The 144,179-nt window shown below is 36.8% G+C and overlaps 1 long non-coding RNA gene across 1 annotated transcript, besides 2 other annotated features; it reads left to right on the top strand.

The window, feature by feature from the left end:
- Positions 1,082–1,611: an enhancer, noted in NCBI's record as "NANOG hESC enhancer chr7:49546835-49547364 (GRCh37/hg19 assembly coordinates)". NCBI's record gives its function as "activates a minimal SCP1, AML or CMV promoter by ChIP-STARR-seq in naive H9 embryonic stem cells {active_cell/tissue: H9 hESC(naive)}" and the evidence as "EXISTENCE:reporter gene assay evidence [ECO:0000049][PMID:30033119]".
- On the top strand, positions 18,053–78,410 carry LOC124901804 (uncharacterized). The gene is made up of 2 exons (XR_007060628.1): positions 18,053–18,178; positions 78,166–78,410. It is a non-coding gene; the product is annotated as an uncharacterized LOC124901804 (long non-coding RNA).
- Positions 58,317–58,426: an enhancer, noted in NCBI's record as "active region_25988". NCBI's record gives its function as "activates an Ori minimal core promoter by ATAC-STARR-seq in GM12878 lymphoblastoid cells {active_cell/tissue: GM12878}" and the evidence as "EXISTENCE:reporter gene assay evidence [ECO:0000049][PMID:35858748]".
- Positions 78,411–144,179: the final 65,769 nt, after the last annotated feature.

Below are 144,179 nucleotides of genomic sequence, written 5' to 3' on the forward strand. Positions count from 1 at the left end.
CAACATGAGTCAAAATGGACAATGAGGTAATCTAAATACTACACAGGATAATCTAAAAACACTAGATAAAACACCATTATTAAAGACATATAAAAATCAGGGTTCACTTTGGTCTCTAGTATGGTTAGAGTTGTTAATACCAAAAAGCAACACATACTAATTGAAGCTAGCTTGGTGGTAGGTGCCAGTGGTTGATAGATGTGATTCAAGAGGTAGTCAACACCATCATTTTCAAGCTGGTAACTCTCACAAGCGTTAAGCCACAGATGCATTAAATATCATAATACTTTCTCACAGTGCAGTACTTTACCATAACTTGCAGCTTTGTTCCAAATATAAAATTTAAAAATGAATCATAGGTCAACTTCTCACTCTAACTGAACAATTATGACACAGATCATACAACCACCACATCTTAAAGAGGCTGTTGACAGCTATGTAAGACAGAGTTTGATGCTTTTAACAAGATGTTCTTCTCTAAAACATATAAATCTCATTAAGACATCTAGAAAATTAAAGTCAGTGCAGCTGCACTTGTACATACTTTCCCAAATTTTATAACCAAAGGGGAAATACACATATACATTTTATGATAAACTTTTCTTAGAGAAAACAGATAAATTAATTTAAATTAACTTTAAGACTTAATGAGATTTCCCATGTCCTGTATAATTCATCTTATAGTGAATGTTACGAAGTCTATTAACACTTATGGGCTCCTATTCACAAACTAAATACAACCAGCAGTAACTTGGGGCTGCACTGGTGCAAAATAAAACTGAGCCAGAATAAAAAAAAAGGATCGGCAATATCGGAGGTGGACTGATGCTAATAACATGACATTTCTTGATCTTTTTTCTTACATTGCACGCTAAACTTCCAAGTTATAAGCAGGTAAAAATCTTTCTAAATCTTTCAACTGCAAAAATATATCCAAGGTCTTCTAGTGAAGACTAGAAATCCAAGTATAAACATGTTTTCATTATAGTCTGCCATGTAGCAAATGATTAGCTTACAAGGCTAAGAGACTGGCAATGCATCTTGTTTAGGAATTACATTTGTGTTGACATGAGGGTGAGGTCAAGAGATAACTTAATTCACAGACCTGCTGCCCCACCATTAGTAATCCCTGCAAAGTGATGCTTCACACAGACCCTTTTCCCTCAATAGCTAGTAATGGCATGGCATGTTCATTCCTTGGCAAGCCAGTGCTAGTTAGTTATGTGCCTGGGGCTATAATGCTGTAACACACTTGGCTTCAGGGCGGCACAGACAGTAAATGAAGGACATTAGCATCTTTTAAACCCTTTGCCTAGCACGAATACCTGCATACAACAACCCCTCTCCCTATTTATGTGTTTACTTTTCCTACTGCTATTCAATTGCTGCAATGAATTGCTATTGAAACTTTCTCTAAATTACTTGGCCATACTTCTTTGGATCTATTTCAAAACTTTCCATTCTGTTCCATTCATCTACATGTCCAGCCGTCTGCCGGTATCACGCTGACTTAATTACTATAGCTATGCAGTAAGTTTTGAAGTTGGGTACTGTGATTTTTTTCAAACTTAATTTTCATTTTTTCAAGATTGTGCTTGCTAATTGTCTTAGTCTGTTTTATGCTGCTGTAACAGAATACCATAAACAGGGAAATTTATAGTAAACAAAAATGTATTTGCTCAGAACTCTGGAGTCTGCGAAGTTCAAGGTTGAGAGACTGGCATCTGGTGAGGGTCTTCTTGCTGCATCATCGCATGGCAGAAGGGCAAGAAAGTGTGAGAGAAAGAAAGAGATTGAACTCACAGCCTCAAGCCCTTCTATAATTGGCATTAATATATTCATACAGGGCAGAGCGTTCATGACCTAAACACCTCCCATTAGGCCTCACCTCCCAACACTGTTGCATTGGGGATTAAATTTCCAAAATATGCTTTTTGGGAAACGAATTTGAACCATAGCACTAACCTAGATACTTTGCCTTTTCATATTCAGTATCATTAGTCATTAGGAAAATGTAAATTAAAACCAAATGAGACCAGTACACACATACTAGAATGGCTGCAATCAGACAGATCAGCAATACTAAGAATTGATAATTACGTGGAGAAACTTGAACTCTCCTACATTGCTGGCAGTAATGTATATGTTATTTCCACTATAGCAAACTATTTGGCAGATTTTTTAAGTTAAATATAATATATGACCCAGTAATTCCACTTCTATTTATTTATCCATGAAAAAAATGGAATCTGAACAATCTTTTTTTTTTTTTTGGGGGACAGAGTCTTGCTCTGTCACCCAGGCTGGAGTGCGGTGGCACGATCTTGGTTCACTGCAAGCTCTGCCTCCCGTGTTCACGCCATTCTCCTGCCTCAGCCTCCTGAGTAGCTGTGACTACAGGTGCCTGCCACCACGCCCAGCTAATTTTTTTGTATTTTTAGTAGAGACGGGGTTTCACCATGTTAGCCAGGATGGTCTGGATCTCCTGACCTTGTGATCCACCCACCTTGGCCTCCCAAAGTGCTGGGATTACAGGCGTGAGCCACAACGCCCACCCTACACAATCTTTTTTTGTGAATGTTCATGGCACTCAACATGTAGAAACAATCCAAATATCCATCACCTAGTGAGGAGATAAACAAATGTGGCATATGCACACAACGTATTGCTGTTCAACAATAGAAGAGTTGTTGTTACTGATACCTAACACAACATGGATGAACCTCAGAAACAGTGTGCCAAGTGAGAGAAGCCAAACACAAAAGGCCACATATTGTGTAATTCCATTTACAGAAAAGTGTCCAGGAAAAGACAAATCTACAAGATAAAAAATTTGGTTAATGGTTGTCTGAGTTCAGGTGTGGGTATAGATATATACTGAAAATAAAAGGGAAAGGGAACTTGGAGGAAAAATAGAACTTTTCTAAAACAGAATTATGGAAATGGTTGCACAACTATTGTATGAATTTACAAGTCATCAACCTGTCCACTTACAGTGGTTGAATCTTAATAGTATGTAAGTGATACCTCAATAAACCTCTAATAAAAATGCATCATCAATACCCTAAGCAAATAACCACAATTAAATTTATTTTCTCAGTTCACTGAGTTCTATGCAATTAATTGTTGTTTTGGTGAATGTGGAGTCAGCAGTCTTCTTTCATGAAGTACCTCTGTCACTAACTGGAAATCTAAACTAGTACATTCTGAAAAATTTCTAAGCAAATTAAGTTTAGACTTCTTTTCCCTCTGGTCTGTTCCTTGAAGTATCAATAGTTTAAGTCCCTGCAACAGCTGTTTCCATAGGGTCCTAAGCTGGCTTTTGTTTAAATCACAAATTCCAGCTTGCAGCACATAGTAGAGTCTTGGGGCAAGCATAAGAGGGAAACACAAACCTGTTTAGTAAGACTAAATAACTCTTGTCAGTTTATTATATTAATCGATAATATAACAGAAGAGAGTAAAACTATGTATGAAGTATAGTACATACGATATAGAATGATTTCACAAGGGTTTGATTAATGTTTCTGCTATAATAAGGCAGTTTTCTGAAAAGTAAGGGAACTGACAAATCCCTAGGGCCTTTATATAAAGTGCACAATCTTTTAAACAGCTAAGTAACTAAACAAACTTTGCAACTGTTTTTTTTTTTTTTTTTTTTTTTTCTTTTTGAGACGGAGTCTTGCTCTGTTGCCCAGGCTGGAGTGCAGTGGTGTGATCTTGGCTCACTGCAACTGTTTTTAAGACATTTGCTAGTATATTTTCAGACTCATATATTAAAAAACTATGCAAACAAAATTCATTTTCCTCAAACTTGCTGAACTTTCTCAAGCTGTCTTTCTCTACTGTTTTTTATATTCTGGAAAAAAATACCACTATTTTAGACAAACCTAAACATCCCCTTGTTTTTATTAAAAAACAAAAGCCTATTGATAATATTGGGTACAAAATTGTATTTCTCTGTCACAATTACTCTAGTTATCACCTATGAGCACACAATGTACAAACATGTAATTTGTGGCAATAACAGCATAAAGAAGGGTGGAAATGTATAGGAACAGTTTTCCATACTATTAAAACTAAGTTAATATTAATTGAAACTGGATTGTTATAAATTTAAGATGTTAATTGTAATCCCAAAGTAAACACCTATAAAATAAGTTTTTAAAAATACAGTAAAGGTAGTAAGAAGGGATTCAAAATGGTACACTTGAAAAAATTGTTGAACACAAAATAAGCAGTAAACAACTGAGAAACAAATATATACATACACATATATATACTATATGTATACACTATATATATACACACACTATATATACATATATATTTGCATGTGTGTATATATATATATATATATATATATATATATATATATATATATATAAAACAAATAGCAAAATTGCAGAAGGATGTCCCCCCTACCAATAATTAGATTAAATGTAATTTTAAGTCCCAAAGTAAAAGGCAAAGATGGGCAGAATGGATGGACAAATAGTACCCAACTTTGTACTGTCTGCAAGTCTGCAAGAAATTCCACAGATACAAGTAGATTGAAAGGAAGGGATAATATCTTAGTCCACTTTCCACTGCTATAACAGAATGCCACAGATTGGATAATTTGTGAAGAAAAGAGATTTATTTGGCTCATGGTTCTGGAGGCTTGGAAGACCATGATCAAAGGGTTGCATCTGGTGAGGGCTATCTTGCTGCATCATAACAGGGTAGAAGGGAATAATATGGTGAGGAAGTGATCACATGAGACAGAGAAAACTGGGCCAAACTCATCCTTTTTTAGTAGAAACCTACTTCCATGATAACTAATTCACACCCACAATAACAACCTTAATTCATTCATGAGGCTGGTGTCCTCATTACCTAATTACCTCATAAAGGGCCCACCTCTCAACACTATTACATTGAAGATTAGGTTTCCAATACACAATTTTCTGGGAGACACACTTAAACCATAGCAGATAGAAAAGTATATTCTATGCAAATAATAATCAAAAGAGACATGGAATGATTAATATCAGAAAAATATACACTTTATGTCAAAAATTGTTATGAGACAAAGAAAGATATTGAATATGAATAAAAATGGCCAATTCATTGAGAAAAGATGGTAATTATAAACACCATTGCATCTAACAACAGACTCTAAAATATATGAAGCAAAAATTGACAGATTTGAAGGCTAAAATAGGCAGCCCTACAATAATAGCAGGACATTTTAATATCCTGCTTTCGATAGTGGATATAACATCTAGAAATAAATCAGTAAAGTAATAGAGAACTTGAACAATACTATAAACCAATGAGCCCTAACATATAGGAGCCAACAGGAGTAGAGTACACATTTTCTCAAGCGCATACCTCAGACTTTTCAAAGTTGATATTTTTATCTAAAAGATCCTCTATGAGCTGAATATTACACCATTTAAATAAAAGAAAAAGAAGCCACTCTTAGTGCTGTTTCTTGTTCTGCCATGCCATCTCCTACTGAATATGGGAACTGGAAATACTGGACAACCTTCAGTTCTCAGAAAATTGTGGAAGTCATTTGGGGTGAATGCCACTTTTTATACTGGGATTTTGGCTAAATTCCATTGTGAGGCAGCTGGCCTGATCCTTAGATATGTGCTTGCTTATATCTGCAAATGGAATAAATGTTTTGTGCTAATTCCGGGTCATATCATTTATGGGCTGCTGAAGACTACAATTATGTTAAGTGGTATGACCAAATTTCCTCGGACCATAGATCATTTTTTTTGTTGTTGACTAAATATCTGCCTGAGAACTTGTATTTTAATCTCCTAGAAGATGACTACATAATACATAAAATTTATTCAGGATATACTTGGACAGTTAATTAGTTTCCTATTATTGTATAATAAATTACCAAAAATTTAGCAGCTAAAAACAACATATGTAGTTTCTGTGGGTCACAATTATGAGCACAGCTTAACTGAGTTCTAAGCTCAGGATCTCACAAGAATTCAAAGGGTGGTTCAGGCTGTGCTCCTTCTGTAGCTCTGGATTTCCTTCCAAGCTTACATGGTGTTGACAAAATTCAGTTCCCTGTGACAGTAGGACTGAAGCCTCCATTTATTGCTGTTGTCTAAGGACTACTTTCAGCTTTCATAGGATGCCCTCAGGTCCTTGCAACATTAGTTCTTATAAGCACTCTGAAAACAGGGAGCCTTATTTCTTCAAGGCCAGCAGGAGAACCCCTCACTATAATCTGCTAAGATGGAGTCTTAGTAATGTAACATAATCATGAGAGTAACTATCTCATCACCTTTACCACCTTCTACTGTCTTTTTTTTTTTTTTTTTTTTTTTTGAGACGGAGTCTCGCTCTGTCGCCCAGGCTGGAGTGCAGTGGCGGGATCTCGGCTCACTGCAAGCTCCGCCTCCCGGGTTCACGCCATTCTCCTGCCTCAGCCTCCCAAGTAGCTGGGACTACAGGCGCCCGCCACTACGCCCGGCTAATTTTTTTTTTTTTTGTATTTTTAGTAGAGACGGGGTTTCACCGTTTTAGCCGGGATGGTCTCGATCTCCTGACCTCGTGATCCGCCCGCCTCGGCCTCCCAAAGTGCTGGGATTACAGGTGTGAGCCACCGCGCCCTCTACTGTCTAAAAGCAAATTTCAGGCTCCATCCACACTCATGGGCAGGGTACTATGCAGAGGCATGACTCGCTAGGGGTCCTATCATAGAATCCTGTCTACCATAGGTACATGGATATAGGGCTCTTTCGGCAGATGATCAACCGCCATCCGTATGACGGCTTGGGGCCTGTAGGAAGTTTAGATATAAACATCATGATGAATCTTAGGTTCTGCTATCAAAGCCCATTCCTCCGCTCTTGCTGAAAAATTTGCCCTCCATGATTTGGTTCAGAGGTAACTTGTGCAGTGGTCTCTAACACCCAAGCAGACTTTAGTGAAGGAAGAAATGATCAAGACACATATGTTTCATCAATTGCTTCCTCAAAATTTTGTGTTTTCTTTCCTACACTTCCTAAGGTCAAAAGGGGAGATTTTTTACAACCTGCTTTTCCTATATGAGAGGAAAATTTTACTAAGTCATACCTTACCACTTCCTTGAATGGTTCTGCCCTTCTTTCTTCTCTGAAACTTATTATTAAATAGAGAGCAAGAAAGAAATAGCTTACCAGTAAGAGAACATTTGTAAATGCTATCATCTGCCCTTCAGTATTCATTTTTGCTTCATTATCTCCTACACTGGAGTTCTTGATGGTAACTGCTTTATCTTACAAAATCCTAGTAGTTTAGTTGTACTTTCCAGCATGAGTTGATCTTTCTAAACTTGCCCTCTTGGTCTTCTGAATTTCTATATCCAAAGATGTCTATGATTTGCCTTGATATTATACCAGGAAAGAATATGGGCTCTGTTGTCTCACAAACAAGATTTCAAAAGCTACCCCTGCACCATTTAGAAGCTGTATGACATCAAACAAGTTATTTAAATCTCTACCCCTTGGCTCCTCTGCTGTGAAATTGTTTGTAAATCTACATGTTATTTCAGTTTTAAGTGCTTAAAATCTTGTGTATTTTCCTAAGTTGTAGTGAAAAAATCAAGAGGAAACTCATGGCCCTTTAACAAATGCCATTTGAGACTAGAATACATCAGAGTGACTCTGAACATGATTGGTCCATTGATTGAGTTCAGAGGCTTTTAAATGACAGGCTATTTAATTCACTTGTATATATATCTCAACCCTTCCTCTGGACGGAACCTTCTCAACAATCCCATTGTGGTTTTCCTTTGTATTAATTACTCTATCTCACAAAGAGGTAGTACTGTTCAGCCAGTGGCAGCAGGGATCCATCATCGAAGGAGCAGGTTCATAATGACACTCTGGGGAATGTTCTATTGTTCAGGTCATCTAAGAGCATCCATTAGTAGCAATTTTCAGCCAGGATAAGACTAAACATTAATCCAAAATACGTCTTCTTGTCTTTCTGAGAACTGCACTACTCTTTTTTCACATAATAGCCTTAGTGTGTAATTATCAGCATTACACAATAACAGAGAACAGGAAGTTACCAAGGCAACAAACCAAACAACCCAAAAGTCCTAAGAGAAAAAATCTTAGGGTTGCTTTCCTGGCCGTCACTTTTAGTCTCTTCTTAGTTCACACTTACATCTAAACAGTTTTCCTACCAGTGATAATAAAAGCTCATTTGTCACGCCTATGTTATCTGTTGTCTTCAAATCTTTTCTTCTAGTTATCTCTAACTTTAAGTCTTTCTCCTGATCAATGGGACTTAAACACTTCGTTTCAAGAGTGAAGATGAAAATTATAATTTAGTGATCATCAATCATGTGTCAAACATCATGCTATGATTATTCATATACTTACACTTTATAATAATTATCTATAGTAGGAATACTCATCCTTATTTTACAGGTGAAAAAAGAGAGGTTCAGAGAGATTAAAAACTTGTCTAAGGTTACTCAACACAGTTGGGATATAAATCCAAGTTTCTCTGATTCCAGGGCCCAAATTGTCCACAAAACTGTTTATACCTAAACAGACTAAAACCCAAACAAAACACAACATTATGCTAGCTTGTGCCCACTCATTCCTCAATACCAGGACTGGGAATTTTCTTAAAACTTATTTTGCTTAAATATTAGAACATTTTATTTTTTATAACCTATATTAAATAGATGTTTGGATTAGGCATTTACAGTAAAAGTACCTAATATGCAAGATGATATGTAGTAAAAAATAAGTTGACTTCCCTCTCCTACCTCTCCTAATTACTACCACCCATTTCTCCTAGGAGAGGCAACCTGTATTTTTCCAAGCAATAAACCCCCTAAGGTCATAAAGCCCTCTCTTCGAGATGTCTACAAATAAGCAATACCAAGAGAAATTGCCCACATACACTACTTAGTTGGCACAGCTTTTACTCATCTATTTCCAGTAAGCAGCCACTGTGAGCACACCAAGAGAAAGTGGATAGAGGATGCCTACTCTGGTACATGGCATAATCATGGACTGCTTGTGCACTCTCTCTCTCGGCTGCTGCTATTCTTTCCTGGCTCATGTGTCTAGAGACCTCTACCCTTGGATGTTCTCACAAGGGATTAGAGCTGCTTTATTGCCAGGATGTAGCCCTCTGCAGACAGCCCAGCACACTCCCAGGTGTGTAGAGGACCAACGTTCTGGGCCAGTTAGGAAGGTTGGGGTCACATAGTACCTAAAGGGATCCTGCTGTCTCTGAATGCACCTCACATTCTATTGGCCCACAGTTGCATCAGCTGCATTCTTCTTAATTCTACCCCAAATTGTGTATCTCATTGCAACAGCTAGGTATATGATTTATTGCAGTAGTATACTATCCTTCACAGTACATTCCAGAACTCATTGGTACAAAGCATATTTACTACAACTCATCTACAACTTTGAGGTGATCGGCTCTAACAGAGAAATATATTTATAGCAAGGTTACACTTCTGGTAGAAAATCTAGTTTTAAGTTTAACAAATAAATGTTTACATGTACATTAAAACGTAGAGAACATATACAAGCTTACAATTTGACATAACACAGCCCACCCTAGGATGTCTCATTCTTAAATCTTCATGTATCATTATGTGATGGTTTTTTCTTTTTAGTAAATCTTGGTAATGGAGTGTTAGACTGTATAGCATTGTTAAGAAAGCACTGAAGGATGTCTAGCCTCAAATATACATATTTAAACTGATGAATAGGTTATGGTAAAATACCCATACAATTGAATGTTGTTCTATAAAAAATGAAGTACTTGATACCTGCTACATTATGGATGAAACTTGAAAATATTATGTAAAAAAGTTCTAGTGACAAAAGACCACATACTTTTTGATATCATATATAGTAAATGTCATATATAGTAAATGAATAGAGACAGAAAGTTGAGTTCTGTTTGGCCAAGGCTGAGGGAGGTAAGGTGGGGTGCCAAGCATAGAAGGGGTGATAAGGAGTGTCTGCTAAACAGGTATAAGGTTGTTTTGAAAATGATGAAAGTGTTCTAAAATTAGTTTATGAGGGTTACATACTATAAATATACTTAAAATATTGAATTGTCCACTTTAAATGGATAAATTTTGTGTATGTAAATTATACCTCAATAAAGCTATTAAAAATACACCTTTAATCAGAGGGTATCATGATCATTTCTGTTAGATCAATTCCCCTTTCAATCTGGATTGCTAATGACACCTACGGACCACACCACAGTGTGTGTTTCCAATCTAAAGGACCTAAGAGTCTTCTCTCTTTGCTTATTAGTGTCAACAATATTGTCATGGTGCCTGTTAGAATAATATGTTATTGGCCAGGTGCGGTGGCTCACACCTGTAATCCCAGCGCTTTTGTAGTCTGAGGCAGGTGGATCACGAGGTCGGGAGTTTGAGACCAGCCTGACCAACATGGTGAAACTCTGTCTCTAGTGAAAATACAAAAATTTGCCGGACATGGTGGCATGTGCCTGTAATCCCAGCTACTTGTGAGGCTGAGGCAGGAGAATCGCTTGAACCTAGGAGGCGGAGATTGCAGTGAGCCGAGATCGTGCCACTGTACTCCAGTCTGGGTGACAAAGTGAGACTCTGTCTCAAAAAAAAAAAAAAAAAAAAAAGAAGAAGAAGAAGAATATATGGTTATTAACTCAGCAATAACAAAAGGATTCCAAATGGTCCAGTGTTTCTACTCATCCAAATCAAGACGTGATATAGCTATACACAGTGGATCTGATGTCTACCTTTGTCAAGGTACTTTCCATCATTACATTTGCATGTTTAGTATCCATTACTGTCTTTTTGATTATCTCCTCCATTTGGTGCCCAGAGGCTCTTTATAGAAATGTTTACCTTCATGTGGTATTAAGAGAAGAGGAGGCTATACTTACAATTACCTCATTTCTTCAGAAATCTTAATGTTATTACGGTAGGAAAATCCACCCCTTGGGGGCAATCCAGATTTTCTTTTAGTATTCCAAGTTTTCTGTTTGCCTGGGCAATACCATGTGTACTCCTTGTCAGTCATATTCATAATTTGATGTACATTCTCACATGCCACATCAAGTTCTTTTGGCTTTACTTTTCATCTAAAGAGGCAGTGCTTTCATTGTCTCAAGTCGATTTTGTGGTAGATTTAGAGTTAGAAGCAAATTATAAGAATCATTTCTCACTGAATATATCCATAAACATTATCCACAAATTTAATCCAATTACATCTAGAGCAGAGTTTGTCTTCTGTTATCCAAAAATCAGATGCCAGGAGTGATTGTTTAGTTATAGATCTAACAGGAATACCATGTGGGACCTTTTTTACTTCTCTCCAGATATTACTTCTCTATATATTTGAAAATTTCCCTTATTATCACAAACATTATTTTCAATTTTTAATTCTGGTCCTCTTAAGAACCCCTATGCTTGGGTTATGTATCTCATTCTGTTTCATTTCGTCCTTCCATACCAATTATTTTCAACCCATTGGCTAGATGGCATTATATATTTATACACTATTTCTTTTATATTAAGATTTTATACATATAATTGCTTTATATGAGGTTTTGCTCTGGTTGTGTAAATCTTTAAGGTCTTATTAACACTCTGGTGGTATGATTTATCATGCCTTCTACATAGCTTAAAACTTTAATTAACTTTACCATCACTTACATGGCATAACCACTGAATCTCAGGTCTAAATTTGTAACCAACCCATTTAATCACGTCCTATGCTATATTGTTGTCTTAAGCTTTTTACATTCCAGTCCTTATAACTGGCTTTCTTAAGAAAGTCAGGATCTAATTCTGTTCCTGCACAATCAGTGAGATCTCTCTCTATTTTTTTTTTTGCATTAGTTTATATTGGGAAGAATCTATAAACTTTATCCAACTCCTACATCCCTACATTCTAGCTTTGTTTTAGGTACTTCAGCATCTTGTGTCTTAAACTTTATTTCTTGGTTTTAGTGATAATCTTCTGTCTGTTCCTGATGCTGTAAAATCAATGGGGTTCCAATCTTTTGGCCAAGTGGCATTTATATGTGTTTTTATATAATTCTACATATCATTTAGGCCATTGCTTAACACTGAATTCTTAACTTTCTCTTCTGATGGCAATATTCTTCTTTTTTTTTTTTTTTTTTTTTTTGAGAAGGAGTCTCGCTCTTTCACCCAGGCTGGAGTGCAGTGACACGATCTCGGCTCAATGCAGGCTCCGCCCGTGGGGTTCACGCCATTGTCCTGCCTCAGCCTCCCACGTAGCTGGGACTACAGATGCCCGCCACCTCACCCAGCTAATTTTTTGGATTTTTAGTAGAGACGGGTTTTCACCGTGTTAGCCAGGATGGTCTCGATATTCTTCTTTTAGAAAGACAAATGAGAAAGTCATATTAATACCTACACAAGTATTTGACCGTAAACCATTGATATATTATGCTGTTTCATCTTACATGCAAGAAACAGGTATATATTTTGGTTATACTTCATAAGGGGTGCCATTAATATTTTGTTCTCCATCATATTCTATAATCTTGTGAGGTTTCTCCCCTTCCTCAATGGTGTTGCTCTTCCAGTTAAAACCTTTGACGAACTGTCTTTGCACTCTATATTCTGGTGCATTTGTGTTTTCATATTTGTTTTTTACTGATTTTTTTTCACAGCTTTATTTGTATCATAGGAAATATGTTTGGAACTAACTTCTAGCATATTTTAATGAATAGCTTCAATTCCTTGCAATAATTTTTGTCAGGTATACACATTATCTGTTTCTCTAGATTAGTGAAATCTAAAAACTTCTTTTTGCCCAATTTGTAAGACTTATTTGTGGTGTAGCTAAATTAAGTGTACGAGTTTCCAGTGTCAGCATTAAGTTTTTTTTATTCCACTCCTGCAGCTTTGAAAACCTAGTTATTTTCCAGTTCTGGAGTACCTGAATCATACAATTACAACTTGGTCTTAACCCATCTGTCAAGTTTCAAAATATTTCCCTTAGTCTCAAAGAAGACCCTACATCCTGTAACACTTCATTAGCCCTTCTTCCCCAGCCCTTAGCAACAACAAATCTGCTTTCTGTATCTAAGCAATATGACCCAGCAACTCCACTTGTATGCATATACTCTGAAGAACTGAAACAGACATTCAAATACTCATTCATGAGTGTTCACAACAATACTACTGGCAATAACCAAATGGTGGAAACAACTCTAATGTTATCAACAGATGAATGGATAAACAAAATGTGGTATATGCATATAATGAAATATTATTGAGCCATAAAAATGAAGTACTAGCACGTGCTGCAACACAGATGAACCTCTAGATTCTTCGTTTCGATCACTATTCCCATTCGAGAATTATGAAGTTTTCCAGGGCCTGCCATTTGCAGAAAGTTTGTGAGGAAGAGAGAGAAGGCAATGTTCTAGATGGGCAGGAATTCTCTCTGGTCTGTAGCACAGATACCTGTGTCCATGTAAGTTATTTAGCCTGTATTTCTCCCCAGGCCAAAGCATCAAGGGCAGTCCACAGGACAGAGCTGTTCTCCTCCAGCTGGCATCCCTCTTTCCAGGGAGAATAGCAGTCTCCAGTTTTGTCCTGCTTGTCTGAAATCTACAGCTCCACTTCAACACCTTCCCACACCCCTACCTGAAATTCACTCTGCTCAGCAGCCTTTCTCATATTTTGTGTTTCAGGATTGTGTATCTTTCTTAGTATTGTTGTACCAGGAGTTGAAATTCCTCCTTCTCATTTGTCTTGTTTTTGAATGATGTTCTAGAGGCAAAGGTGGCTGCAGCATTTTAACTTAGCAATTTTTCTGAGAATAGCTGCATAGTGTTTAAAAAGTACTTTCATATGAATAATCACCTTCTGTCTTGATGACACCTCTGTGTGGTTGGGATATTATCTCCAAGGTATAAATCACTCAGTGTCAATGAGATAGTAAATGGTGGCAGGTTGATTAGAAATAGGTTCTTTTGTTTCTCAAAGACTTCTCTTCAATATTTCGTAATGCACTCTGTCAGATTTGGAGGAAATTAAGTAAGATATTTGAGCCTAAATTCTTCATATACCAAAAGGGCATTATCAGGCTATTGAGAGGATTTGATGAAATAATATGCATCCAGTATTAACTATATAGCACATGCTGCTCAATGAAAGCTGAATTGAGTTGAATTGAAGTGAACTGAACACTGAAATGAAACAAACTGTTACCTTTACTGGTGAATGCATAATTTCCAAATCACTGTGCAAAAGACAATCTTTAAAAAACCTTAAAAACAAGTCTCAGTTAGGACCAAACATCTCACTTGGCCTTATGAGCCCCGAAGGGTAGCATTGCATTGATCAGTGTTTGACGGAAGGTATAGTATCTGGATGCTCATTTGCATGTGTGCTAAGGGTTAAGAGAGAGCTAAAGCCAGCCTGCTGCGGTCACAACAAAACACACCGCTCACCAGCTCTGTCACCTCTGGCTGACAAAAGCCTCCACTTCTCTTTGGAAATTAGTGAAAATAACAGTATCTACTTTACTGATTGTTGAGTTTTAAATAAGATCTGACATATAAAATGTAGAGAACTAGCACATGGTCACAGGTTGATAAACATCTGAAATTATATTATTATGATTCCACATTCATGCTACCATGGATGAAATTTCTTCACAGGAGACAGAGCATCCCACACACTGGGAAAGGGTCTCTCCCATTCAGTTTTGCAGATCAGTCTTTGATGGATAAGCCAGTCTCCTGGTACTTGCTTAGCGTCTGTTTTTCTCCTTGCATCTGATCAACTCTGAATGTCTTTAAAACTGCAAAATGCTGAAACTGCAAAGCTGAGAACAAGAATCCAGATCACAAGAATCCTATAAATGGCACAGCCTAAGAAGACAGCTGGCCTCCTTAGATGACACTTCTACTCCCACATAACCCAAATTCTAATGGAAGGGATTCGTGTAGAAACCACATCATTCACAGGGACTTGACTGCATGCCTATGTTCTTGATGAGCTAAACTCCTCTGGAAGGATGGAGGCTTTCTCCTTTTGCCTCAGCCCACACTATTTATTGAATACCATAACAACCCTCCATTTACTCAGAGGAAGTGCTTTGCATTTGCAAATCATTCTGGGAAGCCAAGTGAATTGGCATTTCTAAGTTAAAAATGTTTTGTTTTTTTAAAGGATGCTTATCCATTTAAATCCTGAAACAGATCCAAATCTTTACTCATCACATTAAAAAAGAAGAGCATAACACAGAATTCTCCCATTCAAAAAAAAAAATGGTATTCTTCTACTACTTGTTCTAAATCCAACATACATACCTTAAAGATTCAGATTATGATACCTGAAAGTTGACAGCATCAGTTCGAGGCCCATTGTCATGATGTAGGTATACAAAACAGAGTTGAAGTATGCTCTTCCTAGCAAAACAGATATGAGTGCTACCATTGTTCACTTGTGAGGAGAATACAAGGCCTAGATTTATTCTGAAATCAACTCCATGAAGTTTATGAAGGGCCAGAGGAGTCACCTCAGGAGAAGGTGTCAAGAACACAACACATGTAAATAAACGAGGATGGGTGCCTTGCTTATTTAAATAACTCCTGTGCTCCATGCAGAATCCTTTCACTTTGAAAACACACCCTGCCACAGCAAAAAAAAAAAAAAAAAGTAATAAAAGTTAGGGAAAAGAAATTTAAATCACTTGAAAATGGAAAACCTTACTAGCATGTTCTGATTGTTATTTTCAAGGAACAGTTAACTACATTAAATAACATCACCCTTGTACTTCCTAGGTTACCCTGGCACAGAGGCATTTTGTAGATTACAACCACCCAGGGGGCTTTCCAATGATCACTAGAGCATCTTCCCTTGCACCCAATCAGGAACCTGTTTGATCTGTTTCTTCCCTTTGTCTGATTCTTGATTCTACTCTCATTTATATGTCTGCCTTTGATCAAAGGCATCTCTCTGACCCTGAATTTCAGCTCAGTCCCAAACATTTCAAATGAACGTAAGTTTCTGAATCTATCTCATCAATCTCCTTGAGAATTCCACCTTCTGCCACTACTCTGGGAATCAGCCCCAGGCCCAGTCCTTTTCCCTGTGAGTCACCCAAACTATTTGTTTGTCCAAGAGCAGAGTTCTACCAAGTCTCACCATTGCACACTGGGTTTATACACTTTCCCACAGATCAGCAAGATGAATGTAATCCTGAGCTTTGGAAAGATGGTGGTGAGAGTGAGGACACACAATACGTTCTCCTACAGCCATGTGTCACATTCATAAGGTGTGAAATTTTTACCAAGATTGATATTAACATTACCACAGGAAACCCAGTCTTCTCAGAGACTGAAGATTGCTTCAGAGCCAGTCCTGCTGGCACACCAAACAATCTGCAGGTTATAAAATTTAACCCTTTATCTACATATAAGTCATCTCCAAGAGCTGCCATGGGCAGCATCTCCAAAATGAACCTTATTCCCTTCTCTAGAGTACCTGGAATGGCCATTCATCAACAGATGCACTCTCCCCGCTAGACCTGCTGTCAACAATGGGCCACTGCCTCTTTTTGTAAACAACAATGGAATGATTATCCATTTTTGCATTGTCTATGGCTGCTTTCTCATTATACTGGCAGAGATGAGTAGTTGAAACAGAGGCCTAAATTCCCCAATATCTAAAATATGTATTCTTTGGCCTTTACATTAAACAAACAAATTGCTGACTACAACTCAAGGTCAGGAGGTAGTTGGCTTTTTGATAATGTTGATATTTATTTCTACTTGTATGGTGCTCCTCTCTGTTTTCAGTGGTCGTGTTCAGTATCATATGGTGTTCCTCTGACATTGAGGCAGGTAATGGCATAACTCACAGTTAGTTTCTTCAGAGTGTGAGCCATCCCTAACAGAATATGAATATTAAATGTATAATAGATTTTATAGTTAGATTACAAAGGTATCCATCAGAACCCTCTAACTTAGGATTGTACATTCATAACATGCATTAAAATCAATTTTATATTTTAAACACTTTTCTTATTAATGTAACAATTTTTCTTGGTTTTTATAAAATGTCAAAGGGAATTAACAATATGGAAACCTCTGTTGCCTACTCCTTTCCTTTGAAGCCTGGGTTATTCTGCAGGAGAAATGCTGCATGTGATCACTCAGCCTGTGCTATAGCAGAACCAACTGTTCATAGTCTACAATGTAAATAGAGACCCCTAGAGTTGTGCAGTACCCAATCTACACAATTGTAAATGGTGGCCCATAAATTTCTTAGCCAAATTTAGGAAGCAATTGAGATAAAACAGGATCAGGTTTTCAAATAAGACTCACGAAAATCTCAGATCTTTGTCAGCGCCAAAGCATATTCATAATTTCAAGGGTACAAGTAACCACGAAGTGTAGTGAAGCATAGTGAGGTCTGGAGTGTTGCCCACAGGTCCCTAGGTCTTTTCTCACTACACTGGACACTGGCTCTATTTGCATATAAGGTCTCTAAATAATATATATAGCTACATCCTCAGGGGAAAGAAAGGCACCTGGGTCAAGAAACATCTTCAGTTCATACTCAGATAGTTATCTAGCTTACATGACATTTTCTTCAGTATCATGCCTTATAACTTCATGGATCCCAAGTGTATGTATCATGAGCAATACTAAACAACCAAGCACAGCCCACTCAAAGCTTCCCATTGATAAGGATTTTCTCCTCTCCCTAGCAAACACTATTAGTTCATTTGCCAGTGAAGCACAGTTATAAGGAGATTTAACTGAATATCCTTCTTTTTTCCCTGAAGCAGCTCCTTAACTTCTTACTTCCCAGAAGTGTTTGCCAGAGGCAGCCGAAGTGAAAGTGGCCAGGATAGAGTGCCTGACTCATCATCCAGAATAAGCAAAAGTAAAGAACCTGGGAATTTAGAAACAGGTCAGAATCTATTTGAAGAGTGACACAGAATTGAGGTTGAGACCAAAAAAATGTGTGCTCTAAATCATGTTTTTGCAGAAACTAAGTGGAAGTTTCCAGTGTGGATGTCATTTTGGTTGGGAACACACATTTCCTTAGGAAAAGCAGGAGGCTGTGATGGAAGAAACTAAGGATCTTGAAATTGGATAGACCTATTACCACCTTCCCTAACTTCAAGACTTCAAGGTACTGTGAATAAGTTACGTGTTGTTGTTTTTTGTTTGTTTGTTTTTTGACAAAGTCTCACTCTGTCTCCCATGTCGGAATGCAGTGGCATGATCTCGGCTCACTGCAACCTCCGCCTCCTGGGTTCAAGCGATTCTCCTGCCTCAACCACCCGTGTAGCTGAGATTAAAGGCATGCTCCACCAGGACTGGCTAATTTTTGTGTTTTTAGTAGAGACGGGGTTCCACCATGTTGGCCAGGCTGGTCTTGAATTCCTGACCTCAAGTGATCCGCTTGTCTCTGCCTCACAAAGTGCTGAGATTACAGGTGTGAGCCACCGGGCCTGGCCTACTTACTTCTTTAAGCCAGATTTTCTACACCAATAAAGGTGAGCTTGCAATGCCTACTGTGTGGTGAGGAGTAAATGAGCTATAGTATGTGAAGTTCTCAACACAGTGCCTGGAATAATGAAAGTCTCTTCCTTTGGTTCCCTTTGCTCCCACCACCTCATGCAGAATTTCAAGCCAAACAAATATACCAAACTACTAAGAAAAATTATCTGACACTTGGAAATAGGCCATCAAAAAAGACTAAGTTTTCTTTTAGTGCAGCACTGGTGTTAACTTTCTAATCAATAGGCTATTTTACAACTATGTGAGGGCTTAGGATACCTTGGAGATTTTTATCCAGTAGAGCTGCAAATAATTTCCATCCAATTGAATATATAATCCCAAATAGCATGGTTTATAGCCCTGTTGCATATTAACCAACATTGCACTTAATCCATGCATCTACTAAATTGTCCATATATCTATATCTTGGTTATCAATTGTTTTTTGGACTGCTGTTAACAGCATATGTGTTTCCTCATTATTTTATGATTTGAGGATGATGTCTGACGCATGCTCAATTTATATTTGGATGGAAGACACATTTTTTTTAACATTATTATTTAGCGAAATGTACCTAATGGTTTACAGTGGGATTCAAAGTCTATACTGTGTCCTTTACAACATGTGTTAAGTCAGTCATAGATTAAGAGGAAACGTTGACTCAGGGTACCTGGTGGTAGAGTGTGCACTGTGAGAGAAGAGGAGAAGGCTCTGAATGTATTCAGCAGAGGTCTCTTTATCAACTTACTTACCTCCTACCCTCTTTTCTCCAAGTGGTAAGTGTGGCATGATGACCTGTGGCATCCATCTGGTTTAGGGAGACCCATGTGGGCAGAGGAAATACACTCTGCTCTAAGCCTCTCAGGTCAACCCTGTCTTTTGCATTTTGCCTGCCACATTTTTCACAGAATCAGTTACCTTCATCTTCAGAATACCAAGATCTAACAGGCCACCAAGATTTGGGTATAGATTTAAGATCAAAAAGGCTCAGAATGTCTCTTGATCTTCTCTTAGTTATTTTAAGCCACTTAGGCTAGTTACAAGTTAGACAAAACCAGATACCCATGCCATCTAAGATAAATCACTAGAAATTGAGGCAAGATAAATCACTGTAATTTGTGGTAAAACAAACAGTTAAGTTTGCAAACTTTGTCTTCCATTCACATATCCTCTTTAAAGACTGCAAACTGCAATAGGTGGCTGTGTGAAGACAGAATTATCACATATGAGACCCTGAGGGTCCAGCCAAATACTATTTCTCCAATGGCAGCACTTGGTTGGGATTAAAATTTACCTAATTTCTTCTAATGAGAACTCTGTCAATGTCTTTTTTTTTTTTTTTTTTTCAACTGCTTCAGAGATACTATTCTCTCACCCCTTTACCTTTTACATTCTATCTTCAGGAGTCATCTCATTTATCCCTCTGGGTTTCCAGTCTATCCCCTTGACCTCAAGCTCTCTAAAGGACATAGCTTTGTTTCCCTTGCCTTTAACTACTTATATCACTTCAACTAAGACATATCACTGCAAATAAGCAAGCTTGGTGTAGAAAGCCTATGGCTATAAGTAACTGGAAATATTGGGTTGAATATTAAAGGGATTTAAAGATTATACAGGTCTTGATAATTGCTATATTTGCCACTCACGAATGACATTAAGAAAAATATTTCTTATCACATTTAATGGGAGATATTTAGGGTGGAAGTGCTAGAGAAAATTTGCATATTTCTTCCTTAGTGTGAAATCTATTTAACTGCTAAAATTCAAATTATACAGAAAGAAAAAAAAGCATATTCATAAATAAAATTTATTGTAAAATCCTTAAAATTCATGCTTGGAAGCCTATATTCCTTTTACAGAGTGTTTCTCCACCTTAGTCATACCTTAGAACCCCCTGAGGAGACTATAAATGTGCTGACACTTAGACTGTACTCAAGGTCATTCAGTTAGACTTTGTGGGGATGGACTTACAGATCAGTATTTTTCCAAATGTCTCTGGATTCCTTTGGGGTTCTGCATTAATGCACTTTCCATGTGTCTACAAGTTAAAAGCAAACTAAATTAAATAATGGATGTGGTGTGTTCAAAAGAGATCATAAGGCTTATGTTTTATTAAAAAAGCATATGCAATTTTAAGTGGCGTGTTTCTAATTTATATCTCATTTTAAATTAAGTATAATACTAAACACCTTACAAGAGCTACTCAATTAGGATAAGACTATCTTTTCACAGCTTCAACCTTGATGTAACTATATTTGGTAGGAATGTAATAGTACTTATACTTTCCTAGAAATATCAACCCATCTTTGAACTCTGAAGTGGCTACAATCACTCGCTTGCTCTTTTCCTATCTTTGACTCTCACAGTCCCTCATGTACAAATGCACACAGATGCCACAACCTCTGATCATGCTTTAACGTGTATGTAGAAGCATGATATTTTATATGTTTAAGGATATTCAATAGTTTTACTCGGTTATATTTATTTCAAAGGAACTGCTCTATCCAATATTGAACTTATAAGAACACGATTATTCTCTCAGACTTTCACTGTAATTCTTTTAGCATCCCTCAAAATGCACTGCTGAAGCAGAAATTACATTTCCAATAATGTCTGTGTCCTGGATGAGTTATGTTAGTTAACTTTTCTTCCTGCTGGCTCTGGGGCTTGATTGCTTAAATACCTTAGAGATATTATGACTCATACTCTGGTTGGTTGGTGTTTATGAGAACATCATCCAAAAATCAGAGTCTATATTCATTTAAACTATAGTGATTGAATTAGTTGATTTTTAGATGAATCATCTGGTGTAGATTAAAACATAAAAATAACCTATACTTCCTAAATGTTGTCAGGTTTTTAAGAGACTTGAAGAGGTTAATTAGGATAAAGGATAAATAATTATATTATTCAACAGTGTGAGTGCTAAGGCTTAAATCAGCCGATTTTGCTCAATTCCAAAAATGATTCTTCAAGCACACCGTTTTAGTCCATTCTTATGCTGCTATAAAGATCTTCCCAGACTGGGTAATTTATGAAGGAAAGAGGTTTAATTGACCCACAGTCCCACAGTTCCACAGGGCTGGGGAGGCCTCAGGCAACTTAGAATCATGGCGGAAGGGGAAGCAAACAAGGCCTTCTTCATATGCGGCAGGAAGGAGAAGTGCAGAGCAAGGTGGAAAAAAGCCCCTTATAAAGCCATCAGACCTCATGAAAACTCACTCACTATCACAAAACAGCATGGGGGAACCACCTCCATTATCTAATCACCTCCCATGAGGTCCCTCCCCCAACATGTGGGGTTTACAATTCGAATTACAATTCAAGGTAAGATTTGGATGGGGACATACAGCCAAATCATATCACACACAGTCAAGTGGATTGCTTTATCGTTGACATTTTCAAGGAGGTCAGAGATTAAAATATGCTTAACGTTTCTTTCTTGGGTAGGAACTTACTTGAAATGCTCCAAATAAAAAATACATTTTATAATTTCATAAGTTCAATAATTGTTTCTGGGCTTTTGTCATGCTTTATGAATTATGCTAGGGGAACATGGTATGGTAAAAATTCTCAGCCACACCTGAAAGGAAATCACAGTCAACATACAAATGAAAAATTAAGCAAGTAAGCAATGAAAATGCAATGTTTTATGATGCTATCTTGGATAAAGTACAGGAGGTTATGGATTTTGAAAAGAAGGAGATCTAACTGGTTTTGGTGGTCATTGAAGGTTTCTTAAAGAGACATTTAAATGAAGACTCGTGAATACAATTGTCCCTTAACCAATGCAGGGGTTCGGTGTGTAGATCCCTTTTATAGTTGAAAATTTGTGCATGACTTTTGACTACCCCGAAACTGAACTATTAATAGCCAAATGTTGACCAAAAGCCTTACCAATAACATAAACAACTGATTACCATATATTTAGTATCCTATATGTACTATACACTATATTTTCACAGTAAATTAAGCAATAATTTATTGTAATTTATTACAATAAAAGAAAATGCTATTAAGAAAATCAGGCCGGGTGCAGTGGCTTATGCCTCTAATCCCAGCACTTTGGGAGGCCAAGGCAGGCGTATCACCTGAGGTCAGGAGTTCGAGACCAGCCTGACCAATATGGTGAAACCCCATCTCTACTAAAAATACAAAAATTAACCAGGTATGGTGGCGGGCACCTGTGGCCCCAGCTACTCTGGAGGCTGAGACAGGAAAATTGCTTGAACCCGGGAGGCGAAGGTTGTGGTGAGCCAAAATCATGCCACTGCACTCCAGCCTGGGTGACAGAGTGAGACTCCTTCTAAAAACAAAAAAGAAAGAAAAAGAAAAAAAACATAAAAAAAGAAAATATATTTACTATTCATTAAGTGGAAGTAAATCATTATAAAGGTCTTCATCATTGTCTTCACACTGAGTTGACTGAGGAGGAGAAAAGAGAGGGGTTCTTCTGCTTTCTCAGGGGTGGTAGGGATGGAAGAAAATTTGCAGATAAGTGGACTCCTGCAGTTCAAACTAATGTTCAAGAGTCCCTTGTATATGTAAAATCAGGTATCAACCAACCAATGGAAAGGGTATGCTAAGCAAGGATAAAAATGTATGAATGGTTAGAAGCAAGAATACATAATTCATAAACTGCAAGTACTTCAGAAACCTTTGTGAGGGTTTTTTTATAATTCCCCATAGGTAGAACTGTTGTGGTGTGTGGGTGCATGTTTGCGTGTGTGCGTTTTGCTATAAGATAGGTTAATCTGATTAGCAATATAAAAATGCTGCTTTAATAACAAACAATAGATTGGAGAGACTTACACTTTCAACTAAAATGAAATAATAGAGGCAGAACTTAACCTTTTTCCTGAAACAACCAAAAAATTGATAAACTATATCAAGTGATGGTTTTAAGACAAGGAATTTGAGAAAGCAATGGACAGTTATCCCTGAAGGATGTTAAGCAAATGAAGTGAGGGCTACAATCTGCCAGCTCACTCCAGTGAGAGAGTAGGTACAAGTTAGAGTACAGGTGAGGGAAACCCAGAGAGAGTCCAGGGAATTTTCTGAGTTAAATAAATATAGCCGGCACTCTGAAGAGACCATAAAAAAGGAGTATCAGAGAGAAGAAAGCTATGTAAAGAAAGAACTCTGAATATCCTCAGAGGTTTGCCTTCAAGTAGTCATCTAAGTACTAATCACATATATTTCTGAGGAAAATATGATAGGCTGGGAAATAAATGCCTAAAACAACTAGAGGAAACTGTGTGATTCAAACAACAGGTCCAGAAACAATGCCTGTTATTTCAAGCCAGACTGGAAAGACTGATAATTCCTAAGACATTGGGGAAGCATGCAGATGTGTGTTAATGCAGTAGTAAAGAATAATTAGGATTAGTTTTGTCCCACTCAATAATTATTAAAAATTAGACCTGAAAAGATCACAGCATTTAAAAATAATTTAATTGCATCTGAGAACTAAGCTAATGAATATTTATGGAAATACAAAAATAACCAGCACAAAAGAAGATAGATGTGTAATTTCTAACATCCAATCTAATATCACTAGGTATATAAAGAAGTAAGAAACTATGCAATGTAATGAGTACATCATTAAATCTATTGAAACAAACTGAACAGACGTTAGATTTAGCACATAGAGACTTAAACAGATATAACTATTCTACATGTTAAAAACGTTAAGTAGTGATACTGAAGATATAAAAAAGACCAAAATTCAAAATTATATATGAAAATTTCACTGTCTGAGTTTTTAAAATCTATACTGAATGTGACTGATAGGAGATTGGATATCAAAGATAGAAAGGTTAGTGAATATAAAAATATATCAATAAAAATTGTCAAATGTTAAATAGTGCCAGTTCCCAAACAGCATGATTCAACTTCATGGTATATTAACTGGCAGTAGTTGAATAGAGTACGAACTTTCTTCCAGTTCTTTAGTCCACAAATCACAATATAAATAACAGATTTGGATTATGATTAGTGACCAATTATAGCACTTATTACAAAGTCCACTGGTAATAAGTAACTGCATCTGTTATTTAGTTCCCACACAGGCAGCAAAGCATGAAGTTGTGCTTCTTCCTTGTCTTCATGTGGTAAGTCAGTATGGATAATTAAAATGAAGGATTTGGTTAAAAATTATATATATATATATATATATATATATGTATATACATGCAACAAATAAATGATAAGTGATATATTAGAAATAAAATTTGAATTGAATTAAAATGGAGTTATGGAAATAAATAGCCAGCTGTGGGAGTATTAACACCAACACTGTTCAAGAAAATATAGATGTGTAGCCACAGAAACTGAATGAAGTGAATCTACTTACATAAATGAGGAAAGTGATCAAAATAAAGACAAAGTTGTTGAAGAAGAAGTAACACTGGCAGGAACTTCACATTAAAGGAATTTGGGGGATTGATATCAGCAAGATGGTGGAATAAGAGTTTCCAGTCATGGTCGGGCTCATACCTGTAATCCCAGCACTTTGGGAGGCCAAGGCGAGTGGATCACATGAGGTCAGGAGTTTGAGACCAGCCTGACCAACATGGTGAAACCCCCTCTCTACTAAAAATACAATATTAGCTGGGCATGGTGTGCACACCTGTAATCCCAGCTACTTGGGAGGCTGAGGCAGGAGAATCGCTTGAACTTGGGAGGCAGAGGTTGCAGTGAGCCGAGATTGTGCCATTGAACTCTACCCTGGGCAAAAACAGCGAGACTCTCTCTCTCTCAAAAAAAAAAAAAAAAGAGTTTCCAATCCTCGTCCTCCCACTGAGACTCCAATTGAACAATCATTTACAAACAAAAATACGTTCATGAGAGCTCCAGAATCCAGGTGATCCAGGTGAGAGGATTCTTTACCCAATTAGAGTACAGAAATGATAAAAGATATTGAAGAGGGTAAGAAAAACAGTTTTGCTCACACAATTCCCCCCTCTCAAAAACTCACATAACGCAGTGTCAAAAAAGAAAAAAAAAAGATAACTCTCAGTCCATGAGTTTGTCCGTGAAAGAAAGTGGCAGCAAAGTAAGCATCTGACTTCTCTGCAGATTCTGAAATGAGGGCCACCTTCAGATCTAGACACCAGGCCTGCACCCATGTACCTGACTATAGGCCCACCTGAATAAATTGGCAATAGACCCAGTGTCCCATAGACTCCTCCAGCCAGCTTACCCAGACAATCTGGCTAACCTGACTGGTAAAAAAGGTTTCCCTGCTGAAGCCAGTCTGTAAAGGATGTAAGAGTTAATTACTTCTTCAAATGCATAAATACCAGTGCAAGATAAAGAGTCATAAAGAATGAAGGAGGCATGATGCTACCAAAAAAAAAAAAAAAAAAAAAAAATGAAGCTGCTGTTACTGACCCTAAAAAAAATGGAAATCAAAAAACTGTCAAAAAAGAATTCAAAATAATTGCTTGAAGATAATCAGTGAGCTACAAGATGACAGAAAGCAATGAACAAAATATAATCAGAAAACAATACATGAACAAAATACAAAGTTTATTTTTTTATTTTTATTTGTATTTTCTTAATTTAATTTAATTTTATGTTCCAGGATATATGTGCAGGATATTCAGGTTTGTTACATAGATGAATGTGTGCCATTCTGGTTTGCTACACAATTGACCCATCACCCAGATTTTAAGTCCCACATGCATTAACTATTTATCCTGATGTAGTCCCTCCACCTGCCACCTACAACAGGCCACAGTGTGTGTTGTTCCCCTCCCTATGCCCATGTGTTCTTATTGTTCAGTTCCCACATGTAAGTGAGAGCATGCAGTGTTTGGTTTTCTGTTCTTGTGTTAGTTTGCTGAGAATAATGGCTTCCAGCTTCATCCATGTCCCTACAAAGGACAAGATCTCATTCCTTTTTATGGTTGTATAGTATTCCATGGTATATATGATACCACATTTTCTTTATCCAGTCTATGATTGGTGGGCATTTGGGTTGATTCCATGTTTTTGCTATTGTGAATAGTGCTGCAACGAATGTACATTTGTATGTATCTTTATAATAGAATGATTTATATTCCTTTGGGTATACACCCAGTAATGAGCTCGCTTGGTTAAATGGTATTTCTGGTTCTAGGTCTTTGAAGAATTACCACACTGTATTCCACAATGGTTGAACTAATTTACATTCCCACCAACAGTGTAAAAGCATTCCTATCTCTCCACACCCTTGCCAGCACCTGTTATTTCTTGAATTTTCAATAATTGTTATTCTGACTGGCATGAGATGGTGTCTCGTTGTGGTTTTGATTTGCATTTGTCTAATAATCAGTGATGTTGAGCTTTTTTTCATGTTTGTTGGTCACATAAATATCTTCTTTTGAAAAGTGTCTGTTCATGTCCTTCATCTACTTTTTAATGGGGCTGTTTTTTCTTGTAAATTTGTTCAAGTTTCTTGTAGATTCTGGATGCTAGACCTTCATCACATGGATAGATTGCAAAAATTTTTTCCCATTCTGTAGATTGTCTGTTCACCCTGATAATAGTTTCTTTTGCTGTGCAGAATCTCTTTAGTTTAATTAGATCCCATTTGACAATTTTTGCTTTTGTTGTAATTGCTTTTGACGTTTTCATTATAAAATCTTTGCCCATGCCTATGTCATGAATGGTATTGCCTAGGTTTTCCTTCAGGGTTTTTAGAATTTGGGGTTTTACATTTAAGTCTTTAATCCATCTTGAATTAATTTTTGTATAAGCTGTAAGGAAAGAGTCTAGTTTTAATTTTCTACAAATGGCTATCCAGTTTTCCCAGAACCATTTATTAAATAAGGAATCTTTCCCCATTGCTTGCTTTTGTCAGGTTTGTCAAAGATCAGATTATTGTAGATGTGTGGTTCTATTTCTGAGATCTCTATACTGTTTCATTGGTCTATGTGCCCATTTTGGTACTAGTACCATGCTGTTTTGGTTACTCTAGCCTTGTAGTGTAGTTTGAAGTTGAGTAGCTTGATGCTTCCAGCTTTGTTCTTTTTGCTTAGGATTGTTTTGGCAATATGGGCTCTTTTTGGTTTCCATGTGAATTTTAAAGTAGTTTTTTCTAGTTCCATAAAGAATGTCAATGGTAGTTTAATGGGAATAGCATTGAATCTATAAGCTACTTTGGGCAACATGGCTACTAAATGTGAAATTTAATACAGGGGTAGGACCAAGCAAAAATTCTAGAGCCAAAGAATATGATTATTGAACTAAAAAAAATCGTTGAGTGTTCAACAACCAATCCAATCAAATAGAAGAAATAACTGGTAAGCTAGAATACAGGTCATTTGGTATTACCCAGTAAAAGGAACAAAAATTAAAATGAAAAACAGTAAAGAAAGCCAATGAGACTTATGGAAAACCATCAAATGAACTAATCAATATATGCATGATTGAAGTCTAAGAAGGGAGGAAACAGAAAGAGGAAGAAAGCTTATTTTAAAAAATAACTCAAACATCCAGAGAGGGAAATGAACATACAGATTCAAAGATCCCAAAGTATCCCCAAATAATCTGATTACAAATAAATTCACAGCAAAGCAAAAATTATAATCTTATTTTCCAGTCTAAGACAGAGAATTTAAAAGTAGCATGAGAAAACTGACTCATTACATAAAAGATAATTTACCTAAACCTAAAAGTGAATTTCTCAGCAGAAACCTTGCAACCCAGAGAATGACATATTCAAATTGGTGAAAGAACAACAAAAAATGCCATACAAGAAAACTTTACCCAGCAAAACTGTCCTTTAAAAATAAAGAAGAAATCAATACTTTCTAGACAAAAACAAAGACAGTTCGTCACCATTGTATCAGCCTTACAAAGAGTGCTGAAGTGAGATCTTCAAGTTGAAACAAAAGGATACTGTACAGCAACACAAAAGCATATTGGAGTATAAGTATCATTGGTCAAGGTAATTATATACATAAATACAGAAACTATAATAACACAACATTTTAAGAACATTATAACAATATAACATTATAACAATATAACATTGTTATAACGATATAACATTGTTATATCGATATAACATTATAACAATAGAACATCGTTGTAACGATATAACATTATAACAATAGAACATCGTTGTAACGATATAACATTATAACAATAGAACATCGTTGTAACGATATAACATTATAACAATAGAACACCGTTGTAACGATATAACATTATAACAATAGAACACCGTTGTAACGATATAACATTATAACAATAGAACATCGTTGTAACGATATAACATTATAACAATAGAACATCGTTGTAACGATATAACATTATAACAATAGAACATCGTTGTAACGATATAACATTATAACAATAGAACATCGTTGTAACGATATAACATTATAACAATAGAACATCGTTGTAACGATATTACATTATAACAATAGAACATTGTTGTAACGATATAACATTATAAAAATAGAACATTGTTGTAACGATATAACATTATAACAATAGAACATTGTTATAAAAACATAACATTATAACAATAGAACATTGTTATAACAATAGAACATTGGTGTATAATATAAGACAGTGGTGCATAAATCACTTTTAACCCAAATATTAGTTTTAGTAGACATAGTATTAAGAACAGATACAACCACAACAAACGATGTAAAAAGAAGTAAATTCTGACATCGATAATACCAAGTGGATGCTTCGAGAATGAAACTGGAGAGTTTTTGTGTGTGATTAAAGTCAAGTTGTTAGCAGTTCAAAATAGACTGCTCTAATAATAAGAAGTAAGCAAGCCTCATGGTAACTGTACACAAAAAGAAAATGTATAGCAGACACAAAAAAAGATTAAGATAAAAGAATCAAAATATATTACTCCAAAAAATTATCAAATCACAAAAGAAGACAGCAAGAGGGAACAAAGAACTGCAAAACAAACAGAAAAAAACAAGATGATAATAGCAAATCCTTATCTATAAATGATTAGTTTAAATGTAAATGGATTAAACTCATTGAATAAAGAACATAAATTAGAAGAACAGATAAAAACAAAACAAAACAACATTCAACTATCTACTGCCTGCAAGACACCCACTTTAGATTTTGAGATACATATAAGCTAAAAAATGTAATGATGATGAAAGACATTCCTAGAAAATGGCAACCAAAAAAGGGGGTGGCTGGACTTTTATCAGATAAATTAGACTTTAAGTCAAAAACTGTCACAAGAGGCAAATAATGTCATGACATAATGGTAAAAAAGTAACTTCCATACAAATATATAACAATTATAGATATAAATGCATCCAATATCTGAAGGAAGAAATAGCATTACAACAGTAGGAGACTTCAATATCACATTTATAATAATGAGCAGATCAACCAGACATAAAATCAATAGGGAAATACCAGACTTGAACAACATTGTGGACCAAATGGACCTCACAATCATATACAGACCATTTCACCCAACAGCAGCTAAATACACATCTTTCGCAAGTTCACATGGAACATTCTCTAGAATAAATAATATGTGAGATCACAAAATAAATTCTAACAAATTAAAAAAGTCACTGACTATCCTTTCTAACAACTGTAATATAAAACCACAAATCAGTAACAAAAGGAAAATTGAAAAAATTACAAATGCATAAATACAACAAAGTATTGAACAGCCATTGGGTCAAAGAAAATATCAAAAGAGAAATTAAAACTATATCAAGATAAATGAAAATAAAAATACAACATAGCAAATTTTGTGAGATGCAGTAAAAGCAATTTTAAGAGGAAAGTTTATAGTAATAAATGCCTACATTGCATATACAACCTAACATTACATCTCAAAGAACTAGAAAAAGAACAAGAATAACAAATCAAGCCCAGATATAGCAGAAGGAAGGAAATAATAAAGATTGCAGCATAAATAAACAAAATAGACACTAGGAAAACAATAGAAAATACTGAACAAAAATTCATTGTTATTTGAAAAAATAAACAAAAATGACAAATAGTTTGCTAGACTAAAAGAAGACAGAAGATACAAATAAAATCAGAAATGAAGAAAAATATTATAACCAATGCCATATATAAAGCAGATCACAGAGAATATTATGAAAAATTTTACATTAAAAATTGTACAAAATTGTTAAAAACATACAACCTACCAAGACTGAATCAATGAAAAATAGGAAGCTTAAATAGATCAATTAGAAATTAAAAAAAACTGAATTGGTAATTAATACCTTTCCAAAGAGAAAAAGCCCAGGGCCAGATGGCTTCACAGATGACTTCTGCCAAACCCTTACAGAAGAATGAATGCCAATACGTCTCAAATTCTTTAAAAAATAGAATAGGTAATTTTCTCAACTGTTTTTATGAGGTCTGCATTACTCTGATACAAACACTAGAAAAAGACACTATAAGAAAAGAAAACTGTAGACCAAAATGCCTGAGGAATATGGTTGCAAGTATCCTCCACAATATTAGAAAAGCAAATTCAACCACATAGTAAAGCCCATTTATGCCTAGTGTTCCCTTTATTGGAACACTAAGCATGTGCGAGTTATTTATATCCTACTGCTCAAGGTCATAGCCAAGGTCTGATTGCAAAAATTCAAAAAATTGCAACCTCAGGCATAAATCGATTAAAAGCATCATACACCATGACCAAGTGAAACTTATCCCTGTGCTATAAAGATGGTTTATCACATGCAAATTTATCAATGATACACCAAATTAAAAGATTGATGGATAAAAATCAAATGGCCATCTCAATAGATGCAGAAAAAAGCATTTAATTCAACACCCTTTCGTGATAAAAATTCTCAACAAAATAGGTATAGAAGGAACTTGTCTCAACAAAATAAAGGCCATTTGTGAAAAGCAGACCTCTCACATCACACTCGGCAATGCAAAAATGAAAAATTTTCCACTAAAGTCTGGGATCTTAGCAAGGCAAGGATGCCCACTTTCACAACTTCTAATCAACAAAGTACAGGAAACTAGAGCAATGAGGCAAAAAATAAATAAAAGGTATAAAATAAGAAAGGAAAAAGTGAAATTTTCTTAGTTTACAGATGACATAATCTTACATGCAGAAAACCCTATAGATTACACATACAACCAGATAGAACTAATACACAAATTCAGCAGTTGTATAAAAGGATCAACATACAAAAATCAGTTGTGTTTTTATACATTAATAATGAATTATCCAATAAGAAATTAATAAAATAATTTCATCCACAATAACATCAAAAAGAATAAAATATCTAGAAAAATTTTAAGCGAAGGTGATAAAAGACTTGTATATCGAAAACTAAAAATCACTGATTAAAAAAATTAAAGCAGACACAGGTAAGTGGAAAGACATCCCACATTCATGGACTGGAAAAATTAATATTGCTAAAATGTCCATACTATTAAAAGTGATCTGCAAATTTAATGTAATCTCTACCAAAAGTCTCAGTGGCATTTTTGTCAAAAATTTTTTTAAAATCATGAAATTCATATCGAATCACAAAGACACCAAACAGCCAAAGCAGTATTGAGTAAGAACAAAGCTGGAGACATCACATTCTTGATTTCAAATTATATTACAAAGCTAAAGTAATTAAAACAATACAGCACTGGCATAAAAACAGACATATAGACTAACACAACAGAATAGAAAGCCCCAAAATAAACCCACTTATAGGTAATTAACTGATCTTTGACCAAAATGCCAAGAATATGCAATGAGGAAAGGATAGTCTCTTCAATAAATAGTGTTGGGAAAACTAGATATCCACATGCAAAAGAAGGCTATTTGACCCTCATTTTTATCCCATTAGTAAAAATAAACTCAAAATGAATTAGACATTTAAAGCATAAGATCTGAAACTGTAAAAGTCCTAGAGAAAAAAAAAAACAGATAAAATCTTTACAACATTGGGCTTGGCAATGATTTTGCCCATGACACCAAATCATAGGCAACAGAAATACAAAGTTATAAGTGGGATTACATTAAAGTAAAAAACCTCTGCTCCAAAGGGTGCAATCAACAAAATAAAAAGGCAACCTACAGAATGGGATAAAATATTTGGAAAAAATCTAACTGACAAAGTATTAACATCCATAATTTATAAGGAACTCCTACAAATTAATAGCAAAACAAAACAAATTACTAAAAATGAGCAAAAGAACTGAACAGACATTTCTCCAGATATATGAATTGTCAATGGTTATATTAAAAGGTGCTCAACATGACAAATAAGCAAGGAAATATAAATCAAGATCGAATTGAGATACCACCTCACACCTGTTAGAATGTCTGTTACAAAAAATAAAGTAACATGTTGGCAAGAATGTAGAGAAAGAAGGACCCATGTACACTGTTGGTGGGAATGTAAGTTGGCACAGCTAGTACAGAAAACAGTATGGAGGTCTCTCAGAAAATTAAAAATATAATTACTGTATGTTTTGTCAATCTCACATCTGGGTACATATCCAAAGGAATTGAAATCAGAATCTTTAAGAGATATCTGCACTCACATGAACACTGCAGTATTATTTACAATAGTTAAGACATGAAAGGCACATAAATGTCCACTGATGAATGAATAAATAAATGTGGTCTATATATATGCAATGGGATATTCAGCCATTAAAAAGAAGGAAATCCCTTCATTGGTGACAGCATGAATGAATCTCAAGGACATCGTACTAAGTGAAACAAGCCAGACGCAGAAGCAGAAGGAGATGGGAAGGAATTTAGGAAGGCTTTCAGACTTCTTGGATTTTACAGGATGAGATCATAATGTTATTCACCTGTGAATGTGTACTATTTCTCAAGACAATAAATGTTTGAAGCCTCCCAGTCTGTGGTACTTTGCTGTGGCAGTCGTTAAAAACTCATATTGTACCCATTCTAAATCACAAAAGGAATAAATTTTTTTTTTTTTAAATGAAGAGTGATCAGCCAGGCGTGGTGGCTCATGCCTATAATCCCAGGACTTTGGGAGCATGAGGCTGGTGGGTAATTTGAGGTCAGGAGTTCGAGACCAGCCCGGCCAACATAGTGAAACCCCATCTCTACTAAAATTACAAAAATTATCCTGGTGTGGTGGCACATGCCTGTAATCCCAGCTACTCTGGAGGCTGAAGCAGGAGAATCAGTTGAACATGGGAGGAAGAGGTTGCAGTGAGAAGAGATTGTACCATTGTACACCAGCCTGAGTGACAGAAGGAAACTGTCTAAAAAAAAAAAAAAAAGAAGAGTGATTCAGGGACCTCTGGGCCAACAACAAACAGATAACATTAATGCCATCAGAGTTTCAGATTTAAAGGGGGCAGAAGGCAATTCTGAAAAAAATGTTTGAAGAAAAAATGGCAGAACAGTCTCAAGCTTGGCAAATGTCATTGCTATGAACTGAATGTTTATGCCCCCCATGGCAATTTGGTGATATGTGGGGCCTGTAGGAGATGATTATGCCTTGAGAGTAGAGCTCACCTGATGGGATCAGTATCCTTACATAAAGAGACCAGAGAAAGCTTACTTGCTCTTTCTCCACTCTTCACCATGTGAGAATACAATGAGAACACAAACATCTGCAAATAAGAAAAGGTGCCCTCAGCAGTTACCATGTATGTCAGCACCTTGATATTGGACTTCCTAGCCTCCAGAATTGTGAGAAATAAGTGATCGTTGTTTAAGCCACACAGTCTATGGTATATTTGTTATAGCAGTCCAAACTGACAAAAACAGAAATTGGTACTGTGAGTGGGAGTGCTAGTAAAACAAATACTTGAAAATGTGCAAGCAGTTTTGGAACTGGGTAGTGGGTAGGGTAGAGGCTGGAAGAGTTTTAAAGTTCATGTTAAAGGAAGCTGAGATTATCACGAAGGATATTTAAAGGTGAACTTAGGGAGAACTCAAAAAAGAAAAAGTGTAGCTGTCAAGAAAGCATCTGTCTTTTTTGAGAATCCATAACTAATAATGTACTGAATATTGGTAGAAATATAGACAGTACAGGCCATTTTGACAGGATCTGAGAAAGAAATGAGAAATATGTCATTGGACAGTGGAGAAAAAGATGATCCTTGTAATGTGGTAATAAATTTGTCTTACTTGTGTTTGTGGTCTACTGTGTTGTGGGAGAACTTGCAAGCAATGAAATTAGACATTTAGCTGAGAAGATTTCCAATTAAACTGTTGAAGGAGTATTTGGTTCCTGCTGACTGCTTATAGTAAATGCAAGAGGAGATAAGTGACTTGAAGATGGAATTATTAAACAAAAAGGAACTGGAATGTAAAAATTTGGGAAATTCTCAGTATATCTTTTTTATTTTCACTTTAAGTTCCGGGATACATACACAGAACGTACAGGTGTGATACACAGGTATACATGTGTCATGATGGTTTGCTGCACGTATCAACCCATCACCTAGGTTTTAAGCCTCGCATACATTAGCAATCTGTCCTGATGCTCTCCCTCCCCTTCCACCCCTAACAGGCCCCCTTGTGTGTTGTTCCCCTCCCTGTGTCCAAGTGTTCTCGTTGTTCAACTCAACACTTATGAGTGAGAACATGCAGTGTTTGGTTTTCTATTCCCATGTTAATTTGCTAAGGATGATGGCTTCCAGTTTCATTCATGTCCCTGCAAATGACATGATCTCATTCCTTTTTGTGGCTGCATAGTATTCCATGGTATATGTGTAACACATTTTCTTTATCCAGTCTATCATTGATGGGCATTTGGGTTGATTCCATGTCTTTGCTATTGTGAATAGTGCCACAATAAACGTATGTATGCATGTATCTTTATAACAGACTGATTTATATTCCTTTGGGTATATACTCAGTAATGGATTACTAGGTCAAATGGTATTTTTGGTTCTAGATCCTTGAGGAATTGCCACAGTGTCTTTCACAATGGTTGAACTAATTTACATTCCCACCAACTATGTAAAAGCATTCCTTTTTAAAAATTAACTCAAGATGAATTAAAGACTTCAATGTAAAACCCAAAACCATCAAAATCCTAGAAGAAAACCTAGACAATACCATTCAGGACATAGGCATGGGCAAAGATTTTATGATGAAATCACCAAAAGCAATTGCATCAAAAGCTAAATTTCACAAATGCGATCTAATTAAACTAAAGAGCTTCTGCACAAAAAAAGAAACTATCGTCAGAGTGAACAGCCAACCTACAGAATGGGAGAAAAATTTTGCTATCTATCCATCTGGCACAGGTGTAATATCCAGAATTTATGGGTAACTTAAAAAACTCATAAGAAAAAAACCAAAGAACTCCATCAAAAAGTTGGCAAAGGAATATGAACAGACACTTCTCAAAAGAAGACATTTATGCAGCCAACACACATACGATAAAAAGCTCAACATCTTTGATCATTAAAGAAATGCAAATCAAAACCACAATGAGATCATCTCATGCCAGTAAGAATGGCAATTATTAAAACTCAGAATTATTTTTCAAATAATATGTTCAGAAGAGAACACTAAGGGTTTGGCAAAGCAACAGTTTGATAAGATAGATTGTATAGGTGTGAATCACAAACTTAAATCAGACACCTCATCAACTGCCAGTTTGAACTGAAGCAGAAGGAGATGGGAAAGAATTAAGGAATGCTCTCAGACTTCTTGAATTTTACAGGATGGGACCATAGAGCTTTTCATCTTTGAACGTGTACTGTTCTCCAAGACAAGGGAAGCATGGCTGCTAAGAAGATTCAGAGATCATTAGAGGTGCTGCCTCTGTTTCAGAGGGGCCACCGTTACCTTGCTTTTTAATAAGCCAGATGCTTTCAGCAGGCCAGATAGACACCACTCAGAGTTTTGGGGGTGCAACCCCTTCCCAGCCCCAGTGGGTGCAGGTGGGACCACCACCCCAGTAGGTCCTGGGGGTGGTACTTTTGTCCCCACTGGTTTTGAAAGGCAGAGATTCAAGCCAAGGAGGATTATTTTCATAGCCTAAGATCTAATGGGATTTTACTTACTAGGTTTCGGGCTTGCTTGGGACCCATCACCAACTTCTTCCTTTCTTCCTTTTTACTTTTCCCTTTTAGAATAAAGATGCCTGTCCTATACTTGTCTTACCATTGTATTTTGGAAGCACATAGATGTTTCAGTTGCACAAGTTTGCAGCCCAAGAGATATTTTGTCTCAGAACAAATTGTACCTTGAATCTCGCCCTTATCTGATTTAGATGATATTTAGATGAAACTTTGGACATTAGACTTCAGAGTTGGTGCTGCAATTAGTTATTAGTATTGGGTTTGTTGGGATAGAATGAATGTACTGTGCATGTAAAAGGACATGAACTTTCGGGGTCTTGGTGCAGAATGTTATGGACTGAATATTTGCATTCCTTCAAAATGCATATGTTGACACCAAATCACCAATGTGATGGTATTAGGAAGTGGGGCCTTTGAGCAGTAGTTAGGTCATGAGGATGGAGCTTCCTCTCTGTTCTCCACCATGTGAGAATACAGATGGCTGAGAAAACAGCCATCAGCTGTCAGAAAACCAGAAAGAATGCCCTCAGCAGACACTAGATCTGCCAGCAACTTAATATTGGATTTCCCAGCCTCCTGGGAAGATAAATGTATATACTTTAAGCCACCCATCCTGTAAGATATTTGTTATAGAAGGCTGAAATGACTGAAACAGATGTAAACCTACCTATTCAAGAGCAGAATGAACCACCAACAGGAACCATGCACAGGAACCTAGCAATCAACCTGTTGGAAACTCAAGAAAAATAAAAATTTTGAGAGCAGTTGGATAAACAAGGCACATTTTCTGTACGAAACAATTCAAACTATTTCAAATTTCTAATCAGAAATCATGGAGGCTAGAAGGATGGCACAATATTATTAAATTGTTGGAAGGGAAGAACTGACAGCCCAGAATTATATAGTCAGTGAAAACATCATTCAACAATGAAAGTAAAATAAAGAAATTCTCAGATGAAGGAAAACAAAGCGGGTTTGTAGCCAGCTGATGTATTCTGAAAGATTTTCCAAAGGAATCTTTTCTGGCAGAAGGAAAAGTTACCAGAAGGAAACTTGTAACATCCAAAGTCATAAAAACGAGAAACAGAAATAGTAAAATTGGTTACTTATAATAGATATTCTCGTTCTATTTAGTTCTTTAAAATAAGTTTGTCAGTAGAAAGCAAAATTCATCAAATTTTCTTAGTTTTCAGTGTATGTGGATAACATATATGTAATATATAAATATATATTTCATTTGAAGATGAAAGAGGGAAGAGGTCTCTGAGGTAAGGTTTCTACATTCCAATTTGAAGTGGTAAAATATTGATTCTAGGTAGAACGTGAAGGTTAGTTATATGTTTTTAATCTCTAGATCAACTCCTTCAGAAAAACTTTTGGAAGAGACATAGCCAAAGTTGCAATTAATAAATTAAAATGGGCCAGGCTCTGTAGCTCATGCCTATAATCTCACACTTTGGGAGGATGAGGCGGGTGGATCACTTGAGGTCAGGAGTTCAAGACTAGCCTGGCCAATATGGTGAAACCCCATCTCTACTAAAAATATAAAAATTAGCCAGACTTGATGGCACATGCCTGTAATCCCAGCTACTCAGGAGGCTGAAGCAGGAGAATCACTTGAACATGGGAGGAAGAGGTTGCAGTGAGAAGAGATCGTACCAGCTACTTGGGAGGCTGAGGCAGAAGAATTGCTTGAACCCAGGAGATGGAGGTTACAGTGAACTGAGATCATGACCCTGCACTCCAGCCTGGGTGACAAAGGGAGACTTTATCTCAAAATAAATAAATAATAATTATAAATAAAAATGGAATACTGAATAAATGTCTAGTAACCCAACAGTAGGAAGAAGGCCAGCATAAATAATCAATCTATTAAAATAATAACCTACTGCATGGATAAGATCTCAATATCAAACTTATTTTAAGACTACTGTAACTAAGACATGGTGGCATTTTTCTGCAGCAGTAAACCAATCAAGCAATAGAATGGAGTGGAGATTACAAAAATATACATTCCCACAGATGAACACTTGATTTAAAACTAAATTGACACTGCAGAGTAATAAAGACAAAATTTATGTTTTAATTTAATATTGAATTTATTGAATATCAGCATCAAAATTAATAAAAATGATACCTATTTTATACCATAAGAAGTCAATTTTGGATCAATTTTTATCAAAATGTCAATGTAGAAAATAAAATTCTAGAAAAATACTATAAGCAGCTCTATATTCTTGGTATAGAGAAATATTCTCCAGATAAGACACAAAAACATTCATCATAATTGAAAATATTGATAAATTCAACTACATTAAAATTAACAACCATAGTTTCTCAAAATACATCATTTTGAGAAGGAAATGGCAAGCTATACAGTGAGAGACTATGTCTACCAATCTTATAACCATCATAAAATTTGTGTCTGGAACATATGGATAACTTCTAAAAATAAATTACTCAAAAATCAACAACACAAGAGACAAATGGTCAAAGTATGCTGAAATGTTGCATAAAATAGATAGTATATGAATGGTAAATGAAAATGTGAAAGGTGTTCTAGCTCATAAGTATTATCAGAAATGAAGGTTTAAACCACAGTAAGATTTTCACTGCCACCTTTCATGGTATGCCTTGTGGAAGACCAATGCTCCAGTTTGAGAATAGCTAAATAAAGAATTTTACACACACATATATTCTCTTTATAATTATATTTAATTTGTTTAAAATCTTGGAACATGCCAAGGCACCAAGGACTTGAGGAGCAAAAGCATAGAAGGAAACAGAGCCTTCTGAACACTGCTTATTCCTCCCACCACATGTGGTTCTTGGAGCAAGGAGGCAGGCCAGAATTGTCCAGAAAGTCCAGGTATCTCTCAGAGCTTCAGGCAATATCATGGAGGCATAAAGGAAAATAAATTAGGGTTTCATTCTGTCAAGGCAGATAGAACATGAGGGCCCAGGATCCTAAGGAGAAAGAGGGCTGAAAAGAAGTGCTACCAACACTCACCACCTATTTTCCCTTGAGATGATCAATCAGCCTTCCATGCCAAGAAACAAAAAATTCAAGCACAGTGACTGAATAGCAAGCAGAGATTTTAGCAACCTCATGCTGATGGTGGACAGAATTGGAATTCAGGAGCCATCAAAGGAGAGGAATCGTAGAAAAGGCCACAGGAACTCAGTTGGGACCCCTGGAGCACCAGATTCTAGGAGTGGGGGTAAACCAGAAGTAAAACAAGTCATGAAAAGCCAGCAAGCTAACCCTAAATGGGCTCCTGGACTGTATTGGATGGAGATATTTTGCCTCTTTGCTGCCTACCAGAGGAATTCTATTCCCAGAGATAATAATCTTCAAATGTGAAAGCACCATAGACTTTTAATGGGAATGATTTACATGAGCATGAAAACAGAAACCATGATGGTAGACTTAAATACAAATATAATAGTAATTACTTTAAACTTAAATACATAAAAAGCTCCAATTGAAAGACAATTGCTAGGCAGATTAAAAGACCAGATCTTGTGCTTACAGAAGACATGTTTAAACAAAGTTTGAAAGTAAAGGTTGAGAAAAAATATCTTACGCAAACATTAACCAAAAGGACTGCTGTAAATATATTAGTAAGATTACGGGAAAACATATTACTGAGACATAAGGAGGGACATTTCAAAATAACAAAAGGGTCAACTAAATAGGGAGGTATTAAAATCTTAAAATCCCCTGCATCTATTAACATTGCTTGAAAATATGTAAAACAAAGTTGAGAAATGAACAAATTCATAGCCATCACTTGAAAATTTAATAAACTGGTCTCAAGAACAGAAAAAGCAAAACAAATCAGTAGAGTTATTGAAACTATAAAGAAAAGTGTTAATAAACTTGATTAACTTGGTATATATATGGAACATGTCAACCAACAACTTCAGAAATGTATTATTTTCAAGTGAAAATGGAAAATTTACAAAATCCATCATATGCTTTGCCTTAAAGCAAGTCATGAGAGATTTCAGATGATTCAATTGAAGTGAGTTTGCTATCTAATCACTTTGGAAATAAGGTAGGCAGAAATTTATAACTAAAGGAAAACTAGAAAATTCCTAAATGTTTGGAAACAAAACAATAAATCAATACTAAATACTCATAGGTCAAAGAAATTAGCTTAAAAATAAACTAAACAAATTAAACACAATGTAATAGAAGAAAGGAAGCTATGGCAATAAGAGTAGAAATCAATAGAAACATATGCACATTTAAGAAAAGTTAACAAAGTCATAATTTAGTCCTTTGAAAAGAACTTAATGGTGAAATACTGAAAATGTTTCCCTTGAGATCAGTACCTATAAAATATATCCACTATAAATTCTTCTTTTCCTCTTGTACTACACCTTCTAGAATGTGAAATAAGGCAAATAAAAAATATGACAACATACTTGTATGTGGAATATGCAACATACTCTTCAGTTAAACTATTAGAATTTAGTAAGTGGCTTTAGCGGTTCAGTTTATACGAGATCAATACACACACAAACACACACATCAATTTTGCCTCTTTATGCCAACACTAACATGCTGGGAACTGAAATTGAGGGAAGAAATCACTTATGAATGGATTAATCAACATCAAATACTTAGGAATAAATCAAATAAAGATTTGCATAACCTCTACATAGAAGATGGAACTCAATGGACGGACATATCATATTTGTGGACTGGAAACCTCAATATGGCATTTTGAAAATGACAGTTCTCATCAAATTGATGTATAGATTAGATGTAATCCCAATGACTGTCTTGGCAACCTGTATGTATCTGTGCATATAAACTGGCAAGCTACAATAACTCTAAAATTTGTATCATAATGCATAGAGTCAGTAAGAGACAAGACAGTCTCGGAAAACAACCAAGCTAGAAGACTTATACTACTAAAGAGCAATACTTATTATAAACTGTCGTAATTCAAACACTGTGATGTTGGTGAGAGAATAGACAAGTGTACCAATAAAAAAGAATAGGGCTCCAGAAACAGAGCGACACAATGTCACTTGGTATATGATAAAAATAAAACTGCATAATGGATGGTCTTATCAATACCAACACTGGATTAATTCCCCAGTTATAGGAGAAATAAATTTTGATTAAACAGCCAAAAATCTAGTCTAGATGAATTTGATTATTAAAATCTAGTTATAAAGGTAAAACAAGCCTCTAGAAGAAAACAAAGAACACCTTAGTGTTGTTCATGTAAGCAAGATTTATATAGGAAAATATAAAGTGGAAACCACACAAAAGCTGGAAAAATAAACAAAATTAAAATTATGAATATGTTTATGAAAAACACAAGACAGTTCAAAGAAAACCCTCTGATTAGAGGAATTATTTGTAACACATAGTCTTTGAAATTGTTTTAGTAGCTATTTAGAAACACTACAAGCATATTTATATACTTTATGATTTTATAATGAAAGAATTTAGGGATATTAATTCACTCACAAGTACCCAGCATAATTTTATTTATTTTAATATTTTCTAGAGAGTCTACGAATAGAGACACTATTTCCTCTCTGACAATATTCTTATGGTTGTGTTTATTGATTTCTAAGTAATTCATAATTTCAACTATTTGCTGTATATTTCTAAATACACTTCTAGTTGTATTCATTTTGTTAAACAAGATATCCAGTACAATTATTGTTCTTCAAAATTAATAAGGTTACCTTTGGAGAACTATTACATAATGCAGTTGTCATATATTTATTGTATTTGCCTTAAAAGGAAATTTTACAGCATCTTATTAGCTAACCAAAATTTTTTAAATTAATTATACAAATTTTATAAATTATATATAGTTATTAATAATCATTCAATTTTCTCTTCAAGTCCTCTATATTGCTGTATTTCTGTTTCTTTCCTCTGGCAAAAGTCTATAAATTACAATGTTTGGGACCCAAATGTTCTGGATTTTTATAACTTTTTGTGATAATTTTTGGCTTATTAAAAATAAACTGTTTCTACAATTTCATGCTTGCTGTCTTCTAATTTTATTTTGTCTCATTTAATTTTCTTTCTTTATGTTTCCAGAACTCACTTCTTTCATGGGGAATTCTGTTCCGCCATTCTACACATTTATTTGTTAGGAAACAATTCTTCTTAGGTCTCCGGTGTTTCTGCACATCATGTACCAGCTTTTGTTCCAGAATGTCTTTGCAAAGATGTTTGGGTAGCATATATCTTTGAAGACAGAAATAGTGTTTCCCTTCAGAATAGAGGGCAAATTTGTTTGCCTTTCAAGATACTTAAAATTTCTTTCTCCAGGACAAATTCTGGGTAGGTGTGCTTGCACTTCCTTTAAGAATTGGCTTTGCCCAAGCCTGGGGATCATCGTACATGATGTACACCCAGTGTGTGTGCAGCAACCTTCGGAGCTTTGGTGCCAAAGGGAACTGATACAAATATGAATCTCAGAAAATTCCATTCACAGTGGCTTCAAAAATAATGAAAGATTTAGAAATACATTTAGCAAAAGAAATACAAAACTAATAATATGAAAACTACAAAATGTTGTTAACAGAAAATAAAGATGATCTAAATAAATGCAAAAACATCGTACGTTCAGAAATTGAAGACTTAATATTTTTAAATGGCAAAAAATCACTAAGCCGATCTACAGATTTACCACCGATGCTGTCAGAATTCCAGCTTTCTTTCTTGTAGAAATTGACAAGCTGATTCTAAAATTCATACAGAATTGCAAAGGACTCAGAACAGCCAAAATAATCCTGTAAAAAGAAGAATAAAATAGGAGACATAAGTGGAAGAGCTAAAACTTTAAAATGCTTGGGACAAAAACATGGGCATAAATATTTATGATCTTGGATTTGGCACTGGATATACCTAGATATGACATGAAAGGTCCAAGAGATGAAAGAAAGAAGAGAAAAGATAAATTTGACTTCATCAAAATTTTAGAAATTGTTCATCAAAAGATCTTAAGATCATCTTAATGATGCTGGTGTAGGCAAGATTTATATTAATGTAATATAATATATAATATTATATATAATATAGATATATTACATTAATATAAATCTTGCCTACACCAGCATCATTAAGATGATCTTAAGATCTTTTGATGAACAATATTTAATATTATATATATTATATATAATATATTATATAATATAGATATGTATTATATCTATATATAGATTTAAGTTATGTAATTCAATAAATGTAATATGTAGATTTTTGCCAGAGGAAAGAAACAGAAATACAACAATACAGATGACTTGAAAAGAAAATTGAATAACTATGAATAAATATATATAATAATTTATAAACTGTATAACTAATATAATAAATGTTGATTAGCTAATTAAACTACCATAATAGTTTCTTTTAAGGCAAGAAAGTGATTCTTCAAGATCCTTCAAGTGATCCTATCTCCATCAAGAAAATGAAAACACAAACCACGGAATGGTAGAAAATATTTGTTAATCATATATCTAAGAAACTTGTGTCTAGAATACATAAGGAACACTTACAAGTCAATAATAAAAAAAAGCCCCATTTAAAAATGAGCAAAATACTTTAGCCATTTCTCAAATGAAAATAAACAAAAGATGGTCAACATCACTAGTTTTGAGGGAAATACTAAAAAACAAAAACCACAGTGAAATACTATTTCACACCATTAGGATGACTAGGATCAAGAACACAGATCATAACAAGGATTGGTGAGAGCGTGGAGAAATTGGAACCCTTACACACTGTTGGTGGGAATGTAAGTGGTGCAGTCACTTTGGAAAACAGTCCGGCTGTTACTCAAACAATTAAATACAAAGTTACCATATGACCCAGCAATTCAACTCCTAGGTATATAACCAAGATAAATAAAAATTAATATCTATATAAAAGCTACACAAAAATGGTCATTAATCATAGTAGCCAAAAAGTAGAAATAACTCAAATGTCCATTGACAGATATATGGATAAACAAAATGTAATATAGCCATACATTGGAATATTATTTGGACGTAAAAATAAAGTATTAACACATGCTACAATATGGGTGAAACTCAAAAGCATTACGCCAAATGAAAGAAGTTAGTCAAAACTTTTACAAACTATTATTTCATTCACATCGAAGTAAAAAACAGGGAAATCTATAGAGACAAAAAGTAGATTAAATGCTTTCTTAGGGCTAAGGGAAGGGGAATAGACAGTTGGAGGAATGGACATCTAAACGTTTCAGAGATTTTTTTAAGGAAACGAAAATCTAAAATTGACTGTGAAGATGGTTGCACATATCCGTGAATATATTGAAAAATATTCCTTTGTACACTTTAAGTGCGTGAATTATATGGTTTGCAAATTCTGTCTCAATAAATCTATTTTTACAAAACATAAAGCTCAGGCTGCATGCTGCACCACTAGTAACAATGTCCTTTGTTTTTACTCTGGAAACTTATGTCTTTTGCCAGCATCCATGAGTCTGTGGCAGCCTGACCCTCATAAGTAGGATAAAATCTCAGAGCCTTCACCTTTCTTAATAATATTTCCTTAAGAAATTTTCAACATTTCAACACTTCTGCCTTCTCTGAGCGGAATCATCTTGGGTGGAAACCTGGCTGGAGTCAGGACAGTGAACTTTCCCTGTACTCTGGAGCTTAAGCCTGTGCTAAAGCTGTACGATGTAAATTTAGAAACTTTCAGGGGCTACATTTAACTGATTGTGGAATAAAAATTAGTTTTTAATGAGAAAGAAGAGAGCTAAAAGAAAATAATCAATATTGTAGTGTTCCTGAAGTCCAGTCTGAACCTGGCCCTTCCTATCTATGGCTTGGCTGTTCCATGGAAATACCCCACATTCTTCCAATAACTACATATTTTTGCTTCATGTAACTACTAAAAGAACCTGTACTATTTTAATTTTAAGCAATTATTTTAAATTAAGTGAAAAAAATTACATATCCTTTTCTTCATCATCATCCTATACTTTGCCAAGGCATTGCCTTTTTTTAAACATTTTATTTATATGTGTTATTCTAAATGTAATAGTTGTTATTTTGTTCAATTTTATTATCAGAGATATAAATAAAAGGTTTAAAGTCACCTCCACTGTTGTGAATTACCATGGTAGTCTTTCTACAGTATGACTAATTCAATCTTGAACTATTGCTTTGGATGTATTCATCAACATCCAAATAGGTCGAATTACACATTTAAGCCAGCTCTTTGGAAAGAAAAAGCAGACAGCATAATTTTTTAATTATTGTATATTGTCAACACTCTTTATTTTAACATCTAAATCTGCTTTAATTATACAGACATTACCCACATAACATCAGCCATTTGGCACCAAACACTAACTTAATACCCATTTCTGATTAACTGTCAAAAAATAGAATGTGTTGATGACAACCCAAAATCCCCAACCAGTTTCTTAACACAAAGTGAAAGAACTGTGTATAACAAGTCTTCATGTTTAAAATGTAAAAGGCTTAAGAACCTTCTCTTTAGGATCAACAAATTAACAAGGCTATTTACTGTTACCTCATATGTGTTAACAAGGTCTCTCAGTGCCCACAGCGTTAGAGAGACACACACACTGTTAACACCGCAACAAATTTCGCAGCGTTACCCTTGACAATGATGAATTAACACTTGCACTTGGAATGAAATGTAAGATGATTTTTTTCCTTCACTTTGTTTTGTTAAAAACATCATATAGAGTGGTAGGGCAGTAATCATACATTTTTCAAAATGTACTTCTCAAAGATGATGTATTATAAATCATGTGCATTTTATGTAGAACAGAGATTAAAAACAAGGACTATAGTGCCCGGAAATAACTAGAGAGACTTATTGCAATATATGCCTTCATTATCTGGGCACAATAATTTCTCTTCCAACTTTTGAATGTACATTTTCTAACTTTGGTTCGATGATGTCATGTATAAGCCAACTTCATTTTTATACCTCTGTAAATAACCTGTAGGATTTTGACCTGAATGGAAATTGGCTATATCTGGAGATTGTTTTTAATAAAAAATCACATGAAAACATATACTAATGCTTTTAATAATCTTTTTTGAGCATCTCCTCTCTGCCAGATACTAGACAAGGATGCAGTGGCCCTCAGAGGCCCAATAATTATATGATTATCACTGATTAGTTGGTTGTTTTGTGTTTGTTTGTTTGTGGGTTGTCAGGGTGATTTTTCTTTGCATGTTAATCAGTATCTTAGTACAGACTCTTAGAAAAAAATTTTCTTTCATGTATTTTGTAGTACAAAGAGTTAAAGATCTAGACTCAAAAGATGAAAGTATAGGCCAGTTTTTCCACCTTTTCTTTGAGAGACCTTAGCTATTGCATATTATGGTCTGAGACTCAGTTTACAAATGTAAAATGAGGACAATAGAGATACTCAAATGGCTAAAGAAATAAAACATATACAACAGTGAATATTTAAAGGAAGAGCATAATGCAATGGATAGAGATTAAGCCTTGGAATCTGACAAAATGCACACTTGATTCTCCATTAATGAATGTGTGCAATATTTTTGGCCTTTTATGAGCCTCATTTTCCTCACCTGTAAAATAAGCCTACTTTGCAGAGTTGCAGTGACGATACAGAGAATGAGATACCATTTCCTTTACCCAGTAAACTGGCACCTAGAAATTTCAATGTATGCATTAGCAGTCCACATTATCTTCATTTTTGTTAAGGTGAAAGTTTTAATTTATATAATATACTACCCAAATGTTAGAGATCAATGTGGACATAATAACAAATAAAATTTAAAATGTTTCTGGGCTAAAATTTTTCCTTAATGCTTAAGTGTGAGTATGAGTGTGTGTGCATGTGTGTGGTACCTCTCCAGGGCCTCATTGTCTACTGCTGTTGTTTGGGAAAAAAATAAAAATAAAAAAAATACAAAACAACCAAGGGAAGTGGGTTATAGAGTGACGCGCAATTATATATTATCAGGAAAATACACTTTTAAAAAACATAGTAATTAGAAGAGTAACATTAAGTCGGATGTTATGGAGACCATTACAATCTATTTTCCATATAACTCTCAAATGAACAATGATGAGCTTGGGTTTGAGAGGAAAGCAATTTGGTTCTCACTGGGTCCTGCCTAACTGAGCTGTTGAAATGACTCACTATGTCTCTGTCAGGGTGCTTTATTTGTAGGTCATGCTGGCCTAAGATAACATACACAGTTACTGGCTATTCACAAAGAGAAATTTGGCCTTTTTGTGTCATTGAGGACATTGTATCTGCATTTGAGGATACTGAGCCTCAAATAATTTAGATAACTAGATCAAATTGGGTTGCAAAGTGTTGATTCCCATGCAAAAGTCCATATTCCCAAGACATTGTCAGGAAATAAGTGATGTTTCTAATGCTTTAATTCATTGGAAACCAAGGCATTAGCTCCATGAGGCTACTTTCAACTTCTCTTTTTGTTTTAACATAAGCCTTAATTCAAAATTTTGTAAATGCCCCATGGAAAGGTCAATAAAAAAGGATCAGGATTTGTTTCAGTTAAATCAAAGATGCCTATCTATTCTCATTCAATTTGAATTAACACATAGTTATTAGGAAATAAGAAAAAGTGATGAATAAATTTACTTGGGAGAAATTTGACTACTTTTAAATCAAAACTATTTCAAAATATTATAATTAATATTAACCTTCTATGGCATATTTTCTATAGTTTTACATTTTCAAATAAAAAGTTCAGCATTTGGATTTCTATCACTGAAATTCGTTTCTATAGAAAGTACTATTTCAAAATTTGACTTAATTTAAAACATAAAATTATGGTTAAAAATGAATACTTGAATCCTTCAGTTTCTGGAAATCCACCTATGTGTCATTATTACATTTTTAATTTATTTTTCTGAAACAAGAAAATGAAAGCATAACCATGACTGGGAATATTTGAATAAGAAGATAAAAGTCCAGCAATCAAATACATTTTTAGTATTTCATGTTTCTTACAGTATTTTTACATTCTATTCACTCTACCCATTTTTAAAGTTTCAATTAAAATGTAGATATGGCCGGGCACAGTGGCTCACACCTGTAATCCCAGCACTTTGGGAGGCCAAGACGGGTAGATCACCTGAGGTCAAGTGTTCAAGACCACACTGGCCAACATGGTGAAAGCCCATCTCTACTAAACACACACACACACACACACACACACACACACACACACGCCAATTAGCTGGGTGTGGCGGCGGGCACCTGTAATCCCAGCTACTTGGCAGTCTGAGGTAGGAGAATTGCTTGAACCCAGGAGGCGGAGGTTGCAGTGACCCGAGGTCGCGCCATTGCACTCCAGCCTGGGCTATGGAGCAAGACTGTCTCAAAAAAAAAAAAAAAGTAGATAGGACAGCATGCTGCCATCCCAGGGAACAGGAGAAACAATAAACACAGTAGTAGTAATGCAGCAGTAATGTGTTTGAAGGGCCAAGAGGAGAAAACTTTCCATCCAGACTTTTCTGTTTTGCAAAACTCTGTTAAATCCTAACTCTATCTAGGGATTTAACCATGCAGTGGAGGTTGTGCTGCAGAAGGAATCACCCTATCTCTTAAAAATGGAAAGCTTTATATCTAAGCCTATGCCAAGAAAATATAATAGGAGAACATTTTAAATTAGTTTGTGAAAGTCAAAAGATTGTCTAATATTTGCACAGCAAATAATTTTTACCAAACAATTTTACATACATTTCTTACAATAATTATTTGATGATATTATGATTGCCTACATTTAACAGTTGAGACGTTGTATCTGCATTTAAGGATACTGAGCCTCAAATAATTTAGATAATTAGATCAAATTGGGTTACAAAGTGTAGACTGTCATGCAAAAGTCCATATTCCCAAGACACTGGGCTCTCACTTCCACATTTTCTAAGGATATATGAAATATATGAAGTTCCCTATGTCTTCCTGATTTTGTCCGTTAAAGATAATTTCAAATGGCCTTAATTTCTAGACTAATAAACTGTTTTTTTCTGTTATGAATATATGCTTCTCTCTGTATTATTTTAATTTTCATCACCATGGAAAGTGTCTACCTGAAGCTGACAAACACATATTTAGTACAGACAAAAGGTTAAGGAAAAATAAATCCATTCTTAAGGTCAAGATTACAAAGAATATAAAACTTAAGAACAGAGCAGGTATCAGAGATGTTTCATTTGTAAATAAATAAATGACATGAAACTTAAACATTTTTAAAATGGAATCAATTGTTCAGAATATACTCAATAAAAATGATAGTACAGAATAAAGTGGTACTCCAAAGGGTTTATTGATAATAGCTTTTTTAGACCATAGGATTAGATTTGTAACAAGCCAATTAAAAGAAAAGTGTGAAATTAGATAAATGCCATGATCTATATGGCAAAGTAATTTGCATTTGGGCTGAAGTTTTAATAGAACATAAAAACACAGAACTATACAAATGATATGTTCTATGAGTGGGACACAGAAGTACTTTCAAAGAATCATTACCTCACAGGCAAAAATTATACAAGGAAAAAGATTAATAGGTGTGAACTATTTTGTGTTTAAAGTTGCAAACACGCTGTGTCTAAAAGTTCACCAAACACAAAATTTAAAAATAAAAAATTGAAAGATATTTTCAAATAAGTATTAAGTATTCCTTATAAAACACTCTTACAAAAGAGTGTTAAAGTTAGCTCAATAGAAAATGAGCAAAGACTTTGAACAGATAATGTGCAAAGAAGAAAACAAAGAAAATCAGGTTATGTAATGTTCATTAAAAATTAAAGAAAAGCATGATCAAGCTGAGAACCAAATCAAGAAGTTAATCTCATTTACAATAGCTACAAAAAAATAAATAAAATGCCTAGGAGTCCATTTAATCAAGGAGGTGAAAATCGCTACAAGCAAAACTACAAAACCCTGATGAAAGAAAGTGTTGATGACACAAGCAAATGGAAAAATTCCATGCTCATGAATTAGAAGAATTAATATTATTAAAACGACCATCCTGCCCAAATCAATCTACAGATTCAATGCAATTCTGACCAAAATACCAACATCATTTTTTACAAATCCTAAAATTCATATAAAACAAACAAACAAACAAAAAAAGCCTGAATAGCCAAAGCAATCCCAAACAAAAATAACACAGTTGGAAGCATCACATTACCTGACTTCAAATTATACTACATGGCTACAATGACCTAAATAGCATGATATTAGTATAAACACAGACACATAAGTCAATGGAACAGAATAGAGAACCCAGATATAGAACCACATACCTGCAGTCGACTTATCTTTGACAAAGTTAACAAAAACATACATTAGGGAATGGACACCCTATTAAATAAAGTGTGCTGGAAAAATTGGATTGCCACATGCACAAGAATGAAATTGGACTCATCTCTCACCAGATCCAAAAATTAACTCAAGATACATTAAAGACTTAAAAGTAAGGCCTGAAACTATAAAAGTACTAAAAGAAAATCTAGGAAAAAAGCTTTCCTGGACATTGACCTTGGCAAATAATAAATGATTAATACCTCAAAAGCAAATGCAACAAAAACATAGACAAATGGGACTTAATTAAACTAAAATATCTGCACAACAATAGAAATAATCAACCAAGTGAACAGACAACCTGCAGAATGGTAAAAATATTTGCAAACTATGCATCCAACAAAAGACTAATATCCAAAATCTACAAGGAACTCAAACATCTCAATAATAACCAAAAAACACTGCAAATAACCCTATTAAAAAGTGGGCAAAGGACAAGGACAGACATTTTAGAAAAGAAGACATAGAAATGGCCGACAAGCATATGAAAAACATCACTAATCACCAGAGAAAGGTACGCTAAAACCACAGTGAGATACCATCCTACACAAGTCAGAATGGCTTTCATAAAAAATTCAAAAAGCAATAGATGTTGGCAAGGATACAGACATAACAGTGTGCTTATATCCTATTGGTGTGAATATAAATTAATAAACCTCTGTGGAAAATGTGTGGACATTTGTCAAAGAGCTAAAAATAGAACTCCTATTCAATTCAGCAATCCCACTACCAGTAATCTACTCAAAGGAAAAGAAATCATTATACCCCCAAAATACCTGAACTTGTATGTTTAGTAGAGTGTTATTCACAAGAGAAAATGTATGGAATGAACCTGTGCCCATTGATAGATGATTGGATAAAGAAAATGTGGTATGTGTATATAAGTATACTATAGAATATATGCTATGTATATATTTTAATGTGCATATATACATTAGAATATATATATATACACACATACCACAGAATACTACCCAGTCATAAAAAGAATGATATCTATATCTTTTGCAGCAACATGGATGAAACTAGAGGCCATTATCATAGGTGAAATTATTCAGAAGCATAAAGCCAAATACCACATGCTCTCACTTACAGGTGTGAGCTAAACAATGAGCACACATGGAATAGAAAGTGGAATAATAGAAAATGGATACTCAGAAAGGTGGCAGGAGTTGGAGGGGGGTGAGAGATGAGAAATAACTTGATGGGTACAATATACACTATTAGGGAGATAGTTACACCACTATGCTACCTATCTATGTAACAAAACCGCACTTGTACCCCTTAAATAAATAATTAAAAAGAAAAGTGTCTGTTCATATCCTTTGCCCACTTTTTGATCGGTTGTTTGTTTTTTTCTTGTAAGTTTGTTTGAGTTCTTTGTAGATTCTGGATATTAGCCCTTTGTCAGATGAGTAGATTGCAAAAATTTTCTCCCATTCTGTAGGTTGCCTGTTCACTCTGATGGTAGTTTCCTTTGCTGTGCAGAAGCTCTTTAGTTTAATTAGATCCCATTTGTCAATTTTGGCTTTTGTTGCCATTGCTTTTGGTGTTTTACAAATGAAGTCCTTGCCCATGCCTATGTCCTGAATGGTATTGCCTAGATTTTCTTCTAGGGTTTCTATGGTTTTAGGTCTAACATGTAAGTCTTTAATCCATCTTGAATTAATTTTTGTATAAGGTGGAAGGAATGGATCCAGTTTCAGCTTTCTACATATGGCTAGCCAGTTTTCCCAGCACCATTTATTAAATAGGGAATCCTTTACCCATTTCTTGTTTTTGTCAGGTTTGTCAAAGATCTTGTTTTTGTCAGGTTTTGTTTGGTTGTAGATGTGTGGTATTATTTCTGAGGGCTCTGTTCTGTTCCATTGGTCTATATCTCTGTTTTGGTACCAGTACCATGCTGCTTTGGTTACTGTAGCCTTGTAGTATAGTTTGAAGTCAGGTAGCGTGATGCCTCCGGCTTTGTTCTTTTGGCTTAGGATTGTCTTGGCAATGCCAGCTCTTTTTTGGTTCCATATGAACTTTAAAGTAGTTTTTTCCACTTCTGTGAAGAAAGTCATTGCTAGCTTGATGAGGATGGCATTGAATCTATAAATTACCTTGGGCAGTATGGCCATTTTCACAATACTGATTCTTCCTATCTGTGAGCATGGAATGTTCTTCCATTTGTTTGTGTCCTCTTTTATTTCATTGAGCAGTGGTTTGTAGTTCTCCTTGAAGAATTCCTTCACACCCCCTTGTAAGTTGGATTCCTAGGTATTTTATTCTCTTTGAAGCAATTGTGAATGGGAATTCATTCATGATTTGGCTCTCTGTTTGTCTGTTATTGGTGTATAAGAATGCTTGTGATTTTTGTACATTGATTTTGTATCCTGAGACTTTGCTGAAGTTGCTTATCAGCTTAAGCAGATTTTGGGCTGAGACGATGGGGTTTTCTAAATGTACAATCATGTCATCTGCAAACAGGGACAATTTGACTTCCTCTTTTCCTAATTGAATACCTTTTATTTCCTTCTCCTGCCTAATTGCCCTGGCCAGAACTTCCAACACTATGTTGAATGGCACTGGCCATCAGAGAAATGCAAATCAAAACAACAACGAGATACCATCTCACACCAGCTAGAAAGGTGATCATTAAAAAGTCAGGAAACAACAGGTGCTAGAGAGGATGTGGAGAAATAGGTACACTTTTATACTGTTGGTGGGACTATAAACTAGTTCAACCATTGTGGAAGACAGTGTGGTGATTCCTCAAGGATCTAGAACTAGAAACACCATTTGACCCAGCCATCCCATTACTGGGTATATACCCAAAGGATTATAAATCATGCTGCTATAAAGACACATGCACATGTATGTTTATTGTGGCACTATTCAGAATAGCAAAGACTTGGAACCAACCCAAATGTCCATCAATGATAGACTGGATTAAGAAAATGTGGCACATATACACATGGAATACTATGCAGCCATAAAAAGGATGAGTTCATGTCCTTTGTAGGGACATGGATGAAGCTGGAAACCATCATTCTCAGCAAACTATCACAAGGACAAAAAAACCAAACACCACATGTTCTCACTCATAGGTGGGAATCGAACAATGAGAACACTAGGACACAGGAAGGGGAACACCACACAACAGGGCCTGTTGTGGGTTGGGGGGGAGGGGGGAGGGATAGCATTAGGAGACATATGTAATGTAAATGATGAGTTAATGGGTGCAGCACACCAACATGGCACATGTATACATATGTAACAAACCTGCACGTTGTGCACATATACCCTAGAATTTAAAGTATAATAAAAAAAAGAAAAAAAATGTTAAAAAAGCAAGTTGAAATAATAAGGAAGGCCATGATGTCCCAAAGACTATTTGTTAAAGGTGACATCACCTAAAATAGCTAGGTAGGGAACTAGAGAACACCACCCCACCACAAAAGCAATAAATAAGTTGGCAAAAACAGAATTAAATATTTTAGAATTCTAGAATCTAATAACAAAACTTACAACAAGCAGGGGAATGTTGAATGAAGAAAGCAGCAGCTGGATTTCGATAAGAGAGCACTGTGGTATCATTCCTTACCCACTTACATCCTCTAATCCCCAGCTTGACAGTTGCCAAGAAGATGGCAGTCAGCACTTTTTTATGCAGGTTGCTCTAACCAGAGGGTGCGTGCAGGACTTAGTTTCAAATAATTGTGTGTTTTGATCTGTCTTGTGGCTCCCTGAGCTATCAGCTCCAGGGATAGCCCTTGTTTTGCCTGCCTCAAAGATTCCCCAGAAAGGAAGTGGTTTGCTTTAGTGGTGTTTGCAGAATGAATTTAAAGGAAAATGAGACAAGAAATGATATACATGGTAAGCAATAGAGAGAATGAAAATATTTGGAAGGAAAAGTCTGGGGAAGGAGGTAGCTGAGAGAGTGGGCTTTAAAATGTAAATTAAAACTACCAAAAGATATCCACTCATACTTGTGAGGATGGCTATTACTAAAAAGTCAAAAGATAACAAGTGTCATTCAGGGTATGAAGAAAAGAGAACCATTGTACACTGTTGTTGGAAATTTAAATTGGTACAGCCATTGAAAACAGTATAGATATTCCTCAAAAAATTAAAAATGGAACTACCACATGATCCAATCCTCTTCTTGGTGTGTAATCAAAGGAAAAAAATAACAGTTTCAAAGAGATATTTGCACTCCCATGTTCATTGCATCGTTACTCACAATAGCCACTCACAAAAAGACCAATAGCCTAAGCATCCATCAACAGATGAATGGATGAAGACAATTATGTATGTGTTATATATTCCTTTACATATATATTATGTGTGTGTATATATATGTATATAAAAATATTACTTAGCCTTGAAAAATAAGAGAGATCCTGCCATTTGTGATAAATGAGTTTACCTTGAGGACATTATGCTAAGTAAAATAAGTCAGATGTAGAAAAGCAAATACTGTATTATCTCAGTTATATAAGAAACATAAAAAGAAAAAATAAATATATAGTATAAGATATTTGAATGGGTGTTATCAGAGGCTGAATGGTTAAGGGGAAAAGGGTATAAAGCAACAGGTATAAAATGAATAAGTACTAAAAACCTAATGCACAATAGGGTGACTATAGTCAATTATAATGTATTCTATACTTGAAATTTGCTAAAACAGTAGATCTCAGGTGTTCTTGTCATACAAACACAAAAAATAGTGACTGTGATCTGGTGTGGTAGATATGTTAATTAGTTTAATTGTATCATTTCAAATGTATACATAAATCAAAACATCACATTTTGCACTCTAAATGTATGTAATTATTACTTGTTAATTATACCCTAATAACGATGTGAGAAAAACACCCATGATACCATGGACCCTTGAAACTCACCTGCATGCTCATCAATGGACACATGCTAGGATTACAGTTATGTGCTACCGATCCCAACCTAAATTTCAACGTGAGATTGGAGGTGACAAATATCCAAACCACATCTTTGATGATACAGCTGGACATTAAAGACATTTCCAAAAATAAAAAACAAAATCACTCTGTTCATTATATTATTTGTTTGGAAGTAATAATTATCTTTCATAAATTCTGTTATTATTTTAACATTTAGTGGGCTTCTGTCATTTAAAATAAGCTAAAAATTTATATCTTAAGGTCTCTAATAAGGTAAATGTTGATAGATACAATCTAAACAAATAAAATGGATCTGTGGATTTTAATAATTTTAAGGACTTTAAAGGAGAATTCAGACCAAAAAGATTAAAAACTGCTGATATAAATTAATTTTCAAGCAAGATCTATTTACAATGTAAGTTTCCTAATTAATGTCCATGGTATACCTCTATTTTTATTTAAATAATGTTTTATGACTTTGAACAATATTTTATCATTTTTCCCAACAGTTGTGTGCTTTTTGAGAGATTTTTTTCTTAATTTTTTTCTGTTTCTGTTACAAACTGTATTTTTTAAATTTTATAATTTCTCTTTGTTACCAATATATAGAAATATAACTGAATTTTATGTACTGCCAATCCAGCAAATGTCCTAAGCTCAATTATAACTTTGACAATGGTCTTTACATTATTTTGGATGTTTGTACATAGGCAAAAATTAAATATTATAGTCAAAAATGACATATTTTTACAACTTTTTGATGCTTATAAATTTATTTCTTACTCTGACATAATTACATTAACTAGGATTTTCAGTAGAATGCTAAGCAAACATATGAGAGTGCCTCACATTGTGCTTTATATTAAAAGAAAGTTTCAAAACCTCTGCATTAATTATGATATTTACTGCAGGCATTTATTCCCAGGTTTATATTGTTAAATGAAGTTAATAAATGCCTTCCTACTTTTTAAAATAATAAGTGAATGCTGAATGTCACCAAATAATTATTCTGCATGATTATAGTCAGGCTTAACTAAGCTATTGCTGTGTTACATATAAAGCCCAAATACCATCGTATTACCAGAATAAATAATTATATCTTATATTGCATCATAATTGGGAACGGGAGAAATGAAAAGTTCTAATAATTCTATTATCTATTAATGATATTTTTGTGTCTTAAATTTAAAACTTCCCCTCAAAGAATATGCCATGGCAAGGCAACTTTACTCATGATCTCCTACAAATTCCTGCCAGAAAAAAAGGAGAGAGGGCCACACAAGATGGCAAAGTAGGCAGAGACAGGAAGTGCTGCTCCCACCAAGAAAGACCAAGTTATCAAGTAAAACAACGTAAATTAGGCATATCTTTAGAGAGAAAACACCAAGTGAATGAAGAGGTGACACTGAGACTGAGAAGGGAGGAAGCTAGGAACCTTCATGGGATACCCAAATGCTAGGGCTAGTTCCTGGACCTGAACAGTTCCTGGGGAAGTGGTGAGTGAGGGGACAGAGGAATAGCCCACTCTCAACATGGACCTCTAGATTCCCAGCTACAGGGCCCCCACACTCCCTATTGACAGCTGAGCTGACGGGGCATCTGCCTGGGGAGTAGGCAGAGACAGGGCTTCAGCTAACATGGGGCACAGCAGCTTTTGTGTGCAGGGCAGCTCTGGTGGAGCATGGTCACTGGTACCCATCCCACAGTGGTCCCCATCTCCCTCTGAGAGGCTCTACCCCTAGCTGATTACCAGGCCAGGAAAAAATGAGGCCAACTTCCCTATGGGACAAAGATGCATCTGTTCTGCAGGGCTTCCTGCCAAACAGCTCCTCCCATGGCCCCTGCCGAGCTGCCCCATAGGAGTTCCTGCACAGTGCAGCATCTGATGCACAATGTAAGTGCTTTGCTTCATCCGAGTACTTTCCCAGCAACCTGGGAGCACTTCGGATATCCCAGAACAGCTGGAGCCCAACCCCAAGCTACAGGCCATCTCAGGGCCCCAGGGCTGCAGTGCACAGCTTGGGAGTGCTGAGCCAAGATTTGTGGCTTGCACTGAAGTGGGATAGGAGCCGCTACTCTCAGAGCACTTAGGGTAGCAAGAAGTGTGTGTTAAGTGGGTGAGCATAGGAGCAGAGTGTACCTCACTCCACAAGTCCAGTCCAGAAAGGATGTAGCCTACCTCCCTGCCACAGCCTTTGCCTGAGGGAGACTTGCAGCCTGGAACGTCTCACGAAAGCAACAGGGATGTGATGCCCATGATTGGGGGATCCCCACATGGCCCAGGAGTCGGTCTGCTAAGAAGGTCCTCTTCCCCCACCCAGGCCATCCTCTGCAGAGCACGCCTGTGAATGTGAAATAATACAAGAGAGCTGTATAGCTTAGTAAGTGCCCATTTATCAGCCATTACTCTTACCCAACTACTGGATTGCAGTCCAAACTACAACACCAAAATTATTCAGCTAAGATGCACAGCTGTGAAACCAAATGCAAGAATTCGCCCACGCATAAAGATACTATACAGAGCCTCTGAAAGCAGCAAGAAATGAAACCAAATGACTACACTCAACTTACATCACAGTTAAAGAAAAACCAGCCCCCTCCCCCAACAATGAGAAAAAATTCAGGGCAAGAACTCTGGCAGTTCAACAAGCCAGAGTATCCCCTAACTTCAAGATGAGCCTACTAAACCAACAGCAATGGTCATTAACCAGACTGGAATGTCTGAAATGACAGGCATAGAATGCAGAATCTGGATGGCAAGAGTGCTCATTGAAATCTGGGAGAAAGGTGAAACACAATCCAAGGAATCCAGTTAAAAAGAATCCAAGAGCTGAAAGATGAAGTAGTAATTCTAAGAAAGAATAAAATTGAACTTCTGGAACTGAAAAATTCACTATAAGAATCTTATAGCACAATTGGAAGTATTAACAGCAGAATAGACCAAACTGAGGAAAGAATCTCAGAGGCCAAAGATCACTTCTTCAAATCAACTCAGACAAACAAAATTTTTTTAAAAAATTAATAATGACTAAAACTTCCAAGAAGTGTGAGAATAAGTATAGAGACCAAACTTATGATTCATTTTCATTCCTGAGACAGGAGAATGAGTAAGGAAATTTGACAATATATTTGAGGATACAGTCCATGAAAAATTTTTCAAATCTTGCCAGAAAGGTTGAAATGCAAATTCAAGAAACACAGAGAATGCCAGCTAGATACTATATTAGATGACCATAACCAAGGCGTGTAGTAATCAGATTGATCAAGATCAATAAGAAAAAAAAATCTTAAAGGTGGCTAAGAGGAGGGTAAGATTACATACAAAGAGAAATGCCTCAGGCTAAAAGCCAACCTCTCAGCTAAACCTTTACAAGCCAGAACAGATTGGAGGCCTATTCAGCATTGTTAAAGAAAATAAATTGTAACCAAGAATTTTGTATCCTTCCAAAACAAGCTTCATGAGTGAAAGAAATAAAAACTTTCTCAGACAAGCAAACACTGAGAGATTCATTAAAACCTGACCAGCCTTACAAGAGGTTCTTAAGGGAGTCTTAAACATGAAATCAAAAGAATGGGATCTGCTATCACAAAAACCTACTAAGCCACATAGCCCACAGACACTATAAAGCAACTGCATAATTAAGTATACATAACAACCAGCATACAACACAATGACAGGATCAAAATCTCACATATCTATACTAACCCTGAAATTAAGTGGACAAAATACCCCACTTAAAATATATAAAGTGGCAATCTAGATCAAAAGATAAAAACCAACATCTACTGTCTTCAAGAGACCTATCTCACATGTAATAACACTCACAGGCTCAAAGTAAAAGGGTGGAAAAACATGAACCGTGAAAACAGATACAAAAAAAAGAGGAGGAGTCACCATTCTCATATTAGATAAAACAGACCTTAAACCAAGAATTATTCAGAAGGACAAAGAAAGGCATTACATAATGATAAAGGGTGTAATTCAGCAAGACTTAACTATCATAAATATATATGCATTCAACATTGGAGCACCTAGATTCATAAAGCAAGTTCTCCTTGACCCATGAAAAGATTTAGATAACCACACAATAATAGTAAAAGATTTCAACATCTCACTGACAACGTTAGGCAGATTATCAAGGCTGAAAACTAACAAAGAAATTCTGGACTTAACACTAGGGGGAAAAAAAGCTAGCAGAAGTAAAGAAATAACTAAAACTAGAGAAGAACTGAACAAAATTGAGGTGCAAAAATCCCCACAAAGAGTAATGAAAGCTTTTTTCAAAAGAATCAACAAGACTGATACACTGCTAGCTAGATTGCCAAAGAAAAAAATAGAAGATCCAATTAAGTTCAATCTGAAATGGCAAAGGTGACATTACAAGCCATCCCACGGAAATAGAAAAGGTTTTCAGAAACAATTATGAACAAATGTATACACTCAAATTAGAAACTTAAATTGGAAAAGCTAAATGGATAAATTCCTGTAAACACACAACTTCCCAAGATTGAGCCAGGAAGAATATCAACCCCCTGAATAGACAAATAACAAGTTCCAAAACTGAATGAATAATTTTAAAAAGCCACCAACTAAAAACAGCCCTGAACCAGATGGATTCACAACCAAATTCCATCAGATGTACGAAGAAGAACTCATACCAATCCTACTGAAACTATTCCAAAAATCAAGTTGAAGGGGTAATTTCCTAACTCATTCTGTGAATCCAGCATCAGCCTGACACCAAACTCTATCAGAGACATAATGAGAAAATTAAACATCTGGCCAATATTCCTAATAAACCTAGACACAATAATCTTCAACAAACTGAATCCAGCAGCACATCAAAAAGGTAATACACCACAGTCAAGAAGGCTTTATTGCTAGAATGCAAAGTTGGTTCAACACACACTAATCAATATAGATGATTTAGCACATAAACAGATTTAAAAGCAAAAATCATATGATAATCTCAATAGACACAGAAAAAGCTTTCAGTAAAATCCAACATAGCATCATGTTAAAAACCCTCAACAGACAAGGTATCAAAGGAACATACCTCAAAATAATAAGAGTCATCTATGACAAACCCACAGCAATATCACAGTAAATGGGCAAAAGCTGGAACCATTTCCCCCTGAGAACTGAAACAAGACAAGAATGCCCTCTTTTACCATTCTTATTCAATATAATACTGGAAGTTCTAGCCAGAGCAAGAGAATCAGACAAGAGAAAGGATTAAAAGCCATTCAAATAGAAAAAGAAGTCAAACTATATCTCTTCATTAATGATATGATTCTATACCTGGAAAACCTTAAAGGCTCTGCCAAAAGATTCCAAGAACTGAAAAAGAATTTTATTACAGTTTCAGGATACAAAATTAATGTACAAAATCAGTAGTATTTCTATACACCAATAATATACTGATAATGTTCAAGATGAGAGTCAAATCAAGAATGCAATCCCATTTGCAATAGCCATAAAATATTGAAATGCTTAAAAATAGTCAACCAAAGAAGTGAAATGTTTCACAGAGACTACAAAACACTGCTGAAAGAAATCAGATACAACACCAATAAATGGAAAAACATTCCATGCTCATGGACTGGAAGAATTAGTATCATTAAAATGACCATACTGCTCAAAGCAATTTATAGATTCAGTGCTATTCCTATTGAACTACCAATGTCATATATCACATAATTAGAAAAAAAAACTATTATTAAATTCATATCGGACCAGAAATGAGCCTGAATAACCAAAACAATTCTAAGCAAAAATTGCAAGCTGAGGGCACCACACTACCCAAACTATACTAAAAGGCTACCATAGCCAAAACAGCGTAGTATCGGTACACAAATTGACACATAGACCAATGTAACAGAATTGGAAACCCAGCAATAAAGCTGTACACCTACAACCATCTTATCTTTGATAAAGCCAATAAAAACAAGCAATAGGGAAAGACTCTCTGTTTAATAAATAATGCCAAAATAACTAGCTAGCCATATGCAGAAAAATGAAATTGGACCCCTACCTTTCACTATATACATAAACTAACTCAACATGCATTAAAGATTTAAATATAACACCTCAAACTGTGAAAATCCTAGAAGAAAACCTAGGAAATACCTTTCTCAACATTATTCTTGAGGAAGAATGTTTGATTAAGTCCCCAAAAGCAATTTCAACAAAAACGAAATTTGAAAAGTAGGACCAAATTAAACTAAAGTGCTTGTGTACAACTAAAGAAACTATCAACACAGTAAACAGACAACCTACAGAATGGGAGAAAATATTTGCAAACTATGCATTTGACAAAGATTTAATATCCAGAACCTATGAGGAACATAATTCAACAAACAAAAAAGCAAGTAACCCCTTTAAAAAATGGTCAAAGGACATGAAAAGACATCCATCAAAAGAAGACATACAAGCAGCCAATAAACATATGAAAAAATGCTCATCATCACTAATCATCAGAGAAATGCAAATCAAAATCACAATGAGATATCTCATGCCACTCAGAGTGACTATTTTTAAAAAATCAAATACTAACAGATGCTGGCAGAGAAAAAGGAATTCTTATACACTGTTCGTGGAAATGTAAATTAGTTCAGCCACTTTTGAAAACCGTTTGGAGATTTCCCAAAGAACTTAAAACAGAGGTGCCATTTGACCCAGTAATCCCATTACTGGGTTTATATCTAAAAGAAAATAAATATTAATAATTCTACCCAAAAGACACATGCACTTGTATGTTCATCACAGCTATTCATAATAGCAAAGACAAGGAATCAACCCAGGTGCCCATCAATGGTGGATTAAATAAAGACAATGTGGTACATATGCACTATAGAATACTACACAGACATAAAAGGAACAAAATTATGTCCTTTGCAGCAACATGGATCCAGCTAGAGACCATAATCATAAGTAATTAACATAGGAACAGAAAACTGAATACTGCATGTTCCCAGAAGTGGGAGCTAAACATTGGGTATGCATGGACATAAAGATGAGAACAATAGACAATGTGGACTAACTGGGGAGTAAGGACTGAAAGACTATCTATTGGGTACTATGCTCACTACCTAAGTTATAGGATGCATGCTCCAAACCTCAGCTACACAATGCACCCATGTAACAAACCTGCATGTGTACTCCCTGTATCTAAAATAAAAGTCAATATTTTTATTATTTTATTTTATTTTCATTTTTATTTATTTGTTTATTAATTTATTTATTTTGAGATAGAGTCTCACTCTGTCACCCAGGCTAGAGTGCAGTGGCATGATCTTGGCTGCTTGCAAACTCTGCTTCCTGGGCTCAAGCGACTCTCCTGCCTCAACCTGCCCTGCAGCTGGGATTACAGGCACAAGCCACCATGTCCAGCTAATTTTTTTGAATTTTTAGTAGAGATGGGGTTTCACCATGTTGGCCAGGCTGGTCTCAAACTCCTGACCTCAAGTGATACACCTGCCTCAGCCTTCCAAAGTGCTGGGATCACAGGCATGAGCCACCACACCTGGCTAATATTTTTAAATTATAAAAATAATATGCTTAATTTATAAAAAGAGTAAAAGCAGAGAAAACCGAATAGGCTTTATAATGTTAGTATAAATTGATATCAAATCTGGATAAGGAAATTATGAGAAAGATCAGAAAATACCTCCCATTAATATAGATGTGAAATTAATAAATAAAATTTTAGCAAATTTAGTTTGGCAATATATACAACTATAAATACCTCATGACTAAGTGGTATTTATTCCACAGTTGGTTTAATATTAGAAAGTCAATGTAGTTCATCACATTAAAAAGATAAAGACAAAATACCATTATACTCAGAGACACACAATAAAGCATTTGATAAAATTAAGGAACTAGAAATGAAATTTAGAAAACTAGAAATAAATTGAAGCCTTCTTAATATGTTAGAAAATATTTATAAGAAATGATCTTAGCAAATTGCAGAACAGGAAACCCAAAACCTCATTCTCAGACAGAGACGTTGATTTAACTACCATGTCTGGTCCACAAAGTCTTAATGAGACCTCTAGAAATCAGTTAAGAGTTGTAGTATCCCAGACAATTTCAAAGACACAAACATCCATAATGAAATGGTCAAATCTCAGAAAAAAACTAAGAAGGCATATGAAGAAATGGGGCAATATGAGCTAAACAAAGGATTAAGATAAATCTTCCGAAACTGACCCTAACATAAAGGAGGTATATAAATTACTTGAAAAAGCATTCAAAATTTGATGAGTTGAGGAAACAAAAAAGTAGTCAACAAAATGAAAACACCAACAAAGAGGTATTATGGAACGTATTAAAAAGCAAAGAATTCTAGACATGGGGAATACAATAACTGAACTGAAAAATTCACCAGAGTGGTTTAACAGCAGACTTGATCATGGAGAAGAAAGAATCAGTTAACTTGAAAACAAGTCATTCGAAATTATCAAGTCAGGGAAGAAAAAAGCAAAAGGAATGAGGGAAGCAAAGAAGGCCTAAAGGACTTATGGGATACCATCAAGCATACCAAGTCATGAATTATAGAAATACCAGAAGGAGAAGAGAGAGAGAGAGAATGGAACAGAGAGTTTATTTGAAGAACTAATGGCCAAAATTCTCACAAATATGAGGAAGGAAATGAGAATTCAATTTTAAGGAGTTCAAATGCTCCAATAAGGATGAACTAAAACAGGTCCACACTGAAACACATTAAAACAAACTGTCAAAATTAAAGATAGAGAGGATTTTGAAACAGCAAGAGAAAAGCAACAAACTACATACAAGGGCGCTTTCCTAAGATTATCAGAAGATTTCTCAGCAGAAATATTTTATGCCATAAGGACATGGGAGCATATATTTAAAATACTGAAAGAAAATACTTGCCAGCCAATAGCAGTATATCCGTCAAAGCTGTCCTTCAAAAATGAAGGCAAAATAATTTCTCAGAAAAAAGTTTAAAAAGCTGAGGACTTCATCACTACTAAACCTGCCTTACAAGAAATGCGAAAGAAAAAAAAAAGCCATTCAAGTGGAAATAAAAGGACATTAGACTGCAATACAAAAACATAAAAGTATAGGCCTGGCACGGTGGCTCAAGTCTGTAATCCCAGCACTTTGGGAGGCCGAGGCAGGCGGATCACGAGGTCCAGAGATCGAGACCATCCTGGCTAACACGGTGAAACCCCGTCTCTACTAAAAATAAAAAAAAATTTTCTGGGCGTGGTGGCGGGCACCTGTAGTCCCAGCTACTCAGGAGGCTGAGGCAGGAGAATGGCGTGAACCCGGGAGGCGGAGCTTGCAGTGAGCCGAGATCGCACCACTGCACTCCAGCCTGGGCAACAGAGAGAGACTCCCATCTCAAAAACACAAAAACAAACAAAAAAAATAAAAGTATAAAGGTCTCTGGAAAGGGAAATATATAGACAAATATAGGCATATGTAATACTCTAACGGTGGCATATACATCACAATATTCTAGTATAAAATTTAAAAGACAAAAGCATAAAAATCACTATATAAAACTAGTTAATGGATACAAAATAGAAAAAGATAGAATTTGTAACATCAATATAAAATGGACAGGAAGATATAAATGGAGTAGAGTTTTTGTATGCAATCTGGGTTTAGTTGTTATCAATTTAAAATAGATTTTTGTAACTATAAGATCTTCTATGTAACCCTCATGGTAACTCCAAAGAAAATACCTATAGAAGACACACAAAAGAAGCTGAGAAAATAAATCAAAGCAAATCACTACAAAAAAATCAACAAAATACAAAGGAGGGCAGCAAAAGAAGAAAAGAAGAACAAAATAACTACAAGACATACACAAATCAACAAAATGGCAACAGTAAGGCTTTCCCTATCAGTAATTAGTATGAAGTATAAATGGATTAAACTGCCCAATCAGAAGACATAGAGTGGGTAAGTGAAAAAAGAACAACAACAACAGATAAGATCCACCTAGAAATGATCTAGAAGAAGCACATTTTATATAAGGACACTCAGAGGCTATAGGCTAAAAGTGAAAGGACAGAATAAGATATTCCATGCAAATGGGAAACAAAATAGAGGTGGCCATACTTATATCAGACAAAAATGAATATAAGTCAAAAATAATTCCAAGAGACAAAGAACAACATTATATAATGCCAAAAAGTTCAATTTATCAAGAAGATATCACAATTACAAATATATATGCACCTAACATCAGAGCATCCAAATACATGAAGCAAACATGGACAGAATTTGAGAGAGGAATAGACAGTGAAACAATAACAGTAAGAGATCTTAATATCACATTTTTAATAATGAATAGAAAAACTATGAAGATCAGTGAGGAAACAGAAGACTTGAAAAACACCATAGACCAATTGCAACTAACAGACATATACAGAATACTCCACTTAACAACATCAAAATGGCACATTCCTCTCAAGTACACATTCAGCATTCTCCAGGATATGTCATATGGGAGGCCACAAAAACGTCTTAACAAATTTAAGAAGATCAAAATTATACCAAGAGTCTTTATAGACCACAAAGCAGTCAGTAGCAAAAGAATCAAAAGAAAAAGGAAAATGGTAAAATTCACAAATATATAGAAATTGAACAACATATTCTTAAACAAGAACAATGGGTAAAATAATAAATCACAAGGAAACTTAGAAAATATCCTGAGGCAAATGAAAATTAAAACACAACATACCAAAACCAATGCAGCAAAAAAACTTTTAAGAGGGGAATTTATAGAGGTAAACACCACTTTAAAAAAGAAGAAAGATCTCAAAAAAAAAAAAAAAAAAACTTTTAAATTTCAAGAAACTAGAAAAAGAAAAAACCCAAAAGTCAGCAACACGAAGAAGGTAAAGATTAGGGTAGAATAATAAGGAATAGAAAAACAACAGAAAAATTAAGTGTTTTTTTAAAAAGATCAACAAATTTGACAAGCCCATAGGTAGATGAACTAGAGAAAAAAGAGAGAATGTTTACACAACAAACACCAGAAATGAAAAAGGAGACATAATAACTGATGCTGCAGATATAAATAGGATTATAAGAGACAAACTGTGAATAACTATACAGCAATGGACTGGATAATCTAGAAAAATGGGTGACTTTCTAGAAACATACAACCTAACAAGACAGTTGAAAAACACCAAAGTACCCAACAAAAATAAAATGGAAAAACCAATTGTGTTATATTATTACAATAGACTACTATTGAGAATGAATGAGTTACAACTACAACGACATGCTTATCTACAACAAATATGATAATGAGCAAGAGGAGCCAGACACAAAAGAATGAATTTTGTATGGTAAGTACAAAACAAGGGAAATTCATATGTGCCGTTAAAAGCTGGGCCAGTGTTTATTTTGTGGAGGGTCGTGGGACTGGGAGGCACATGATGTGTAGATTCTGATGATATTCTGGATTCTGATGATATTCTGACAGTTATTATAAATATGACTTTTCAGTTTGGAAACTGCTTATGATATACATGTACAATTAAACAAGTTTCAGAAATTTTAATTAAAGTCAAAATAATTAATTAATACTATCTATGCTGACAGCACTCTATCTCTAGAGCATATGTGATTTTTCCTGACCCCAGATTCACATATCTACCTAATTACTCAATACTTTCATTTCCATTGGGTATCAAATAGACATATCAAAAATAGTATTTCTAAAAATTCTAAAGATTTAATGTAAAGATTAAATCCTGAAATTTAATCCTAAACATACTTTACTTGTAGCCACTCCCATTTCAGCTGATGGCAACTTCATCCTTCCATTCATCATGGCAAAAATCGTGGAGTCATTATTGAGTCTTCTTTTTCTCACTTGCACTTGACTCCATCTGCTCAGGAAATAGTGTTGGCTGTACTTTCAAAATATGTTTATATTTTCACCTCTTTCCTCCCCCAGTGTTTATAACCTGGTCCAAGTCACCACAATTCCTTGCCTAAATGACTATAATGGTTTGGTATCCCTGTTTTTACTCATGTTCCTTCTCATTTATTCTCAGCACCGTGGATATATGATCGCACTAAAATATGAGTTGGAGTCAGTTAACACCTGGCATTGAATCTCCTTTTCACATCTTGCAGAGGTTTACAAAGATTGGCACAATCTCTTCCTTGCTAACTTTTTGTCATATCTCCTACTTCCCTCTACATTGTTTTACAGCCACATTAGCCCCTTTGCTTTTCCTTAAATATGCTAGACATAAGTGTCCAGCCCTTCATGAAACTGCTTCCCCAATCATTGATGTTGCTTCTTCTATCCATTAAGTGTCAGTTAGATGGACTAGCCCATCTTCACACATGCTTCTTTAATGCTCATTGACCTTATGTCCTAAAACTGTGAAACAGATCAATGTATTAAATTATTTTTAAAATGTCTGCACAAAGAGAACACTGATATTAAGGTAAAAAAGTAATCCCAATTGTATTTTCCATCATGAATTTGACTCAATTTACAAAATGAGATTGTATAATATGTACCAAATGACAGTGTTGTCCAAATAATAGGCTTTCAGAATTATTATCATGAACTAATACCAAAACCAAATTCTTCCAACTTTCCATATGTAAGTCACTGTAAAAAGGTTTAAAATATAATTAGATAATAAATGGGATATATTATCAATACATTCTCTGAAACATGGATAGATATTAAGCCAAAATCTCCAATATTTAATCCTATCCTACTTCTGCCCCTTTAAAATGGAAGGGAGAGGGAGATAAACACAAATATCATTATATCTAAGCTTTGGCCCCAAACCCAGGTTAAGAAGCATTGGTAATTTTCCTCTACAGTGAGAGACTCTAATTACATATATTCTGTGTGTTAATCACAGTACTATGATTACTACCTCTAGAGGCTCAGATGAACCATGCAGAACAGAACCTGCAGAAATACTATTTGTCAAGGTTAAGTAGATGTAAACTACCTGCCCCAGGATGGTTCCCCTTTTGTCTTTCTAAAGTCTAGAGAGAGCACATGTTGTGTGATGAAAGGGGGTCCAGATTTATTTTTACCCATCAGCTCAGAAACTGAAGAAATGGAAAGCACTAGAAGAAAGATAAAGGAACAATGAGCAACAGTGAGTATGTACATGTGACATGTTATCCTACTAGACTAGCACCAAAGTAGGGTATTTGCAATCTATCTCTGAATCTAAATCACTGATAAGATATAACACTCTGATTATCTTTTGATTTAAAGGATATAATCCTTAATTTAATATCTTTATGCAAGGAAGCATAAGATGAGGTCAGGGAGAATAAAGGAAAGTAAAGGCAGTGCACCAATAGCTTAACAAACACAATCATGGATTAACCTTATTCTTTCTCTACACTGCCTAATCAGACCCAATGTTAGGGCTAGGTCTTCCTTGCTCCCTGGGTGAAATTTGGGTATGATTTTTCTGGTGACTCTCAGATAAGAATGCAGTGGCCCCTTCAATCAGCCTTTTGTCTGTGGATATTTTTCAGGCATAAGTCTGACACCTCTCTACTTTGTCCCCTGAAACATAGTAAATATGTTTACTTTTCTTCAAACAGATTCCTTGGAATCCTTCTCAGAACTTTGAGGTGATAGAAACATGGGTCTCACAGCACACTGGCAAATTTTACCAAAGAAATCTCCCTTCTGATAACTTCAGTTTCAAGATTTTGATCCCTGCAGAGGGCATGAGATTATGGGTTGCAAAACTCTTTTTTGACCATTGTCTTTGCACATATTGCATCAGTCATATTTGGGGATGTGAGAGTACCTGCAGCTCTTCTTGCCTCGGGGGACTAAGCCAATCCTACATTCCATTTTAGCATCCTATTCGGAGACATAAGCAAATTCCACTAGTTGGGCTCATTATATGAGCCAGTAAGAATGACCTACAGGAACAGGGTTGGGATGGATGTTAACCTTCATACATATTCACAATCTTGCCCAGCCTTGGCGGGGTGAGGGGGATGTGTTTCTTTTTAATGGGTGTGTAACCTTAAGTATATCTGGTACATCTCTGCACTTTAGTTTCTATATATATAAATCATGGCTTACAATATCTGTTTGTTACAATGTCTGTGAATTTAATGGAGCAACAAGCATTAACAATTTTCCTATACAGTAAGAGACTCTAATTACATATATTCTATGTGTTAAACATGGTACTCTGAAGCATAAAGAATGAAAAATAAGTCCTAAATTCATATCATAATTAACCCAGCAGAAACTTTCATCTAATGCAATTATGTCGGGAAAAAAATCAAATGTGAATATATGTGTGTGTATATATATAGATAGATAGATATGTATATATATATGTGTATGTATATGTGTATATATGTGTATATACATATATACAATATATATTCAGTTTCGAAATAAAGAATACTAGCATTTTATCCTTTCCTTTAAAAATGACAGCCTTGCAGAGCTGCCTGTTCCTACTCCAGCCTCTTCTAATACCCTTTTCCAAATTTCTTAAGAATAAAAGGAAGCACCCTATGTTTTAGGCCATGGTTCCTTTTTCAAGTTCCATGCTTTCTGTTAGTGAACAGGAATTAGAGTGAAGTTCTGGAAAACTAGCAGATGGCAAAGCAAAGCAGTATTTCCAACTCCCAGCTCCAATCTCTCCCAATTCTAAGATAATATTTTTTCTACATTTTTCTTAACCTCAATATCTTTGCTTAGGAATGTCAACAAAGTTTTCTCTCAAAATGTTCAGGCACTAGAAATGAAAACGTTCTTTTTAGCAAAATGACAATACATTGTCTAGATAAGCGGCTATAACTAAATATTAAAATGATAATATGACACACTCTTCTTTTATCATTGAGTCTTCAGTAAGTTGTTTCAAGGACATTTCCCTTGTTTTTCTGGAGAGCAGTATTTTTAAACTAGAAGCTATTATATTCACTTGTTAAATGTCAAACCATTATAAAGCCTTTGAATATTTAAATATTCAACCAGAATCTGGTGCTATGTATGCCTCAAAATCAATGAAATGTTTAAAACTACCAAAAAAAGTATAATTTTTTTAACTAGAACTATGGTTAATGTTTTTGTTTTATATCTTTATTATTAGGATCTCAAGTTTAAAGGTTCTTAGATCCCTTTTGGGCTGGTAACAAGAACTGGGGAGATGGAAGGCCTGTCTCCTAAGCCTGATGTAAGAAAGTATGATTTTTAAAAAATAAGGAATTCTAACTGGAATATACGAAGTGTATGGCTGGGAAGACACTACCCTCTGACATTAATCCTCAATACTTGTCAGGGCTTTATGATGTTTGAAAACGATGTCATTATTAAGCTTTGTATGTCTGTATACCAATGACAGATTGTTCTATTTTTCTAATGGCTAGGAATAGAATTTAGATTTCTGGGGAAATATAGACAATATGAAAGAAAGAGTTGAAACTAGTCTTTTATTTTTCATGTTTTTCCTCCCCCAATCCAATTAATTTTCCTATTAACTGAAATGAGGTGCATCTTCCATTGTTCATTCACTAATTCTTTCATTTATCCACTACTTATTTCTTGAGTTCACTGTTTCATGTAGGGTTCTGGACACCTGAGATATTTCATGCTGTTTTCACATCCACTGATGCTTCTTTGTTGGTTTGTGGTAGATTCATGACCTCATCTAAATGCTGTCACAATTTTTATCTTGTTTATCAAATTCAGGCAATTAGACTCTAGGCTTTCTACTCCTCTGTGCCACCTGCATCAGCTGTACTTACTTAGTACCCACATAAAAGAAGTTTAATCTCTAGAGTATCATCAATTTCCAACCTTGATGGGCCATGCATGGTGACTCTGGAGCTTCTGTTCTGTCATCTGGCAGCTCCCTCTGCAAGAGAAGATGCAAGGGGAGCAAGAGGGGAAAGATGGAGTCAAGCTTTTACCCTCTCCACTTTTCTAATTGCTTACCTCAACACTTTTAACAATCTTCCAAAGAGAGGAATAGAACTGTGTGCTACAATAGGAGGAAAGAAGAGAAAGAATGAGATAGAGAATATTCTCCATGTCTCTGTACCAATTTTCAGTTCCCCCATACCAACAGCTCCAGTAAGCCCCAGGTGTTGAGCCCAGAAGTTCCATGTCATGAAGAGGGTGGAAATTCTGAAGCCTCTCTGCACCTGTTGTCAGAGTGGTTTTGAAACTCACAGAAACCATAAGCGGCACCTTCTACACATGATAGGACTATTTGGATTATTTGAAAACAGGCAAGAATTTTGGAACTCAAGGGGAGAGGAGTCAAAAAAGAATTACTCGCCTTATGTTCGTCGTTTTTCTAATTTCTTATAATGAATACTTTAGTCATTCCTAATGATAGACTGTACCTATTTCTTTTGGTAAACTAGGTTTCTCTGATAAATTGAGTTAGGAAATATTCTAATTGCCACTGGTTTTTCACAGTTTTCCTTTATATTCTCTCTCCCTGGAACTTCTCATCTATGCTCATGATTTTAACTACAACATTTACACAGCAGACTTATCAAGATATATTGCCAGGCTAGATGGCTCTTCATGATCTAGATTCATGATCAAACTTATGACCTTTTCCCTGAAAAGAAAAAAAAAAAACTTCCAATGTGTTCTATCTTGATTAATGTCACCACCATCCATCATTTTATGCAATTCAGAAAGCTAGAACTAGTTTTGACACCACTCTCTATCTCATCTTTCAATTATAATCTATCATTAGGTTCTGGTATATTATTTCTAACAAATCTCTTCCTTTTTTTCCATCCATCTATCAGTATCTTGGTCAAAGCTATTGTGATCTCTCTCCTCTCCTGGAACAATCTAAGAGCCTCCAAAAGTCTCATATATTAGCTTTATTCACCCTTAATTCCTTTCTCTACATACACTAAAGATGTCATCTCAGTCTCCAATGAGAAAGTTCAATGGTCTTAACTGCTTATTATGATAAAGATAAAAAAAAATATCACCTATGATATCCCATGGGATCTGATGCTACAGCAATTATAGTCTGATCATATGTCATTCTCCTAACTCTCAAACTCTGCCAGTTTTCCTAGGGGCTCTCCTTTTCCAAAATCTTCAGACTTTCAAATCCTGTAATTATTTTGAGTCAATGCAATACATAATTTTTAAAGAAATACAATATTTGTAGCCTACTTGTGCATTTTCCCAATTTCATATAATTTTGTCATAAATTGGATATGGGTTAAAACTATTCCCAAAATTCTGAGTTTAAGAAACTTGCTGTTAGTATCTTTATATAACAACAACAACAACAACAAAAGGCACATGCCCTCAGAGCACTGGCTGTGTGCCAGTCGCTTTTTGTGTTTATTGCTAGGGGCAGTAGCAGTGTTGACATGAGCAGTAGTTGTAATAGCAGCAGCGACGGCAGCACGTTTCCCACGGGGGGCAGGCGCAATGCTAGTGCTCCTGTCTGTGCTTCCACTGCAGCCACAAAACACAACTGAGGGATTGAGGTTCCCTGCCCACTTTAGAGGCCGGCAAACAGGACCAGAGCCACAGTTGGGGAGGTGCAGGGCTCTGTACCGCTGAGGCCACAGCACTCCCCAGCCGAATGCTGGTCGCCGCCCGACACGGGGAACAAGCCGATCTCAGAAATGGCCACAGCAGTGAGTTTCTGTGTAGCTCAACGCCTGTCTAAGTCCAGGGAAACTCTGGGAGTGGGTGAGTAAGAGAAATGACTGGCAGCTAGCTCCTCATGCCACTCCTCCAGCCCCTTCCGGAGAGGTGTGGGCTTAGAGAAACCAGGGCCTGGGGGACAGGACCAAAATGCCCTAGGGACGCGGAGCTGAGCTTACTTGATACTTGATGGAGAGGCCCTAAGAAATATAAATGAACTAGAAATATAAATGAGCAGTTAGCAGCCCTGAGGACCGACCTGCGTGGCTGGCACCCAGGAACCGCCCTCTCCATCTGCAAGAGGTTTTTTAAACTATATTCTCCGGTGGTTAGTCCGGCCAGCCTCAGGCAAGGAGATTCTATGAAAAAGGAATTCATATCAAACCTGTATTTCTACTCTAACAAGTTTTTAATTTGGCATTTTGGTAGTAGATTCACCTGCTGCATTTTCTGGTGAAAACCTCTGCTCAATGTGCAAATCCCACGTGTTCGCTGTTGTTCTCACTGTTAAGCACATGTCTGGGCCGCGGGAGGCACTGCCCTTCCCGGCTGGTGTCCTCAGTACCCGCTGGGTGAGGAAAGTGCGCCCCCACGGCTGAGGTGGAGCCTGCCCGGCCCCAAGGCCCCACCGTTGTTCTAGGAAGGGCGCAGTCCCGGGGCGGCCCCTGATGCCCTGGCTCAGAAACGCAACCCGAGCCAGAAGTAAGTGATGAGGGGGTTGTTTTGCGGTATAACTACCAAAGAGGACTGATAGGCTTTATTTTCGATTCTGAAATCTCGCTTAATTCAGGTGGGAGTAACAGACCCAATCCCTCACCCCTCCCAGAGTACCGTGTTTTTCTCTGCCATGGCATCTGCTGATTTAGTTGTCATGTGTACAACTCTGAGCTCAGAAAACTGTCAGCTCCCTGGAGGTAAGGGACGTTGCCTCTTCGCAGCATGGGGGTCAGCCAGCCAGAGACTGTGTCCTGGGATTATACTCAGAGTCTGGATGAAGACTGCTCGGGCTGTGATCCCAACTGTGCCATTTACTATGTTATCTTGGCCGAATATTTCAACTTCTTGCCTCAGTTTTCTCTCCTGCAAAGTGGAGATGACAGTATAAACTCCTTCAGGGTTATGGTGAGGGTTTCACAAAATGACACCTACAAAACACAGCAGACTTTGACACATAGTATGTACTTAATAAATGTTCTATAAATATATGCAACACAGTGCCTAGCACATTCTTTCTGACAGAGAACGTCAGAAAGTTTTTGATGAATTAGGCAATCAATCAATTAATCATACTAAGAAAAAACTAGGAAGTAAGAAGAGGAAGAAAAGTTAATGAGTCATAAAGTACCCACATACTTGATGGAGAGGCCCTAAGAAATATAAATGAGCTAGGTTTCTCTAATGCCAACAAAAAGCAGGCATTTGAGAAAATTCATTCTCTCTTCTAAATTGTATTCATAATTTTGTGTGCATTTACTCAAAATGGCTTCAAATTATGTAAGTATCAGGTGTCTCAGAGCCTGGATATACCCTGCCTGGCACCTTTTGTTAAAGAACTGACATTTTTGGACTTTATTCAGTGCCTCTCTATTTTATAAGCACAAAACGGGGAGCTTCCCCTTTCCCCATTCTTTGGAATGGCATTGAGTCTCATTTACTACTGGGTGAACATGGCAAACAAAAGAAATATGTGATGAGCTACAAGCATATCCTGAAGAGAACGAAGTATGCTGCTGTGCAAGTCAAGCCAGAATGCTGTGCAGGTGCCAGGCATTGTCAAGGAGCTGGAGCTGAAGGGACATGGGTGCCTTGCAGTCTGTGGGGTTTTGTTTATGTGACTGGAAACTCCGTTAAACAAAATCTTAATCAGATTGGACTTCCATTCACTGTTACTTTGGAAAGTCACATCTCACATCACTTCCCCATTCAACACATAGCGACAATTACTGAAATTTAAAACAAGCAAATGTGACCAAAGATTGCTGGACAAAACAGATCTGTATACTCATACTGCCACCTTCATTCCAAAGCCACAGCGATTATCAATAAAATGTAAGAAGAGAAAATTGCCCATTTTTAATCTAAAATTCAAATGTAACTGTGTGTGCTATATTTTACCTGTTAAATGTAGTAACTCATCAAGCATTTCTTATTTAATGAGAAAGTATCGATGGGCAGTAGTGAGAGGGGGACATTCAAGGACAGTAATAAAAAAATACAACTTAGAGGACATTAAACCAGATGAAGACATAAATAAACAAGACAATATGGGGAAGAAAAACAGAAAGTAGTGGTGGTTGCTGTAGTTTTTTTTTTTTTTTTCAGTTTTTGTACTACAAACTTGAGGGGAGCACAATTAATGTAGAACAAATTGGACACAAGTTTCACTGGGAGTAAACTGGCATTTTCCACATAACATGCAACGAATAGTCCAATAAGGAAATAAGCCATGCACAGGAAATAAACTATAATTAGAAGGAAGTCACCGCCCATGGACTAGAGGCTAGCACATTGATGGCAGATATAGGCAGGAATTTTAAGTCGTCTGTGCCACAAACAAGGAATAAAGGAAAAAATGAGTCATGGATGAAAGGGTTAACTCAAGATTGCTATTCAAGGTATTCTGTGACTGATGATCTATTTTTTCTTCCACTAACTCTGGTCATCTATGTTGGTGAAAATTCTAGTATGTGTGTATGCTTTGTCTTCTATCAGCTTTACTGACTAGAAACAGTGTGAACTGAAACAGCCAAGAGCTCATTCTCCCGAAGCCTGTGCCTACTGGTCTGGGGTTACAACACCTCAGGCCACCAGTGCCTTCCATGCCCTTGCAGCCCTTTAGTTGCCCAAAGCAGAGAATAAAAAGAGAGTTACCACCTCCATTCTACCCCTAAGTACATAAAAAATAATGAGTATAACGTAACATAACATGACATAATAATCCTTTTAAACTCCAATGCCTGTATATACTAATTTCGTCATATACAACTCATAGACAGTGAATGGTAAGCCAAACCCACGAAGCTCGTTTGAAATTCTCATTCATGCTATAATTCTGCATGTTCAAGGTTTAAAGAAAATATTTACCAGGGTTACCCACAGTTACCTCCCTGTCAAAAAAATGTGCTTATCACTGTCCCTCAATAGTTTTATTTCCAAGCAACAAGTTAACAGTCTTAGAATATCTACCTGTTCTAGATTTACCTTGAAGGCATAGTTGATCTATTTCCTATTTTTTCCCCATTGTATAGAGCACCCTTGACGTAAGTAATTTCATTTTAGAAAAAAGAGTCCATCTTACATTTCAAAAGGCATCATACCAACAAGAACCAGAGGTTCGCCTAATCCATAGAGGCTGTACCCAACCACAGAAAAACATAACTGGACATCAGCCCTCGCCAGAGGACTCTGTGGCCATAAAAAGAGCAGGACTTCACCAGCTCATGATGGCTGATTTGATACACTCCAATCTGGCTGTCACTTCTGATCACCATCTGTCAGTCAAAGGTTCTGCCCAAATCAAAAACTCTTCTTGGAAGCCATTGACTCCCACTCAGATCAAGCCATGACACTATCCTTGTCCACATTACTCTTCTTGGACTAGTTCATTAATCCCTTTTCCTATTTTATTCTCTCTTGACTTTAAATGTTACTTTGATGTGGAATGCTTAATCTATGACATTTATACATTGATTAAGTATACTACTACATATGGTTTGCAACTTTGACTGTCTTGCGGAGTGACTTGAGACTATGTGTCCACAGCTCTGACTACTGAGTGAAATGGTGGTACTAAGGAAAATTGCTTCCTTGGGAATTCCATGTAGCTCATGGCTTTTATGATTGAGATAGCATCACTAAAAGTCTGACCTTGTGGAAAGACACGAATGTGCATGAACCTGGTTATGTCTGATGTTGTGCCACTCACAACACTCATGAAATGAGCTTAGTTTCTGTATGACACATTTTGAAAATTGAAGCTGTCCGACTGCATTCCCTTCACTCCTATCTCACTCTCATCACCTCATCCTGGATTACTAACATAAACTCTGTCACTGGTTGATCTCTCTTTGGTTTTCTCCCCATTACTCATTATTTTATTCATTCACTCTATTGCTCATTGATTCGGACATTTGCATATTAACGCACCCACATAATATGTAATGTGTGTACTATGTATCAGGTACTGTCACATGCTTTAATAATCATAATCATACTTACTTATTATGCAAAATATTATTAATCTCCCCAGTTACATGGCCAATACTAAAGTCAGCAATATTTTTATTAAAGTATGTCATCATATATACAAATGTGAAATGAGATTAAATCCAAATTTCCTAATTTGAACTCTATCACATAAGAAAACTTTCCTACACTATTAGCAATCTATTTCAAAAGATTCTGGAAGAAAAAACAAACATGCAGAAAACACATATATTTCAGAAAGACATGCATAGGGCAATGAGTTGATAACAGGTATAACTATTCATACTGGGTTGAATTGTGTGCCCCTTCTACCAAAAGAAATATTGAATTCCTAACTTGCTATAACTGTGAATTCGATCTTATTGGGAAATAGGGTCTCTGCAAATGTAATTAAGTTAAGGATGTCAAGGCCACACTGGTTTCAAGTTAGATTTTAACTCTTTGGTATCCTTGTAGGAGAAGGAAGAAGGAGATTTGAGACCCAGAGAAACAGAGGAAGAGGCCATGAGAACATGGAGGCAGAGACTGGAGGGCAATCATGAACTAAAAACCACCAAGGATTGCAGAAGTCACCAGAGGCTGGGAAAGAGGCACAGCATGGATTCTTCCACAGAGCCTCCACATGGAACCAGTACTGCCAAAACCTTGATTTCAAATATCTGGCCTTAAAAACTGTGAATAAATAATTTCCTATTAAGTCACTCGGTTTGTGGCTATTAGTCATGGCAGCCCTAGAACACTAATATGCTGTCTAACAGAAAATGTGTGGCTCCCTGTCCTAGACCAATATGTCGGATACATAATTTGTGTGATATTTGAGCTCAAGAGAAGACCACCACCTTGGGAAGTAGCAGAGAGCCATTCCCCCTTCCTATATTTCTGTCCCATTCTCCCTTCCTATATTTCTGTCTCTGGTCATACAATTGGGCTTTCTGGCACACTGCTGTCTGTGCTAGAGGGTGTGAGGCAGAACATTCCTGTTCATGTGACTGTTCAGGTGGCTCTTTTGCAAGTCCAATTATTCCTATAGGTGGCTTTATTGAGTGTTGAAGTATCCAATAAAGACACTGCTTTTTTCTTATGAGATTGTATTTAAATTTTTAAAAATTTAATTATAAGATAGCCATCAAATATAATAAGGTCTTTATTCCTGAGGAAGTCTAAATGGGAGAATGTAGAATATGGTTACTGTAGAGAAAAATGGGCTAGCCGACTGACATCCCAAGCTAAGCAGATGTGCACACACAGTTCCAGGGTCAGTAAGACTTCCTCCTCCTCAGGTACAGCAAATGGAGAAACAGAAAGCTGCTCCCTATAAGCACTTCCTGGAGCAAAATGGGGAGTTGAAACCAGCATGCCCACTTTAATCTCTCTAAAAATGCCAATTAGAATAAGCTATACCTCCTCCCCTGGAGCAGAGCAAGAGAAAGGGTGGTAGATGCCAGATGGGTCTCACCAATGAAGTTGCCTCACCAAGGAAGGAAGAAGAATATCCTGTTATAAAGTCACAAGCCTACATTTGAGAGGGAAAACCCACAGAAGAGCTTGGTGACCTTTCCCAAGACAGCTTTAGCAGTAATTATGACAATTAAAGTATGCTAAAGTGCTGTGTGAATGAATTATCCAATTAAAAGTCAGTCATTCTTTCCTCAGCGTCCTAATAACTTTTTGTCTATATTTTATCATAGAATTTTGCAAACGGTACTGGATATATTGGTTTACGTGTCTGATTTCTCCACTAGACTATGAGAACAAGAACACTTACGTATGTTATTGATTTCTATATTCTTAAATACATTGCATGATTTTGCAGTTCTTTCCTTCATTTAAACCTTATCTCTCTCACTGAATTATTAGCTCTACACAACTTGCTGCACATCGCCTGAAACAACCAGAGCAGTAATCAATAAGGGCTGATTGACATCTTGTTTCCTGCTTGCTTCTTCACTTTTACATAGGGTTTCTGCTTAGATTCTGGTTCACATTTTCCTTGTATTTTGCAGCTCACTGATATGAAAGTGGAAGCAGACTCTTGGAAATTAAAGACCCATGTGAGCATAAATGCTTGAAACCTTTAATTTAAATCATAAACTGCACTTGAAACCTTTAATTTAAATTATAAAATATGTGCATAAGAGAATATAAACACAAAATGTGGCTTATGAGAGAAATAATCAAATGATACATCAGGAAAATATATACACTGCACTCGTGATTGGTTATAATTAGAAAAAGGACTAAAGACTACCTTGGAAAAAGTTGAAAATCTTAAAACTGCCCAAACAGGGGCATCTTAATTCGTTAAAAACCACTGGCCCCCAGGGTATTTGAAAACAGTATGAGTAGGAGAAAGGTCAAGTTGATATTTGGAAGTGCCAGCCACTCTTATGTGGTGATTTCTATATCCTAGTTTGACTGATTTGAACTTTTCATTTATTCACTCATTCACTCACTTACTTATTCAAGAAATAATTTTCTTATGTGTCAGAAATTGGAATTATCTGCATATGGGAGGCGACTTGGAATGCAAGTTTATAGATTTTGTGCCTTGGGCAATTGTTAAAAATGTGTTTTCTCACTAGTTTGCCTCTTCTACGGTATGGTTTCTCTTCAGTTATGAAGAGCAAATGATTTAGATCCACCTTAATCCCTACAATTCCCGTTGGCTCACTGGAAAGGTTGGTTATTCTCAGTGAGTTGAAAAAATATTTTCTTCTGATTCTTCTATTAAAATATTTATTTTATTAAGAAATAGAATAACTTTGCTTTTATGAAAGGTGTTCATAATTTGTATAAAGCTTAGTAATGTATGTTATTTTAAAAAAAACTAATATGAAATTCCTAAATTTGGGCCAGGTGCGGTGTAATCACAGAATTTTGGGAGGCCGGGTGGGGCGAATCACTAGAGGCCAGGAGTTCAAGACCAGCCTGGCCAACATGGTGAAACCCCATCTCTACTGAAAATACAAATGTTAGCTAGGCCTGGTGGCACACGCCTGTAATCCCACCTACTTAAGAGGCTGAGACACGAGAATCGCTTGAGCCTGGAAGGTGGACGTTGCAGTGAGCTGAAATCATGCCACTGCACTCCAGACTTGGTGACAGAGCAAGACTCTGTCTTAAATAAATAAATTAATTAAATTCCTAAATTTGTATTGTATTAAATTTGTGATGTGAAATACAGCCTGAGTGATAGTATCATCACTATATGACGCTTAACATAATGTGACAACATATTTCAAAGTAGTAGTCTTTATGAAATATATTTTATATTTTTAACTAAAAAACTTCAGATATATGAATAAAAATTTTTAAATAAATATTGTTGTATTTCTATTTGTCATGCACCCACTGTTTTGATTCCCTATCAAAGTATCCAGAATTTTTATTTCTAATGATCACAATTTCCTAATAGCAATAAAGACTGAAAATTATATGTGGACTTTTAAAATGCTGAAACATATCTTTATAAGTTGGCAAAATTTGGGCTTTCAGGACAAATTTTCTTCATAGAATCATCCATTCAGAATCTGATAGAAGAACATTTAAAAAGTAAAATATGTCCATCAACAGATAAGCGGATAAAGAAAATGTGGTACATGTACACAATGGAGCGCTAATCAGCCATTTAAAAAAAATAAGATCCTATCATTTAAAACAACATGGATAGAACTGGAGGTCGTTATGTTGAGTGAAATAAGCCAGGTACTGAAAGACAAACTGCACATGTTTCACTTATTTTGGGGGCCTAAAATTTTAAAACGGTTGAACTCATGCAGATATAGAGTAGGAGGATGGTTACCAGACGCTGGAAAAGGCACTGGCTGCGGGGATGCGGGGATGCGGGGATGCGGGGATGCGGGGATGCGGGGATGGATAATGGGTACAGAAGTGTAGTTAGAAAGAATGAGTAAGATCTGGTATTTGAAGTACAACACGGTGATTTCAGTCAACAGTAATTTATTGTACATTTAAAAATAACTACAAGAGTATAATTGGATTGTTTGTAACACAAAGAAAGGATAAATGTTTCAGGTGATAGCTACTCCTTTTACCGTGATGTTATAATTACACATTAGATGCCTCTATCAAAATATCTCACGTACTCCATAAATATATACACCTACAATGTACCCAAAAAAGTAAACGATAAAAAGACCTTATTTTATGGTAGGAGAAAATTAATGTTTTAAAGTGAAAAGAGGCCTTATCATCATAGAGATCTGAGTTAAATATGAAATATACCGTTAATGAATTATAAGAATTCTAGTGGGCATTTTCCCCCTATAGCCTGGGTTTTCCTTCTATTATGTTGTCTATATGCCCAGTTTTGTAGGACTGCCCTTGTACATGCTTCTATCCTGGGTTCCATCATTTTTCTAATTTTTCTTGTTTTTTTTTTCTCTAGTTTTTATAAAGTTGTTTTGAAGTATCACTGATATAGAAATAGTGATTAGATATAGAAATAGTATATAGATTAAAAGTGAACTGCTTTATCGATTTTCACAAAGTGAACACAACCATGTAAAAGTTCCCAAGATCTAGAGAGAGAATATTAGTGCTTCAGAAGTCCACTTTTTCCACTCCCTGTCCAGGTTACAACCTCCTCTCTAAATAGCCCCTGTCTTGACTTATAACCATAGACATGCTTTACCTCTTTTTGAATTTTATGTAAATGTTCTTGGATCCTTTCCCTTAATATTATTTTTTGTTGAGGCTTGTTCATTTTATTGGAGGTTGAAGTTATGCATTGATAATAACCACTGTACATTTTATGAATATATAACAACTAATTTAATTATTTTATTTATTGGTATTTGAGTGTTTCCCTTTTTGCCTATCTTATATATTTCTTCTATGAACAATCTTGTCTATATTTTTACATGAAATTTTATATAATTGGTCTTCTAAATATATATATATATATATATATTTTTTTTTTTTTTTTTTTTTTTTTTTTGAGACGGATTCTCGCTCTGTCTCGCTCTGTCGCCCAGGCTGGAGTGCAGTGGCGCGATCTCGGCTCACTACAAGCTCCGCCTCCCGGGTTCACGCCATTCTCCTGCCTCAGCTTCCCTAGTAGCTGGGACTACAGGAACCCGCCATCATGCCCGGCTAATTTTTTGTATTTTTAGTAGAGACTGGGTTTCACCGTGTTAGCCAGGTTGGTCTCGATCCCCTGACCCCGTGATCCGCTAAATACATTTATATTGCTTCTAAAGTTAGGCTTGAATTTCAGGGTGATAAGCACTGTAAATTTAGAATCCCAAAGTGGTTATATCTGTATAAACCCCACCAGCTGTCTACAAGAGACCAATTGTGCCACATCTGCACTATTGTTGCTATTGTTCATCTTTTTTTATTGTATCTATTTTTGAGCATATATTAGTAATATTATAGTGTAGTTATAATTTGTATTTTTTCCAATAACAAATAATGGTGAAGTTACAGTCATTTGTCAAGTCTCTACTCTGTTCTTTTATTTTTATTACATTTATACATTTATGCAAATATTTTCATGTTAGGTCTTGTATCTTAGTTATCTTAATATTTTCTCTTGATAAATAAGTTTCTAATTTAGAATTAAAACAAATTATTAATTTTTTATAGCTACTGCTTTATAAATTCTATTTATGAAATTTTTGCCAAACCAATATCATGAAGATATTTATTCTTTTAGGTTTTCTAAAAGTTTTGTGTTTAAATCTGCAATCTATCTGGGATTGGTGACTCTTATATATTTGGCACACGACAGGGGTCATGATTCATTTTTTTTCCTTATGTGTACTTAATCGAACCCACATACAAGAGAACACTTTTTCTACTACGTCACAATATTACCTTTGTTCTAAAGCTAATATTTCTATATTGATCAATGTTTTCCAGAACTCTTTATTAAGAAACCATTGACCTACTTGTCTTTCTTTGAGCCAGGGTCACACTTTCTTATACCACCACTTTTAAAACTATGTGATATCACCTCTCACCATTAGGATGGCTACTATCAAAAAATGGAAAGTAACAAGTGTCAGTGGAGATGTAGAGAAATTGGAACCCTTGTGCACTGCTGATGGGAAAATGGTGCAGCTACTATGGAAAACTATATGGAGGTTTTCCTAAAAATTAAAAATAGACCTATCATATAATCTACCAATCCCACTTCTGCGTATATATCCAAAATATTTCAAAGTAAGGTGTTTGCACCCCACGTTTTTTATTGATCTGTATTCTACCTCAATAATAAAGTGGAAAATTTATTTATAAATTTATATATTTAAATTTATAAAGTTAAATGTAGGTATAGGACAGGGATCATGTTCTATACCTTTACTGAGGCCATGGACATGACCTTAAAGCACTCTTCTTTTTAGAGGTGTTTGCACACTCATGTTGATATCAGCACTATTCACAATAGCCAAGAGGCAGACACAACACAAATATTCTTTGATGGAAGAATGGATAAGCAAAATGCAGTGTATACACACAAAAGAACAATATTCTCCCTTAGTAAGGAAGGAAATTTAGTTATATGCTAAAACATGGCTGAACCTTTAGGACATTGTGCTAATTGAAATAACCCAGTCCAGTCACAAAAATACCCATACTGTATGAGTCCACTTATGTAAGTTTTCTAAAGTAGTTAAATTTAGAAAAACAAAAAATAGAATGGTAGTTACCAGGAGTTAAGGAAAGGGGGGAAAAATGAGTTGTTATTTAATGGGTATAGAGTTTCAGATTTGCAAGATGAAAAAGTTCTAAAGATCTGTTTCATAACAATGTGAGTATGCATAACACTATTAAACTGCACACTTAAATTATTAAGATGGTAAATTTTATGTTATTTTGGGGGGCTTTTATCACAATAAATTATTTAATATATGTGATATGGTAAGTTTCTGTGTCTTCAAGATTTTCTTGGCTATTCTGAACCCTGTGAATTCCCATGCATTTTTAAATTAGCTTATAAATTCCTGTAGAAAATGTTTGCTGGGCTATTTGGGTGGGATTGACTACATTAAATTATATAGATCAGCATGAGAAAATCTTTTATATCTACAATTTTAAGTTTTCTAATTATTAAAGATGTTATTTGTCTCCATTTATTTGTTACTTATGTAATCTCTGTTATATAGTTTTCAAGACAGAAGACCCATATACATTTAATAACATTTCTTTCTAAGTATTTAATGTTTTCCAATATTATTGTGATATTTTGTCATTTGTATTTGTTGCTAGTGCATGAAAAGTACTTAATGTTGATATCATGTCCAGCAAGTTTTCTAAATTCATTGATAAACCCGAGTTTACCTTTTGCTTACTTTGAATTTTCTATGTACTCAATTATGTTATCTGAAATACGATGAGGTTTTTTTCCCTAGTCTTTAAATTTCTTATTTCATTCTTTTTTTAGTATTTTGGCTAGAACTGAAGTGTAATGTTGAATGTAGGTGTTAATGGTAGTCATGCTTTTCTGTAACTAACGTCAGTAAAATACATTCTCTTTACTCTTTTGGTTTCTGTGCTCTATTCTGGACATATTTGATTGATCTATATTCTCCTTCAATAATAAATTCTTTTGTGTTGTCTAGTAGCATGATAAACACATTAGTTGAGTTCTTTTTTATTTCCAAAACTGTATTTGTTTATATATTTCAATTACATGGTAAATTTCTCCATTTTAAATATTTTATCCATCTTTCCACTATTTGTATTCATAGCTTTTTAAAATTATTTTCTATTAACTATAATACCTGTATCATCTGTGAATTTGTTTGTAGTCTCATTTTATTCTTAGTTTTCAGTCATATGATCCTGTATCTTGGGATGCCTGGTAATTTAAAATGTAATGCCAAATGTTTATAAAAATTGTGCAGATATATGCATATGTTCAGAAGAAAACATTATATACGATTGTTCATAGCAGCAATCTATAACAGGCAAAAATCAGATACATTATAATGCTACAAAAATAGGATAAATAAATGACGATTCTTTCATATGTTGGAATGCTATACAGAAATGAGAACAAACTATTATTACATGTTGCAACAAAAGTAAATCTCATAAAAACAACATTTAACCCCCTCAAGAAAAGAAACTGTAAATAAAAGAGCATTTACTGTACAATTTGATTCAGGTAATTGTGTAAAAATAGGCAAATCAAACTGAGGGTTTTAGACGTTAACATAATGGTTACTTTCGGGCGGATAAAATTCCTGAGTAGGGCTTCTGAAGGGCTGGCAATGTCTAATTCTTAACTGTAAGCTGATTATACATCCATAGTCATTTTATGAAAAATCATTGAGTCAGACACTTGTGTTTTGTGAATTTTTCTGTATGTATATTAAACTTTGATAAAATTTAAGGGGAAAAACTACACTGAGATATTTCTTTCATATCAAATTGGCTAACATTCAGATGCTTGACAACATAATCTGTGCTAGAGCACAACAGCAACTCGCATACAAAATGTTAACTGTGTAGAAGAGAATTTCGTGCTATCCAGCAAAATTTCATCTGAATCACAATTTAAGGAACCCGAATTCTGAGTATGTACACCAAAGGCAAACTGGCAAATATACTGGAGAATATATGCATATGAAGTTTCTCATATGAAGCACTATAAGCAGGAGCAAAAGACTGTAAGTGAGCTGAATATCCACCAGTAGGGAACTAGATGAATAAGTAATAATTCAATAATTCTAAAACTAGGTATTATAAAATAATATATGAATTCATACTGATCTATGATAAATGCAGGACATCTAATTCCTGAGAAAGAAAGACTACCAGTGTGCTTTTGATAATGGCAAAGAGATGAATTACAGAAGTATCTTATTAAAATCATTTGACATCTGCTTAAGAGGATTTTTACTTCTGAAGCTGTAGTTATGCTGTGTTTAATTGAAAGTTCATAAATAAAAAATCACAGGGATTTTTTAGATAGCTGTGGATTAATGTTTCCAATCATTGTTTAATTTTCCTTTAAATATGGAATTTATATAAGTTGTCCATTTGTTTATGGTGGAGATCATGCACACTGGATGTGCCCTAATCATTCCTTTGCATTTTGTTGAGTTTTTGTGTGTTTTTTTAGGCTGAATTTTATGCATACTGTGTTAGCTACATGTTTAATTTTTTATTGGTTCCTAGGGTTCTGTCAGAATCTACCCTTTTAAAATACAATCTATGTGTAAAGGAGCTGATACAATAGCAGAAGCCAAGTAAAGTAACATGAGACAGTTGTCCCAGACTAGCTGATGAGATATGGATCGAGGGAGGAAAGGAGGGGGACAAGGGAGAGCTGTAAACTGCGTGATGAAAAGAGGCAACCAGAGTGTCCAGACCATCCCTCTCATGGCCTTTAAATGGGCTTTGGTCACCCACAAAGACAGATGGGGAGCTTATAAAAAAGCCCTAACTACATAGAATTCTGTAGAGCACAGTGGTTAGAAACATGGACTTTTGTGTGGCTTGGCTCAACTGAATCCTCAGTTGCATCTCTTACAAATTGTAGGTGACCTTACGTGAATTACTGAAACTTCAACTTTCTTTGGATAGTTATTTTATTTGTAATATGAGAATGATGCTAATGTTAGTGACCCCAAAGGAATTAACAAATCAAATAAAGATATGTGTATCAAAACTAGGTTTCACTAAGTGAAACACTTAACATACAATATTTGAAAAATTTTAAAGCACTTAACTCTGTGCTACTTCTAACTTAAGCACTAAGTACGTGTGAACTACTATTATTATTATTATTACTATGAGTATTGACTCCTCATCTCTGGAGTTAGACTATCGCTTATTTAACCATCTAAGCCTCTGCTTCTTGTATTTTCTTCACTGAGTAGCTAAACTACAATTAGCTCTCTGTACCAGATTCAGATTCATTATTTTTTCCTATACCATTAAAAAAGTATTACTTAAATGTTATCTATGTGCCATGCACCATTGTGTACTAGCTGTTCCTCATTTGTGGAGAATATTTTATTCATGCTTTTTTTAACAAAAAAAATCTATTTTTAGCACTTTTTATATTCATCCTTCAACTCTAAGCATTCTATGGTTAGTTCAGAAAAGCTACCTCTGTGCCCACCGCTCGGCAAAGTTAATCAGCTGACTTGATCTCTTATCTAGCTTCAAACGTAATGTAAGCATTCAATAAACCAAAGAAAGGGGTATGGAACAATAATGTGCACTAACAGGGAGTTCCAAAGATTATTTCAAGAAAACCCACACAGGCCTAGGGAAGAAGAAAGAAAGTTATTACAAGTGTTTCTGCTTCTTCTGTTTTCATAACAGAAAGTTTCTATGCCTTCTGAAATCCTTGTGGATAGAAAGATGATAGAGCAAAAATAATTGAAAAATATGTTAATAGAAGGCATACAATGGATAAAGATAAGCTTATATTGAATTTATGGAAATCATGATCTGAAAACCAGATTGACCCTTTTTTAATTAATAGATTTATTTTCACACTAGGAAGCACGCATACCAATAGAAGGCAGAGCATCAGGCAAACAGATGCAATGCCTTAGGCAATCAAACACTCTATGTAGGGCCATGGTTGAGTAAATTTTAAGAGGCAAGGATTCCTTCCACAAGCAACTAGAATAATAGGCAAAATATATAAAATAACTGTGTTCAGTCATTGGATAACAGGTGGTACAGGATTAGGATCCCTGAAAGAAGGAAACAAACAATATGAGCATCATGGTTATCTCAGTTCTACCTGGAGGCACTTCCCAGATGGCAGTATTGGGACAGGAAGCCTGAAGAAAACACAGTAAGGTTTCTGAGCTGGGAGGACAAATCAGGGGTTGGAGCTATTGAGGTAGCTGGGATTTGCAACAGGCTTCAGAATTCTGCATAAGGATCTCCTCTAGTATTGTGCTATGTCTGTACAGGTCAGGATCCGAAGGTCAGGTGAAAAAAAGGCATCAGAGAAAAAACAGCTACAGGGAAGCTGTGAATGGAAAAACAAAGTTTGCACAAAATGATGTTCAAGTTCCAAGCAGGCAGATAGGAGAAACCTTGTTAAGTACCTTGGTAGTCCACAAGAGAATCCCGAAAGTTTATACCACAGGATTAAGGTTAATCTAGCCCCACACTGAAGGCTACTCAGAACCAATTTTTTTTAAGCCCTGGGACTCTCAAGCTGATTTACAATAAACCTGAAGGGAAAAAAAATAACACCAAAGAGTTTGAATGTTAGAATATGCAATATTTAATGTACAAGGAAAAATATTAGAAATGCAAAGAAGCAGGAAAATTTGATCCATAAACAAGAGAATTACAACTTAACAGAAATGGACACAAAAATAGAAGGCATGATGATATTAGTAAAGAAGCACATTAAGCAACTATTAAAATTATATTCAAAGATTTGAAGAGAAACATTAATGTACTTAGGAGATATTGAACACATAAAAAAGAACCAAATGTAAAATCTAGAGCTAAAAGATGCAATATGTAGAATAAAACTTTTATGGATCAATGAACAGGAAGGCAGGATAATATAAACTCACCAAAAAAAGAAAAAAGAAAGACATACATAGAAACAAAAAGGAGAACAATGAATAAACAGAGCCTATGTAAACTGTTGGACAATATTAAGTATAATACATATACATTGAATATGAGAGAAAAAAATGAAAGGAAGATTGGAGCAGAAAAATCATAAAATCGTTTGAAGAAATAATGGCCATACATTTTCCAAATCTGGTGATCCATGAAACTCAATGGACTCAGGCGTTATAAACCAAAACCACAGCATATTATTGTCAAATTCCTAAAATTCAGTAAGAAAGAAAAGTAATAAAATCAGCCATAAAGAGAAAGACATTATATACAGAAGAACAAAGATAATCGTTACCACCATATTTCTTGTCTAACACAATGCAAGATAGAACACACTAGAGAAGAAAAATTAAATGCAAAAACCATCTGCTAACCCAGGATTCAATATCCATTGAAAATATCCTTTAAAAATCATGATGGACATTCCAAATTCACCCTGGAGATGTAGACAGTTGAAAGGAATCTCCACCCCATACTTACAAGAACAATTTTGGGTAAACATGCAAATTAATGCAAATTAGCTAATTAATTTCTCATCAGAGACCTTGTAAGCAAGAACAAAATGGAGCACGGTCTTTAATGTGCTGGGGAAAAAATGCTGTACTATATCCAGTGAAAATAAACTTCAAAAGCAATGCAGAAATACTATCTTAGGCATAATCTGAAAAAAATCTTTGCCATCAGAGATGCTCTATAAGAAATGTTAAAGTAAGTTATTTAGGTAGAAGGAATAAAATATAGGTGAGAACCTTGAACCTACAAAAAGAAATGAAGAGTGTTTGGAATTAATGACAATAAAATAAAATGTTTCTTGCTTATAATTGCTCTCAAGGAACAAACTTTTTATCTCTTAGTCAAGAGAGACCAAAGTACATGAGGGTAAAGGATGTAACTTCATTTTATAATGTGCTGTGCTGGAGCACGCCAGGTGAGACAGGTGATGTCTTTTCCACCTTTCTTTTATCTGGGAATGGAATAAGAATAATGAGGTGGAGGTGGTAGCAGAGGAGAAACTATGTCACCCACACTTATGTCAAGCAGGGGTCAATTTGGAGAGTGTGAACAAAAGACGGGGTTGCTTACCCTGCTCTTGCATTTTTCTGTCTGTGCTGTTCTCACATCATTGTGGTACTTCTGCTAACATTTGGCACATGGTGTTGGACATTGCCATTGACCAGAACTCTTTGGAGGTACCAGTATTATTTAGAACATGATCTCTGAGTCTAGACCATTTGTCATAATTTGGCAAGCACTACACCGCTATGAGAATCTGTTTTTCATATACCTCACAAGGTGCAGTATCATGGTTCCTTCATGACTCAAATTCCTTTAATCTGAAAACATTTGTCAATAAATACTTTCAGCATAGAGGCCTTAAATATCTCAGCAAATATTCTTTGTGGGATTTACGTGGTTAAGCTCCACCACCAGTCTTTACTGCACAGAATGTCTCTGAGAATGCCATGATGATGGCCCCATTCTCTAGAGGGGAAAAATGAGCAGCCAGGGGGGTTGCGTGTTTTCAAGTCCATTAACAAGTCCCAGCTATCTCAGCTGTTGTGTTGGAATGCCCTCACTGAGGATAATAGAGAAAAGAATTGCACAAATACTTATGACAATTGCCTCGGGAAAACTATTTTGACATACACAGTTACCCAGACCTTATGATTGTGATTCAAGAGAGATCTTAAAATTGATAAGCTTTTAACTAACTCCCTTATTCCCCTTCCTTCAAAATTTATTGAGTATTTACTATGCACTCTTAAGTCTAGGGATATAAAGACAAATGAACCACAGTTTTTAGCTGTGATTGAAGAAGGAAATGAGAGAGGGCTGGCTTTGTTTTCACATCCTGTTTTTGTTGGTTTATTCCCTATAGTCAGTGGGAAGCTCTTGGGTTTTAATAATTGGCTTTCTATTTTTGTTTGTATGGAGGTAACAATTTCCCCAGAACAATTTATAAATCATTACTCATTGCAAATATATGGAGGATTCATGCAGTGGGAGCTGCATGAAGTAGCAGGAAAATATTATCAAGAATACTTCTTATAATAATATTCAGGTCAAACTCTTTGGTTCCAGATAAGTGAAAACATTGCAACATCTCCATAAAGGAAGTAGTGGTTAATACTCAATACAAAGGATGTTAAGTTACCTAATTCAAATTACTTTATAGTCTTCTTCCCTTTTCTTTAAATCAATATTAGGAAGTTTATTTTCTTTATTCCTCTAGTGAAACTAAAAAATCAATAATACTATAGAATTACTTGTGTTAACGATAATAAGCTCTCAAAAACAGTGGATCTTGTGCAGTGAAATGCCTGAGCTAAAGGCTGCTGGGCATACCTTATCAAAGGGTGGATTTCGTCTTGACTTTGCCATCCAGGAAGGCTCCTTGGAGGAAGAGATATCTAAGGATGGGTCAGAATTGTTAGGTGAGGTTGGAAGTGTAGTAGACAGAGGCTAGCATGTGATAGTGTCATGAGTGAGCACATCCTGCTCCTGGAGAAGTTTCTTGTGGTTTGCTGGCATAATGCACAGAGAGGAGTGGCTGGAGACGAAGCTGGAAGTGGGGCAAGCATGTGCTATAGTAACAGGCTACAGTAACAAGTTTGGACTTCAGCCTGTGGGCATTGGAAAGCCATTGAATGGTTTTACAAATGGAAGTGACATAATTGAGTTCATTTAAAAATGTTCTCTCTGGCTGTAGGATGAAAAACGGACTTGAAGAGACCAAGACAGGAAATGGGAAGACCGGTTTGAAGCAATGCACAGAGAAATGACTGACTCAGATATTTTAAAAGGGCCATTCTCTGGGGCCTGTGCAGGCCAATAGCAGACCATCTCAAGTTCTTTGAGCATATACTGTTCAGAGATTTTCCTTCTATAAATGAAAGATGACTCTATCGAAAAAACAAAGAGTTCTCAGTTTCTAGTGTAGTTTTAGAGATTTTTAGTTATATCTCAACTGAGAAGTCCACATTTAGAGAACCCTTTAAGACGTAATTACAGGTAGGTATCAGGACTACAGGTATCTCAATTGAAGGCAAAATAAATTTTAGTCTCAGCTTGGAATGCCACAGTTAAGCAACACCTTAAGTCGAGCTAAGCCTGCTCATATTTTATAATATATGACTAAGAAGCTCATTTTAGGCTTTTCAGAGCATAGTAACAAAGAGAATAAATTCTATTTTTTACACCAGTTTTCAACATTTCCTTCAGGATCAATTATGAGCCAAAAACTGTGCACTAGGGACCCTTTGTATATCTTTCATAAAATGTGCAGTAACATTCAGCTTAACACAACAAGCCAAGTCCTCTGTGTATTCAGAGTGTGAACTGCTGAGTGCCAAAACACGATGTTCACATGGGATGATGTAAAAGACCTCCCTAGCAGAGCAAGGATCTCCTCACCAAAATCAAACCTACCACCTTCAAGTCATGTATTTTAAAATGCATTACTTTCCAACTGCAATTTTTGTTTTGCAAAAGACTAAGATATAACTGACATTAATGGCTTTTTTAATCCTGTTGATTTCTATTAGAAGGTAGATACACCCTTGAGTTTTACTCTTCAAGGGTAGCAACATCTGTGTAGAGTCTTGTGGGAGAAGATATTGTAAGGAGCTACAAGGAACAGAATAAAAGAGAAGGAAATCATCCAAACGTGACCTCTGAAAGCCCTTTTGGTACATGGTAAAATTTACTTTATTTAGACCACTCGACATAATTATATGTAGCTAGATATTATTATGTCAGTATAACACAATTGTTACAATTATAGAACCTATTAGTCCGGGCACGGTGGCTCATGCCTGTAATCCCAACAATTTGGGAGGCCAAGGCAGGCGAATCACCTGAGGTCAGGAGTTGGAGACCAGCCTGGCCAATGTGGTGAAACCCCATCTCTACTAAAAACAGAAAAATTAGCCAGGTGTGGTGGTGCATGCCCTCAATTCCAGCTACTCGGAGGCTGAGGCAGGAGAATTGCTTGAACCTGGGAGGCGGAGGTTGCAGTGAGCTGGGATTGTGTCACCACACTCCAGCCTGGGCAACAGAGTGAGACTCCATCTCAAAAAAAAAAAATAAATAAACTATTTTATTGATAATTACTAACTAGAGCCCATACTTTTTTCAAATTCCCTTATTTTTTACTTAACTCCTTCTTCTGATCTAGGAATCCATTCAAGATATTACCTTAGCTTTGGTTGTTCTATCTCCTTAGGCTCCTTTTGGATGTGATGGTTTCTCAGACTTTTTACCTTTTTGAGATAATTTTGGCAGTTTTGAGCCATTGTGGTCAGGTATTATGTAGAACGCCCCTTCACTGGGATTCATCTGATCATTTTCTTACGATTACACTGGGGTTATGGGTTTGAGGACGTGGGACCATGGAAGTAAAGTGTCATCCTTATCAAATCATATCAAGGTACATGCTATCAATATGACTTGCCACTGTTGATGTTAACCTTCATCACCTGAATGAGGGGAGTTGTCAGGTTGCTCCGCTTTAAAGTTACTCTTTTTCCATCCTTTCCAAACTGTATTTTTTGAAACAAGCCACTATGTGCAGCCCGCACTTAAAGGGTTGAGGATTGTGCTCATAATTCATCAGTGGCTCTGTAAGAATACAGAGGAAAGGAGCCAGAAGGTTTCTGCTTAATGCATCTTGCCTCATCTTTTTTTTATTACTATGTACAAAGATGTTTTTACACATAGAAACTTGGTACTGTATTAATAAATTCAGTGTGTAGCTTCAAAGTAAAATAAATTATTAAAGTATTTGGAACTTTGTCTATATAGGGCATTTGTCTATTCTCCTGAATTCATTTGTTTATATTAGTAAGAGCTCATAGAAATGCACTTTATACTTTAGGTAATAACCCATACTACTTACCTGGGGCCATTGCTGCTCAAGTTTTTCCAGCCTTGGTGATGGGCGATGCTTTCAGTTAGCTCCTGTCCCTTTGACATACTCTCATCATTGTGGGAATTTTATTTGAACACTTCCTTACTTTGGGCACTAAAAGAGGCCCCCGACTCTTCTTGTCTATTTCCTGCCCCAGTCTTAGAATCAGTGATTTCTCTAAGGAGCTCCAGTTCCCTTCACTGGGGAATAGTATTAGAAACCAAGATCTGGGCAGCAGGTGTGTTCACTGCTAGTAGGGTAGCCTAAGCTCTCTCAGCTGACAGGGAAATATATTTGTATACTAGCCCATATATAAACACATGTCTATACACATTTCTATATGTACACATCTGTATCTATATTAAACTATATATGAGTTTATACTGACATTGCCAAGCCTAATCCATTGCCACATAAGTCATCCCAGCCTTCTCCCCTTGCTTATTTGTAAACTCGGTCTCTAAGAGTGAGAAACCTGGCTTACATCATCAGCCATTAGCTTACTAAGTTGTTCATTCTAGTGTACATGTGTATAGCACTACCAGCACTGTTAACCAATGCCCTGTGAATACTCCACTCATTTCCAGAATTGCTAAGGTCACAACCCTTCCTCCACCCCTTTCTGTTAAGTCAGTGTATACATTTGTAGTACAATTAGATTATTTTGTCATATTCGAAGTTCCATCCTGGATTCTGTCAACCTCTTATTTTTATAACACATATCTTTTTTTTTCTTGTTTTTTTGAGACAGAATTTTGTTCTATCACCCAGGCTGGAGTGCAGTGGCACAATTACAGCTCACGACAGCCTTGACCTCCGGGGCTCAAGCAATCCTCCCATCTCAGCCTCTTAAGCAGCTAGGGCATGCCACCATGCCTAACTAATTTTTTTTTTATGTTTTGTGGAGACAAGGTTTGCCTGTGCTTCCTAGACTGGTCTCAAATTTTTGGGCTCGATGCATTATTTTTTAAATTAATTTTTAATACATTAAGATTATTCCCAGTACTATAAAGTTCTATGGGTTTTGACAAATGCATACTGTCATGTGTCTACCATAATGGTGTAATACAGCATAGTTTCAGAGCCCTGAAACATTCTTTCCTTCACCTATTCCACCCTCCCCTGAACCGAACTCCTGTTAACCATTTATCTCTTTACTATATCTATAGTTTGACTTTTCTAGAATATCACATAGTTGGAATCATACAGTATCTGGCTCCTTGAAATTCATCTCTATCAATTAGTAATATGTATTGAAGTTTCATACATGCATTTTGTAGCTTGATTACTCATTTCTTTTTCTCACTGAATAATATTCCATTGTCTTTATTCCACAGTTTGTATATCCAGTCACCTATTAAAGGACATCTTAGTTGCTCTCAGTTTTTACAACTACAACTAAAGCTACTTTAAACATTTCTGTGAATGTTTTACTGTGGACATGTTTTTAATTCATTTGTGTAAATACCTAGGAACATGATTTCTGGATTATAAGTCTATGTTTAACTTGGTAAGAAACTGCCAGTCTATTTTCTAAAGTGGCTGTAGCAATCTGAATTACACCAGCAACGAATGAGAGCTTCTGTGGCTCCACATCAGCATTTGGTATTGTCAGTGATTGGGACTTTAGACATTCTAATAACTGTGTAGCAGTATCTCATTGTTGTTGTTTAATTTGCAATTCCCTACTGATATATGATGTAAGCATTTTTTATATACTAATTTCCCATCTATCTACTTAATTAGGTGAGTTGTCTGCTCACATCTTTTGTCCATTTTTAAAAAAATTCAGTTGTTTGTTTCCTTATTGTTGAAGTTTAGTAGTTCTCCATATATTTTTGACATGTCATTTATCAGATATGTGCTCAGAAAACATTTTATCGCTGCATAAAATTTGTATTTTTATTCTTTTAACAGTGTCTTTCACAGAACAGAAGTTTTCAATTTTGTAAAATACAACTTACCAAATTTTCTTTTTTGGATCAAGCTTTGGGTGTTGTAGTTAAAAACACATCATGAAACTAAAGATTACCTAGATTTTCTACAGTTTTTTCTTCTAGAAGTTTTAGTTTTATAGTTTTGTATTTTACATTTAGATATGTTAATATGAAATGTCTATGATGAATTTTGAGTTAATTTTTGTGCAAGATATAAAGTCTGTTTCCAAGTTCTTATTTTTTCACATTTGTGTCAGCACCATTTGTTGAAAAGAGTATCTGTTCTCAATCGAATTGTCTTTGCTTCATTGTCAATATGTGTATGGGTCTATTTCAGACCTCCCAATTCTTTTCTGTTGGTCTGCCTATTCTTTCTCCGTTATCATACCACCACTTTAATTACTGTAGCTTTAAAATAATTCTTGAAAATGGGTGTATGAGTCTTTCAACTTTGTTCTTCTTTAATATTGTTTGGCTTTCCAGGTCTTTCGAATTTCCATATAAATTTTATAGTCAGTGTGTAGATATCTACAAAATAGCTCGTAAGGATTTTGTTTTGGATTTTATTGGATCTCTAGTTCAAATCTGGAAAGACATGTTAACAATATTGAATCTTTTAATCCATGAACACAGAACATCTTCTATTTATTTAGATCTTCTTTTATTTCTTCTATCAGAGTTTTGTTGTTTTTCACATAGGATCCTATACATAATTTGTTACATTTATATGTTTCATTTTTTTGGTGTTATTGTGAAATGGCATTTTTTAAACTTTCAAATTCCAACAGTGTGTTGCTGATATGTAGAAAAGCAACTGACTTTTATGTATTCAACTTTATATTATGTGAAATTTCTATTGCTTATTAGTTCCAGGAAGTTTTCTGTCTGCTGTTTGGGATTTTACACATAGATAATCATGCTATCTGCAAACAAAAACAGTTTTATTTCTTCCTTCCAAGTATGTATACTTTCTATTTCCTTGGGAAAGCATCTAGTCTCATACCATTAAATATGATGTTAGCTGTATATTTTTGGAGGTATTCTTGATCAAGTTCAGGAAGTTGCTTCTAAATTTCTATTTTACTTAGAGTTTTTATTGTGAATGGATGTTAGATTTTATCAAATGATTTTTCTGCATGAATTGAAAAAATTATATGATTTTTCCTCTTGTTCCTGTTGATAGAGTAGATCACAATGACTAAATTGCTGAACCAGCCTTCAATAACAGGAAGTTGTTGCAGTTTATAATTCTTTTTATAAATTGATAGATTCATTTGGCTAATATTTTGTTGAGGAATTTTGGATTGATGTTCATGAGAGGTATTCATCTAAGTTTTCCTTTATTGTAATGCCTTTATATAGTTTTGGTATTTGTGTAATATTAGTCTCATAGAATGAGTTAGGAATATTCCCTCTGCTTATATTTTCTGGAAGAGATTATTAAGAGAATTGGTGGAGAAGTAATAATATTTCTTTCTTCAGTGATTGGTGGAATTCACCAGTGAAACTATTTTGTCATGATCATTACTTTTTTGGAAGGTTATTAATTTCTGATGTAAATTCTTTTTTCTCTTAAACTTTTTAATATCTTTCATAGCACCTACAAGAGTGTCTTTCACCAGCTGATATTCAATTATATTTTTCATAGATCAATTTATCTAGCAGAATATAATCAACCATTTTCCTTCAAAACCTTTTTTAAATTTTCACATGGGTTTTCAAAATGATATAATATTTTTTATTTTTTACTTTTTAATAATTGACCTTTCAATTAAAAAATAAAAATTGTATATAGTTATTGTGTCAAAGATGACATTTTGAAATATGTATACATTGTGAAATGGCTAAATCCAACAAATTAACATATGAACTATTTCACATACTTATCATTTTTTGTGAAGAGAACATTTAAAATCTACTCTTGAACTCGGACAGACAGAGCAGCATGTGGAGATTCACATTATGAACTTTTGCTCCAAGAACTACCACAGGAACATACCAGGAAAGCAGAGAGAATCCACAGACCCTTTGAAGGAAGTGGATTGCTACTGCAGGCCCTTGGGGACAGCCAAAAAACTGTGAGTGCCTAAAGTGTGAAAGTACGAAAGGGGGATTGTCTGCCCCTGAACACATACCCTCACTGAGGAACCTGAAGGTCCAGATCATGGGAAAAGGATTGGACCTGGAACTGAGACAAATTTAGAGAGCTGAGCGAAATAAAAGGGTTCAAGAAGCAGTGGAAATAACCCCGTGGGCATTCTAAGTCCCCAGGGAAGCCACTTCCGGGTTTGTTTCACAAGGATCCTAGGGGAAGGCTGCCAAAGGAACTGGGAAAAGACCATAGGGATAGAGAAACTTCCAGCTGAACTTTGTAACAATTTCAAACAAATGCAAGGTTTGCTGGACAGAACCTGGTGGAGGGGGCAAATTGGGAGTGTAGACCCAGCAAAGAAGCCATGGCAGGCAGGGAGGCATGAAACATGAAAGCCCTGCTTGCTTTCTCAGCCAGGAGGCTGGTAGTCTGGGGCAAGTTCTCAGCCCTGCTCACCTGCTGCCTGGAAATAAACTCAGTGCTGTTGTTGGGTCACAGTGGGAATGAGACCGGCCTTTTGGCTGCATGGGAGCTAGGTAGGACTGTAACTGCCAGCTTTCCCCCACTTCCCTGGCAACCTGCATGAGGCAGCAGAGGCAGCCATGATCGCCCTGAAAATATAACTCCATTGGCCTGAGAATCATACCTCCATCCCCAAAGCAGCCACAACAAGCCCCACCAAGGAGACTCTGAGTTCAGACATGCCTAACCCTGCCCCCACCTGATTGTCCTTCTCTGCTTGCCCTTGTAGCTGAAGACAAAGGACATGATCTCTTGGGAGTTCTATGACCCCACCTACCCCATGATCCTCCCTATACTGCTGCAACTGATGTGCTCTTGAAAGTGCCACCTCCTGGCTGGAGGTCCACCAACACAAAAGTAGTGCAGTAAACAAACCTACAGCCATGTGGACTCACAGAGTCCATTTCACTCTCCTGCCACCTCCACTGGAGCAGGTGCTGGTATCCACAGCTGAAACGCCTAAAAATGGATCACATTACAGGACTCCATGAAGACACTCCCCAGTAGCAGCCCAGAGCCTGGTAGCTCTGCCTGGGGGCTACATCCAAAGAGAAATAACAATCACGAATGTGGCTCTCAGGAAGCCACATCTCTAGGGGAAGGGGAGAGCACCACATCAAGTGAGCATGCCGGAGGACAAAAGAATCTGAACAGCAGCCCTTTAGTCTCAGATCTTCCCTCTGACATAGTCTACCCAATGAGAAGGAACCAGAAAAACAATCCTGGTAATATGACAAAACAAGGTTCTTTAATCCCCCCAAAAATATCCCACTAGGTCACCAGCAATGGATCCAAACCAAGAAAAAAAAAACCTCAGAATTGCCAGAAAAAGAATTCAGAAGGTTAATTATTAAGCTAATCAAGGACAGACCAGACAAAGGTGAACTCCAGCTTAATGAAATCAAATTCTTCATACAAGATATGAAGTGAAAAATCTTCAGTGAAATAAATAGCATACATCAAAAACAATCATGATTTTTTGGAAATGAAGGACACACTTAGAGAAATGTAAAATATAATGGAAAGTCTCAGCAATAGAATCAAACAAGTAGAAGAAAGAACTTCAGAGCTTGGAGACAAGTCTTTTGAATTAACCCAATCTGACAAAGACAAAGACAAAAGAGTAAAAAAAAAAATGAACAAAGTCTCCAAGAAGTTTGGGATTATATTAAACAACCAAAGCTAAGAATAATTCATGGTCCCAAGGAATAATAGAAATCTAAAAGTTTGGAAAACATGATCAAGAATAATCAAGAAAAACTTCCCAGACCATGCTAGAGATCTAGACATCCAAATACAAGCAGCTCAAAGAACACCAGGGAAATTTATTGCAAAAAGATCATTGCCTAGGCACATAGTCATCAGGTTATCTAAAGTCAAGATGAAGGAAAGAATTTTAAGAGCTGTGAGGCAAAAGCATCAGGTAACATATAAAGAAAAACCTATCAGATTAACAGCAGATTTCTTAGCAGAAACCCTACAAACTAGAAGGGATTAGGGCCCTATCTTTAGGCTCCTTAAACAAAATCAGCCAAGAATTTTATATCCAACAAAACTAAGCTTCATAAATGAAGGAAAGATACCATATTTTTCACACAAACAAATGCTGAAAGAATTCACCACTACCAAGCCAGCATTACAAGAGCTGCTAAAGGGAGCTGTAAATCTTGAAATAATTCCTTGAAATACACCAAAATAGAACCTCCTTAAAACATAAATCTCACAAGACCTATAAAACAAAAACACAATAAAAAAAAAAAAACTTAAGGTATTCAGGCAGCAACTAGCATAATGAATAGAATAGTATCTCACATCTCAATACTAATATTGAATGTAAATGGCCTAAATGCTCCACTTAAAAGACAGAATGGTAGAAAGGATAAGAATTCACTAAGCAAGTATCTGCTGTCTTCTAGAGACTCACCTAACACATAAGGACTCACATAATCTCAAGGTAAAGGGGTGGGAAAAGATATTTCATGCACATGGACACCAAAAGTGAGCAGGAGTAGCTATTCTTACATCACACAAAACAAACTTTAAAGCAACAGCAAACAGAAAAGACAAAGAGGGACATTATGTACTTATAAAAGGACTTGTCCAACAGGAAAATAATCACAGTCCTAAATATATATGCACCTAACATTGGAGCTCCCAAATTTATAAAATAGTTACTATTAGACCTAAGAAATGAGGTAGATAGCAACACAATAACAGTGGAGAACTTTAATACTCCCCTGACAGCACTAGATAAGTCATCAAGAGAGAATGTTAGCAAAGAAACAATGTATTTAAATTATACCTTAGAACAAATAGACTTAACAGATATTTACAGAACATTCTACCCAACAACCGCAGAATATAAATTCTATTCATTAGCACATGGAACAGAGCATATGATAGGCCACAAAACAAGTCTCAATAAATTTAAGAAAATCAAAATTATATCAAGTACTCTCTCAAACCACAGTGGAATAAAATTGGAAATCAACGGCAAAAGGAGCCCTCAAAACCATGTAAATACATGGAAATTAAATAACCTGCCCTTAAATGATTATTGGGTGAAATGTCTGAAAGAGCACAAAAAAAAAATCTAAGGTCACACCTCAAGGAACTAGAGAAACAAGAACAAATCAAACCCCAAATCAGTGGAAGAAAGGTAATAATAAAGATCAGAGCAGAGCTAAATGCAATTGAAACAAAAAAAATACAAGAGACAAATGAAACAAAGAACTAATTCCTTCAAAACATAAATAAAATTGATAGACCATTAGCAAGATTAACCAAGAAAAGAAAAGAGAAGATTCAAATAAGCTCAATGAGAAATGAAACAGAAGATATTACAGCCAATACCACAGAAATACAAAAGATTATTCAAAGCTATGAACACCTTCATGCTCATAAACTAGAAAACCTAGAGGAGTTGGATAAATTCCTGGAAATATACAACTGTCCTAGATTAAACCAGGAAGAAATAGAAACTCTGAACTGACCAATAACCAATAACAAGCAGTGAGATACTTGCACATGCATGTTTATAGCAGCACAATTCACAATTGCAAAAATATAGAACCAGCCCATATGCTTATTAATCAATGACTGGATAAAGACATTGTGGTATGTATATACAATGGAATACTACTCAGCCATTAAAAGGAATGAAATAATGGCATTTGCAGCAACCTGGATGGAGTTGGAGACCATTACACTAAGTGAAGTAACTCACAAATGGAAAAACAAATATTGTATGTTCTCACTTATAAGTGGGAGCTAAGCTATGAGGTTGCAAAGGCATAGAATGACACAATGGACTTTGGGGACACAGGGAAACGGTGGGATGGGGGCTGGGGACTACACGTTGTGTACAGTATATAAATGAATTAATTTCTATAATCATTAGATTGGTCTTTTTGTGGTCTCTTTTCATCTGGAAACTCAAGTTGTTCAGTTCTGGAAATTTTTACTTTATTATTTTTTTGATAATTTTCATCCTTCTAATTTTAAATTTCTCTTTAAGATTCAAAAAAATTTACTTTTTTAACTTTTATTTCAGGTCCAGGGTTATATGTGCAGGTTTGTTATATAGGTAAACTCCTGTCTCAGGAGTTTGCCGTACAGATTATTTCATCACCCACCTACTAAGTCTAGTACCCAATGGTTTTGTTTTCTTTTTTTTCCTGACCCTCTCACTCCTCTCACCCTCCACTCTCAGGTAGGCCCAGTGTCTGTTGTTCCCCTCTTTGTGTCCATGTGTTCTCATCATTTAGCCATTAAAAGTAATGGCAAAGACTGCAATTACTTTTGCAGCAAAATAATAATTCTGCTTTTAGCTCTTTAAGGAGTCACCATAATGATTTATGCAATGATTGAATTAATTTACACTCCCACCAGCAGTATACAAGCATTTGTCGCTTTCTGCAACCTTGCCAGCCTCTGTGATTTTTTGACTTTTTACTAATAGCCATCCTGATTGGTGTGAGATGGCATCTCACTGTGGTTTTGATTTGCATTTCTCTAGTAATCAGTGATATTGAGCTTTTTTCATATGCTGTTGGCCACGTGTATGTCTTCTTGTGAAAAGTGTCTGCTCATATCCTTTACCTATTTTTTAATGGGCAAAGGACATGAACAGATACTTTCACTTTTTTCATTTGTTTCCTTTCTTGAAAATTTTTGTAAGTCCCCTGTAGATGCTGTATATTAGACCTTTGTCAGATACATAGTTTGCAAACATTTTCTCCCATTCTGTAGGTCATCTGTTTACTCTCTTGATGTTTATTTTGTTTCGCAGAAGCTCTTCAGTTTAATTAGATCCCTTTTGTCAATTTTTGCTTTTGTTGCAATTGCTTTTGGCATCATCGTGAAATTTTTGCCAGGTTCTATGTCCGGAATGGTATTGCCTAGGCTGTCTTCCAGGGTTTTTATAGTTTTGGGTTTTACATTTAAGTATTTAATCCATATTGAGTTGATTTTTGTATATAGTGTGAGGAAGGGGTCCAATTTCTGTCTTCTGCATGTAGTTAGCCAGTTATTTCAGAACCATTTATTGAATAGGTCCTTGAGTCCTTTCTCATTGCTTGTTTTTGTCACCTTTGTTGAAGATTAGATGGTTGTAGGTGTGTGGTCTTATTTTTAGGCTCTCTATTCTATTCCATTGGTCTATGTGTTTGTTTTCGTACCAGTACCATGATGTTTTGGTTATTATAGCCCCGTAGTATAGTCTGAAGTTGGGTAGTGTGATGCCTCCAGCTTTGTTGTTTTTGCCTTAGATTGTCTTGGCTATTCAGGTTCTTTTTTGTTGTTGTTTTTTGTTTCATGTGAATTTTGATTTTTTTTCTACTTCTGTGAAAAATGTCATTGTTAGTTTGATAGGAATAGCATTGAATCTATAAATACTTTTGAGCACTATGGCCATTTTAACAATATTGAGTCTTCCTATCCATGGGCATAGGATGTTTTTCCATTTGTTTGTGTCATCTCTTATTTCTTTGAGCAGTGTTTTATAATTTTCATTGTAGGGATCTTTCACCTCGCTGCTTAGCTGTATTTCTAGGTATTTTATTCTTTTTGTGGCAGTTGTGAATGATATAGCATTCCCGATTTGGCACTTGGCTTGGCTGTTGTTAGTGTACAGGAACGCTAGTAATTTTTTTTTTTTTTTCTTGAGATGGAGTCTCACTCTTGGAGTGCAATGGCACAATCTTGGCTCACTGCAACTTCCACCTCCCAAGTTCAAGTGACTCTCCTGCCTCAGCCTCCCAAGTAGCTAGGATTACAGGCATGCACCACGACGCCTGGCCAATTTTTTTGTCTCTTTAGTAGAGATGGAGTTTCATTGTGTTGGCCAGGCTGGTCTCGAACTCCTAACCTCAGGTGATCTGCCCGCCTCAGCCTCCCAAAGTGCTGAGATTACAGGCATGAGCCACCACGCCCAGCTGCTAGTGATTTTTGTATGTTTATTTTGTATACCGAGACTTTGCTGAAGTTGTTTATCAGCTTAAGGAACTTTTGGGCTAAGACCATGTGGTTCTCTAGATATAGAATCATGTCATCTGCAAACAGGGATAGTTTGACTTCCTCTTTTCCTATGTGGATGTCCTTTATTTCTTTCTCTTGCCTGATTGTTCTGGACAGATCTTCCAATAATAGGTTGAATAGGAGTGGTGAGAGAGGGCATTCTTGTCTTATACCAGTTTTCAAGGGGAATGCTTCCATCTTTTGCCCACTTACTATGATGTTGTCTGTGAGTTTGTCATAGATGGCTCTTATTACTTTGAGGTATGTCCCTTAATGGATATATCACTATTCTGATTATCTATTTCTCCTTATGTGATTTTTTGAGATTTGCATATTTCAAGGAATTTTTTCATTACATCTAAGCTATCATATTTGTGGGCATACAGTTGTGTTCCTTTACTATCCTTTCAATATCATTGGGATCAGCAATGATGAATTGTCTTTCATTTCTAGTACTAATAATAAAATGAAATGCGTTTTATCTCTTCTTATTAGTTAACCTGGATAGAAATTTATCAATTTTATCAATCCTTTTAAAGAACCAGGTTTAGATTCATTGACTTTCTCTACAATTTTCCTATTTAGAATTTCATTGATTTCTGTTATAATTTATATTATTTCTTCTCTTTTCCTTGTTTTAACTTAAATTGCTCTTCTTTCTGTAGTTTCCTATGGTGAAAGCTTGGCTTATGAATGTTAAATTGTCCTTCTCTTCCTGTATATGCACTTAATGCTATGACTTTCCTTCTAAGCATTGCTTTCATTGTATTCTATAAATTCTGATAAGTTGTACTTTCATTTTCATTTAGTTCAAAGTATTTTTAAAATTTCTCTTGGCACTTCTTCTTTGATAGATAAGAAATGTAAGATCTTGTGGAAAAAAAAACATAGAGATTTAGAGGGATGGCCACAAGGTAGAGATAGTATAAAATAGAAGATAGACAAAAGATGAGTGAGTGTCAACAGCAAGAGAAAAGCTGAGAGTGCTGAAGGTTGTGTTTGGGGATGGGAATGCCAGTGACCCACTAATGCAAGGATATTGATTACTCCTCAGATCCTGGGGATAATTTGGAAAACAGGAGGCATCAGGTGCTCTAATGGGTAATATCAGGGTTACCATATGTGGAGGAAAACAGAAGGACTAATTGAGAATTTATTTAAGGAGCAGTTGGATACTGATATATACCCCACTACCATAAGCAGTAACAGATTTACCCATCCCTGCCCTGGAGAATTAAGAAAAAAATGCTGGTATAAACTTAACTTACTAAGGAGGCTAACTCGGAGAAGTTTAGGATGCAGACACCAGACAGAGCTAAGAGCAAGAATGAGCCACCTTTGTGCAACAAGAGGACTGAATGAAAACGTGCATATTCAATTATTGTCTGCATGCCACAGTGCCTTAGGTGCTCAGTAAACATACGAATAAATGAGTGAGTGAACGAATGAATGATTTAACCAGTTGGTTTCTAACTATTTACAGGTTTATGAGTTTTAGATTTTACAATTGATCAAATATTTTTCTGGAAGGAAAAATTAACCTAAAAGATTAACTGTTAATTGGAGGAAAGCAAGTACAGGGGCAATATAATGAAAGCGAAATAAAAGAGCATGCCCCATGTTCTCCTCACTGGTAAAAGGACATTGTATCCCGTTGGCACTGTAACTGACTGGTACGTTTCACTGCAGAGCATGTACATTAGAGACAAGCGGATAAGCTGACTCAGCACCGGTAGCCAGTGAGACAAGCAGCAGAAGTCAATGATAATTTTAATAAAAGAGTAGTAATTTTGTTCAGACTTTTCCCAAGTCCAGAAATCATAATTAAAATTATATTTACTAGTTCAAGAAATATGCTAGTTCTTATGGCAGGATCCACACTCATATTTAGTGCAACAATTACTGAAATTCTCCTCATATGTCTATACATCTCTCAAATTAATAAAGGCCATAAGTACTTCTATAGTCATTTACATTGATCTGCACTGAACATCTTTTTAGTAGTCTAAATGTAAATCATGGCAGGTAAAATAGTATAAACAAAAGGCAGTATAAGAAAGGCCAACATTACTTATTAATATGAATGCAAAAATCTATACATAATATTAGCAAACTAGATAGAATAACGTACAAAAAGAATGATGCACCATGATCAAGTAAGCTTATTCCAGATATGTAATGTGGATTTGACATTTTAAAACATTAATTAATATTATGGACATGAACAGATTAAGGTATCAAATGTTTTGGTCATCCCAATAGGTACAGAAAAAGGTTTATAAAATATTATCTTCATTTTGAAATTAAACAGACAAAAGCAAAATAATGACTTTTAGCAAATTAGATTAAAAAATAAAGACCTTCCTTTACCAGATAAAGGATATCAACAACAAAAACTGACTTTGAGATTAAGGAACCAGATAAGGATGCCTGATTACCACTGCTATTTAAAAGTATACTAAATATTTTAGCTAGTACTATAGAGTACAAGAAGAAATTTTAAATTAATGTTGATCCGAAAGAAAAAAAAACCAAAACTATCTCTCTTACAGATTATTTGATTGCATAATAGAAAATTAAAAAGATACAGGTGAAGCATTATAATGAATAGAAGTATATAACAAGGAAACTAGATATGAAATCAATGTCCAAAAATTATTTGCATATTTACCTATTAGATAAATAAGTTTAAAAGAGATACAATTACAATGATATCAAAATTATAAAGTATCTAGGAATAAATCTAAAAATATGTGATAGATATTCATAGAAAACTTTATTAATGTTATTCAATGTTATTAAAGAAAAGTATTTACAAAAGAAGTTATATAAATGAAGAAAAGCATGTTCATAGATTGGAAGACTCAATATTTTAGAGATTCTACCTTTCCATGAATTTATCTATAGAATCATTGCAATCTTCATCAAATCTCAAGAGGTTTAATTACAATGGCTTATGTATGCACATATGCACGTATCTAAGTATGCATGTATTTAGAGTCAGAATCTCACTCTGTCACCCAGGCTGGAGTGCAGGGCAGTGGAAAGGTCATAGCTCAATGCAGCCCCCAATTCCTGTGCCTAAGGGATCTTCCACCTCAGCATCCCGAGTAGCTAGGACTACAGGCAAATGCCACCATGCCTAGCTAATTGTTTTCTTTTTAATGTAGAGAAGGGGGTCTCTCTGTGTTGTTGCCCAAGCTAGTCTTAAACTGCTGGCCTCAAGTAATCCTCTGCCTTGGGCTTCCCGAAGCACTGGGATTACAAATATGAGCCACCACATACAGTTTATGTATTTATTTAACAGGAAAATGACTAAATGTTTCCAAAATTTCTCTTTACTTCTAAAACTTCCAAATCATTGAAAAATGGGACAAGGTGGAGAGATTAACCCTATGAAACACTAAGGTTTGTTTTGAAGTGATAAAAATAGAACAGTGTGATTTTAAAATAAGTTCCAAAAGATAAGTGGAAAAGATTGTAGATCTCAGAAACGGATGAATGACAGAGGTGATATGACACATCAGTGGGGAAATGAGGTACATGTTAATAAATTGTGACAAGATAATGGCGTATCTTCAATGGGAAAAAAATGAAGTCAAACCACTTTCTCACACCATGCAACTATTTAATTCTGGATGGATTAAAAAGATAAATTTTAAAGTTCATAAATAATAGTATCAGCAATTATCAAGACTTTATATGAATGCTTTCTTAAGAAAATAAAGCAAACATTGTAAAGGTAGATATTGATAGACTTGCATATAATAAAAATTTTAAAAGTGTTTGCATCAAAATATGTCATGAAGATTGTAAAAAATGTGTGCCACCTCTTTGTCTAGAATATGTAAATGAACACATAAATTAATAAGAAAAAGGGAAAAATCCAGTTAGAAGGGAGCAAAAGATTTCAACAGCCACTGCAAAAAACAGAAAACTTAAATGGCCAGGAAACACATGAAAATATGCTAAACATCATTGGCAAGGAGGAAGACATAAATTAAACCTGCAAAAGACATCATTACAACTCTAATAGGTTGATTGTGGGCGGAGGATTACCTAGGTGCCGAGGCAAGAGACTGAAGGCACAAACTGTTTCAATATAATAAAGAAAATAGAATAACAATAGTTATAATACAAATTAGATATAGCGATGATCTTGGACAATTATCAATCATTATTATAAACATTATTAATCATTAGCTTTTAATATTACTCTTTGTTGCATTTCTAATAGAACCTAGGAATAACCGGTGGGTACAGGGTCAGGTGCTGAAGGGACACTGTGAGAAGTGACCTAGAAGGCAACAGGTGAGCCCTCTGTCACACCCACATACAGGCCGCTTGAGGGCTCCTTGGTCAAGCGGTAGCACCAGTGTCTGGGACAGCACCCGTTACTTAGCAGACCGCGAAAGGGAGTCTCCTTTCCTTGGAGGAGTCAGGGAACATTCTGCTCCACCAGCTTCTTGTGGAAGGCTGGATATTATTCAGACCTGCCCGCAGTCATCCGGAGGCCTAAACCCCTCCCTGTGGTGCTGTGCTTCAGTGGTCATGCTCCTTGTCCACTTTCATGCTCCTCCCGTACTCCCGGGTCCTCTTTGAAGTTCGTAGTAGATAGCGGTAGAAGAAATAGTGAGTCTTAAAGTCTTTGATCTTTCTTATAAGTGCAGAGAAGAAAACGCTGACATATGCTGCCTTCTCTCTCTCTCTGCTTTGACTACCTAAAAGGGAAGGACCCCTATCCTGTAATCACGTGACTTGATTCACCTTGTCAATCACTTAGAAGATTCACCCTTCTTACCCTGCCCCCTTGTCTTGTATGCAATAAATATCAGTGAGCCCAGCCATTTGGGGCCACTACTGGTCTCTGTGTCTTGATGGTAGTGGTCCCTGGGCCCAGCTGCTTTCTCTTTATCTCTTTGTCTTGTGCCTTTATTTACTACAATCTCTCCTCTCCACACATGGGGAGAACACCCACTAAGCCCTGTAGGGCTGGACCCTACAGTTGGTAAATATTAAGACATGGCATTAATCAGTATTTTCAGAAAGATAGAACCAATAAGATATTGATAGATGGATGGATGGATTAATGGATGGATGGATGAACGGATAGCTAGATGAGAGGGAATTTATTACTGGAATTGGCTCATGTGATTATGGAGGCTGAGAAGTCCTACAACAGACCAGAGTCTGCAAGTTGAAGGCCCAGGGAAGCCATTATCATGGCTCAGCGCAAGTCCAAAGTTTCAGAACGAGGGAAGCTGATGGTGTAATTTTTAGTCTCAGCGCAAAGGCCTGAAAACCCAGGGGGCTGCTGGTGAAAGCCTAGAGTCTAAAGGCTGGAGAACCTGGAGTTCTGATGTCCAAGGGCAAGAGACAAAGGCTCTCGAGCTCCAGGAGGGAGAGAGAAAGCGAATTTGCCTTTTCTTTGTCTTTTTATCTGGGACTGGAACCAACTGGATGGTGCTTATCCTCATTGAGGACAGCTCTCCCACACTCAGTTCACTGATTCACACACCAGTCTCCACTGGAAACGTTCTGAGACACACCCATAAGTAACACTTTACTAGCTACCTAGGCATCCCTTAATCAGGTCATCTTGACATATAAAATGAACTATCACAGATATCTTGTATGAAAAAGCATTAGAATGTGTAGCTATGGCAATTCCATACAGAGCAGATAAGTGTGTAAATTATCTTACTATGTTTTGTGCTGCTATCACAGAATACCTGAGACTGCATAATTTATAATGGAGATAAATTTATTGGCTCATACTTCTAGAGTCTGGGAAGTCCAAGACATGGGCCCAGCATCTGGTGAGGGCTTTTTTTGTTGTGTCATCTCATGGCAGAAGGGCAAAGAAAAAGTAAGAGGGAGAGAGAAAGGGGACCGCACTCCTCCTTTTATAAGAAACCCACTTATACTGTAACAGAACCACTCTCACAGTAACAACATTAATCCAACAATGAGAGCAGCTCTCATGACCTAATCACCTCTAAAACTCCTACCTCTTAATATTGTTACAATGGCAATTAAAATTCAACATGAGTTTTAGAGGAGACAAACACTCAAACCACAGCAATCGTGCAACTCATTTTGGCAAAAACCAACACTCACATGTTCTTAACTAAAGAAATTTCAAACCTAGGTACAGATTTTAAAGAAACTCTTGCATATGTGAGCTACAAGACCTGTATAAGAATATATAAAACAGCATCATTTGTAGCAGCCAAAATCTGAAAACAATTTAAATCTCCAACAGTAGATTAGATAAATAAATTGTGGCATACTGTAAAATGGAATATTACAAAGTAATAAAAAGATTAATAATACAGCCAAAGGCACCAAAATAGCTGAATCTTAGAAATATAATTTTCAGCAAAAACTGCAAGTAATAGAAGAATACTTATAATATGACTCTATTCATATGAATTGCGAAACAAGGTAAAATCAAATATCTCATTATTTAAATATCCATGTATAGGTTATAAAATTATATTTACAAAAAGCAAGGGAGTGCTATTGAAATGTCAAAATAGCTTAAGAGAGAGGGTGGGAAGATACAATTGGGGAAGAACATATACAGGTTGTATGCCTGGTAGTTACAAAGTCTTATTATTAAATCTTAGTAGTGATTGCACGCATACTCACATTATTATTGTTCTTTCAAATGTGTTTATAGAAATACATAAAATTTTTATTTTTTCCTGTTTCATGATGTATTTCTAATTAATAGGATCCTTATCAGACAATACAATAGGCAGTAATATTGCATGAGTGTTATTATAAAGGCATAAACAGTCTGGTGTGCTGATGAAACCATGCGCTGATTAGGATAATCAGCGAGTGAATTGAAAAAGTAGAGGAAGGGATTGGGTGTCGATTTGCCAAAAGTAGATTCTAAATAGTGTGAGGGGCTTTAGTTGCTATCCAAGAAAATGGAATCACTCTGTGATCAGATAAGAGACAGCAAAAGTTTCTAAAGAAAAATGACATATAAGAATATATGTTCATCACAAATCTTTGGGAGTATACACACACACATACACACACATGATGCCATGAGAAGGGAGTGTAGAAAGTACTTAGCTCACGGGGTGCAGGGTGTTCATAAACTGTAAGTTTTCTTTTTGGGGAAATGGAAATATATGCTTCTGCAGGTATTTGTGTTCATTTTTTGAAAAAACTACATTTTAAAAAGCCTTAAAAATAACCAGGTATTTCCAGCCAGGTGATTGGGCATACAAATGAGGAGATGAGAGAAAGTGAGTAAAACAATGTAGGTTGAGAGTCTCTCTTCATGGAGTTAAAGTGTAACTATCAGAGAATAAAATCCTTGAGGGATTTACTGTAGTTGGGAATGACAGAGGGATAAGGCAGATCTCCAGCAAAAACCTACACACATGAGAGACAGCAAAGAAAAACACATTAAGGAGCCAGAGAAAGAAGGCTGTTAATGGTATAAAAGTAACTAAAATACATTAATGCCCAGAATTCCAGGAAGAAGAAATGTCTGGGGGAAAAACCCAAAGACTTAAAATAGGCTCTTTGCAGGCTCCTTTCTGTGGAAGTGTTACCCTCTTTGGCAGAGGCCCAGCCACGGATCAAGGCAGAAAGAGACCCCTTCCCAACTGGGGCAGACCAACCCTAAGATTGACCCCTAAATCTCTAACTCTTTAAATTCATACTCCTCTTTAGTGCTCTCCTTCTGAGTGTGGGTGGGACCCTGTGACTCACTTCTCAGCAGTAGAATCTGGCAAAGGTGGATGTCATTCCATGACTACTTTGCATAATATGGTAACCTGTCTTGCTAATAGATTCTCTTATCCCTTGCCAGTTTTGATGACACAAGCTGCTATGTTGCAAGCTTCCCTAGGGAGGTGACCTAATCATAAAGAAAATCATAAGGAACAATGGGGTGGCCCCAGCCAACAGCCAAGAAGACACTCAAGTCCTTAGGCTTACAACTGACAAGGAACTATCAGCAGTCAACACTGCATGAGCTCAGAAGTAACTCACCAGTTGAGCTTTGAGATGAAATCAGTTTCTTGATCAACACATTGCTTATAGTCTTATGAGAGATAATTAATTAAAAGATCCAGCTAAGTCAGGCTTTGACAGCTGACACTGAGAAACTGTAATGAGTGTATGTCATTTTAAGCCACTAGGACTGTGATATTTTGGTACCTAACAATAGATAACAAATACCCCAGTCAAATGAACTAAGTTCACTTGGTGATAAAGGCTGCAGTGAACATCTCAATCCAATGGCTCTCATGTCCATGTCAAAGCCATCTATGTCAAATGCAAGTGAAGATGAAAAATTTATGCCAATCTTTAGCAGAGTTACTTTAGAAGGAAATAAGGACAAAATAACTTTGAAAGGAACCATGGGGAATTCCACATCCAGCATGGCAACATAAGGATCTGGGCAGACCAACTCCCCAGTGAAACTTGTGAAAAATTTTAAGAAGGCAGCTAATTTGTATTTCTGGAACATGATAGAAAATCTAATAAATCCATGTAAGTCTACTAAAATTGAATAAGAATATGAAAGTCTATGGCATTTAAGTTATAATATCCTTCCTTTCTTGTCTTCCCAGCTCAATGTAAAAGAAACTTCACTCCAGACTGGTGTAGCCAAAAACCGATGGCTCCCATTTCCCCCAGCAGCAAGTCAAGGGCTAAGATATCTTCCCAAGAGGAGTAGCACATCAGCATGTCTCATCCTGTCCCCCAGCTACTTGTAGCAGAGGCTACATTCTAGGCAATTTCAGCCAAGGTATCATGAATTCCTTCTTCCATCCAGTTGCCACTACTAGGTGTAGACTGCCTCAGACATGGAGTGCTGAGAATCCTGGGGTCCCAGTGTCATCTGGCTCATTCATAAGGCAGTGGCTTCCAGTCAGGAGAGTCAATGTGAATACAAGAACAAAAAAAAAAACAAAGAAATACAGTTAAAAGTGAGCAGGAGACTTCAATAGCCATGGCACAAAATAGAAAAGTTTGAAATGAATGAAAATAACGGCATAGCTTTTAATGTCTATAGTTTAGAAAAGAAAAAAAATTCTTAAACCAACAACCTAAACTTCTACATTAAGGCACTGGAAATAGAAACGCAAACTAACTCACTATAAAGTATGCAGAAGGAAGAAAATAATAGCATGTAAATTAATGATACATGGACGTAAAAATATAGAGAAAATAAGTAAAACCAAAAGTTATTTTTTTGTTAAGATCAACAAAATTGCCAACCTTAGGTTAACCAGGAAAAAGAGAAAAGACTCAAGTTAATATAATCAGATATGAAATGGTGGACAATACTACAAAACTTCAAGGAATAAAGAAATATTATGAAGAATTGTGCACCATTAAATTAGATAAATTAGATGAAATAGAAGTCTTCTGCTCACTTTTAACTGTATTTCTTTGTTTAATTAGATTAATTAATTTTTATCTAATTAGATAAATTAGATGAAATAGAAAAATACATAGGGCTGGGCATGGTGGCTCACGTCTGTAATCTCAGCACTTTGGGAGGCCAAGGTGGGTGGATCACCTAAGGTCAGGAGTTCGAGACCAGCCTGAACAACATGGTGAAACCCCGTCTCTACTGAAAATACAAAAATTATCTGGGTATAGTGGTGGGCACCTCTATTCCCAGCCTCCTGAGGCTGAGGCAGAAGAATCACTTGAATCCGGGAGACAGAGGTTATAGTGAGCCAAGACTGTGCCATTGCACTCCAGCCTGGGTGACAAGAGCAAAACTCCATCTCAAAAAAAAAAAAAAAAAAAAAAACCTAGGAGGACACAAACTACTTAACCTAATTCAAAGAGAATTTGAAAATTTCTATAGGCCTATAACAAGTAATGTTTAAATGAGTAATTAAAAAGCTACCCACAAATAAGCCTAGGGTCACATGGCTTTACTGATGAATTTTAACTAACATTTAAAGAATTAATATCAATTATTCTCAAGGCTCCCAAATAATAAAAGAGTATAAAAAGTGCTATCACATTCTGTGAGATCAGTATTGCCTTGATAGTAAAACCAGAAAAAGACATTGAAAGAAAAGAAAACTAGAGGCCAATATCCCTTACGTATATAACCTTTACAAAATACTTACAAACCAAATCTATTGACATATAAAAAGGATTCCACACTATGAATAAGTGAGATTTATCACAGGAATGCAAAGTTGGTTTAATATCCAAAAACCAATTAATGCAATAACCCATATCAATATAATAAAAAAGCAAAAACCATAAGCATCTCAGTATATGCAGAAAAAGCACAGATCAATCCAACACTCTTTCATAGCAAAAAGAAAAAAAAACATTAAATAAACTAGGAATAGTTGTGAGCTTCCTTAACCTGATAGGGGACATATACAAACATCCCCAGGTAACACCATGCTTAATGGTAAATAACTCAATTCTAAGACTGGAACTGTAAGATCAAGAACAAGAAAGGAATGTCCACTCTCACCATTTCTACTTAAAACTATATTGGAGAGTATAGCAAAGGCAATCAGGAAAGAAAAAGAAATAAAAGGCAACTAGAGAGGAACAGAAGAAGTAAAACCATCTCTATTTGCTACTATCTCTATTTTCTTGTATATGGAAAATCCTAAGAAATCCACTAAAAAATCATTAGAACAAATGAATATATTCAATAAGCCTAAAGGATCCAAAATCAATATACAAAAATCAATTCTATTTCTATGTACTTGTGTATTAGTCTATTCTGAGATACTATAACAAAAATACCTTTAATCAGGTGACTTATAAACAAAAGAAATTTATTTCTCACAGTTCTGGAGGCTGGGAAGTCTAAGATCAAGGCATCAGCAGATTGACTGTCTGGCAAGTGCTTGGTTCCTTATAGATAGCACCTTCTCCTCTTTTGTCCTTACATGTTGAGAGAGGTAAGATGCTCTCTTCACCCTCTTTTATACGGGCACTAATCCTATTCGGAAGGGCAGAGTCCTCGTGACCTAGTTACCTCCCAAAGGCTCTACGTCCTAAAACCATTGAGTAGCGGGATTTCAACATATTAATTTTGTGAGGGCACAAACAGTCAAGAGATGGACTCAATCTAAGTGTCCATCAGTGGAGGAATGGATAAAGAAAACATGGTATATGTGGACAATGAAAGACTGGTTGACCATAAAAAAGAATGAAATCTTATCATTTGCTACAACATGGATGAACTTGAAGGACATTATGTTAAGTGAAATAAGCCAGTAATAGAAAGAAAAATGCTACATGATTTCACTCGCATATGAAATCTTGAAAAGGTGAACTATATAAGTGGAGAGTAAAATGATGGTGACCAGGGGCTGGGGCAATGGGGAGGGATGATTGGAAAGACATTGGTCAAATAATACAAAATTTCAGCTAGATAGGAAGAATAAGTTCATGAGATCTATTGTATAACATGGTTACTAAGTTAACAACAACATACCATATTGTACTCTTGAAAAAATGCTAAAATAGTAGATTTCAAGTGTTCTTACTACAAAAATAACTGTGAGGTAATGCTTAACTAGCTTGATTCAGCCATTCATATATATATGTATATATATATATACACACATATATATGAGATAGTAAAGCATCATGTTGTACACAATAAATATATACAATTTTGCAAATTTGAAAATAAAATAAAATACTTAAAAGAAACTTTCTTTAATTTGACTGCCCTGACTTGTGTCATAGCTGCCCCCTGGGACCTCACATGACATCCAGGCTCCTCACACAGTGGTTTGGGGATCTTTTCTGATCCAGGAGACCACGGCAGTCTCAGCTCCAGCCACCAACACTGGGATCCATGGTGGCCAGAGAACTCCTTGCTGTTTCCTTTGCTTTTGGGCTCTATTCCCCGCAATCCATTCTCCTCTTCCATTCCTCCAATTCCACCCACCATTTGCCTAGAGGAGTCCTATGGAGCTCCTGAAAGCCATCTTCCAGCTCTTAAGTCATCTCCCTCTCTGTTCCCTCATGGCTTCATATCTCATTCATGTTTATTTGTGTGTTTTATCTTCAGCTCCTAACACATACTAATTCTCAATGAATATTTGTCATTGAACATTTTATTATTAGAATAAAATTGTACATTTATTTTTAAAAATAAAGCCAGTACAGTATATCAACCTTTAACTCATAGAGAACACATATTATAATGATTGTATTAGTACAAATAACCTCGAACATGCAAAATGAGTAGATAACCTAATATATATTGAATACTTCTATTTATTTAAAATATGCTTTGGCATGTGCGACTACATGTACAAAAAGATTGGCAAGGATGTTAACAGTTATTATCTTTGAGTTATGGAATTTATGAGGAATTTCTCTAGTTCCAATATTTTTGGTAAAATCTATAATTTCTGAAATGAATATAAATCGTTATTTTTAATATATTATAAAACAAATTTTGAAAAGAAACAAATGATTAGGTGATGATGATTTAAAATGTTACTTAAAAGAAATAGACCAAGCATTACTCAGCAGGATTTAGGTTCTTTTTCCTTGAACTGGACTCACAGTAAGTAGAGCATGTGCAATACTACCTATTGTCTAAGCGTTTGCATATGCATAAGTTGAATGTTCTTTCTTCGAATGCATGAAGAAATCGAAACACAGAGAAGTAAACTTGCTCAATGTCACTACACCAGTAAATTGAAAAGTCAAGACTTGTACCCTGGATGTCTGGCTCTTTCACCAACTGCACTGTCACCTCTAGAGTCACTATGCTATCTTTCTAGATTTAAAGCTTACATGTGGATAAAAGTAGACGGTTTTCTCATTGCTTTATTTTTACCTTGAAGGCAAAATATGTCAGGTGATGCATGTATAAATGAGTGGCTTGAATTAAATAAAACCCTGATTATAACAAGACAAACTATTTCCAACAGTGGCTTGTATATGTGGTTTCTATAATGGAGTAAAATATGTTGTTACAAACAAGATTTTGTTATGGTTTTGTCAGATTATCACCAATTTTCCTATGGTCTGCACAAATTATTCCTTCATTTTTAAGAATGTCTGTAACTGTTGCTGAATGTAAACTGGCTCTTTCAGTCATCTGGAAAATTTTCCCATACAATGTAAATTTAAAGTTGTATTTGACAATCAGTGGAATTGTTTTCCCTTTGCTTTAATCTAAATGAACAGTACATATAAAAGTAAAGAAACTGGCAAGCATGGATGACTATCTGTGGACCAGAATTAGGTGTTTTCATTAAATTATTAAATACCCACAATAATCCCAGAGTAGAAATTGGAAACTCTGCCTTACAGATGGGAAAGTGACTGGTTTCCATTGTTGGAAGCAAGACGGGTCAGGATGAAAATGCAGTCAGCAGTTTTCAAATATATATTAATTTTATTTTTAAAAAACTATCAACTTTATAGCACTCCAGGTTTAAGAACAACAGGTTTGAAAACTAGGCAAATGAAAGGGGGAGAGAGAGAGACAGAGAGAGAGAGAGAGAAGAGAGAGAAATCAGATAGTTGGTTACAGACTGAATTGTGCTCCCACCCAAAATTTACAAGCAGACGTACTAACCTGCACCACCTCAGGATGTGTTTGTATCTGGAGATAGGGTCTTTAAACAGGCGAGTAAGTTAAAATGAGGTCATTCGTGTGGGCCCTAATCCAATAGGACTAGTGTCCTTGTAAGAAGAAGAGACCTCAGGAATGAGCACACACAGATGAAAGGCCACATGACAGAGTGAGAAGTAGCATTTGTAAGCCAAAGAGAGGCCTCAGGAGAACCAAACCTGTCAACATTTTGATCTTGAACTTCCAGCCTCTGGAATTGTAAGAAAATGAATTTGTATTATTTATGCCACCCAGTCTGTGGCAGTTTGTCATGACCACCTTAATAAACTAATACAGATAGATAGAAAAATAGACTTTATATATATGTATGTATGTGTGTGTATATATATGTGTATATATATGAGTGTATGTGTATATGTACACATGTGTGTGAATAGATATATTTATATATATTTCTATTATTCTGGACTCTAATTGTGCAGTTCCAATTTAAAAAAAAAATAAGGTAGGCACTCAGGGAGAAGCACATTTTTATAAGCTATTTTTGCATTGCTTCTAACTGCACGAGTAATCTTTATTGATATATTGCCAGGATATAATTTTTGTCAGAGATTGATTTGTCTGGAAATAATTTAGTTTGCAGACAAATTTTACCTATCTTAGCATCATTCTGCTTGGAGTTTCATCTTCTGAAAACAAAGCTTTCATTTTGGTAGTAATGAATAACAGATGTTATTGTTAATGAGCTCTCCTTGGGACTGAAAGAGTTTCCCCTTAGCAATAACCACCACAAAGGGTAGGAGGCTCACATTATTACAATCACAGGGCTTGGTGACCAGTTAGGATCCAGCATGCATTCCAACTTTGTGAACACATTCTTGAATAACAAAAGTTCTCTTCCATGATATCATAATGCTATTTTAATATGTACATGTAATCTGCATTATTATGGAATTTTTGTTTCTTACATGAATTGTTTAGGCCTGTTCTAATAACTATTCTTTGTTCATTATGTTGCATTTTAACCTAATAATCCCATTAATGTTAATGGGAACTGCCAAGTTAAAACCCATGGAAGCAAATTAATATGCCCTGCAGTCCTTGGACATGACTTTGATACATTTTATATTATTAGTCTCATTCACAGAAGGATTTTATGTTGTTATAAATAGACATAATGAGACTGGATGCCTTCAGCAAAAGGGGAATGAGAAAGCTAGCTTGTTGGTTGTTAATTTAGGAACTGTAGAGAGCCAATCCAGAAAATTCAAAAAGAAAGTTCACAGAACATTATGGAGTGACTCAGTGCATTTGTAAAATGTCAGGCTTTCTGCCTATGATTTGGGCTGGAACTCCCACACCTCCAGAGAGTGTGACCCTCCTCTGGGTACTTTCAAAGAATGCTTGCAGCCCCACTCTGTACTAAGGTCACCATGTACTTTTCCGTTTCTCCAAATAGGATGAGAACCATTCAAAGGTCTTCATGTGATTTAATTGCTTTTATACATTATTGGATCTAGGGCTTAGCTAAGATATAGTAGGCTCCTCATGCAGGCTAAGAAGAATCTGACCTTCAGAGTGATATTTTTGAGTCTTTGATTAACAGGAATTCAGAGAACAGACTTGGGGGCTGTGGAAGCAGAGCTCGTGGTGTCCACCTCTCATCTGGTAGACCCCACACAATGCAAGCAAAATACAAGCCAGAAAGTAACTGCTTTCTCCTAAGGAGGCGCTTTAGCAACATGTGAATGTTGTCACTGGACCATGTTCTGAGCCAACTGCCTACTAATACTGCTCAAACCCACCAGCACACCTCTGGCCTTGCAGCCCATTCTGGAAAACATCACTGAGTCGTGTCTCTTCTTCTCTTTTCCTTTTTTGTTTTCATCTCTTTTCTTGTCTTCTCATGTTATTTCCCTTCATTTCCTTTTTTTTTTTATTTATTATTATACTTTAAGTTTTAGGGTACATGTGCACATTGTGCAGGTTAGTTACATACGTATACATGTGCCATGCTGGTGTGCTGCACCCACTAACTCGTCATCTAGCATTAGGTATATCTCCCAATGCTATCCCTCCCCCATCCCCCCACCCCACTACAGTCCCCATAGGTGGGAAATGAACAATGAGATCACATGGACACAGGAAGGGGAACATCACACCCTTCATTTCCTTTATTGGAAAGATGAGATAAAAAGCAGGCAAGGAAAATAAAAGGACAAGGTCTCCAGACAAAGAGGTGGTGATTCAAACACCAGACCCCGCCATGTGTGTACCACTCTGCAATGTGCTGACTGCTTCACTACTTGGTCTTATTTAACCTCCAGGAAGGAATGATTTCCCTATTTTTAACAACAAAGAGAGTAGGTATTGCTATTCGTTTCCACCTTAACCTGACACGATGAGCTGACACAGATGGTAAATTGCACCATGGCAGTAGGTTGGCAGCTCAGCAGACCCGGCTCCCAGCGGAAAACGTGAGAATTCAGGAGGAGCAAGGCTGGAAGAAGCATTGGAGCTGTTTGTGGGAGTGCTTCTCTTGTGATTTCAGAGACCAAAATAAATGCCCCTTTATCAACTAAGAGGGACTGCAAGGTTAAAGAAGCAACATTACCTATACCAATAGGTTGAGGGTTCAGGAATTGACTGACATGACAACTCCCTAAATTCCTATGGCTACAAGAAAAACCACATGCTTGCTAAACTGCCTAACAATAGGAGCTATCAGATGAATGATCAAACCTGTCTTAACGCTGAATTACAGTCCAGACCACAACAACTGCGAATGGACAGAGGACCAGCCTGACAAACACCCTTTCCTGACAGGCAGCTGCAGACTTAAGCCAGTTTCAGCCTGATTATAGAGATGGTGCACAAACTGTCTTTGTGTCCTATGGTCCATCTTTTGATGCAAACAGCCAAATTCCACTTTACTTTAAAGCTAAAACCCCATCAGAAATTGAACCTGAGATGTATATTACATACAAGTTTACTCATTGCATATGTGCTCAGCTCCCCTCATAAATTAGGCTTTTCCCTAAAGACCATGGAATATCTAAGACTCTATTGCGTGATATGGGCCCTGTGAGGCATAAAAGCCAACTGCCCTTTCCCTCCTTGAAGAGAGCAACTTTGGCATGTGTGGGAAACTATCTCTTCCTCGTTTACAAACAGTTATCACCAGGAAAACTTTCCTTTCTACTCTTTAGCCATTCTGGTATTCTTTTGGACAACACTCTTTTTTTTTTTTTTTTTTTTTGAGACGGAGTCTCGCTCTGTCGCCCGGGCTGGAATGCAGTGGCGCGATCTCAGCTTACTGCAAACTCCACCTCCCAGGTTCACGCCATTCTCCTGCCTCAGCCTCCCGAGTAGCTCCGAGTAGCTGGGACTACAGGCGCCCGCCACCACGCCCGGCTAATTTTTTTTTTTTTTTTTTTTTTGTATTTTTAGTAAAGACAGGGTTTCACCGTGTTAGCCAGGATGGTCTCGATCTCTTGACCTCATGATCCACCCGCCTCGGCCTCCCAAAGTGCTGGAGGACAACACTCTTTATCCATTAAATACTATCTAATGCATCAGTAGCCACTGACTGTCCAACACAAGTAATATGTGAATATCTCTCTAAATTTGTGAAAATAAATTCACTTTGTGGATTTTTTTTTAATTATTATTTTAAAATTACCAGCACCTGTAATCCTAGCACTTTGAGAGGCTGAGGTGGGAGGATCACTTGGGCCTAGGAGTTTGAGACCAACCTGGGCCACATGGCAAAACCCCATCTCTACAAAAAATACAAAAATTAGCCCACTTTAATGGAACATACCTGTGGTCCCAGCTACTTGGGAGGTTGAGATGGGAGGAACACTTGAGCCTGGGAGGACTTGGCTGCAGTGAGCTGTGATTGCACCATTCTACTCCAGCCTGGGCAACAGAGCAAGACCCTGCCTCAAATAAAAATAATGATAATAATGATAATAAATAAAATTAAAATTACCAATAATATATAGATAGTATTTACTATGTGCCAGGCCATATTCCAAGTTTAATATATTAATTTAATCTTTATAACAATCTTTGAGGTAAATACCATCACACAGCTATTTTACACATGCAAAACTAAAGTGTGGGGAGGTGAAGGGACTTGCCAGAAGCCATACAGCTAACAGGCAGTGGAGCTGGGTTTCAGGCCCAGGCATCCAGCCCAGAGCTGCTATTTTTTGGTGACCAGTGTGGTCCTGCCCCACACTGGAGGACTTTCCAAAGCTTGCAAACCCTGTCTAGTTTATTTCTGGTGTCTTTTTAAGAACTTACAAAAGTTGCAGTAGTTTGAATCCTTGAAAGAAAGAGATAAATTTGGGTAAAAATCATTAACCTTTATGGAAATAAATATAGGATCAAAAAACTGCACTTTTTATATACTGATATACTTGGTGTAAATGATATATATCTTCTAAGTATATATGTAATATTAATATCCACTGTGATATACATATATCTCATTACATGATGTATATTACATATAAAACACATAATCACAATCATTACAAAAATAGGTATTTTCAAAAAATAGGTAGTTTCATCTTTTTGTCTTTTAATATAAGATATTTTTACTTATAGAAAAAACATTAAAAATAATTTTTAAAAATTCTTGCTCATACAACCTAGATTTTTAAAATATTAGCATTTTACTGTATTTACTTTAGATCATTCCTTTTCTTCCTGTCTTTCTCCTTTCATCCATTTCTTCTTTCTTTACTTCCTTTTTTTTCCTTTGAAAAAATAAAATGTTGCATACACAGATGAGTTTCATCACCCAACTTATTCACCCTTTCTAGAGTTACCTGAAGGGGTGTATTTACTTTTTGGATATTTTGTTCCTTTACTGCATGTTTGTATAAGTTTAATAATATAGAATACTGTTTTGTTGTGACTTTTTGATTTTCCAAGATTGGTGTATGTGTGTTTGTCTGTATCTAAAATTCCTATTTTCCTACTTTAATTTTAATCCCCACCAGGTACACTTGGGGTCATTGTAGACATATGTCCCTACTGCAGCCATGGGTGGGCACCCAGTTTTTTAATGCATCTCACTTTCCTGCTACAAGGCTGGAAGGTCAAGCCCCTATTCCTATATAACCCACATTCTCTTCCTACTCCTGGCCCCTCATAATTCAGTAGCACTAGGTCTTCAACTCTCAAGTCTGGTTTTAAAGGACTTTATTTCTGGCACCTCAACTTCTCTTTCTTTCTCTTGAACCCAGCCATGGATTTTAGTTTTGGTTTTGTCATTAGATTTTATCCAGCATATTTATGTATTGTGAACAGGAGATATTTTGTAGTAGCTCATTTTACTATGTTACTGGAAACAAGGTCATGTTTCCATTTTTGCAGATGTAAAAATTGAGGCTTGGGGTGATTTGGCAACTTCCCTGAAGGTGTTGGAACAAGCCACACTGGCCTTTAGCACTGGAGCACAGCTCTGCCTCCAAAGTCCATGTTCTTTCCTCCCTCCCTGCACCTGTTACAAATTGCCTCATTTTAAAGGTTAAATGGTGGTAGTTTATTTCAATTCTGTCACTCTTCCCAAAGCAATACAAGTGGGAATATGTCATTTCAGCTTTCCTAACACCAATGCAGAAAACATAAATGGACACATGCCAGAGGATTATTTTATGTTAATTCCAATTTGGGGGTTTAATGATGGGGTTTTAATACTCCTCTCAAGGAGAAAAATCTGCTAAGAGACAAGTAAAGGTTGAGGATTGAAGTCCAGGACTTCTTCTGCCAGATCCCTCCACACACACTTTCTCCATCCCCAGATGCACAGTCAGAGGCACTTTCTGCCGAGACCTGCATCAGTTTCCCCATGTCCCCCATGGTTTGCTTCACACATGCTGCTGACTGCCACAGCTTCCCACACTGGAAGTGTGATTTCTGCCCAAGTGCCTACAGCTTCCTGGATTAGTCTTAGAGGGCCTTGACTCTGACTGACTTTAGCGCTCACTTAAAGCTCATGAAATGTAACCTACTTCTTTCAGTTGAAGAGTTTTCTTTGAAAAACCATCCTGAAGAAAACCCACGGGGAATGGTCAAGTGACTCAGACTTGTTTAATTTTATTTTGGTAAGCCAGAGCCAGTGCTGGTCTTTGAAAATTACAAAAACACATACATACATCCAAGGATGAAAAAAGATTCAGTTCAGATTAAGCCCAACTTTATCGATTCTCATTAATGGGTCAGGTACTGTGCTAATTAGAAATGTGCCACACACTTTTATTTGGGAGAGTGCCTTGCATGATCCTTGGAGATATTCCTCTTCTTGTTAGGACAATCAATGTCCAAGTAATTCATTCCTCCATCCAAATGCCCATCCTCCCATCTATCCCTCAAATACTTAGGGTCTACCATGTGTCAGAAAACATCTCTTAGTAACCCCTAATGTTAAGTTGTTTCCCTGGCCTACTCAGGGTCCATATCCTTCCCAAAAATCCTTCTAGAAGTTGATTTCTGTATTAGTTTTCACAGACTGCCTTTAGAAAATACCACAGACTGGGTGTTTTAAACAGCGGAAATTTATTTCTGACAGTTCTAGACACTGGAGATCCAAGACCCGGGGGTGGGCAGTGTTGGCTTCTCCTGACACCTCTCTCCTCAGCTTGCAGATGCCGTCCACTCTCTGTGTCCTCACACGGCTTTTCCTCCATGCATGCACACCCGTGATGGCTCTTTCTCTCGGAACGACAACAGTCCTATTAGATTAAGGCCCCACCTTATGACCTCATGTAACCTAAATTACCACTCTAAAGGCCTTATCTCCACACACTGTCACTTTGGAGTTCAGACTTCAGCACATGAATTTTTGGAGGAAGATAATTGAGTTCCTAAAAATAAGATTTCTATTTTTGTTTTGTCCCCTACCACAAACTGATTAGGATTCATTTTTTTAAATGTTATAGAGCTCCTTGACGTCTATGTGCCTCACTGCTTTTCATATTGGAGAGTAACTTTACACCCTAGCACTTTTACTGTGAATTCAATAAGATTTCAGTTACGATAAGAGCTTGCAGCTTCCTTGAACAGGAGAGAAGGAAAGAAATTAGTTTTAGAGGAAAAAAGAGTGTAGTTGGTCCTGAGTGTAGGCTGGCAATGGGGGTGGGGGGGTTAATAGACCATACCACACAGCACAGACAGCACAGCTCTAGAAGACATGTGCAAGGGAAGAAAACTTGTCAAAAACAGCTAAGACAGAAACAGGGAAGCCAGGACTAGCTGCCCTAGGTGTGCAGCCTCACTTGGCAGGCTGGGCTGCTGTGGAGTCAGGGAAAGACAGCATGTGAAAGGGGGCTCCTGCAGCCTCTGCTTCTGGATCATGAGTCAGCAGCATGGACTCATAATCCAAACCCAATTACAGCAAACCCCCTGTGCTTTCTGCTTGATAATTTGTTAAAAGGCTATAGATTGAGCTCTCAGCCTTGTTAACTGACCAGGTAAAAAACTGTGGCCTGCAAATATGTCTTCATCACATGCTAACTTTGGACAGAATCCATTTGAAAGTCATGGTAGTTCAGGAAAGAAAAGACTCAAGTGTACTTGGGCAGCACCTCCAAAAAAGGGAACTGGGCATCTTGTTCTGACAATCTCTTTGGCAGTGACCCAAGGACAGTGTTCAGAGGGTTTGGGAAGAGCAAGACACCAGAAAAGATAACTAAAAGAAATACAACTCTCAAAAAAAGAAAAGAGTGAGATTGTACTTGAGCTCCCAGGACTGCTGGGGATAAACCCACAGGCTCACCTGGCTCTGAAGAAAAGCAGCCAAGGCAGAGAGCGGGTGAGTGCTCTCAGAGTCCCCAAGGCCGTAGGACGGGACCATAATGATCACTTGGCTTTGGACACCCAGTCAGGCACCCTGCACATATTAAGATGACCTCTCTACTCCAACAAATGCATATGATTATTCCTAATCCCGGAATCATCCTTGCAGCTGTTTTCTAATTCCGTAAGTTTGTAAAAAATAATTCGTTTGTGCATACGCGTGTTCTTGTTCCCACAGAAGAACCAAAAAAAGAAAGAAAAAACCCTCAAACTCTTTACCACACTGAATTGCAGGCCTGCCTGAGGTCACTGAGACAATAGAAATGGGAATTAATCCAGCAGCAGAGAAAGTTGCTGGCAGCAGGCGGGATGCAGATGGAAGAGATCAGACAAGCACTGGAACCCAGAGTCAGAAGAAAGGCTCAGATAGAGAGCACAGAAGTGAGGAAGACAACCAAGGAGGAGCGGGCCTGATGAAGTGCCTGGGCAGGAGACACTCCAGCAGAACTTAAGCCCCGCCCAGAGGGTGGAAAAAGGGATGCCACGAACAAGGTGCACTCATCTCTTCCAGGTTTCCCAACAGCAAGCATTCCTCTGAGCTTAATGAATCTTTTTTAAACTTACTAAGTGTATTGAGTGTCCACTCCAGCAATCTGAGGCCATCTCAGTGGGAGTTGTAATGCCCCCACTACTTGCAGGTCTGCCCTACCAGGGGCCTGAGCTGCAAATGGGCTCCACACCAGCCTTGCTTCCAATGACAATATGCTAAGGACACCTGCAGAGAGGCCAAGTCTCCTGTCTGTCCAGCAAGAGGAAGCGCTCAGCTTCCAGAGGGTTGAATCTTTTCATCTTTTCTTTGCACCCAGCGCCTTATCTTTGCATCAACAGCAGTTAGTATTTAACACTTTGGAAAACTATAGTGCATCCCCATCCATAAGACCGTCTATGATGCGGACAACTCCCACCCACCTCCCTCACCCACCTGCTCCCTGTATGCAGAAGTTACTTAATGCATGTCAGCCAACATGACGTGCACAATTGCTGTAGGAGTCTGTTGGTGGGGCAGGGCCGCTGCTTCTGTCTAAGTAAACTTCAACTGTCTTCCAGGATTTGGATGGGTACCCCAAGGACAAAGTGCTTGACTCAGCAGGGCAGAAGGAAAGAGCATAAGTTTCAAGTTAAACATTCTTGAGTTTGAATGCCAGCAAGTTAAATATGCTCTTACCCTAAATCCATTGCGGAGGAAATTAATAATAAGGGATGTAGGGATCTGCCTCCTGGTATGTAATAAAAAGTTGCAATTGTTAACGTTTACTGCTAGCCAGTTTTCCCAAAGCTTGTATTTTGATCCTCTCAGGCAAGACACACATTGAGGTAGATGATGCTTTACTTTTGAAAATCTCTGATCCTCTCACCACCAGAGTGGGCTGCCTATGACATAAAAAACCATATAGAAAGAGCTACATAAACACATATACACAGATCTCCTCACACTCCGATCTATATACACAGACTTCATACACACATCCATGTACACAGACCTCCTCACACTCACATCCATGTACACCTCCTCACACACACATCAATATACACAGACCTCCTTACACTCAGATCCATATACACAGACCTCCTCACACACACATCAATATACACAGACCTCCTTACACTCAGATCCATATACACAGACCTCCTCACACACACATCAATATACACAGACCTCCTTACACTCAGATCCATATACACAGACCTCCTCACACACACATCAACATACACAGACCTCCTTACACTCAGATCCATATACACAGACCTCCTCACACTCACATCCATATACACAGACCTCCTCACACTCACATCCATGTACACAGACCTCCTCACACAAGATTCATATACACAGACCTCCTCACACTCACATCCATATACACAGACCTCCTCACACACACATCAATATACACAGACCTCCTCACTCAGATCCATATACACAGACCTCCTCACACACACATCCATATACACAGACCTCCTCACACTCACATCCATGTACACAGACCTCCTCACACAAGATTCATATACACAGACCTCCTCACACTCACATCCATATACACAGACCTCCTCACACACACATCAATATACACAGACCTCCTTACACTCAGATCCATATACACAGACCTCTTCACACTCAGATCCCTATACACAGACCTCCTTACACACTTATCCATATGCAGCAACCTGCTCCCACGCAGGCAGAATGGGTCACACCTTTTCACACCTCCATTGGAGATGGCCCATAGCCCTTATCCCACCTAAGGCTAACATCAGGATCCAAGTTCCTGAAGTTGCAGCACCTCATTCTCTAAAGTGATTATGGAGTTCCATAAAACCTATTGTTGAGCTTAGTATTCTCCTTAAAATGTGTAATGAACATTATCAATTAAAAATATTATCTGGATGGCAGAGGTTACACTGTTCATTTTTTGCCAACCCCACAGAGCCCTACAGTTATCCTATCATTCATAAACATGTGTTATTTGTCATAAAATTTTCATAACATCACAGGCTTTTGTATTCATATTATTTTTGACAATCGTAAATAGAAATGAACATCTTTTAAAATCAAAGAGATATACCTTCAAATCTTGCTTTCTCCACTTTCTAATTATTTGACTTTTGTGATCCTGTTTCCTCATCTAGAAAATGGAAATGATAACAACTGCTTCAGCTTCACAAAAGGCTGTGACCAAAAATTGAGATCATGTGTGTGAAATTCCCTACACAGTTCTTGTTACAGAGTAGGCAACTATCAAACCAAAGTTCTTTTGAGACACAGAGGAATGAGAACATTAACGTTTACTCTCTCTCCTCAAGCATTATGTTCTGTAGGGTCTCATTTTAGCACTAGATCTCTCATAACTAAAATTAAATCGGAACAATTAATTACATTTCCTTCTGTGATGAATTAGTATAGTCTGATTTCTGAGGCAGTAAATGGAAACTATAACATAGAAGAGGAATTTAATTATTTAAATGAATGTCATTGTACCTGTACCAGCTTATGAAGTAAGAAGAATTAAGTGAGAATAAAAGAATTAAGTAAGAAGAAAAGCATAAACAGTAGAGAGAATCCAAGGAGAGGAAGTAATTGGAGGAAGAAAACACACTAAATGTGTGTTACCAGTGCCAGGGGCTACCTCCCATGGGAAGACAAATATTTCTTTTCCAATTTCAGTATTTTACCCCATACAGCCATTTCTCCCACGCTTGTGTACTTCAGAATATGAGCAGTGGAGTTCTGTGGTTGCTCTCCCGAAATGACCTCATGTGAGGGAAACGAGTAAGGTGCAGTGGAACAACAAGCAGAGATGGTGTGTATGAGTGGTTGGTCCTGCCACCCTTCTTGCTGCACCTAGAGCCATTTTCTGACCCTACTACATTTCAGACCATATAGGTGCCCCAGTCCAGAGAGAAAGAAAGGTAGAAGGAGACTCTTCAAAGGCAGGCATACATTTAGATTTTCTGCTCTGGTACCCAGACACATGGGTGTGATAGTGCCTATGATTTCTTTTCCTTATGTTTTTTAGCTTTGGCTATGTCATAATCATTATTTCAGGTACTTTGCATGAATACTCTCATTTAATCCTCAAAACTATCCTGTATGTTGGTGTTCTATCCCCATATTATAGGAGGAAAACCGATGCTCAGAAAATTCAAGTCCCTTGAGTTGAATTCAGGCTTTCAGACTTAAAGACCCATGCATTTGTATTCACTTCAACCTTGCATCAATTTCAGTGCCCAGTCTTTATATTTTCATCTGTGACTGGTTGCATTCCCTGATTTCTCTCCAGTATCCACTTTTCTTCAAGACCTCAACTCCACTTGGCACCACCTCCTGTTCCTTAACAATTGTAAAGATACACCCCAACCCCAAGTATTTCTGAGTGCACTCTTCCCCATCTCTACACACTGCCAGCTTCTAGACCCAATCCTCCAACTGCCTGCTGGAAACTCATAAATGGAATCCTGTGTGATGTAGCAAACAACACCTTCCACAATTTTCCAACTGGAAATATAGCAGCAAGTTCCATGCCTTTCAGTAAGTAAATTATACACAATGATACCATTATGACACAAACCAAAAATGCAAGTAAGACAGTCTAGTTTGGCAGAGGGCCCAGTTCACCATTTCCCAAGCATGCCACCCCCTTGTGGTCTGACTTAATCCAACAGTCAAATGGGGGTAGCTAGAGGAATGGGCAAACTGAGAGTCTTCAAACCATCATCTGTGAATATGGACATGTACCCCTACGTGGAAAATACATGGCAAAGAGTTTGAGATTATGTTCCCTGACAAGAATCTGGGGAAAAGAAATTCCATGTTGCTGCCTAAGGCTACATCCATATGTTAGAATAGAATTCAGACCAGTATCTAAATCTTATCTTCACCAGTGTTTGAAGGTATGTGGTCCTGGGAAAATTACAGTGGGGGAAGGTAAAGGAGGGGAGTAACACTCCCCATGCCATGCCTTTATGGTTTGAGTGATAAAATGAAAGTAGTAAAATTTACATCATGCAGTTCTTTAGAAGCCTAAATAAGCTCATGTAAGCAAATGTATATAGCTAATGACTGACATACACCAAGCCCTTGATGGGAAACTGTTGACTCCAAATCGGAACCCCAGTCTTATGACTGAAGCACCAATTCATCTCATTTACCCAGGGGGAGCCAGTCAGACCTCTTACAACAGATTTTTTTTTAACTGCAGAGTTTCATGCTAGCTTGGGGTGATGCATTGCACAGCAGGGGACATTTCCATTGGAAATTTTCATAATAAATCACTTCTGCCAACATGACATTGACCAGTGCAAGTGAAAACTGTTCCCTTTTGCTTTCTCTGAGAACCTTACCTAGTAAAAGTTATAATTAAGGAAGTTGCGGACAGGAGATCAATTGAGAGGAGTCATGGTTGGAATTATTAATAATGCGCTATCAGCAGAGTGTCTTTGTCACTCAGTAGGCATCTTCATCCCACAAAAAGATGAGCGGGAAACTCCAAGAAGCAGCCAAACACTAGCAAAGCAGCTTTCTTTGCTCTTATGGCACCGGCCGACAGCGGGATGGAAGGTGAGACATGGGCCATTTCCTCAAGAAAGACAGAAAGCAGTCAGAATCCAGGGCCAACCTCCTGGAAACACTCTAATTTCCCCCATCCCCATGAGGCAACCCAGAGAAGACACATGGCAGCAAGCCTGCTGGGCAGGAAAACATGGCCACCAAGGGCTTTCCTCACTGTCTTCACTCTGCCACCTTTAAGCAGTTACGCCCCGAATCATTTACTCTTATCAACTTCTTCATTGACCACCAGTGTGTTTTGTATACATCACTTTCCACTTTTCTTGAACATGTTATCATAATTCTTCCATCAGTTCTTTGGAGTACTTGCTTGAGTAATTAATTTCAGAAATTGTAAATGGCAGCTAATAGTTTTTGAGTTCTTGCTAATCCTAAAATATTTTCTTCTGATGTCACTAGTGAATAATAACTTGGATGGATATGAAATTTTAGGATTAAAATCCAGCTTTCTTTAGAAATTTGAGTATTGATCTGTTGCCCTAAGGCATTTGGTGCTAAGGATGATAAGGCTGGAGATACTGACTTTTTTCATGTTACTTGGTGACATATTTTTCTTTTGAATTAGAAACTTGTGGGATTTTCTTTTAATTTTAAAATTCTGGAATTCTCCTGATGTATGACATATCTATGTATGTGATTCCCTTCAATATATTCCAATCGTCCTTAAATGAGCCCTTCTGACATGAACTCATCTACATTTCTTTAGTAGGCATTTTTTTATTTTTTTATTTTTTGCTTTATTGCTTCCTTTCTGTATCCTCTGTTCTCTCACTTTGGAGCTCCTTTCAAATGGACACCATGCCCAATATATTACATTTATCCACATACACTTAAGGGATATACAAAAAGTACCCCTGAGTTTCATTCACAGGCTGAGGTTTACCAAAAACTGTCCTAAATCATTATTTCATTTTTCTGCAAAGTTCATTAAACTCCATGGTTTTTCTAATTTTACTAATCACAAGTTGGAATAACAAGAATTCTTTCTTGCTTTCAACATTCTAGTTATTTTCATTCTTCATAGCTGCTTGTTCTTGTTATCTGGGTGCCACACTCTATAAATCTCACTGAGAGTAATAACTGTTTTTTACTACTTTTGGATAGTTTCTTTCCATTTGATCAGTCTAGCTTGCTTCTTCTAAGTTGTTGATTCTCCTAAAGTGATGAGGGATTCTTTTCTTGTGTAAATGCATATAGAGGTCTGGTTTGATCAGAACCCCTCTCGCTGCTGGCCACCTCAGGTTCCTCTTCTACATAGTCTGGCATCACAGTCCCCACAGGGTGCTCATCCTCTCAACAACCCACTAGGCCAGAGTCCCATCTCCACATGCAGGGCTTTCAGAGACCCTAGTGTTGCACCCTGGTCACTGTCTTACAAGCTCTCATGTGTCCAGCCCCTGCTGGTGATTTGTGGAGCTACCAGAGAGGTTGTCATTGTTGGGAAGTAGAGCAGGCATTGCTTTGGAGACGGGACTATTTAGACTATGTAACCTCTGAGCTGAATCTAATAATAGTGGCCTGAGGTTGCACAAGGTATTCTTCCTTCCCTATATGGCTGTGCTGCTCATGTTTCTGCCACCCCACAAATCCGCACCTTATGTAGCAAGAAAAGTGAAATATGGGTATGAGAGCTGCTTGCAGGTTGAAAATTCATATTTGTGCTAGTCAGCTTCAGCTACCATCACAAACAACCACAAGCTGGCTGGTTTAAGCAATAGAACTTCATTTCTCACAGTTCTGGAGGCAGGGAAGTCAAAGATCAAGGTACAGGCTGATTCGGTTCCCCAATAAGGGCTTTTTCTGGTTTGCAGATGGCTGCCTTCTCCCTGTGTCCACACATGGTGGAGATTGGGAGAAAGCAAGCTCTCTGGTGACTCTTTGTATAAGGGTTGTAGCCTCATCATGAGGGCACTACCCTCACAACCTCATCTCAACATAATTAGCTCCCAAAGGCCCATCTGCAAGTGCCGTCACTTTGGGTGATGAAATTCAATTCAACATATGAATTTTAGGAGAACACAAGCAAGCCTAGAGCAATATCCATCTCTGCTTTTTGAGTAATCGTGCTGAGGCACATTCTTGTTGCTATGATTTTGAAGGTGTTTCTGTCCACTATTTAAAAAGCTGGTCTTTGTCCCACATTTCCTCAGTGGGTTAGTAGGACACTGTTGGCTTATTCTGGAAGATCAACCCTGATCAGTATTTTTCTGTCCCAAGGCACCACGAGGGAGTCAGCTGGCCTGTGATCTACTCATCCCTCTGGGGGAAGGATGCCCTTGGGAAAGAATAGAAGACAGCATACCATCCAGTCCAATCTCTTTGGCAACTGTAATCTGGGTAAACATTTGCAAGGGGAAAGAGTACTTATCTACAGCATGCCCATAGCAGGATGTTCCCAGTACACAGCTAAGGGATAACCTAGAGTAAATACACACAGATTACCTGAGACCTGGCTCCTAGACAATGTCTCATAGGTACACAGTTGTCTGTAAGATGATCTGGAGATGTTCCATGACTCACATCCTCCTCCTGCTGTGGAAAGTATCCTGAAAACCTCACCTAGAGGCCTCATCTACTATTGTAGTCCAGAGGTGCATGTCCAAAGGAGGAAGGGAGGATGTGAAGAGCCTCCTTTGATGCCCCAAACTGCTCTTGCCTTTGTTTGAGCCTCCTGGTTGTCTGCATGCCTGACATTAGTCCCAGAGACCAACACTGGGAAACTGATTTGTGTGAACCTCATTTGACAACTGGATCCCAGGGAGCTCCTCAACAGAATCAAAAGTTAACAGAAATTCTCAAAATGTATAGCCTATTGATGGCACTCTTTTCTGTTCTTTAGCACTTTTTAGGATATTTAGATATCATTTTTTATATTTGTTTGGTCTTGTCTCTGGGCTGTTTCGAGAGAGGAGCAGTTGAACTATGGATTGAATGTGTCATATTGAAATTGGGGCCTCCCCCATGGTCTTTAATAAGTTCCATAACTTGTCCTCTGCTGGATGACAAAACAGTTCATTTCAAGTGAAAGCAGAATTTGTCACTTTTATCAGCACCATTTTTACTAGTCAGAAACCAGTGATATGAGTCAAAATGACACAGCCCTACAATGAACCAAAGATCAAAGAAATTTTTCATGCTGGAAGGCTTAACAGTGAAGTTCCTAGTGTAGACATAATATGTGCTCAGAAGAAGTCAGAAATGACAAACCAATAACTATGCACAAAATGACTTAGCAGGCAAGTGTGTCGTACCTAAAGGTCTGATTTCTTCCATGTTTCAGAACTTCCTCCAAGGGGATTACACCCTCTTAACACTCCTTTTAGTTTGTTATTTTTCCTGGAATCCTTGAGGCAGAGCGGCACTCTGGCCATCCATATGGTGAAATAAAATCAGAGGGAACTCCTTGCAGGATCTGTGACATGGGAGAAGTTACTTCATTCATTTCAAGGAGCAACGCATTACTGGATACCTGCCAATGCATTACATGCTTTACACACATCTTTTTTTGTTTCCTTTCTGTGTTTTAATTAATAAACTTTATTTTTTGGAGCAGATTTGCAGAAAAATTGAGTAGAAAGTATAGAGTTCCCATATACCTTCTCCCTCTTCTCCCACCCCACAGTTTTTCCTATTATTAACATTGCATTACTTTAGCACATTTGCTACTGGTGGACTAATATTGATACATTCTTATAAACTAAAGTCCATAGTGTACACCAGGGCTCACTATTTGTGTTGTAGATTCTATGGGTTTTGATAAATGCATAATGACATGTATCAACCATTACAGAATCAAACAGAAAAGTTTAAATGCCCTAAAAATTCCCTATCTTCCATCTATTCATTCCTTCTTCTGAATCCCTAGCAAGCACTGATCTTAAGTACACAGGCTTTTAAGTTTGAATTCTTATAGTTAGTGATACACGTTTAAGATTCTTCCATGTTTTTCCACTACATGATTGCTCATTTCATTTTAGCACTAAGTAAAATTTCCTCGTATGGATGCACCACACTTTATCCATTCACCTACCGAAGGGCATTTTGATGGCTTCCAAGTTTTGACAATTATGAAGAAAGCTGGTTTAGACACTTCTGTCAAGATTTTAGTGTGGATGTAAGTTTTCAGCTCCTTTGGGTTAATACCAAAGAGCATGATTTCTGGATCAGATCATAAGAGTATATTTAGTTTTGTAAGAAACTGCCTAACCATCCTCCAAAATGACAATACCATTTTGCCTTTGTACCAGGAATGAATGAAAGGTTCTGTTGCTCCACAGCCTCACCAGCATTTGCTGTTGTATTTACATTTTAGCCATTTACTGGGTGTATAGTGACATCTCATTGTTGTTAAATTTGCAATTACTTAATGGTATATGGTGGTAATTATTTTTTCAAATGCTTATTTCCCATTTGTACATCTTCTTTGTTGAGGTGTCTGTTCAGACCTTTTGTCTCTTTTTTAAATGGGTTATTTTCTTATTGTTGAGTTTTAAGAGGCTTTTAAAAATATTTTGGATATAAGTTCTTTATCAGATATATGGTTTACAAATATTTTCTCAAAGCCTGTGGCCTTTTTACTATCTTGACAGGGTCTGTCACAGAGCAGAAGTTTTAGTGTTAAGAAATGCCAGTTATCAATTTTTTCTTTCATGAATCACACATTTGGTGATTCATGAAAAAAAACTTATCACCATACCCAAGATCATTTGGATTTTCTCCTACGTTCTCTTCGAGGAGTTTCATAGTTTTGTGTGTTACATTTAGGTCTAATGACCCATTTTGAGTTAATTTTTGTGAAAGGTATAAGGTATGTGTCTATATATACATTTTTTTTTTGCATGTGGATGTCCAGTTCTTCTGGCATCATTTGGTGAAATCATTCCATTTTACATTGCATTGTCTTTGTTCCTTTTCTACACATTTTAAAAATTAGTTCTTCATCAAAACAACTCAAAATTGGTTATTTTATATTCATTTTGCAAAAAAAAAAAAAAATTAGATACTTAAGTCATTTACCCTTAAAAGTAAAACAATGGTCAACCAGCAAAAGGTTTACCAGGGTGCGAGCCAATGTCTGAGCCTGGTGACTTCACTGAATCAGGTTTTTCCCAATGGGAGTTTCTTGGAAAAAATATTCCTTGGAAAGTTAAGTTTATGAAATAATACATACTTAATCCTTTCTCAGAGATTCAAAATATGCATTTGCCTAAAGAAAGAAACTTCTGTTAGTGTGTGCAACGCAAGATTTTCTGCCTGTTGTTTTAAGTACAAACCTTTGCTTCTGCTTCCAGCATAACTCACCTCCCATAGAACATCTTTGGCAGAGCCTGCCCCGTGATAAACATTCTTATTCTATTCTGGGCTCTTGGGGGAAGGGAGTCCTTAAGACGCTTCTCTCTGGCCACAATTTGCTCATCTCTAAAATTAAGAAATAGCCAAAGGATTACAAATCATGCTACTATAAAGACACATGCACACGTATGTTTATTGCAGAACTATTCACAATAGCAAAGACTTGGAACCAACCCAAATGTCCATCAATGATAGACTGGATTAAGAAAATGTGGCACATATACACCATGGAATACTATGTACCCATAAAAAAGGATGAGTTTATGTCCTTTGCAGGGACATGGATCCAGCTGGAAACCATCATTCTGAGCAAACTATTGTAAGGATAGAAAACCAAACACTGCGTGTTCTCACTCACAGGTGGGAATTGAACAATGAGATCAATTGGACACAGTGCGGGGAACATCACACCCCAGGACCTGTTGTGGGGTAAGGGACAGGGGGAGGGAAAGCATTAGGAGAAATACCTAATGTAAATGATGAGTTAATGGGTGCAGCAAACCAACATGGCACATGTATACCTATGTAACAAACCTGCATGTTGTGCCCATGTACCCTAGAACTTAAAGTATAACAATAATAATAATAAAAGAAATAGACAATGGAGAATGGAGACTTGGAAGGGTGAGGTGATGGGAGGTGGGTGGTTGATGAGAAATTACTTAATGGGCACAATGCACATCGTTTGGGTGATGGATACTCTAAAAGCCCTAACTTCACCACCAAGCAATCTATGTATGTAACAAAATTGCACCTTGTACCCCATAAATTTATACAAATAAAAGATCAAAAATAATATCTCCTTTTGTTCTGACATTCTGAAAAGCCTGTGATATATCACCTGTCATTCACACATTTCTCTACACCAAGATTTTCTGGACAGACTGTTTTTCTTGCCTATTGAAAAAAGCTGAGTCTGTGAAGACAATATGAAGGCAGAGAGGGAGGAATCCATCCTTTACCAAATAAGTGGCCCCAGGACACATTCTTCCCTCTGCACAGCAGCTACATTCCCATTAGGGACAGTGGACATTTTCCCATGCAGTCCATGCACTGTGCCTTCAATAAACTGCCGTGGACTAATGTGAACTCATTTTGGCTGCTGCAGTGATGGCTGTGGCAGTGGTGACTGGAGGCGCTGTCCAGGCTCTCTCTCCTTAGCAGTGCTGGAGAGTGGCATCGATCTGGGCCGCCTGCAGAGGAGCTGCCAGCAGCTGGGCAGGCTGTGATTAGCAGCTCCTGAAAGGATCCCTTTCAAGGCTCTGGAGCCCTGCTTGGCAGCCTGCACTCTGTTTGCCTTAATTGGAGCAAATGATTTGTGCTTTCTCGCCTCAGAGATTGATCCTTGCTGAGGACCACAGTTACAGAAGTCAGGTGAAAGAGAAGGATGTCCTAGCTTGCTCTGAACATAGACAGAAAATGCTTCAGTTTCCTTTCAGGGTGAAATATTGATGCTCAGCGATGACTTCAAATGCAATTTTAAAACATCTTTCAAATTCAGAGATTTGTGTGTCAGTTCTGCTCGCTGTAGACACCATCAAACACAATTTGCCCTAGGAATCCAAAAACAGAGCTTACTGAGGAATATCGGAATGTGAGGGGCCTGCAGGCAGAGGCTGATCCCCACAGGATCAGCAACAACGGCTGACACTTCCAGAGCCTCCTAATAGCCAGGAGCAGTTCCCAGCCCATCCCATGCATGGCCTGTGCCTCCCTCACATCCCTGGTGGAAGATTCTAGTATTGTCCTGTTGTACACTTGGAGAAATGGAAAGATAAAGAAACCTGTTCAAAATCTGTTTCAGTAAATTACAAAGCATGGTTCCCAACACATATTAGATGGTTAAAAGTATTAATTAATTAATTGATTAATTACTATTAATAGTATTAATAGTATGTATTTGAAAATGAACAGAAGAACACATCAATCAATGACTCAGTGAAATCGATGAATCAATCAAACAATAGGTAGTGCATCACTTGAAATCTCCATGGGGAGAACAGGAATGAATGTGTGCAGTGTCAGTGCAGGAGACAGAGCTTCTCATCAAGGCACCAACTCACCAGGATGTTCCCTTGTGGGTCACCAGAATAGCACTGCACCTTAGGGGATCCAGGTCAGGAAGTCATAAGTGTGGGTGAGTGATGGACACTGAACTAGTTAAAACTGATGTCTGAGTATGGAAATAGATGTATATGACAGAACAGAGCTGACTGTGAAGGTCCGTCTGGGGCCCTACACTCCATCTGGGGTGAGCTCATGCTTGTGTTAAGGCTGCAATGCTCATTGGCTGTCCATCTGAAACATTAGCCACCTGGAATGCAGGCTGACACAGAGGCTTCATTATGGAATGGGCAGAGATGTGCCTAAGGAATTTGGGGTAAGGGAGAGAGCAAAATTGCATTGAATTCCTTCTATGTGCTTGGTACTAACATCAAGCAAGTACACAGAAAGGCAGTCCTCATTTTGCTCAATTCTGACATGCAGAGATTCCATTTACTATGGCTGATATAATACCTGTCCCTCCAACAAAATGACTTTGACTTCACTGTTAGCTCTTCAGTTCACACATCCCTACATAAATACTAGATGTGCATCATGATCAGTGACCAATCACTTCACTTCTTGCAAAGTCTGCCAGTGGTTTGGCCCTGAACACCTGTTATTCAGGTCACACTTGTCAGGAGCTAGTCTAGCTGGAGACATAGCTGAGTAGCCAGGTGCCAGAGTAGCTGATACAAGGCAACAAGCCAAAACAGAATTCATAATCAAGGCTTTAATCACTTACTGCAATGGTATAAGCAAAAGGCTGAACCAGAAAAAGTGCTGACTCCCCTTTGTTCTGTTTTCTCCCGTGGAACGGTGTTCCAGTCGAGGGTCAGCATAGACATTTTGGGGCATCATTTTCACAGCTGAAGGATCTCCAAACAAATGGCTCCTGTAATTTTACTGACCCAGGGGCTAGGAGGAAAGATGAGGGAGGATTTGGAGTGGAAAAATACTGGGTAGTGAGTTAGAATGGGGAAAAGTGCCTTCAGGGTTTCCGCCTCCTCCCCATCTCTATAAGGAGACCTCAGCAGAGGCCCCTGAAGAGGACCTTAGATAAAAAGACATAGGAATGAAATCATCTGGGCTGGCAGTGCAAAAATGCATAAGAAAATGGCTGCCCAGGTGGTGTGAGACCCTGACTGAAACTCCCTACAGTGTCTGCAAAGCACTGGCTGTGCAGATGTAGGGAGGAAAACGCTCCCCTGAGGTCTGCCAGGTAAAGCCTTTGTAATTGCCTATGGTTTGGCCTGAAAATTTACACATGGGTTTTTTGTTGTTGTCGTTGTTCTGGAGACAAACTCTGCAATGCACAGACAGGAGAGCATGTAGTTATATTGTCTCTTGTCCCCCATGATAAACTGGCATGATATTTTACCATTGAGCTTGGTACTATTTTTTATTTTCCTATATGCAACATTGGTAATCAAAAGAGGGAATTGGCCAACAAAGATAAAAGTGCAGCAAGGAAATGGAAAGTGATAATGCTGGAAGTGAAATTGAATAAAATGTAAATCAGGTTGTAGAAGAAATAGCTGACAGAGGGAACGTGAACACTCAGCCTTCGAGAGACTCCAGATGTGCAGTCGGGGAGCTCAGGACAGAGGATAGTTGACATCAATGGCAAAAAAGGACGTCATTTCCTGGAGGAAGGAAGGCTGGCAAAAGATCTCCCACTAAAAGGACTCTCAGAGATGTTTCACAACATGGAAAGCACTAAGGACAAAACATTGGAAGTTGATCCAGTCTTAGCAAAGAGAATGGCTATATGTCAAGGCATGGAAAAGATGCTTGCTCTGTATCATAAGGGATGAAAAGAAAGCAAACACTTTTCAAAGGCTCTTGGCAGGTTTCTAACAAATAAATAAAACCTCATAATTCTCCATGTTTCTGATATTTTAAAGTGCAGTTTACTAAATAATGTTGGTTTTACTAAGTTTTATTTTCTCATATATCTATAAGTGACAGTAAGAAAGTTTTGAATGTTTTGACAAAAATGTTCATATGTCATGAAACAATCGTAACTTTTGCATTGATTTAAATTAACACTGTTTGCAGTCAGATTTATGGTCTTACATTACCTTGCAAAGCGAAGACTGCCTGTATTACCTAATATCTTTACAGAAAATCTTAAAGTATATTGCATTGTTTTTGCCACGAAGATAGAAGCTAAAGCTCAGAGTAGTGAAGTAAGCTGTCAGAGATCACAGAGCAAGTGAGTGATAGAGCTTAGATCTGAACACTAGTCTCAATAACACTTCACTTTCTGCCCTCAACAGTACCCTAGGAAAGCAGAGAGGAGTCTGCTACCCCGGGAAGCGTTAACAGTGGGTCAAATCTGGGGCTAGACATTTTCTCCTGTGCCAATAAACACATGATCCAAAACTGCTGGAAGGGCATTCCATAAAAGAACGACTTAGAGTTTATAGTAATTCCAATAATAAAAGAATTTTAAATGTATTCAGCACTCCCTCTGTATAGTGTGTGCACTATGTAAGGGCTTCATAAGTGTTAACTCTTTTTTTTTTCTTTTTTGAGACAGGGTCTCCCTCTGTGGCTCAGGCTGGAGTGCAGTGGCATGAACTCGGCTCACTGCAACCTCCACCTCCCAGGTTCAAGCGATTCTCCTGCCTTAGCCTACTAAGTAGCTGGGATTACAGGTGTGTGCCACCACCAGCTGGCTAATTTTTATATTTTTAGTAGAGACAGGGTTTCACCATATTGGTCAGGCTGGTCTCGAACTCCAAATCTCAAGTAATCTGCCCACCTCCACCTCCCAAAGTGCTGGGATTACAGGTGTGAGACACTGCACCTGGCCAGCGTTAACTCTTTTAATGCTGACGGCAACCTAATGAGGAAATTTCCATATTATAATATTCATTTATATTATATTATTTTCTTTGAAATATACAAATTACATGGTTTTGTATATTTTATATTTATTTTATGTTTTCTATCTATGGGAAAAAAACTGAAGGGGACAGAGGAAATGAATTCACCACAGAACACAGAGTAGTACCTAGCAGAATGGAGGTGAGGTCTCAGGCCCCAGCTTCCCACTTGGATGCTTGTGCTCTGGGCTCACCCTACCTGGCTTTAGTGCCCCTCACTCAAGTGACTCAATCCCTCGAGGCTCCAGTGCCTATCATGTGTTCATTCCTGCCTCACCATGACTCCCTGTTCCTAGGCTTGCTTCCTGATAATTGCTTAGACCTGTCCTGGGTCCTGTCCTGCAGATTCCAGATCTGCTCCATCTCATTCCAGGACAGGAGTCTTGTTCCCACACCCATGCCTTTACGTGGAACTCTGATGGCACTGCTATGAGTGGCTTCCTACCAGAACCCCTGTTACCCTCAAGATGGCCAAGGACATGTAAGAGACAGGTTTATTTTACGCTCTTCAGAAAAAAGATTCCCACTCCAGATGTCCAGCACTATGGTGCACCGTTTATATATATATTATGCAATTCCATTTTCACAGTAACAAGAATTGAGTTTGAGTTTTGTTTGTTCATTGTTCTTTAGTTTTTATTTTGATTTACTATTTTTCCTATGGATTTCAGGTGCTGTATTAATCCATTCTTGCACTGCTATAAAGAATTACCTGAGGCTGGGTAAAGAAAAGAGGTTTAATTGGCTCACAGTTCTTTAGGCTGTACAGGTAGCATGGCTGAGGAGGCCTCAGGAAACTTTCAATCATGGCACAAGGCGAAGAAAAAGCCAACACATCCTTACATGGCAGAGCAGGAGAGAGAGAGAGCAGGGAGAGGCACTGCACAGTTTTAAACAACCAGATCTCGTGAGAACTCACACACATCATAGGAACATAAGGGGTAATCCATCCCCATGACTTAATCACCTCCCACCAGGCCCTCCTCCAACACTGAGGATTACAATTCAACATGAGCTCTAGGCGGGGACACAAATCCAAACCATATCAGGTGCCCAGGAAATAATTAATAATAATCTTGGGTCATGGCATGCACTCATCATTGTTTTGACACAGTCAGCTAGTTTTGTTTAGTTAGTTATTATAATTGTGTGTTAAGCCCTAGTGTACCCACTACCCTAAACAAAACCCAGGACCTTGACACCCTGACAGCAGCCCATACTGAGCAGACCATGATTCCTCCTATCTCACTTCCTCTCCTACCTTAAGGTGATCAACATTCTGAATATCATGTGTGATGGTTAATTTTAGATATCAACTTGATTGGATTAAGAAATATCTAGAAAAAATGGTAAAGAATTATCTTGGGTGTGTTTATGAGGGTTTTTCCAGAGGAGATTCTCATGTGGGTCAGAGTGGACTAGGTAAAGATCTATCTTTAATGTGGGCAGGCACCATGTAATCTACTAGGAACCTGGAGAGAACAAAAATTTTAAAAAGGCCAATGTGTCAATCTATCTCCTGGAGCTGGAATATGCTCATCCTCTGCCTTGGATAACAGAAATCTGGGCCCCCTGGCCTTTGAACTCCAGGACTTATACCAGCAGCCACGCTGGATTCTCAGGCCTTTGGCCTCAGAATGAAAGTTACACCCATCAGCTTCCCTGGTTCTGAGGCCTCTGGACTTGGACTGAGCCACACTATCAGCATTTCAGGGTCTCCAGTTTGCAATTGACCTGTCCTGGGACTTCTCAGCCTCCATAATTGTGTGAGACAATTCCCCTAATAAATCCCCTCTCATCTATCTGTATACAGATATATCCTGTTGGTTCTGTCACTCTGAAGTACCCTGGCTAGTATTCCAAGTCCATCTTGCCCCTTTTTGTTAACTTTTATATACTTTGATATCATATTTATGTACTCTCACAAAATATGGAAGTGTTTTGGAAAGAAGGTGGATATACATATGTATGTATGTATAAACACACATATACTCCTACAAACAAACATATATGTATTAGTCTGTTCTCACATTGCTATAAAGAACTACCTGAGACTGAGTAATTTATAAAGAGAAGAAGTTTAATTGGCTCACAGTTCTGCAGGCCATACAGGGAGCATGGCTAAGGGAGGTCTTAGTAAAATTACAGTCATGGCAGAAGGGGAAGGGGAAGCCAGCACATCCTACATGGCTGGAGCAAGAGCAAAAGAGTGAAGAGGGAGGTGCCCCACACTTTCAAACAACCAGGTGTCATGAGAACTCTATCACAAATATAGCAAGGGGAAGTCCACCCTCATGATTCAATCACCTCCACCAGGCCCCTCCTCCAATCCTGGGAATTATAGTTCGACATGAGATTTGGGTGGGGACACAGAGCCAAACCATATCTATCTATCTATCTATCTATCTATCTATCTATCTATCTATATTTTTAAGATTCACATCTGTTTAATGTATATAAAGCCAAGGAAAGGACAGTCTCAAATTCAATAGAAATATTCTGTACAGGGGGGTGGAGCCAAGATGGCCAAATAGGAACAGCTCCAGTATACAGCTTCCAGCGTGAGCCATGCAGAAGACAGGTGATTTCTGCATTTCCAACTGAGATACCAGGTTCATCTCACTGGGGAGTGCCAGACAGTGGGTGCAGGACAGTGGGTTCAGTGCACCGTGCATGAGCCAAAGCAGGGCAAGGCATTGCCTCACCTGGGAAGTGCAAGGGGTCAGGGAATTCCCTTTCCTAGTCAAAGAAAGGGGTGACAGATGGCACCTGGAAAATCAGGTAACTCCCACCCTAATACTGCACTTTTCCAACTGGCTTAACCAATGGCACACCAGGAGATTATATCCCGCACATGGCTCGGAGGGTCCTACGCCCACAGAGCCTTGCTCATTGCTAGCACAGCAGTCTGAGATCAAAGTGCAAGGTGGCAGCGAGGCTGGGGAGGGGTGCCCGCCGTTGCTCAGGCTTGAGTAGGTAAACAAAGCAGCCGGGAAGCTTGAACTGGGTGGAGCCCACCACAGCTCAAGGAGGCCTGCCTGCCTCTGTACACTCCACCTCTGGGGGCAGAGCACAGACAAACAAAAGACAACAATAACCTCTGCA

The sequence above is a fragment of the Homo sapiens genome, chromosome 7, assembly GCF_000001405.40.
Source record: "Homo sapiens chromosome 7, GRCh38.p14 Primary Assembly".
In the NCBI taxonomy this organism is placed as follows: domain Eukaryota; kingdom Metazoa; phylum Chordata; class Mammalia; order Primates; family Hominidae; genus Homo; species Homo sapiens.